Source organism: Marmota monax, unplaced genomic scaffold (genome assembly GCF_021218885.2).
Source record: "Marmota monax isolate L192 unplaced genomic scaffold, Marmota_monax_Labrador192_F-V1.1 WCK01_AAM20220418_F8-fsc00044, whole genome shotgun sequence".
NCBI lineage: Eukaryota > Metazoa > Chordata > Mammalia > Rodentia > Sciuridae > Marmota > Marmota monax.
Genome location: NW_026695198.1, coordinates 15347299 through 15471118, shown reverse-complemented (window position 1 = coordinate 15471118; position 123820 = coordinate 15347299). Strand labels below are relative to the sequence as shown.

The 123820-nt window shown below is 35.5% G+C and overlaps 2 protein-coding genes across 3 annotated transcripts; both read right to left on the bottom strand.

The window, feature by feature from the left end:
* Positions 1-36595: 36595 nt before the first annotated feature.
* Positions 36596-76989, bottom strand: Mybl1 (MYB proto-oncogene like 1). Of its 2 annotated transcripts, XM_046428623.2 has the most exons (16): positions 76562-76988; positions 66996-67101; positions 66609-66680; positions 64364-64456; positions 62177-62397; positions 60305-60479; positions 57181-57255; positions 56513-56617; positions 51505-51738; positions 49587-49955; positions 46929-47071; positions 43667-43781; positions 42538-42654; positions 42346-42450; positions 41739-41918; positions 36596-39288 (listed from the first exon to the last, which is right to left on the bottom strand). In XM_046428623.2, the coding sequence occupies exons 1-16, from the start codon at positions 76579-76581 to the stop codon at positions 39160-39162; spliced, it is 2259 nt and encodes a 752-aa protein (XP_046284579.1). In that variant the 5' UTR covers positions 76582-76988; the 3' UTR covers positions 36596-39159. The 2 variants fall into 2 exon arrangements, with proteins under 2 accessions (XP_046284579.1, XP_046284580.1); XM_046428624.2 differs by lacking the exon at positions 41739-41918 and having other exon boundaries at positions 76562-76989.
* Positions 76990-94844: 17855 nt separating this feature from the next.
* Vcpip1 (valosin containing protein interacting protein 1) lies at positions 94845-119162 on the bottom strand. Its single transcript, XM_046428515.2, has 3 exons — positions 116180-119162; positions 106021-106107; positions 94845-97028 (listed from the first exon to the last, which is right to left on the bottom strand). Exons 1-3 carry the CDS (start codon positions 118890-118892, stop codon positions 96160-96162), a joined length of 3669 nt encoding a protein of 1222 aa, XP_046284471.1. The 5' UTR covers positions 118893-119162; the 3' UTR covers positions 94845-96159.
* Between the last annotated feature and the right edge of the window lie 4658 nt (positions 119163-123820).

Below are 123820 nucleotides of genomic sequence, written 5' to 3'. Positions count from 1 at the left end.
TCACGTATAAGAGGTTGTGAGGGGAATGGGAAAATAAACAAGGAGAGAAATGAATTACAGTGGATGGGGTAGAGAGAGAAGATGGGAGGGGAGGGAGGGGGGATAGTAGAGGATAGGAAAGGTAGCAGAATACAACAGTTACTAATAGGGCATTATGTAAAAATGTGGATGTGTAACCGATGTGATTCTGCAATCTGTATTTGGGGTAAAATTGGGAGTTCATAACCAACTTGAATCTAATGTATGAAATATGATATGTCAAGAGCTTTACAATGTTTTGAACAACCAATAAAAAAATAAATTAAAAAAAAAGAAAAAGAAATATAAAAACTAAATGTAGAATTATACAATACAATAAATGATATAAAAAATGCAGCAAGATCTTTCCAACTACTCCCTATATTCCTTAAAGTGTAACTGCTTAGCCTGTATTTTTGAAACACATCTACCCTGGATTTTCTCTATATTTTACATTGACTGGTAGCCTGACATGTCATAGGCCAAAACATGGATCACTGCACACCTAGCTGTTATACCCAGTTGCTGTCAGCAATCAACAGCTAGTACAGCAGCATCAACTGTCACTACCTAGGCCAGAGAAAATCAGATGTCTCTACTGCTCATGTCCAGGAGCATTTCACTTTGTTAGCAAACAGCCTGAATGCTGTCCTTGAAAATGGAGCACCAGCTCTGCTGCGTCTGGAAAACTTGAAGAGACGAGACAGGTACACCTGGCTGCCTTTCAGATGTAACCAGGTGATGAAGGAAGAACTCTGTCCACCACACTGTGTCTCACCTGCTACTTGCCAGGAGCAGAAACTGGAAGTAGAAGTCTACCAGACCTACCCCTGCTTCTTTGTACCAGAAATAATAATACCTCCTTTAAGTCTGGGACAAATGTTAATCCAGGCAGGGTGCCAGAATAAATTAGCAGGGACCATCCATAGCAAACCAGAACCTATAGTTTCACCCAAATAAGTGAAACAGATTTTAACATTTCCTTTAAATTAGAGTGCCAAGATTTAGCAAAGCCATGACTAATAACAATTACAATGTAATTTAACCCATATTCAGTTGCTCTAAATTATGTATCACTTTCTTCATAATTAGAAATTAATAATCTTATTTTAAAGGAGACATGTTTTTAGAAAAATATGAAGAGGTTGAATTGTAGAATAATTTAACATCTCTGTTTTTCATCAATTAAGCCTAAATAAGAGAGCTCCTACTTTGGCAACTGCCCAAACTGCAATAATGCTGGGCATGGTGGTGCATGCCTATAATCCCAGAGACTCAGGAGGATTGCAGGTGAAAGGCTAGCCTCCACAACTTAATGAGACTCTCAGTAACTTGGCAAGACTTTGTCTCAAATTAAAAAATAAAGAAGGATTAGAAATGTAACTCTGAGGTAAAGTGCCTCCGTGTTTAATTCCCAGTTAATAACTTGGTGCAGTAACTACACCAAGCAACAGCATGACAGTTCAAAATCTATTAAGTAATAACAAATGGTAACTCCTCCCACCCCCTTTTTTTTTACCATCTCCCTAGGTCAGTGGCAGAAAAATTTATTGCAAAATTTAAAAAGCATTGTTAAGTGTATTTGTTTCCCATTACTGTTATAACTAATCACCACAAAGTTAGTGACTTAAAACTACATGAGATTATTATCTTACAGCTTTGGAGGTCAGAAAGCTAAAATCAGTCTTACTGGACTAAATTCAAAGTGTTAGCCAACCTGGCTGCAAAGAACATTGTCTCCCTGGCTTTCTCTTTCCTGGATTCTTGGCTGGGTTTTCTTTCTACTCACATGTTGTAACTGTAGATGTCCCTTGAAATGGAGGTCCCAGCTCTTTATTTCTCTTGCTTCATAATTACCTTCTGGGAGAATTTACTCTTGTAGCATTACCTACCATCCATCTAACTAAAGTTACATCTTTCTTGAGACCCACGCAAATTCCAGAACTGAGCATTTTTTTCCTTTGAATTTCAACTCACGTCTGTCTCCCATCTCATTGATATTTCCTTCCTGTGATGTCTAATAGCATTTGTAACCTATAACAAACAACTTAAAATTCATTTTTATATATCCCTAAATTCTTCCCTACACATTTCATGGATGTACATTTATTCCCTCTCTAACCACAGTGAAAACTCTTCCAGCCAAGAAGTGAGGTCATTCATTCATTCATTCATTCAACAAATATTTATGGAGAGCCTACTCTGTAAATGCTGATCTATATACATAGTAATCAAAACAAAAATCTCTAACTTCATGGAGCTTATATCTTAGTGGAGTCTGGTGGAAAGGTGAGGATTGAAAGAAAGTAGGTCAAAAAATTAACAAATAAGTAAATTGTAAATAGTCTATAATTAAGTGTGAAGTATTCAACAACCTCATGTGGCCAGTAGCTATTGAACTGAACAATACAGGTTGAGTGTCTTCATTTCCTGGAGTTTGTTTAATTTAATCTGGAAAAGTGTCAGCAACAAATCAAGCTGCCATATTAGTATTCATTTTCTCAGATGCAAAGTAGCGTGTGAATCCACATTCACTACATCCCATCCTGCATGTAGTGGGAGTAGGTGAGGGTCATGGGTTGGTTTGCTTTTTGTTATATAAAAAGCAGATGACAGGGGCTGAGTTTGTAGCTCAGTGGTGAAGCACTTGCCTAGTACGTGTAAAGCACTGGGTTCCATCCTCAGCACCACATAAAAATAAATAAGGGTACTTTGTCCATCTACAACTAAAATATATATAAAGCAGACAACAGGGTGAGCACATTAGCAAATTCAGGTGCACAGGCAGCTCTCAGGGCCTCAAGGCTGTGCTCTTAAAAAAGATTCAGGAAAACAAATTGTCCTGCAGACTCTGAAGGGCCATTACAAAAGAGAAGTTCCAAAGACGTTTAGGAGGTGATGTCACCGGATGAATAGTCTCATGGCTGCCAACTCTCTGGTATAACCAAACCCCATGTGCTCCCCTGAAGTTTGCTGCCACCGTTTATAGGAGACTTTGCTTCCTATGTTACTCTCTGTTCTGTATTAGTCTTATAATTTATTTCTTTTTAATGAAATGTATATATATATGTCCAATATTTGAATGAAAAAAAAAGGCAGGCTATCACACAGATATATATTTGTACTTGGAGAGAATCTCTCTGGAGGGATATTTTAGAAACTGGCAATGATCATTGCCTCAGGGTGGAATCTTGGGGACTGGGGAGCAGGAGTGGGGAGAACCACACTCTTCACAATATATGCTTCTGAATTCTGTATTTTTTTTTTTTTGCCAAATGCATCTTAATTTTTATCTTGCTTTTAAATTTATATTTTAGTTTTTATATATTTACAGAAAAAAATGGGCAGAGTACAGAGAGCTCCCATATATTCCTTCACCCTTCCAATTTTACTATTAACATCTTATATTAGTGGGGTATATTTGTTATGATGGATGACTAAATATTGGTGCACCATTAATGAATGATCACAATTTACATTAGGGCTGTTCTCGGCATTGTGTACTCTGTGGGTTTTGACAAATGTGTAATGATATGTATCCACTATTATCATATCAGACATATCTGATGTATATAATATCATATATTATCATATCTCTGCCATAAGTACCTTCAATGCCCTCCTATTTATTCTTTCTTGCCACCCCCAAATACCTATCAACAACTCTCCTTTGTATTGGCTCTAGTTTTTCCTTTGATTTTTTTTCTTTTAACTATGTATCTCTTCACTTATTTTTTTTAAAAAATTTAACTTAAAATATATATATATATATACATGTGGTATATGCACACACATTGAAGATTGAACCCAGGGGTTCTCCACCACTGAGCCATATCCCAGCCCTTTTTTATACTTTATTTAGAGATAGGGTCTCAGTGAGTTGCTAAGTTGCTGAGGCTGGCTTTGAACTTGTGATTCTCCTGCCTCAGCTTCCTAAGCCATTGGGATTACAGTCATGTTCCACCACACCCACCTAAAAATATTTTTGAAATGTCTATTCAAACTAAGTTAGCTTCTGAGGGCACCACCTCCAACCCATATCATAAAGGAATTTAGCAATACCAACTAACGCTGATGTAAAATATGTTAAGATAATTATTAGAAATATAGTTAAGCCTTTTCTGGACAGCTTGTTGCTGAGGACAGCCTATTGTTATCTCAGATATTTCCCCTTTCCATCTTCCCTTGCCCCTTCTGGTGTTGGAAAACTAATTCGACAGACACAATCAAGAAACTTAGAAAAAACTGAGGTATTTGCAAATTTGTCATTAACCAAAAGTCACAGAATCTGGGTGCTGTAATTTAAAAAGGGAAATCAGAGGATGTGAGATGTAGAACTCTCAAGACTCTAGTGGATTCCTAAAAAAGAAGTAAAATTTCCCAAGGATGACAATATGCTTCCTGAGGACACATGTGAGGGAAACTCACGACCACCATATTGTTACTTGTGGTTTTCCATCAGCTGCTGGTTTACATATTCCTGACCACCACCATCCCGCCATCTCTACCTCAGAGGCCTTCTGAAGCATCACTGTGGAGGTGAGTACTGGGAACGGAATGAGCTCCTTACATCCTGTGCCCTGCAGTTGGGACCAGTGAAGCTCTTCATTTGGTAACAAAATCATCTAAAAATTTTAGAGTTATGTAAGGTTTTTAAGCTTTATCTTAGGCTTCTTTTAAAGTTTGTATCAATGTGCTTGTGCAAAACAATGGTGCAAAATACCATATTCCCTCCCAGACTTTAGCTCCTGCTCCAAAGATAGAAAACAGACAGGCACAGGTAGAAAGATCATTGGAGCTTCCAAGCAGTGTGAGGCAGAAGGCACCCAACCTCCAGAGAGGCTGTGCCCCTACCAAGCACACACCTGGGTTTCCCTGAATTAATGCTCTCCACCACAACAGAGCAGGTTCATGCATTTCACTTTACCTGTAGAGACCATCAGAATTTCTGAATTATCAAAATTAAAGTTAGAAGGATGGGCAAAGTGGTGCATGCTTGAAATCCCAGCAGCTTGGGTGGCAGAGGCAGGAGGATCACAAGTTCAAAGCCAGCCTCAGCAATTTAGCAAGGCACTAAGCAACTCAGTGAGACCCTGTCTCTATAAAATAAAAAATAGGGCTAGGGATGTGGCTCAGTGGTTGAATGCCCCTGAGTTCAATCCCTGATGCCCCCACCCCCCCCAAGAAAAAAGAATCAATGTTAGATATCAATACCACAGTTATCTAAATCAATCTTCTTGTTTGCTCTGAATCATAAGCTATGATTTAAAATCCTAGTGCTGTAAACAACACAGGAATGACAGCTTACGTCTATTGTCTTCAGTTTTCCTGCCAAAACAAATCATGTTGAACCACCTCCAGCCCTGAAGCCATTGCAGCAATCAACAAATGCCAAATGTGGGCCTGGGATCTTCTGAAAGCAGGGAATGGGGACTGGGTGTGGTGACCAGAGCAGGCAGACCAGCTCTAGTAAAACACCTTTTTGTGGTTGTTGTTGTAGATGGACACATACTTTATTTATTCGTTCATTCATTTTTATGTGGTGCTGAGGATCAGACCCAGTGCCTCACATGTGCCAGGCGAGTGCTTCTACCTTTGAGTCAGCCCCAATATAGTACCTTTTATTGGCAAGTTTTACAGGGTTAAGAAAAGCAGCTGAGCCATCCCAAAGTCTAAATCTTCACAGGAATCTCCTGATGAGTTCACATAAATGCATATTCCTGGGTTTCACGCCCAGCAATTATGATAGGTTAGGGTGGGAAAACATAAAAATTAAAATAAAAATAACAGCAATAACAAATATCCAGGGGATTCAGATGATAGTGGCCCGATTATTCCAGTATGCTGATTTAGGATAATAAATAAATAAAAGACTTTCACTCTTTCCTTTTACTCTCACTTCATTTCCCCACAGTCCATGTTTTTCAGAAGAAGAAATAGAATCCCAAAAGGCACCCTTATTTAAGTATTCAGATACATCATTGAATATTTACTTGTAATTTATAGCCTACCCATTTCTAGAATTGCTTACGCACTTCCATGCTTGAGCAGGATTGCCAAAAGAGATGAATGTTAGGGAAGACTAGATCTGAGGCCTCACATTTAGCGAACACGTGAGTGGCTGCTATGGGCTCAGCGTTTGTTTTCACAAATACTCTCAGGTCATCCTCCCAGCAACCACATTCTCTAAATGAGAAATCAAAGGCTCAGAAAGGTTCAATAACTTCCTCAAGGTCACAGAGATACTAAGTGTGTTTGTGTCCACTCTGATCCCAGATTGGCCTCTTACCCAACAGCTGCAGTGCATCTCAAACACTAGGCAAGTAAGCATGAAATCACTTATCTTTAGATGTCATTAAAGAAGAAAAAACAAAAAGCTTTTGAAATTGTTTTTCACTTGATGGCTGCATAAGCATGACCAGCAACAACCCCTCTTGAAATAGGAAATAACTTGGCTACTTGTGGTTTAGAAATGTTGTCCCACCCTCAATGTCATACCTACCAAGTCAGTGAGCTCCTTACTTACTGTAGCCTCCGGTTGAGTCATATCAGTGTACAGGGACAGGAAAAAGGGGAAATTCCACTAACTATCTGAAGTCTTGACTCAGGAATGAGTGACTCAGATGCCACTAACAGCCTCCATGCCTAGCCTATCATCCTTATTAAGAAGACTCATGCAGTCAGCACATGCTTAGCAGAATTTAGGCTTTCAGAGCTCCAACTTTCAGCTGATGGCTAAATCCTGGGCCCCAAACCTACAGAAGGTCATGAAGCAAGTGATTTAACTACCCTGGTCTTTGATGTTTTCATGTATATGATGAATGTAATAACTAACCTACTGCATGGAGAAGTTGTAAAGCAAAAATAAGATAGGGAGGTGATGATTGGTACACAGTGAGTGCTGGATTGATGCAAATTCCTTCTGGATTGTCAGAAGAAAGGAAAATGTGTTGTAATGAATAGTGGATGGTTAAAGTACTTCCCTGTTGACTTCATTCTTTGTGATTTGAGTGCCCACTGGGTGCTGAAGAAAAAAGGAAGAAGGCAGGTAAGATCTTGGTAGAGCTCTAGCTGGGATGTAGTGTGAGAAATGCAGAAACACAGGGATTGCGGAGGTAGAAGCCCCAGAGAGGGACTGACACACTCATTCTGCCTGGGGCATCAGAAGGACTGGGGCAAACTGGGATTGTGCAGGAGCAGGAGCAAGAGGTGAACAAAAGAAGGTTTTAGCCAAAGCAACAAAAAACTGGGGAGGACAGACAGAGGATGTGCTACAAGATTGGAAAATGGTTAATTTAACAGCAGTAAAATGTATAGAGGAGAAGTGGAAGACAAGACTGAGAAGAGGGGAAGGACCCAGAATGTCATGCTAAGCATTTATTTGTGACTCTGGTTAGCAGTAGGGAGTCATAGGAAGCTCACAGGAAGAGTGGAATGCTCTGATGAGATCTTGTAAAGAAAGCTTTCTGGATGACAGGCAGTTCTATGAATGAGAGATGATGGATAGTGCCAAAAGTTAGAAAATGAGCAAAAAGAAACAAGGATGAAAAAATAAGAATTAAAGGCTAATATCCTGGATACTCCATGGTTTCTCTAATTAGCATTTTAGTCATCACAGGGATTACAGGGAAAAGTCCCCAGAGGTGCATAATACTAAAATTTTATACATAGTGATTGCCATATGCTAAGCAGTCTGTCCTTTCCAGTGACACATCCCAAAGTGTGATTGGGAACCCACAGCATCCAAAAGGACATTTGGTCCAGTCAATTCAAAATGGCACATCTTTTAGGTCTGAGGTCAGCAACATCCCTCACCTTTCTTGTTCACCCTGCTTTCCTTTTCTGGACTCAGTTTTCTCTGAAGGGCACAGTCATGCCCAGGAATATAGTCTTAAATAATGCTTGCCCACTTGTTTATTCCTTAACTAATTTTACCAAACATTTACGAAGACCTATTCTCTCCTGGCAATATGAAGCTTATAAGAGAAATAAAAGGAGGAGATGACTTTGGTCTCATGGACATTACTTCTATTGTATGGCATACCTATAATAAAATGGAATCTGCTACAAGGGCTTCAAGCACAGGCTAAACAAGATATTATGAAAATTCAAAATGAGAAAGGTGATTTGAGAAACTTAGGTTCTGCCAACAATTAAAAAATAATCTATAAATCTTTGCTTCTTTAGGTGTGGTTCATGGAACCAGAGCAAAGGCACCACCTGGGAGCTTATCAGAAATACAGAATTAAAGCCTCTACCTAGACATATTGAATCAGGATCTGCATTTCAATAAGTTCTTTTAGCTGCGTGTATACCCATTCTAGCTTGAGAAGCACTGCTTTAGAGCCCCTGAGATACTAAAGTTTGCTTTAAATATGGTCTAAAAAAAAGTAAGCAATAAGCAGATAGTGATCAAAACTAAACTCCCTGTATTTTAAGATTAGTCTAACCACAATATAATCTTTCAAAATTAGTACTTCTTTTCCTTAAATGCATCTTGTATTTCCAAGTCTTCCATTATTCCTCCTGAGAGGGATGCAGGCAGGTGTGTGGGACTGAAAGATGAAAAGAGAAGGGGAAAAAAAATAGGCCCTCATTGGAAAGTAGACCAGACTGGCAAGCAACCAGCAGATTCAATTCAAGGAAATAAAGCCTGTGTGCTTTGAGGTGGTCAGGAGTCATTTGCTCTCAGATCTCCATTTCACCTGCTTTGCAGCTGTCCTGCTGTGTCACCACATCAGCACCGGTGAATGCAGTTTTGTGAATTTCATTTCACATGTCAATCAAGAAACATCTGAGCACCTACTAAGTGCATTGCATGAGCTATATGCTATCAGGTACATAAAGACATGGTCAAAGATGTACCTAAATAATTACAGGAACAGGTAGAAAGCAAGTAATATCAAAAGAGAAATGCAAACCAAACACTGAATGTTCAGCTAAGGAAAAGAAAATTCCTGGCTCAGGAGACCCAGGAAAGTTTCATGAATGAGGTAGCAGAAACAGTTGGGCCTTCCACAGATGAAGAGAATTTTAAGTGGTAGAGATGAGGCTAGAACATTTTTTAAAGGCTGGAGGAGTAACTCTGTGGCAGAGCACTTGCCTAGCATGTTCAAGGCCCAGGGTTTGATCCCAAACTCCACAAAAATAAATAAATAAATATAGGTAGATAGGTAGATAGATTGATAGTATAAAGGGCCTCTAGCCCTGAAAAACAATACTGGTGAGGAGATGACAGGTTTTTCAGAGGAGATGAGAGAATCTGTTTGGTGTGTGAGAGAGAACAGTGGAAGGGAATGCTTGAGATTAGGTCTCAGGTAGTCCCAAATGTTTAAATGTGAGCAGCAGTGAGTCACCAAAGATTTTTAAGTTCAGGAATGACATGACCATATCTGGACTGTGGAGTTTTCTTATACCTACACAATGTATGCTTGGCTGGAAAGGGAGTAAGAGGAAGGGTAAGAATTATGAGACTCTTCCTAGAGCTTCCCTCAATTTCCAGTAGAAGACATAGTTATTATTCTCTTCCATAATGTCTTTCTAGCCCACTACCCATCCACCCCCACTTCCTGCCAACTATACAATCAACAGACACTCAGCATCTGAAGTTGAGTCCAGCCCCCACTGAAGCCTTGTCTGAGGTTGGAAAGTAGCCTGAGCCTTGTTCCCAGGAAAACAGTTACTACGCAAGGGGTGCTGTGACAGTAAGTATCAAAGTCACACCGCTTTATCAAAGTCGGGAGTTTTGTGATTACCATTGAGCATGCTGCATCATCCAAAAGGTGAGGAAAATCAGATTAAAAAAAAAAAAAAAGAAAACCTCATTTGATAGTAATCTCCTTTCACCTGTGCTCATTTCTGGGTATTGTGGTTCTAAGAAACCTTCAGTCCTCTTTTCTGTGAATCTGATTCCCCTAATCCTGCTATTTCTTCTTTCTAACATTATTGTCAAGAACTTTGGAACTGGGTAGAACCACAGGACACTTCTCTCAACTCTGTTCATGGAAAAGATGAACATACCTGTCCAACTGCCGTCAGCAAAGCCTAGAATACAGCTTTTGTGAAAATATATCAAATATAAAGCTGGAGAAGGGTCCCTGGCATGCTCCCACCCTTGAAAGTGGGGGCTTCTATGTCACCCATGTCCACAAGGTGGTTATGTTTCCAGAAAGGGTCAGTTCTAGCCTCATCCTGGGGTGCAGGCCAGTTGATGAGAACCCTCACACAGGATGCCAGAGTGGATAGCACCTTTGACCACAGAACCAGGCAGCCTACCTACACAACCCAGCTGGACACACCCACCTGTGCTCTCACTCCATCTCAGTGTTCTGTTTTTACTTGTAAAAACAAAAATGCAACAGGATCTTAAACTGTTTAGAAGAGAATTTTAATTCAAGAAAATCTAACTTATCCTGCTTGGCCTAGACCAAAGTACAGAGACTGGTGTGAAATCATTTCCTCAAAAGGAACTAAGTGAGGCACGCTCAGTTGCTTCCCAGTGGAGGTGAGAAGGAGTTATTCTTTTTCTTTTGCAATCCCTGTGGAGAATCAGTGTGTGGAGGAGGTAAGGTCCTTCCTGAAGGAAGTATGCAGGGCTTATCTCCTTTCAAAAAGAGAAATAAGGACACCTCCTTCTCCAAATGGTGCCCACAGTTCTCCCCATGTCAAAATATCCTCTAAGGCTTTAACTGTCTTGTGCTTTGATTCAAGCTTATAAAGGAGAAAAGAGAATGGCTATTAAAGAAGGGGTCAAAGCATTTTCAAACATTAAAAGTCATTGGCAGATATTCCTTTTGACTTGGGCTTTCTCTAATCACCTACGCTAAGAGGTGAGGCAGAGCTTCCATTTTCAGAACGGTTTTGGTCAACCTGAGGGCAGAGCCTGGCTTTAGCTCTTCATCTATGAGAACAAGGCAGAGCTCACACCTGTGTCAGAAAACAATGAGGCCAGGATTGGGCTTCCCCAGGGTAAGACAAAGACAGATGAGAGGATTCTGTCACCAATCCAGACAAGCCTTCTGAGAGCACATAAGGCTGGACATTAGGAAAGTAGTCTTTTTCCTAACACTTACAAAGCAGTGTCCCAGGGCTCTGTACTCCTGACTATACAGTGGGATGGTTAGGTATGGCGCAGGCCTGGGGGCGTGGCTTGTCCTCCCTGACCTCACAGGTCTCAGAGCTGGGAGCTCATTAGAACCTCTCTGCCTTGGGTCAGGCAGGACCTGATGCCTAGCTCAGCAGCAATAAAGAGTGGGGACAGAAAGCAATTGAGTGGGTGCCAGGCACTCTTCCTTGGGAGCCAGCCCAGGATCGCAACAGTCTGGTCACACTGAAAAAACCCCATTGGTGCATGCATCCCAAGGATCCTCTGGGAAACCACCCGAGTCACACACATACAGCTACTGTGACAGGTGCTAGGATAGAAAATGCAGGTGTTAGAACAGAACAGCAACATAGAATGTAAGGCTCAGAAGTTAACTCTTCTGCCCATAGCCAGTACAAGGCAGAGGGACCAAAACCAAGTCTCGAAGGCCAGGTTCTGTGCTTTTTTCTGTTAGGCAGCTTTTTCCATTATGCAGGGGCAGGGTAGAAAAGATTGTGTTCCCTTATCAAATGGCCATGGTTCACAGAGGTGGAATGAGCGAAGGGAGGGTTTACATGGAGTTTCCCAAGGCTCTATAATCCAGGGCACAGTTGAAGTCACGAATGCAAACACACAGAGCTATGGCTCCAAAACACACACCGGGGCTGTGTAATCACTGGGCTCCTGGTAAAGTAAAGCAAGGCAAGGCAGCCTGTGGGTGCCCCTTTCTTGATGGGTGCCCAGTAGGCAGCGCCCGCTAGAGATTATCTTCCAGCACCTGGGCTTGAGTCTTCTGTGGGGGTGGAACCTGAATCCTCTGGGCCTGCCAGAAGGTAGGAAGGAGGCTTATCTCAGGTTCAGGCACAAGCTTTCCTAGCCTCACCTCAAGCTATCACAGCACCAGGCAGGGAGTCCTGGGGCCTCAGAGGATCCCAAGTGACAGCCATATCTGTGCCTGTGGGGGTCCTTCAGGGTCATGCACTTATTCAGTGGGCTGGATGTTTTCTTCTCCTTGGGGACATAGTATTTCTGAATAGTATCCAGCTTGGGCTTGGAGGGGTGGCAGAGGACAGGGTGCTTCAGCATGTGCTGCAGGGCCTATGTGTTCTTCTGGATGCCTAAGGCAGGATGGTAAGACAGATGCAGCTTCTGACTTCTGCCTTCCCCAGCCTCACAGCAGCCATTGGTAAAAGGACTGGAGAGTCCCCAACATGAAAACTCTGCTCCCAGACCTCCCATGGCGATGAATTCCACAAACACAATTTTACTTTTTTGGAAGCCACATTAAAAAGAAAAAGAGAAAATAATTTTAACATTTTTATTTAGCCCAGTGTATACAAACTATGATCATTTCAACATATAATCAATATGTGAGTTTTTTTTAACATTCTTTTTCATACTAAGTCTTGGAAATCTGGTGTGTATTCTATACTTAGCGTACATCCCAATTCAAATGAGCCACATTTCAAGGGACAAATAGCAATGTGTTGTTGCTGGTTATTGCACTGCATCTCTCAGAGTTAGAGAAGCAAAAAAAGAAAAAAAAAGTAGAAAAGATAATCTAAGGATACTAATAATCTGGGGGGAAATGCCTATCTATTATAGTAAAGTAAGTGGGGGGCGAGTGGCTAGTCCTCTAGGAAGAGGCCACTATAAGTACTGAAAGATCCATCATTGTCACCATCTTCATTACCATCTTTATTATTATCATTCTAACTAACACCACCATGATCTTCGAAGAGTTTATTCCATCTTTACGCTGACCCCATGGACTGGATATTAGTCTCTCTTGATTAGAAATAAAGAAACAGGGGCTGGGGTTGTGGCTCAGAGGTAGAGTGCTCGCCTAGCATGTGCAAGGCCCTGGGTTCAATTCTCAGCACCACATAAAAATAAATAAAATAAAAATTTGTGTCCAACTACAACTAAAAATAAATAAATATTTAAAAAGAAAGAAAGAAACAGAGTCAGTTGATTAACACTTGTCCAAGGTCAACCATGAAGGAGAAGTGAATGCAGGATTTGAGCCCAGGGCTCCTGACTCCTCACACTGTCTGTGTTATGTCAGGAGACAATCCCTGAAACTCCAAAAGTGTCTCTGTGGTGTCGTTCTATCTCATCCCACACAGATTTCACCCTTTCAGAAGATCAATGACACACTACCTAAAGGCAGATGGACATCTATGCATATCCTGGATGGTGTCTTAGGATTGCAGGGTTAGAGGGGAAGGCGAGAGCCAAGCAGACTGGCCATGGGCAAACATGTCAGAGGTAGCTTTTAGAGTTCCCTTCTCTTTGCCACATTCTCTCAGTAGAGACCCTCTGCTGTGCTTCCATCTTGGTCTGCATGTCCTCTTTCTCATACTGACTTCTCCCAGCTCTCATGCCCCAGAGAACTTTTAAGTATTACCTACCCATGATGCTCCCTGCATCCATGATGAAGTGTACTCATGCGTTAGACTCAGGCCACCACGTAGAGGTAATGGGGACCTTCTAAAGAGAACACCCAGACCTCAGGAGACCAAGTCAGTGGATCCCCAGTTTAGAAGACAGAGGGGGATTTTATACACTCTCTCCTTGAGTCTGCTGGGCCAGGACAGTAAAGTTCTAGAACTGAACACTCTGTTCAAATTCAAACAGAGCATTTACCACTCTGTCTAAACAGTGGTCAAGCTGCACGTGTTCTGCTGGATCCAGAGAAAGGGCCAGCCCAGAGGATAGAGGCCAGGGCATGCTGCTACAGGTAGGGCAGGGTTCTGCCGTGTTACCTGTCTCTCCTACACAGACCATAAATCCACACCTGGAAGAGCTCTACTCTCATCTTCCACTCGGGACAAGAACGCTGAGCCAAGATGTATTTGGGGAATTCTCTCTTTGGATCCTGGAGCCTCACTCCTCACTGAAATCCTGTCTGCACGTGCCCACCTGCTAGGCGCTCCTGGGGGCAGGCCCTGCAGAGAGCACAAATCCATAATCCATCCCCCCCCCCCCCCCCCCCGCCACCCCGACGCTCTTTTCATTCAAAAAGTCCTCTGAACAATGGCCAGCCGGTGCTCACCCAAGTGCAAACATCGCTCTGGTCTCTGCCCTCAAAGGCCAGATGGAAACTCCCCCTCATTTGTTGGCCCAGATCTGACAGAGCAAATAAATGGCTTTTATCCTACAAGGAAAGAGCCCAGTTCCGAGTGGCAACCCCGCCCCTACGCACACACAAAGTCAAAAAGACATTTGTCCCAAGGGCCCGTCACGGAGAAAGTTCTTTTATTTATTTATTTTTCGGTTTCTCTTCCCGCCAAAATGTCTGCAGCAGCCGCAGCAGCCACAGCAGCAGGTCCACGGGGAACCTGCCATCTGACCTGCTGGTGCCGTCCCTAATTGCGCCCCATCTGGCGTCTGGCAAGCACAAAGCCCGGCGCCCGCCCGGCCGCGGTCGGGGCGCTCGATCCGCTCAGTCCGTTGTGCATTTGTGCAGCTCGGGCTGCGGCCCGCCCCGACGCGACACACTTTTGGCAGGCACTGGGCCAAGAGGCCACACGCGGCAGGCTCAGACCGCTGCGACTCTGCAGGGCGCTCTCGGGGTCTCGGGGCACACAAAGGCTGTTGGCCCAGGGGGACCCCCCTCTGCGCTCCTGGCTTTCACAGAAGATATCTTGTCAGCCAAAGGACTGACAGTTGATGTCCGTGGACTGGACTTCAGCCAGAGAAAGGCAATGTAGGGGCCCAGGACCCCATCCAGAGTTGCCAATATGTGCTAGAGTGTGTATGGCTGTCAATCAGCGATTCAAGTAGTTGTGAACTCGATATATAAAAGTTGGACACAGAAGGAGACAGGAAAGGAAATCAAGAAGGGGAAAACAGGAGGAAAGGAGAAAAATCAAAAGGATCCCAGAGGTCATGTGAAGGAACGGATCCAGGCAGAAGAAAGGATTCTGTCAATGCCGCCAAGAGGAAGAAGTCAGATATTAAGGGATGGACTGCAAATGAGCATTGGATTGGCCCGAGGAGATTTTATCAGAATGAGAGGGAAAGTGAGGAAGTAGAGTGTTGACAGCAAGAGCTGCAGAGAAGTGGGAGGTGTGGAGAGGGTGTGGGTCAAGAGAAGGTTGTGATTTCAAGATGGGGAAGAGCTCCACACTGTTTTAGATGATTGGAGTGATCAGAGAGCAAACCATCAGGTCTTGAGGGATGTTGGAGAGAGAAGACACTTCAAGGGTAACAAGGTTGGATAGATGAGAAAGGATAGGGTTCAGGTCCCAGGGAAGGTGGCCCACAGAGTGAGACCCCAGCAGTCCATCCTCTGCTAAGGGAGAGAAAGCAGAGGAAGGGTGGGCATTATCTCTTAGTAGGTGGGGGAGGAGGTGAGGTATTTCTGGCTGGTTGTCACAATCTTGTCTAAAATATGGTGCAAGTTGAGAATGAATGGGAATCCATGGTGAAGAAGGTGAGAGGGATCCCCCAGAGAGGGGAAGAGTTGCTCACCCAGATGCACAGGGTAAAATTGAGCCCCAGCTCCTTTAAGGGATTACTTGAGGTTTGTGGGCATCATGCATTTCACAGGTCAGTTGGCTTTCTTGTGTGCTTTCCTTTTGCAACAGGTGCTTCAGACTTGTCCAGGGTGATACCGAAAATGTCAGGGGGAGATCCCAGCAGAGCATTTTTTGGCATCAGAAGTTTGGGTCCTGATGTTCTTCAGCATCTTGCTGGAAATAGCTTCTCTCACCCCCTGCCTGAAGTCTATTCTGACTTTAAGACCTCATTTAGTGATCACACCCCAAATAAAACCAAGAAAAGTACTGCAACAAACATGAAGAATAATTATGCCTGTGAATCTGTTTCTAAAATTAGACCAGAAGTTTCTTGAGGGCTAGGAATGGGTTACCTTTATCTTTTGGATTTCTAGTACAGAATTTTAAAAATAGTAGGATCTTGCCTAAAATATGGCACAATAAATATGTGTTAAGGAAGAAAAGCAGGACAAAAGGAAGAAGGTAGGAAGAGAATAAATTTCTTTACTTTAGAATTGAGGAAATCTTGGCTGGGGTTGTAGCTCAGTGGCAGAGAGTTTGCCTAGCATGTGAGAAGCACTGGGTTCAAACCTTAACACCACACAAAATTAAGTAAATAAAATAGAGATAGTCTGTCAATCTACAACTAAAAATTTAAAAAAAAAGAATTGAGGAAAGAAATCAAAGCTACAGAACAGTAAATATGGCTGCTGATTCTAAATCCTACTTATAAAAACAGCCAAGAAACCAGGTGCAATGGCACACTTCTGTAATCTCAGCAGTTTGGGAGGCTGAGGAAGGAGGATCACAAGTTTGAGGGCAGCCTCAGCAACTTTGCAAGAGCTTGTCTCAAAATGAAAAATAAAAAGAGCTGAAGGTGTAGCTTAGTGATAGAGTGCCCCTGAGTTTGATTCCCAGTACCACAAAAATAAACAAATACAACCAAGAGTTTTGTATAACTATTTGCTTTATCAACAGACACATAATTAGAACTAGAGAGACTGTGCACATGATTGCTTTATGTTTCTTGTCCCAGGGTAATTATTATAGCACCATATTTCAAGCTTCAAACTATCCCCAATTTAGATGATAAATTATATAGTCACTTCAGTTACAGCTGCTCTCAAGTCAGCCGAGACCCTTTGTGTCACCCTTCACTGAAAATGTGGTTCCCATGGGCCTCCGTATGTGGATGGAATTGTCAGTGCACACCAACTCCTGAACTGATGTGGGGTGATTACAGGAGTCCAAGCATTCAGAATAATCTAGAAACTGAAAATTCAAAACCTTTCTATATTTTTCATGTTGTTTCATATCATATTCTCACTTTTAGCTATTCTATTATAGCCCTACAATATAATACATGAGTGTGAACCCAATTATATCCTTTTGCTCCTATTTTCTTTTGTTACAGTTTTGTTGGTTTTACGTGTGTGTGTGTGTGTCTCAAATAAAACAATTTCTTCCCCCTTTGCAGTGCTGGAGCCTTGCACATGCTAAGCAACTGTTCTGCCTGTGAGGTACATCCCGGACCCCCAAATAATTAATTTGTAACAGCTTTATTAAGATATATTTTATTACACACCATAAAATTCACCCATTTAAATGTGTGACAACTTGAATCAAATGCATGAAATATGATATGTCAAGAGCTTTGTAATGTTTTGAACAACCAATAAAAAAAAATTAAGGGCTGGGGATGTGGCTCAAGCGGTAGCGCGCTCGCCTGGCATGCGTGCGGCCCGGGTTCGATCCTCAGCACCACATACAAACAAAGATGTTGTGTCCGCCAAGAACTAAAAAATAAATATTAAAAAAAAAAATTCTCTCTCTCTCTACCTCTATCTCTCTCACTCTCTCTTAAAAAAAAAAAAAAAAAAATTAAAAAATAAAAAATAAATAAATAAATGTGTGACAAATTTTAATATTCAGAGTTGTGCAACAAACAGCACAGTAATTGAATTAATTTTATTATAAAATGAAAATCATGTGTATCTTAAGCTTTTTATTTTAAAAATTATTTAATACACATAACCCCATTCACAAACATATACTTCTTAACTCTTTCTGTACCTCTCCTACCTCTTCCTCTCTCTTTTCTCTCAATGCTTCGATTTTGTAATAACTTTTATGTGTCTCAGGAAATGACTTCAACCTCAAAAAAATAAATGGGAATTACAAAATAATAAACATACTATTGAACATGATATTACTTTAGAAGATTTTTCTGGAACACACTCCATCTTATGTTTTCATGAAAAGGTGGGGGGACGATCATGAACGAGAAGATAGCTCTCTCCTTACAATGTAGGAGAAAGTCGATAGCTGACATCTGATGATTTAATTAATAGCCTAGAGACATTCTGCCTCCAGGGTTCCTCTCCTCACTATCACCCATTATACCTCCCCAGCAAGCTACCTGTGCTTTGTGGCTATAACTAAGTAGGCATCTGCCTTGTCATTTAAAGCCATTTTCTCTGGATTATAAGAGAAGAAAATCCATGCAGCTGCTTGTTTTCCTGTGGGCCTCTTTGGTCTTCACCGCAGATTGACATTCTGTACCAGGGTCCCAATTTTAAAAGTGTTGATCAACTTTTCTTTCATCACAGAACTTAATGAAAAATCATCATGGCTACAATGCCCAATTTAACTGAAATTTATCTCTATCATGTTCTTATGTATTTAATATCATATCATCAAGGACTTTGCTAACTAATGTAAGTGGAGTTTCTGATATTGATGTTCCAAGAAAGCTTAATGGTAACAAGGGCTAAATCTCATTTCTCACCAAGTTTCATGTCTTGGTTCACTGATCACAGAACATATTTAAGAACATCATTACAAGAAAGAACCTGGAAGAGAGTAAAAGTCGGAGATCTTTCTAGGACCCTCTAATAAAAAGCAATAGGAATGGATTTTCTCATCTAAGAAACTCAGAAGGAACACCCAAAATTTTAGATTTCATTTCATGATTTCAAAAATACTGGGGGTTTAGAGAAGAGATTGATTCAGAGTCTGGCCTATTTTGCTAAATGGAAACTATTCTCTGCTTTAAAAGAAAAGATTATTATTTTATTATTTAAACTCCACCCAAGTTAATTACATTTTGTATTACATAAAAACTTATGCGCATCTACTTTCCTTGATGAGAGTATATCCTTACCCAAAACAGAACTGTCTTTACTATAAACAATTAAATTAGAAAAATATTTATTTATATTCAGTTTTTAATTTAAAAAAAAAGAAAGGAAATTCCTACCACTTGTGAAGACATTTATAACCTGGAAAATATTCTGCTAAGAAAAACAAGACAGAAACAGAAACAGTCCAGGGCAGGACTAAGGGAAGTGGGAAATGTAGGCCCAAGAATTTAAAGTAGCAGATATGTAGAACAAATAAGTTCAAAGATCTTAAATATAACACGAGGATTATAGCTAATGAAATTGTATTATGTTAGAGACTTTTGTTAAATAAAGTTGTTCTTTTCACACAAAAAAAAAATTATGTGAGATCCCGGGTCTGTTAAATTTAACTACACTAATCATGTTACTATCTATATGTATCCCATACCATCATATTTAACTTCAAATAGACATATAAAGTTACTTTTTTAAAAAGAAAAACATTTGTTTCTAATTCTTTACCCAAATTGAAGGACTGATTAAAAAAAAAAAAACACTGAATTCCAGAATTCAGGCAATAACTGTGGTATCAAAATGATCTAATGAAGGCTGGGGTTGTGGCTCAGTGGTAGAGTGCTTGCCTTTCATGTGTGAGGCACTGGGTTAATTCTCAGCACCACATATAAATAAATGATTAAAATAAAGGTCCATTAACAACTAAAAAAATTTTTTTTAAAAATGATCTAATGAATTGTAGACATTCTCTCCTGTCCCCCTTTTACACCTTAATCTATATTATGACTTAGGGAAAGAATTTCCTATGTCATTCTTTCTATATCAGCAAACCTGAGAAAACATTCATCCTTAAAATCACAGCGTAAAAAGTTATAGTGAGAAAAATTGATTAAAGTATCCAAACTACAGAAATAAGATCAGAAATAAGATTAGAAGTGCTCAGAAACTGTACAAGTGGACATGCTATCATGGCCTAGACACCCCAAATTTACTTATGGCTCCTTGGTGCCATCGTATATTTTTTTTTCCTTTGGAAAGTGAACAGTAAACCAAATATACAATGAATATAAACTACACTTATTACTTCAAATTGATTGTATGCACCAGAGGTCTATTAACTACCAGCTAGTCTACTGCTGTCTCTAGGTGATCAGCAAGACAAGCCCTGTGGTCTCTAAGAAGGGAGGAGGTAAAACATGACACAAAGAGCAGCCTTTAGAACCAAGTAGAGCTGGGCTGGGCACAACTTTCATAAGACTCAAAGAGATGGGTGTCTTTCACAAAGGCAGCCTTCTTTCATGTCTTCAAACACTTTTGGCTTAACTTTTCATTTTGACATAATTTCACCTAAGAGAAATATAATGAGTAGTACAAGAAATTTATGAACAGTCCTTTCATCCAGGTTCACCATTGCTAGCATTTTAGACATATTCATTTTGGCATCCTTTTTCCTTCTCCATACACACACACACACACACACACACACACACACACACTCCTTCCTTGAACTATCCAACAGAGGTTTTCCTCTCTTGCTCTATGTTTGAGATCTGGAATCTCTCCTAAAGACCCATGTGTTGAAGGCTTGGTCCCCAATGCAATAATGTTCAAGGTGGGAATTTTGGGAAGTAAGGGCTCTAACTTCATTAGTGGATTAATCCATTGCTGAATCCATAACTTGATGGTATTATTAGGAGATCATGGAAACTTTAGGAGATGGGACCTGGTTGAAAGGAGTGGGTCCTTGGGGTATTCCCTTGGGGATTATATCTTTTCCCTGGTCCCTTCCTTTTTTAGTCTCTGCTTCCCAGTTGCCAGAAGTGAGCAGGTCTGTTCCACCACACATTCTCCACCATGATGTTCTGCCTTACCACAGACCCTCAGCAATAAAGCCAGCTGACCATGGACTAAAACTTCTGAAACCATGAACCAAAATAAATCTTTTCTCCTTTGTTTTTATCAGGTATTTTGTCACAGCAAGGGAAAGCTAACACACTCCTTCATCTCTAAACACTTCCTAGGACAAAGATGTTCATTCACTTAAGTAACCAGAATATATACAACTATCAAAATCATAAATTTAACATGGATACAATACCATGATCTAACCTATGAATTTTACTTAAGTGTTGTTAAGTATATGGACAGAATATGTTTCTCCAAAATCTGTATGTTGATGCCCTAACCTCCAGCATGGTGTATTTGGAGATAGGGGCTCTAGAATAGTAATTAAGAATAAATGAGTTTATGAGCACTGATCCAATAGAGCAGGTGTCCTTTTAAGAAGAGATGCCAGAGAGTTCTTCAGCTTCTGCACAGCACACAAGAAATACCAAGTGAGGACACAGCAAGAAGATAACTGTTTATAAGCCAAGAAGACAACCCTTGCCAGAAATCAAAGTTGCCAGCACCTTCATCTTTCCAGCTCCAGAACTGTGAGAAATATATGTTGTTTAAGCCACCCAATCATGTATTCTGTTCAGGCAGCCCAAGCAGTCTAATACACTAATGGCCCCAATAATGTTTGTTTGTTTGTTTTCTTTTTTTTTAGAGAGAGAGATTTTTTTTTTTAATTTTTTATTGTTGGCTGTTCAAAACATTACATAGTTCTTGATATATCATATTTCACAATTTGATTCAAGTGGGTTATGAGCTCCCATTTTTACCCCATATACAGATTGCAGAATCACATCAGTTACACATCCATTGATTTACATATTGCCATACTAGTGTCTGTTGTATTCTGCTGCCTTTCCTATCCTCTACTATCCCCCCTCCCCTCCCCTCCCCTCCCCTCCCCTCCCCTCTTCTCAGAGAGAGAATTTTTTAATATTTATTTTTTAGTTTTCGGTGGACACAACATCTTTATTTTATTTTTATGTGGTGTTGAGGATCGAACCCAGCGCCCCGTGCATGCCAGGCAAGCATGTTACCGCTTGAGCCACATCCCCAGCCCCCAATAATGTTTTTAATAGCACTTTTTGTCTGCCAGCCCAGAATCCAATCCTCACCAAACTTTTAAAACATTCTATCCAAGGCCAAGTGTGGTGGAACACACCTGTAGACCCAGCTACTTGGGAGGCTGAGACAGGAGGTTTACAAATTCAAGATCAGCCTTGATGGCATTTGGGAGCTTGTACATCTCTCAGCATTTTCAAAGACTTATTTTTTAAAACTAGAGCATGAGTGTGAGTATAATACAAGTATGTATTTATTCACACCAAAAAAAAAAAAACAAGAAAGTTTGTCCTACCCATAAATGAGACAGTCCACTGAAGCCATTGGCCCCAAATTACAATGCAAGTAGCAGTAGTTACGATTTATTTCCATTCAATCCATCAACAAATACTCATTATGTACCTCCTGTGGGAAGACCATGTGGGCAACTAAACCAGACCCTGATTCAAAATAAAAAATAAAAAAAAGGTCTGGAGATGTAGTTCAGTGATAGAGCACTTGCCTAGCACTTGTAAGGCCCTGGGTCAAGCCCCAATACTGAAATAAATAAATAAATAAATAAATAAATAAATAAATAAATAAATAAATAAATAAATAAATAAAAACGCTTTCTATATCCCTACCTTTGCTCACAGGAGCTACCATATGTTTTGGGTTAACTTTTCACATGTGTATGGCCATCTCCCTAAGGAAGCTTAGGCAATATGAATCTTCACTTTAGTCTCTGCTTCTGTGATTGCTACACATGGTCTGTACACAGGAGGAACCCAGTGAATATTTGTTGATTGACTGAATGAGAATAAGCTTTAAACCACTAGTTTCATTGCAATGTGGGGTAAATAGCCTCAGTGGACTGTCTCATCTGTTGTCGGGACAAAATCTCTTGTTCTTCAGTGGGAATAGTACCTATTTGTATTACATTCACATTTATGCTCTAGTTTATAAAAATAATTCTTCGATAATGCTTAGAGGCATATATGTTACCAATTGCCTTCAGGATAAAAGTTCAATCTTCTACCAGGATTTTAAAGGTCCTGTAGCATCTTGGCCCCAGTGTGCCTTTCACAGTATTATTTTATAACCAAAGTGGATTACTTGTCCTTCTCTGAATATGTCAATTTTTTACTCTTCAGTCTTTAGTCATTCTTATTCTCTCCACCTAAAATGCAATTTCCTCCTTCTCCATTCATTAATCAAAATTAGACTTATGTTGGAGGACAATATTGAAGTAGGGCAACAATTCAATAGTTTTTTGTTGTTGTTGTTGCTTTTGTACCAGGGCTTGAACCCAGGGGTGCTTAGCCACTGAACCACATCCCCAGCACCCCCACTTTTTTTTTTTTTTTTGAGACAGGTCCTTGATAAGTTTCTGAGGCTGGCTTTGAACTTGTGATCCTCCTATCTCAGCCTCCCGAGTCTTTGCTATTACAGGTGTACACTACCACACCCAACAAAAAATCAATAGTTTTTGCATATATACATCTATACGTTTTTTTCTACGAATGTTTATTGAGCACCAACTATATGTCAGGCACTGTACTACATGCTTGAACTGGGGCAATGTATACATGATGGTTTCTTGCCCTCTTAATCATCCTTGCCTCTGTTATTTGGGCCCTCTATTCTGAGAATTTAAATCAAGATTTCTATTTACAATGGTTCATTTTCTTGATGTAATAATACAATGGTCAATCATTCGGCCAAAAAGAATGTTTCACCTTTGTAGATGATTCAGTAGTTGATGGACACATACACAATCAACTCATTTTATTTTAACTAAGAGGTTAGTAAAGATATACTATTCTCATCTCATAAAAATTCAGAGAGGTTAAGATAGATGTTTACTAGAATCAGATTGAAGATGAGGATCCTGGCCTTTCTGAGCCCCCACCTAATTTTACCACCTCCTTTATATACAAATATAACCTTACAGAAAATGATAATGTACTGTACATTTCAAAAATTATAAGAAAGAATTTTTAATGTTTCCACTTGAAGAAGTGAGAAGTGTTTGAGGAGATAAATATGTTTAACCTGATTTAAATATTAGGCAATGTATACAGGCATCAAACCTTCTGTCATTTATCAGATACAAAGATTTACATTATTGCAATTATATTCTCATACCCTGGCTTTATTTTTTCACTTGATATCCTATTAATATTTTTCTGTGTTTCTATATAATCTGAAAATAGAACAGGTCTTGGAATCAGAAAATTCATATTTAAAACCCAGCTCTACAACTTATGCAAAGAAAGATTCAGGCTTAATGGGACCCAGAACTTTTACAATTTGGGGAAAATTTTATATTTAAAAATACAAAATTAAGGGGCTGGGATTGTGACTTAGTGGTAGATTACTTGCCTAGTACGTGTGAAACACTGGGTTTGATCCCCAGTACCACATAAAAATAAAAACAAATAAAATAAAGGTATTGGGTCCACATACAACTAAAAATATATATTTAGTTGTATGCTAAATATGTGTATGTGTGTATATATATATAAATACAAAATTAAGAGAAGAATTGATTATTATTTTGGAATGAAAAAGCAAATCACAATTCTTTTTGTGGAGATTTTGAGATTTTGATCTTCTGAGAGGCAGCTTACCAGAAATGCTTATATATATCTGATTGCAATCTTGTTTCTTCTCCTACATGCTACACTGTGAGACTCCTTATACTCACAGGGACCCATGCAAGTGGCAGCCCTGACACTTAAGCTTCACTCTTTGTGTGTGTGTGTGTGTGTGTGTGTTTATTACTTAGGATTGAACCCCAGGCACTCTACCACTGAGATACAGCTATAGCCCTTTTTATTTTTTGAGACAGAGCCTCACTTATGTTGCTTAGGATGGCCTCCAATTTGTACTCCTCCTGCTTTAGCCTCCCGAGTTCCTGGAATTACAGGCATGTACCACCATGCCTGGTTCATTTTGCTTCATAATAAATTCACCTCTGCCGGTAGGATCTTGGGCAGGTCAAATCATTTTTCTGGTTTTCAGTTTGCTTGTCTATAAAATGGAATCATTCCATCCACCTAGAGAGGTTCCAGTTAGGACCACAGGGAACCATGCAGAAACCAATGTTATAAAGCCCAGAGCACCCCAGGTCCATTCTTGTTCCCCTAATGCCAGTGCTCAGGAGGCAAAAGTTGTGCAGTGTTCTGGCTCCTTAGAGAGACCACTTCCTTTCCATTATATTATCATCACTTTTCAGCAAACAATCTATGTCTTCTCTTCTTATGTCACATTTAATGAATATGTAGACTAGCAGATTTTGTATGTTTTTGTAAATCCTTCTCTAACAATTCATGACCAAAGTAAGAGTTAAGTAGAGCAACATATTTTTCCATTTGATTATTTCTTCTGAAAACAATGCCATGCCTAATAAAATCTGATTTTATTATTATTTTTTTGTCCCTGGATGCATTGAAGCAATTAGAAAAGAGGTTAGAGGACTCAAGAGATTCAACGGCTATGGCCTGTGAGCAGACGGGCCATTCATAAATTCTTAGTTTCTAATTCGCGGCAGTCTCTGATGAATTTCCTGCCCAAGCTGGTCTGCACAAGGAACAAAAGCCTGTAGATGTGCATTTCACGCCCCACTGGAGGAGCACATGCCCTGGGGTGGCCTCTCTGGTGGCCCACAATCATCAGAGGGACTGCCCACCCTCAATAATGTGGCTTTTACAAATCATTACAGGGAAATCCACTTAGGCAATGTATAAACATTTTCCTTCATGCCATGGGGACACTACTACTGTCCTTTAATCTTAAAAGAACCCACAAAGGTTTCTATTAACCATTTCCTATTACTGCTCCCTCACTAAGAAAGACAATCTTTTGTGCGGTGACTTTTCTAAAAAGCTAGGAAAACTCTGAAAGTAACCACTAAAAATTGTTCATAAATCATCTGTTCCACATTTTACAAATAGATCCATCAAGGACCATTTGTATGGCTACATTTTACCTGATATCTAATACTCTGAAAAATAATATGCAAGCTTATAAAAGATACTAATGTCCCAACAAGAAGATTTGTGCCAGGTTGTCTTATTCCATTTAAACAAGGAACCTTGGTTTTACTCCTGCCTTCTTTTTGGAGGTGGGGAGGCAGGGAACACTTCAGCAATTAAAATGACTTTAACCTCAGCTCAAAGTTACCTCACTTTGGGCTGGGGTTGTGGCTCAGTGGTAGGGCACTTGCCTAGCACATGTGAGGCCCTGGGTTCAATCCTTAGCACCACATAAAAAATAAATGAATAAAATAAGGCTATGAAAAAAAAGTTACCTCTTTTTGATGATTTTTTTTTTTTTTTTGTACTGGGGATTGAACTCAGGGGCACTCAACCACTGAGCCACATCCCCAGACCTATTTTGTACTTTATTTAGAGACTGGGTCTCACTGAATTGTTAAGCACCTCGCCATTGCTGAGGCTGGCTTTGAACTCACAATCCTCCTGTCTTAGCCTCATAATAATGGAAGAAGGAGCTGCGCAAAATGACACTTGCTTGTAATCCAGGCTACTTTGGAGACTGAGGCAGGAGAATTGCAAATTCAAGACCAGCCTGGGCAACTCAGAGTCTTGGCCTCAAAATTTTAAAAATAACAATAAAAAGGTCTGGGGATGTAGATCAGTGGTAGAGTGCTTGTCTAGCATATATGAAACCCTGTGTTCAATTCCCAGTACCACAAAATAATGATGATGATGATGATGGTGGTGGTGATGATGATGATGATGAAGAATAAAAACAATGCAAGAAATGGAGGAGGAGAACTACAAGGTAAATAAGAAAGATGAACCCAAAGCGGAGGTTGGGCATCATCCCATAAGCAGATTTGGGGTGACAGAACAGGAAAATGTGCCATATACAACATTGGAGTGATGGAGAGAGCGAGCAAGTTATTAGTTAACTAATTTTAAACAGTAGGTAGTAATGTATTACTTCCCATGATTTCTCTGAATCTTTAGGGTTTGTTTATTTTTTGTTGTTGTTGTTTGTTTCTTTTTGGTACCAAGGATTGAACTCAGAGGCACTCAACTACTGAGCCACATTCCCAACACTATTTTGTATTTTATTTAGAGACAAGGTCTCATGGAGTTTGCTTAACAAGCCTTGCCATTGCTGAGGCTGGTTTTGAACTCATAATCCTCCTGCCTCATTCTCCTGAGTCACTGGGATTACAGGCATGCACCCCAGCTTAGTTTTCTTTTTCTCATAAAAAAAAAAAGAGTATACTGCATGTTTCAAATACTTGGAGAGAACTGAATACACATAAGCAAATTTCCTTAAATACTCAAAGTAAGTGTCTAGTAATTGTCCATTCTGTGTTAGAATTGACCTCAAATTTTAGGTTAAGTTGCTGGACCTGGTGGCATGTGCCTATAATCTCAGTGACTCGGGAGTCTGAGGCAGGATGATTGCAAGTTCAAGGTCAGCCTTGGCAATTTAATGAGGCCCTAAGCATTTTAGTGAGACTCTGTCTCAACATAAAAAATAAAATAAAAAGGGCTGGTGATACAGCTTAGTGGTTAAGTGCCCCTGGATTCTATCCCAGGTACAAAAGAAGAAGGAGGAAGAGAAGGAAAAGAAATTTAATCTAAGTTTAATAAAAGTAGAGAAAAAATTCCTGCCATGCCAACTTTTGATGATATTGTAAATATCATGATTTCACCTCTCTTAAGATATTTGACCCACCTGTTTTTATCTGGCCAAAGGCATCATAAATTTGAAACGATATCTACTACTACTACTACTCTTCCCAAAGAGTAAACCCAACTTCTCCACATATTGAATTTAATTTTCCACATTCTTCAACCACTAGGTTGCATGGATTTATTATTACCATTTCTTGCAACACCAGTGTAGTTTTACGAATGATGATTCCTAAAAATGTGGGGGCTGGAGTTGTAGCTCAGTGGTAGAGCACTTACCTCAACATGTGAGGCACTGGATTCGATTCTCAATATCACATATAAATAAGTAAATAAAATAAAGGTCCATCAACAACTAAAAATATATATATATATTAAAAAAAATTGTGCCCCACCTAGTGCCAGCAAAGAATGCTTCCTACATTGTACATGAATGTAAATTTATTGGATAAGTGAACAAACAGTAACAAAACCCTCTTTCATGCTTAAGGAAGTTAAGAATGAAATTAACATTACTTAGGACTGGGGATGTAGCTCAGTAGTAGAGGGCTTGTGTCTACATGTGCAAAGACCTGGATTTAATCGCCAGTACCACCAGGGAGGAAAAAAAAAAACTACCATAATTTAGTGTTAGGGTTAAAGAGAGAGAGAGAGAGAGAGAGAGAGAGAGAGAGAGAGAGAGAGAGAGAGAGAGAGAGAGCATTTAAGAAAAAATCTGCCTTCCATGGGGAAAATTCACCTTTAATAGAGCAATCTCGATAGTTCTTTACATTGACTACAATTTCTGAGTATTATGTAGTATGTTGTATTCACTCCATTATTCAAAATTTGTTCATGGACTATATATCTGCCAAACATACAATTCACAATGTCCTAATAGCCTAGTGTGGGAAACTAAATAGTGATCCTGTCAAAGATGTCAACATCTAATGCCCCAGCATCTGTGAACATGCTACTTTACATTGTTTAAGGGACTTTGCAGATGTGATTAAGGACCTTGAGATGGGAGATTATCCTGGATTATCTGGGTAGGCCCAAAGTAATCATTACATTCCTTAAAGTGTGAGGCAAAGGGAGATTTGACTGCAGAGGAGGAATGTCAAAGGATGAAGCATTAGAAGACTCTGACATTCCTGGTTTTGAAGACAACAGAAGGGGCCATAAGCCAAGTAAATGGATCTTCCCCAAGAGCTTCCAGAAGGAATGCAAGCATGTTGCCACCTTGATTTCAGCATATTGAAACTCATTTCAAACTTCTGTCATTCAGATTATAATACATGTGTTCTTTAAAGCCATTAAATTAGTGATGGTTTGTTACAGCAGCAACAGGAACCTAATACACCAGAGGATAGTGCAATAGATTTTAAAAACACTAAAGATCTGTTTCAATTTCTGTGATCCAAAATAAATGAGCACAGTGAATTGAATAAAATAAGTTGATCTTGCTTGAGCAAGAATGACAAAATGATGGGACAGAGCCAGATGGCTGACGAGAAAACAACCAACCCAGAAGATAAATGTCTCAAAAGAATCTAATGAAGGGTGAGGATGTGGGGAAAAAGGTATACTCATACATTGCTGGTAGGACTGCAAATTGGTGCAGCCAATATGGAAAGCAGTATGGAGATTCCTTGAAAATCTGGGAATGGAACCACCATTTGACCCAGCTATTCCTCTCCTCAGTCTATACCCAAAGGACTTAAAAACAGCATACTACAGGGACACAGCAACATCAATGTTTATAGCAGCACAATTCACAATAGGTACACTGTGGAGCCAACCTAAATGCCCTTCAGAGGATGAATGGGTAAAAAAAAAAAGTGGTATATATACACAATGGAATTTTACTCAGCAATAAAAGAGAATAAAATTATGGCATTTTTAAGTAAATGGATGGCATTGGAGAAGATAATGCTAATTGAAGTTAGCCAATCCCAAAAAAACAAATGCCAAATGTTTTCTCTGATATAAGGAGGCTGATTCATAGTCAGGTAGGGAGGGGGAGCACGGGAAGAATAGATGAACTATAGATAGGGCAGAGGGGTGGGAGGGGAAGGGAGGGAGCAGAGGATTAGCAAGGATGGTGGAATGTGATAGACATCATCATTATCCAAATTACATGTATGAAGACACGAATTGTATCAACATACTTTATATAAAACCAGAGATATGAAAAAAATGTGCTATATAATAAGAATTGTAATGCATTCCGCTGTCATTTATTTTAAAAAAATAATAAAAAAAATAATCTAGGGCTGGGGTTGTGGCTCAGCGGTAGAGCACTCATCTAGCATGTGCAAGACCCTGGGTTTGATCCTCAGCACCACATAAAAATAAATAAATAAAACGAAGGTATTGTGTCCAACTACAACTAAAAACTAAAAATATTTTTAAAAAAGAATCTAATGTAGACTATTTGTTACATTGTTTATAAATAAGGAATTTACCCAATAACTACCACTATATAAACTCGAGAGTCTCATAGGGCTTAATGGTAAGAGTGAACATAGTATGTTGACAATTACAGTAATGAACCTAAATGTGTAGGCTGGATTTGATTTTTTTAAAATATTTTTTTTGTTGTAGTTGGACACAATACCTTTATTTTATTTTTTTAATTTTTATGTGGTGCTGAGGATCAAACTCAGGGCCTTATATGTGCTAGGCGAGCACTCTACCACTGAGCCACAACTCCAGCCCCAGGGTTTGATTTTTTAAAATTTACTGTAATCATAGTAACAAATTGTAGATGTTTGTAGAAGTTTCTATCAGAAGTATCAACTGTTGGAAATTACCAACCATGAGGTCAAAGGAAAGAAACTGGCTTGCCCAGGCCAGGTGCAATGGCACACTCCTATAATTCCAGCTATTCCCAAGACTGAGGCAAAAGGATCACAAGTTTGAGGCTAGCCTGGGCAATTTCGTGAGATCTTGTCTCAAAATTTAAAAAGAGCTAGAAGTGTAGCTCAAGAGTGGGGCATTCACCTAGCATGCACAAGGCCCTGGGTTCAATCCCCAGTACCACAAAAAAAAAAAAAAAAGAAAGAAAAGAAACTGGTTTCAGTCTTCCCATAAACCCAATCAGGTACCACAGCTTTCATGTGCCCTCCTAAAACTTTAAAAGATCCAGAGGTCATATCCAGGTATGCACCTGTGCCTCCTGCAGTTGTGCCCTCTGATCTTAGAATGCAGGGAACTGGGGGTGTGGCTCAGTGGTAGAGCACTTGCCTAGCATGTGTGAATCACTGGGTTCGATTCTCAGCACCACATGTAAATAAATAAAATAAAGGTCCATTGACAACTAAAAAATATTTTTTTAAAAGAAATAATGCATTGTTACAGTAGACCCTCTAGAAAGAGAGCTAAAGCACACAGAAATAATGTTTTCTTGTTCTTATTAGTGATACATGATAGTAGAATGTATTTTGACATATTATACATACATGTAGTATAACTTCTCATTCTTCTGGTTGTACATGATGTAAAATTACTTTGGTCATGTAATCATATATGCATATAGGATAGTAATGTCCAGTCCATTCTACTATCTTTCCTATCCCATTCTCCCTCCCTTTCCTTGTTCCCCTTTGATCAATCCAAAGTACTTCTATTCTTCCCTACTACACCCCTTATTGTGAGTTAACATCCACATATCAGAGAAAACATTCAGCCTTTAGTTTTTTAGGATTGGCTTATTTCACTTAGAATGATATTCTCTAGCAGAAATGGTTTTAACAAAAAAAGAAAGAGAGAGAGAGAGAGAGAGAGAGAGAGAGAGAGAGAGAGAGAGAGAGAGAGAACAGAAGCAATGACTATCATAAGTGAGGGACGGACAAGGCACAATGGGAATTCAGAAGGGACAGAACAATTTCCAGCTTGAGGGTTATCCTGCCTCATAACCATTGTTCTTGATAATATTCCACACTTCCTTGATTCTCATTCTTTCATATCCATTTGACAAATGGACACTGTCTGCTGCTGCATGGAATCAACCTCACCTCATGGGGTGTATGCATTCATGCAGGGCTTCTACCCGTGGCTGTGTGTCTAACTGAGGGGGAAAGTAGGACCTGAATTAACACAAAAGTGTCATTATGGACCTAGCAAGGGGCCCAAATTCATGCTTACCAACCAAAAATGAGTCCTCAGTGCTGCTTGTCAATTTCACTGTGTTTCCCTAATAAAATCCCTTTCTCATTTTTCTCAAGTATTATTTCAAATATTCTTCATTCTCCTAAGATCACTAACCATGCTTCCCATAGAATAGCCCTTCCTTGTACTCTCAGCAGATGAATCTGCTTCCCATTCCATGAACACACTGAAGTTCAGGGATTGCCTCTTCTGATGAGTATGCTGGGGCAGGCCTTGCTTCCTGGACATCCCACTTGCAATGATGAACCCATGATATAAAGACCTGGTCTTCTCAGCTGGACTTGGAACAACTGGAAAGGACTTTGAGCCTCACAGCTCCCCATAGAGCTGACTGAGACCTTAATTGAGACTCTGGGGCCATTCAACTTCTCCCTCTGTCAATACTGCTTCATCCCTTCCCCACGTGTTGACTACCTAAGCACTCCATAATGCATTTCTGATGTTAATCCCTGTCTCTAAAATCTGTTTCCCCGGGAATACTTGGCCCACCAGGTCTGGTGTCTCTGCTTAGGGAACCTCCTCTTCACATCCCCATTTCCCACCAATCTCTCTACTTAAAGCATCTTAGTCTTAGATTCTTTGAACTGGAACTGGTTAGTTCCTCTGGCCTTTACCTGGTGTTCCCCAACCTTCTTGAACTATTTGCCGCATTCCTATCATCTGTGAGATACATCATGTCAAATATAACTGCCCCCTATCAAAAAAAATCAGATCAGATCAGTTTCGTATGTCACAACCCCTTTTGGAATCATATTTTTTCCTTTGTAGCACTTCGATTTATGTCTATCTGCCCTCTCAGAATTTAAGCCTGCCAGCAGGGTTGCTTGGTCTTGTTAACCACTGCATCCTGGATATTTTGAATATTTCCAGATAGTGTGCTAAATGCTGGACATGGAGGGCTGAGCAAGACAAAGGGCTTCCACTCAGGGGTTTCTGATCTACTGAGAGAGACTGTAAAGGTGTTAAAAATGTAGATCTCCATTTTACTAATGAAGAAACTAAAGCTAGTATCCTGGACAAGTTCCCATGGTAAATAAGAAGAACAACTGAGATTAAACTCCAACTCCAGGGCTGGGGTTGTGGCTCAGTGGTGAACACTTGCTGAAAAGTATGATGCACTATATTCGATTCTCAGCACCAAATAAACAAAAAATAAAGGCATTATACCCATCTACAACTAAAAATATTGTTAAAAAAATTCCCACTTCAGAGTCAGAGAGGTAGGAAGGTTGGGAGGGATGGCATTGTTCTTCTGTGGTCTGAAATAGGTAGTGTTTCTTCTGAATTACTGAAGATTTTTCTCTGAGTTCCTAGTACTTAAGAACTGTGTTGCCCAGTATGTGACTATTGAGCCCTTAAAAGGTGACTGGTCTGAATTGAGATGGACTCTAAATGTAAAATGCACATTGGGATTTCAAAGACTTAGAATAATTAATGCAAAATACTTCATTGATAATGTATATTAATCACGTTAAAATTATAATATTTTTGATAGATCTAAATTTTAAAAATGTAAAAGCCCCCTTAGAAGACGTTATTTGTATGCAAAAAAACTGAGCAAAAGTGTTCAGTAAACTGGGAAGAGGCCTACCAGCTCCGGGTAACAGGGATCTTGGGAATAAAGAATGTGTGTAAGTTGGATGAGTGAATTAAATGAATGTTGGTTAAGAGAATGTCAACTTTAAATAATCAAGACAATAACACATGGTGTCATAGAAAAATGCAGTTGATAAGATACAAAGCAATTGGTGGGACAGATGAAGTAGATGAATATTTGGTGACAAGTGACTTGATGACTATGAATATCTCAGTGGGGGTGGGAGTCAAAGTGTAAACTTTAAGTGGAGAGGAGAATCTGGGCAAAGGTTGATAGGCATTGGAGAGTATTAAGAGGAATGTTGTCTATTTAGTTTGGCTTGAGTCAAGATTTCATGCAGTGGAGCACAGTGAGCTCTTAACACACAAAAATACGACATATAATCACTCCAGAAAACACTCATTTATGTAATGTAGAAGTTTAGTATAAATTTAGTTTATCATGAGAAATGAGCTGGTGAATAATGGCAATAAGCTGCATGCTGGGTTTATAGAATCAGAAGTACGCATATCAATGAAATAATATAAGAATAATTCATTGCAGTTTGCTCTTGCTAAGCATTTTTCTCTGTTATCCAACATAGGCTCAATTTTGACTTATTATTGAAGTGTAATGTACATACAGAAAAGTGCACATACCATTAATAATGGAGCTTGAATTTTTACCAACAGTGAACATTATCCACAAAATCAGCAGTCAGCACAAGAAATGGAGCATTGCAGCATCCCAGAAACACTCTTGTGCTCATCAACCCTCCCAAGCAGGGTAACCATTATTCTGACTTCTAACAGTAGAATTAGCTTTGCCTGTTTTTATACTTCTGTATAAATGAAATCATATACTGTGTAATCTCTTATACCATATACTTAATTTTAAACAATCAACCCAAGCCTCAAATGATTGAATTCTAGTCAGCATTTTATTGTGAGTTTGGATAAGCCTCTTAACCTAAGCTTGTTTCCACATCCATAAAAGTGGATTACAACAGTGTTTACCTCATAGAATTATTGTGAGGATTATATGAGATTGTGTATGTAAAGGGTTTAGCATAGAGGCTGACATATGGCTGTAGCTGCTACAATGAACTAAAATTTTTAGTCTGCACGAGTCTCCAGTGAACCACCTAACAACCAATTCTGCACACTGGAAGGAAAAAATCCACCCTCTCTGGGCAGAGTTAACCTTTTCTCTACACATAAATGAGCAATACACATGTAATAGGAAACTTGGCTACTTGATACATCTAATTTTTTTTTATGGCCAAAGAAGAAATATTTCTGTCATTTCCTCTTTTAGAATGCAGCAGAATACAACAGACACTAGTATGGCAATATGTAAATCAATGGATGTGTAACTGATGTGATTCTGCAATCTGTATACGGGGTAAAAATGGGAGTTCATAACCCACTTGAATCAAAGTGTGAAATATGATATATCAAGAACTATGTTTTGAACAACCAACAATAAAAATTAAAAAAAAAAAGAATGTCAGCTTAAGAGAAGGGTACTTTTTACCAAAGTATCCTCAGTAACTAGCCCAGGGTATAGTAAGTGCCCAGTTAAGTTGAATAAATAAATAAGTGCTAACTGTATTAGGACTTAGGAAATTATGTCAGCATCTGCTCAAACCTTTGAGCTATGGTTGGCAAAACCCCAGTAGTTCAAACCCTGTGCTGGCCAGGAAAAATCTAACCAAATCTAGCACATTCTGTACTTGGAACTTGAATAAGCACACCAGGTCAGAGAATTTCAGAAATAAGAGCCGTACATTACACTATTTTTGATACCACGTTTGCCTCAAACTCAACAGTTTTTAATGTACTTATGTCAAGATACTGAAAGCTTCAAAAGTACTCTTCCTAGCACATTGGTCACAAATAATTTTTTTCCAAGTACACTTTGTCTTGGTTTTCTAATATATTTCAAATATTCTTGACCACCCTGTACTTATTTTTAAAAAGGACTGGAAAAAGTTTAATATTCCAATGGAATTTTACTTGGTCTAATTTATCCACTACTACTTACTATAATAAATTTCACTTATCAAAGTAAGAAGTATCTCTTCAAATAGTATCATGTTTTACATTGAAATTAAAGGTCCAATTAGCTGGCAGGTCTTTGTATAACTAGACAAGTTAAACAGAAAATTACAAAGTTATAAAAATGAGCTAAAAATTTTTAAGAAAGTTAATAGTTTCTTAACTATAAAGCAAAATTGCCTTCTCACAGAAACTAAAAAACAAAAGCTATTTGTCATATAAGTATCTTTAATATTCTCCAACAATTAAGACTAATTTTTAACATTTTTTTCAGTTTAACTTTTAGCTAGATTTTCTAAGCACCATGATAGACACAGAAATGAAATAGTTATAAATAGCAATTCCTACACTTCAAAAATATAAATTTAGTGGAAAAGTTTTATGGAAGCGCTAGAATACTTAGGAAATGATTCACAGCCTTGTGCCTTAAAGGACAAATGAGATTTTAACAGTCTAGAAAGAAAGAAAAGCAGTCATGCAGAGAGAATATAAAAAACTCAGGCATGAAGAGAGGTAGATGCATTTGTCTTGGGGATCCAAGACAACAGCATGATGAAAAATGTAATGTGGAAAGACAAGCCAGGTCCAGATTAAGAAGTGAAGAATTATTATTTAGGCAACAGAGATCTGTGAAAGGTTTTTAAATGAGATGTGATCATATTTATGTGCTTTTTATATTTCTTTCTGCTTATACATGAGAATGTATCTAGTCCTCTCAGCAGTTTAATTTCACACTGATAATTAATAGATTGACATTCATGTTACATGTATTAGTCTTATAAACTTGATATTAGCCTTCTACTGTGGGGTAAACTCATTTTTCAGTGAGTTAATTCCAACAGATTTCTGAGACTAGAAGGCTAAATTAAAGCAACAGTGAATTTACCAAGGTATGTGATGCTGCCAAGACTTGATAGGGTAACCAAGTGGCCTTTCCCAGAGAAAACACCCTGATGTCACCACACAGTTTCTTGATATTTCTATAGAATAAAACTCAGAGAGATTGGTGCAATAATCCAATCCAAGTGTAAGAGAAAGGAATGGAATTAGAATGGCGGCATTATGCAAGCTGAGAGATTACAACAGATTTCAGTAAAGAGGTGAGGAAAAGATAGAAGATTATTCAGGGGATGAAGGAAGAGAAAGCAATACCATTTAGAGATAGAACAAATGAAGGACAGGCCCAAGTTGGGAAAAAGGAAATCTGCTTTGGACATGTCATACTTGAGGTGCTGACAGAAGATTCATGTGGAAGTATCTACAAAGCAGTTGAAAATATGGTTCTGAATGAGGCGCAGTGAAGAGGCCATGTTGCATTAATAGATAAAAATCACCTGTAAAGGGAATTCTAAGAGAAAAAAGGTCTAAGAACAGAATGTTGGGTTCAGTCCTTAAGAGTATCAAGTCCATAAGACAAAAAATGGAAGTGAAATGAGCAAGGCCAAGTCAGCTTGTACACAGATGCTTTATTTGGATGTTAATATATGTCAACACTGTATGCAAGATTCTCTTACAATAGAAAATTTCTTCATATATCAAAAAAGCTCAATTTAGTCAGGGTAATTGCTGTATTAATGTGAAAGCCTTACAACAAAATGCTGTATATATATTATATGATATATGTGTAGTCAGTTTCCAGGAAAGTATGGCTGCTACATGTATGTCTGGCATTTTTATAACAATGAAAGAAATTTAAATGAACACAACCGTAAAAAGGGAGAATTAAGATGCCTGACACATTTACAACTGAAAATCTTGCAAAAAAGCAACAAAGCAGTTAACTGGAGAATTCAACCAATACCAATCCAAAAATGTACTATGTCCAACAAGCCCAGGCTTATCCACAATATATTTCCATTTGGGATAATTTAATGCTCAAGAAAAATTAGACTTTAAAAAATATAGCTCTTCTAAGATATTATACTTTGGTGGTTTAGAGACTATGTGTATCCAATCCAGCCAAGGGTTACATTAAAAAAAAAAAAAAGGCCATTATATGCTATCAGTTTAAGGTAACTGAAATGATCCAGTATGATTTTGTCACAATCATTGGTTTTACAAAGTGAAATTTCTGTGAGAAGTTCATTAATTAGAAAGCAATCAACACACTTAACAAACATGCTAAGAAGATTCAAATTGGTTTATCTATTTGTTATCAACAAAGCATAATCTTAGTACCATACATATTCTTTACTTCTCACTAACATATAGTATGCAAAACTAGCAAGTGGATTTAAATAACTTAAAACCCTTTTAGGTCTACTGTTCAAGAGCTAGGCATTAAAATTCTTAGTATTTCCATTTCTATTAACATAAAAAACAGATCAGAAAATCCTAAGTTGTTTTGTTTTGTTTTTAAGGCATAGTAATATTTTGGTATTGATAAGAATTTGCCTGGTAATGGTTGATTCCATTAAGTTAACTTGAGAACTTGCCATCATTTGCTTTTTATCTTTTCACACAGTGCAAGTGGTGGTCGCTCTTTCCATCTCTCATAGCAGCAAGCCGATTCTGCTATTTTCTATAGCAGCATACATCAGGAGTGGAGAGGGAGAGAGTGTGTCAATTATAAATAATTCAAACTTCAGTGTACAATTCTATTTGCCTGTCAGTGTTTAAATTGACAGCACACCATTATATGTTTCAAAAAAATTACATAAAATCTCTACCACAAAAGCAAATAAAGACATTCTTTCAAGAAGAAATAAAATAAGTGCAAACACCTAAAACAGGCAACTGAAGCAACTGTTGTAACCTGTAGAGAAACACAAAACATTTATAAAAGGACAAAATATTTTTATAAATAAAAGATAATGTTCTCTACTTCTGAAACATTGAGTAAATATAATAAACTTCTAAGTGCAGTCTGTCTTTAGGGACCAAGGTACCATATTATTTTTAAACAAAATGCAAAAATTTCAACACATATACAAATTACCAGATTAATTTATATGACCCCCCGATATAATTTAAAAAGAAAATATTAAATTATTATTTAGTACATTTTTAGAACTATTTTATAACCAACATGATTTAAAGGGCATAGTGCAATATTTAGGTAGATGTGACATACAGTATAGATATTGGATTCTTTGCAGATATAACTTACTGTTTCATACTTAAAGGTCAAAATTGTTCTTTTCTATGTTAGCTGTAATGACAGGAAACAACACTGGCTTCTAGACACCCTGTATATGTATAAATATCTACATTTAAGCTTTAAAAATGAAAATAAATTATAAAAACAGACATCTGTCCAATTTACAAAATTTTCCTGCTCCTACATACTGTACAATACATTCAACAAAACTCTCAGCTCTTCTGAGATTTATGAAGAAAATACTGACTCTTTACTAATAAGGAAAAAACCTTTTTCAATGCTTCTTGTCTTTAGTACTATGCTCAAATAAATACACTTAACACTGTAGTTAATTTTACTGTTTCTGAAAAATACCAAAAATTAGTAGTGCAACTTTCCATCTTCCTTTAGACTTCTTTTCACTGTGTTTCTTTTTAAAATGGTAACATAAGTTAATCAGCACATGGACAAAAATACTTCATAAAACCATGTGTGCTTCCCTTGGCTAATTTCAGAGATTATATGTACTAATATACCTGTCTATAACAAAACTGCAGCCTCAAGAGAATAGCAACATATATCTTGTAAAGAAAATATGTGAGAATTTACTTCTGAAATATCCATGAACATTCTTATTTTCCCATCTTGTTCTTTAAAAATAATTTTTTAAAAATCCCATCTCTTTAAAAAAAATAAACAATGAAATTACCCACTCCTTACGTAAGTGACTTATTAGCTTTTTTTTTTCTTTTCCACTACCGACCGGAAGAGCTTATTAGCATTTTGCCTACCCAGTATAGAAAAAAGATGCTAACTGTTTTAAGGCTATATTAAAACTTTAGAAGTAATTAATTGAGAAAAATTTCACTGCAACCTAATTTAGTATAGAATACAGTAAGGGAATGGGGTATTTCATCAGTTTTAGTAACAATTACAGTATTAGAGCTCTTGAAGTGCTGCTGGTAGCTGTGTAAGTACTCAGATATCTTCTTGCTTGTTCAGTCATGATAAGCTGGTCTTCTGTCTTCCCATAAACCACTGTTTCCCATTCACAATTTGACTAGGAAGAAAAAAACAACAAAAGTACTAAAATAATATCCATACCTACTATATGATTAGACTTTTAAAAATTAATTATTTTAATTGATCAGGTATTTTATAAGTCATTACTATAAAATGTTTTGATAAGATACTTTAAAAATACCTAGAAAATATTTATAATCAATTTTTTAAAAGTCAATTATTTTAACTATCCATATTGCTTATAGGCCTATGGAAGTAGTATAAAAGTTTTTTCCCCAACAGCTCCTCCAAAATCAATGAGTCTCAACATGGAAAGAAATGTTAAATCTTTATTACTTCCAACTTTTGCAAAAATTTTAAAAATAGGGGGTTATAGACCAACATGGGTGAGCCCTGGGTTATATCACCACCACCACCACAAAAAAAAAAAAAAAAGATTTAAAGAGAGGATGTAATGTCAAAAAATTAACCAAGAATGTTTTATGTCTTACAAATTAGTGAATACATTCATCACACAAAGTCAAGTTTGATTTGTTTTCTTCCCATTTAAAGAATAAAGATTACTACATTCTAGGTAGGATCTAGTATATAATGAACTTTTCCAAAAGGTTCTATGTAAATTAAACATTGGGATTAAGAGAATGTGCTACACAAAAAGCAACTCAAAATGGATCAAAGATCTTGGAATAAGGCCAGAAATTATGCAACTCTTAGAAGAAAACTCAGGGTCAACATGCCTCCATATAGGCACAGACAATGAATTTCTCAATAGGAAGCCTAAAGCTCAGGAAAAAATGCCAAGAGTTAATAAATGGGATGACATCAAATTGAAAAGTTTCTACACAGCAAAGGAAACAGGAATGTGAAGATAGAACCTACAGAATTGGAGAAAATCTTTGCTAGCTACTTGTCTGACAGAGGCTTAATATACAGAATATATGAAGAACTCAATAAATGCCCCCAAACCCCCTAAGTAACCCAATTAATAAATGAATTAAACAGACATTTCTCAAAGAAGAAATACAAGCAGCCAACAAATATACGAAAAAAAAAATGTTCAACATTGTTAGTAATTAGGGGAATGCAAATTAAAACTATACTGAGATTTCTTCTCATACCAGTCAGAATGGCAGTCATCAAAAATACAAACAATAATAAATTCTGGAGAGGATGTGAACAAAAAAGAACACTTTTACACTATTGGTGAGATTATAAATTAGTACAACCACTATGGAAATCAGTATAGCAGTTCCTCAAAAGACTAAAAAAGGAACCATTATATGACCCATGTATACTGCTCCTTAGTATTTGTCCAAAAGAATTAAAGTCATCACACTATAGTGATACATGCATATTCATGTTTATAACAGCACAATTCACAATAGCCAACCTATAGAACCAGCCTAAGTGTCCATCAATAGATGAATGAGTAAAGAAAATGTGTTATATATACATAAGCCATAAAGAAAAATGAAATGTCATTTGCAGGAAAATGGATGGAACTTGAGACCATATGTTAAGTGGTAATAAGCCAAACTCAAAGTCAATGGTCATGTTTTCTCTCATATGTGGAAGCTAGAGAGGAGAAAGAAAAAGAAATGTGGAGGGTGGGGATCAAATGAAAATAAAAGGATGACCAGTAGAGGAAAAAGGATCACGGAATGAGAAGAGGGAAGGAACAGGGAAATGATGGGGAGTGATATTGGCCAAATTATATCGTTATATTTTACGTACGTATGAATCTGTAACAATAAGTCTCATCATTATGTACAACTATAATGCCCCAATAAAAATGTGGAAAGAAGAAAAAAAGAGTGCTACATATCTCTTTGAAGCAGTAGCTCAAGACAAATTGGAGGTGACCATATCTGACTGCCAATGACACTTTCAAGTAATCCTTAAATGTCAGGAATACTATGCTGCAGTTGTTATGGCATAAAGAAGAAACCCTCCTCTTCTATTAACTTATATTCTTACATTCTGTGGAGTAAGCTCTTAAGATAACATAATAAAAAATTTCAGCCTTTATTTGCAGCAATATACTGGCCACATAGCAACAGATACAAGGATTTTATTTCACTATTTCTGAGCCAAAAACTTTACTGGGAACCATTATAGCAATAAAAGCATGCTGACACTGCTTCCAACCACTTACTCTTTCAGGACAGCAATTAAGACTATTCATATTTATTATAGGAGAAGAGGTGCCAGAAATGGATTTAGGTATCTTTAGTTTAAAAAAGAAATAGTACTTAAGAAATCATCAAGCATCTTTGGCTACAACTCCAGTTGTATGGTTAATATGTACCCTGATGAATGAGTCTCTCAAACCCAAATCTACTTTAAGTGACAAAATAATGATGAATGTTTAGGTACTTTTATCGTCAATTTCTAATTTAAAAGAAAAAGTATTTGTGATCAGTAAGTCTAGAGTGATTATTGAATAAACAATAACAAAAATCACTAAAGAAATTTAGAAATCCATACCTGAAGATTCTTTTCCAATGTGACACCTTTGGAAGTGTTAGGGTTTGGTTTCTTTCTAGTAAGTGTATATGTTTTGTTGGTTGAATTTATATCTTGTTTTTCAGGAGTCAAGTTGCACCTATTGTCATGTATTTCCAATAATGGTATCATTAATAAAGATGTTGTAAATATATTTTCTGACTAAGAGAAAAAAGAAAGAGGAAAATAAAATAACTAATTCAAAAATGGAGACAAACAGAGGGACTACTGAGTAAGTGGTAATGGAAGCCCTGTTCATTTCCCTCCAAGAAAGCATTTGGTTCCAATGCACTGTCTAATAATATGGCAATATTAAATATTTTGGGAATGAACCAAAGATAAACACTGAAAGTTTTGCAAATTACCATTTTTTTACATTCATACATGAGAAACTAACTCCTCTCAAAATAAACAAGTATGAAAAAACAAAGAAGCAAATAAAATATTCTTTACAGTTAATAGTTTCTCTTTGCATTAGGCAGAATGATACCAAAGGAAACTATATGACTCTCTAACTGACCAAACAATAAAACTAGAAACACTAGGACTTAAAACAACCACTTAAAAAATATATTAATTCTTTACAAACCTGCATCTCTGAAATGTCTTCAGTCAACAGTTGAGTGCCTGGTTCTTCTTTTTCCCAATTATCTAAGACTAGTGACTTTCTGACTTTCTTCACAGAAGCAGTATGCTAGAATGAATAATTTACAAAAAAGCATCATAGCCAAGTCACTTGAACATGATAAAGCTTTTATTTACAATAATACTAAAATATTACCTCTTGTTTGCAACTTTTATAAGCAGGTTCATCTTCCTCTTTAAGGAATATGTCTGTTCCAGTTTCTTCTTTTAAAACTTCTCGAATATCTTCTTCCAAGAAGGCAAGTGGCTGGGACTAAATTGTTTTTAAAAGGTTTTTTTAAAGTTGTTGCTAACAATTCATTTTTCTCCCTACATATAGAACACCTATCTTTAAAACTTTTACATTATTAGCATAATTTTATCCTATTGCCTATAAATATATAAATTAATTAATCAGTTTAATGGCAAAAACAATTATTTAAAAATAATATTAGGGCTGGGGTTGTGGCTCAGCGGTAGAGCACTCCCCTCTCACGTGTGAGACCCTGGGTTAGATCCTCAGCACCACATAAAAATAAACAAAAAAATAAAGATAGAGAGGCAAAATAATAATAATAATAATAACTTAGTAATGAATCCACCCAAAAAGTGACTAAAAATTTAACTAAAGTAACCTGGAAGTAACTGATATTTTTTAAATTACATTTTATTTCTAGTAACTTTATAAAAAATCTGTATCTGCCTAAAATGTCCATAGTTTTTCTACATTATTTCAAAGGTGACATCATTTATGAGAACACTGAAAACTAGAATACTTCCCAAATCAATCTGTATACTACTACCACTACTACTGTAAAAATAATAATAGCAACTAAGTACATATTACTTTGAAACTCAAGTCAAGTCAATTTATTTCTGTTGTCTCTTTCAACTTCACCATAAAAATCTGGGATTTACTTTATGATCTCCTGGGTGTAGAAGTGAAAACTGAGCCTCAGAGAGGTACCCTGATCATTCAGTTTCCTAGATACTATTTTAAGTACCTGAGTATATGAAAGTAATGCTAGTAAAACTATTAAATGTACATTTTACTATTAAGAAAAAAGTTCCACTGACAACTGTTTTGCTTTATCTAGATGACACAAAGAAAGTAAAACTTAAAAATAATCGAAGCAAAAGTTATTTACTGGTCAAGGAAAAAGACTAACAAATTCAAGTTTTTGTTTCAGTTTCAGTGAGCATCTTTTTGATTAAAAATCAAAGTGATAAAATCAGTTTGTTTTATTAAAATTAGAAAAATTCTTAAAAATAAAGAGTATACATACCACAATTTTAAGAGGTCCATATTTTTTCTCCTGAGCAGCAAGTGCATTCTTAAAAGGGGTAGGAGTTCTTGGTGTGGTACCCAATATAGATCTTCTAATAGTAGGTGTTCTAAACCTATTCAACCATGTAGAGATTTGTGTTATTGATACTACAGTCAAAAAGGCATAGGGTACACTTTCCTTGCATATGCACTTGCTTTATTTAGATGTTCTAGGGCTAAAGTATGGTTGCCTAATTACAATACTAGAATTTAAATTATACTACAGAGCTATAGTAACAAAATGGTATGGTATTGGCACAAAAACAGACTTGAAGACCAATGGTATAGAATAAAAGGCACAAAGATAAACCCATATAAATACAGTTATCTTGCCAGGTGCAGTGGCACACACCTGTAATCCCAGCAGCTCAGGAGACTGAGGCAGAAGAATCGCGAGTTCAAAGCCAGCCTCAGCAAAAGTGAGGGGCTAAGCAACTCAGTGAGACCCTGTCTCTAAATAAAATACAAAATAGGGATGGGGATGTGGCTCAGTAGCTGAGTGCCCCTGAGTTCAATCCCCAGTACCCCCCAAAAAATAAATAAACAAACAAATACAGTTTTCTCATACTAGACAAAGGCACCATAAACATACATTGAAGAAAAGATAGCCTCTTCAATAAATGGTGCTGGGAAAACTGTAAATCCATATGTAGCAAAATGAAATTAAACCCTTATCTCTCACCCTGCAAAAAATTCAAACTCAGAGTGGATCAAGAACCTAGGCATTAGATCAAAGACCCTACACCTACTAGAAGAAAAAGTAGGCCCAACTCTCCATTATATCAGCTTCAGAACCAAATTTCTCAATAAGACTCCTAAGAAAGGGCAAGAAATAAAATCAAGAATCAATAAATGGTATAAAACCAAAAAGCTTCTTCACAGCAAAAGAAACAATCAAGAATGTGAAGACATAGCCTAAAGAATGGGAGAAAATCTCTGCCACCTACACCTCAGATAGAGCATTAATCTCCAGGATATATGAAGAACTCAAAAAACTTCACACACACACACACACACACACAAAAAAAAAAAAACAAACCCAAATAACCCAGTCAATAAATGGGCAAGGGAACTGAGCATGCACTTCACAGAGGAAGAAATATGATTAGTCAACAAATATATGAAAAATGTTCAACATTTCTGCATTAAGAGAAATGAAAATTAAAGCTTCACTAAGATTTCATCTCACTTCATTCAGAATAGCAATTATCAAGAATACAAGTAACAATAAATGTTGGTGAGGACGTGGGGAAAAAGTACAATCATACATTGCTGCAAATTGGTACAACCACTCTGGAAAGCAGTATGGAGATTCCTCAGAAAACTTGAATGCAACCACCATTTGACCCAGTTATCTCATTCCTGGGTGTATACCCAAAGGACTTAAAATCCGCATATTATATTGATACAGCCACATCAATGTTTAAAGCAGCTCAACTGACAATTACTAAACTGTGGAACTAGCCTAGGTGCCCTTCAACAGATGAATGGATAAAGAAAATGCGGTATATATACACAATGGAATATTACTCATCCATAAAGAAGAATAAAATTATGGCATTTGCCAGCAAATGAATAGAACTGGAGAATATCATGCTAAGTGAAATAAACCAATCCCAAAAAATCAAAGGCCGAATGTTCTCTGGGATATGTGGCAGTTAACACACAACAAGTGGAGTGGAAGGAAGAACATAAATTCAATGGATTCGACAAAGGAGATTGAAGGGAAGGGAGGGAGGATGGGAATAGGGAAAACAATAGAATGATTCACATAACTTTCCTATGTTCATACATGACCAGTATAATTCTACATCATGTACAACCATAAAATGGGAAGTTATATTCTATGTATATATGTCAAAATACACTCTACTGTCATGTATATCTAAAAAGAATTTAAAAAATTTTAAAATGAAATTTTAAAAATGAAACAAACAATATAAACAACAAAAACAAATTTGAGCTATATAAAGACAAGAGTAGTTATATTGTTAAATGCAGTATTGCTATTTTCCTGGAATAGCTGACTCTAATGGTCAGTATTTATATACTATGTTTTGCTCATAGGCTGATGTCTACAAATCCTGAGGTACTACTCATCTTCTCCGTGTTTGCTTTTAAGTGTGTTCATCTCAATATTAAATAGAATATTATAGATTTAGTTTTCCACAAAAGGACTCTAATAGAATTTAAACAGAGAAATCCATTAAATATAAAAATTTAATGTAAAAATTTTACTTTTTAGGTTGTCTATCAGCATGAAAATGAAAAGGTAGTTCATTATAACTATGCATAAACAGAATTTTCTATTATAATTTGTGAAAACTTAAATATTAGATTAAATATCTTGCTTTAAAATTTTTTAAAAATCATTTATACCCAGATTTTTGAGTCTGTTTGAGAATGTGTGCATTTTTTTCCTAAATTATTTTCTTCCTAGCCTTGCTGGGTACAGTGGTAAATGCCTATAATCCCAGCAGCTCGGGAGGCTGAGGCAGGAGAATTGAGAGTTCAAAGCCAACCTCAGCAAAAGTGAGGCACTAAGAAACTCAGTGAGACCCTGTCTCTAAATAAAATACAAAATAGGGCTGGGGATGTGGCTCAGAGTGCCCCTGAGTTCAATCCCTAGTACAAAAAAAAAAAAAAAAAAAACCCTAGCCCAGTCTTGGTAGGACTAGGTGGAAGAAGTGAGCAGATGGAGAGGAGAACTCAAGAGGAAAACTCAAGAGCACTACATAAATTGTCTTAATTTCGAGAAGTGTGGTCCTGACAATCACTTAAGAATGTAGTTGATATAGCTGTCAGGATGGACTCTCTTTAAAGGAATTTTTCTATAGAATATCATTGTGACACTTTTCTCAAATGTATATCTTTAGTAGTATTTGATTACTATAACATAATAAAAGAGATGCACACCAAAAAAAAAAGGTTGCCTAAAGTAATTATTATTCCAATCAATCATCTTAAAATGAGGGAAAAAAAGGACTAATGTCAGAAAAGAGTATTTAGAAGGTTGCTTTCCTTGCAATCAAACTTTCACACTACATTGAGCAGGTTTCCAGTGTCCTAGGGATAAAATATTAGGTTATGACTTTATAAAAGTTCTAAGTCCTGCATGGATAGTGATTATAATACATGCTAAGTATTTGGACAAAAACCTAATCTACCCTTGATGTTTTACTTCTCATTTTCTCTAATACAATTATTCAGTACCTACTTACCCTACATTTTCCTTTTGATCTTTGGGAGTTGTTTCCTTCTGAAGAGGAGTTGTAATGAGAACTTTTTGCCCACAAATAGGGGTTGATGTAAATGAAGGGTTTTCTATATTAAGTTGTTCATTACCAGGACATGTGTTGAAAAACTAAAAAGGGAATACAGTTTAAAGGCAAGTTTCAGAATATCAAAATTTATACACAAATATTAAATTGATAAGACTTTCCAATTATTTTATTTGCTTTAGAAAAAGATTATCAATAATATTCCACTTCATGAAAATAAAGCTCCATAAAGGCAGTAACTTTTGTTTTGTTCACTGCTCCCAGCACTTAGAACAGCATTTAGCACGTAAGAGGCATTCTTGAAATAGTTGTTTAACAAAGGTTCAAAAGTTATATAGAAAAGTACCAAAAATTTTAAACAAAAGAGTATATTATTAAATATGGATCTGTAGAAACTGCTGTTAAAATGTAAGAATTTTGTACAATATAACTGAAGTAGGTCAGTTTTTAACTGTTATTAATGATCTTAAGTGGACTTTTCTATGAGAGTACCATTAATTCGGAATATAATAGCAGGCTGGGCACAGTGTGATCACCTGTAGTCTCAGTTACACAGGAAGCTGAGGTAGGAGGATCACTTGAGCCCAGGAGTGTCTGGGTAACACAGCAAGATGAAATATGAAATACAGCTATCTGGAAAATTTGCCTATCTAGAACACGGCACAGAACCTTGGAGCAAACAAAATTTTTATCTCAGAATCCATTTTCTAAATTACATAATGTGCTCATTCAGTCATACAAATGTGAAATACTAATTTTTGTGGCCAAAATAAGAAGTGGAAGTTGCTTCAGGACTGCTACTTTTAAGTGGAATGAATTCTAGCTCTATCACTCCTATATCCTAATATTTTAATTACTTTACCCTAAGATTAGCAATCAAACCCTCTTTCACAGAATAGTCTAAATTCTTTGCTTTGGGGACATAAGCACCTTTCAGACACTCTCCACCACAGAATTTACACTTCAATAAAAATTGCTAGCAGGCAAAACTCCAGAAAAGGAAAACTAGTAGTGTGCCCAAACCCATTTTCCCTTTCCTGGGATGTTCTTTAACTGAGGGCTGGGGAAGAAGTAAAGGGAGGCACTATTCACATTATAGTCTATGTAAATAGTGCCCCATAAAGTATGAGGGCACAATTTTCAGAGATCACAATAGCTCTGTGCTACCAGATCCTATTCATATTCCCAACCTCAAAACATACTTCCAATAATATCCCAGCATTCTCCATGTTTGTTTGACCACTAACCTCCTTGCACCATAAAACTTTTGGGGGCATCCTGGCAGCTCAGGAGGCTGAGGCAGGGTTTATTGTTGTTTTTGTTTGCTTGTTTTTAGTAGTGGGGATTGAACCCAGGAGGTACTCTACCACTAAGCTAGTCCTTTTTTTTTTTTTTTTTTTTTCTTGAGACATGGTCTAAATTGCCCAGGCTGGCCTTGAACTTAAGATCCTCCTGCCTTGACATCTCAAGTAGTTGGGATTACAGGCGTGCACCACCACACCTGGCTCCCCTGCAGAACTTTTTAATCTCTGTCAAAACACTTTCAACAAGCAAAAGCTCCATCTCTTACTAGGACATGTGGCTCAACTTCAAAATTTCATTCTATCCAACTCCTAAGTTTTTTTTTTGAAAGATTAACTGAGATGCTATAACAAAGGTGATGGCACACAACTTAGAAAATAGCAAGTATTCAATATGAATTTATCCTAATGTAAACATCTGCTATTCAGGAACATTAAAGGAGAAAGCAGGTAGTTCTGGAGATCCTAGAAAACCTCCTAACATGAGATTCTTATAGTAACCAGTTGTCTTTCTTCCAAAGAATGTTAAGAAGGAAAACTTAACAGGTAAACTCAAATCTAAGTTACTCTACATAGATGAGATCTCTCTATTTTTTGTTGGATATATCTGTTGAATAATCAAGGATCAACGAGTCAGACTGGATCTCAGTCTTAGCCTGTATTAGATAACTTTGGGCAAATCATTTTACCTTTCTGGCTGGTTCTGTTTCCAGGCTGATGAGTCCTAGACAGATGTGGAACTACATAATTAAGAAAATGTTGCCAGGCACAGTGGTACACACCTGTAATCCTAGCAGCTTAGGAGGCTGAGGTAGGGGTTCAAAGCCAGCCTCAGCAAAAGTGAGGTACAAAGCAATTCTGTGAGACCCTGTCTCTAAATAAAATACAAAATAGAGCTGGGATGTGGCTCAATGGTTGAGGGCCCTTGAGTTCAATCCCCAGTACCCGCCCCCCCAAAAAATAATGAAAACATCCCTTTTATCTTTAATAGTTGTAGGATGCTATAATGTAGCTACTATACTTTGTGAGACACTTTCTGATCTGAGTTTAGCACTCTCATGTACACAATCAAACACATCTGTTTTTATGTGTTATCAAAGCAACTAATTAGGGGCTGGGGTTGTGGATCAGCAGTACAGTGCTTGCCTAGCACATCAAGGCGCTGGGTTCAATCCTCAGCACCACATAAAAATAAATAAATAAAGGTTTTTTAAAAAAGCAACTGATTATTAATAATGATACTAAAGATCTACTTTAGCTCATCAACACTTGGAAACATAAATAAAAACATTACTACCTGTGAAGGAGAAAATGGTAGTGTTTTCACCGGTGTGTGCTTTAGTGCTGTATTACCGCCATCGTTGAATGTGCCATCACCAAGTTCATTATTTGGGGACTGACCTATTCGCATTCTTCTCTTCTTTCTGAGTATAGTTGGTGGAGTGCTAAATTTTGCCATATTTGGGGATGTTAAAGGCACGGCCTCATTGTCTCCACCATTACAACTGTTTTTTTTCCCTTCAAGTACAAGACTGACATTAAATTGACATTCCATGGCTCCTTCATTGTGTTGAATTCGCATTAGTTTAACTGGGGTAGACTTGACAGGAGAAGCAGCAGCATCAGAAAGATCAAAACTGGTAACATCACTCCATGCTACAGGATCCTGCAATAAATTAAATTCTTAACTAAAGTTAATGTTGTAACCTAGTTTAAATCTGATCTTGGACACAGGATGGTATTTCCACTGAGTTACTTAACCATTTTTATCAGTAGAAACAGTCTTTACTCAGACATCTTTTTTAAGCAAGACCATCAAAGAAGAACAGAAATATAACATGGAACCAAAACATAACATGGAAATATATGTGTACTTTGGTTTAAAAAAATACATAAATATATATATATATTTTCTATATATACAAAACAGATTGATGGAGTACATCAGATTAATTTTGAGTTATATGGGGGATTTTAATTTTCCTCTTTACAGTTTTCTCTAGCTTCTAACTTTCTCTAATGCACTTGTACAACTCATTTTATGGTTTTCTTATCATACCAATTTGAAACATTCCAAAATATTATTTCATCTCATTCAGTAGCTGAAATTTACTGTTTAAAGTATTTTATATAAAAAGAACAAATTATTTCAAATTATTATCAAAAAGTATAATTTATCATAAAATTTCATATTCTACTTCCCAGGAAAACAATATTAAAATCTGAACAATCATTTGGTAATATGTATGAAATATCTTAAAAATGGTGATCTTTATGTCCTTTGATACTTTGATATATACTTTGATCCAAAAATTCAATTTAACCTAAAAACATAGACATGATTTTGCACAAAGCTTTATATAAATTTTTTGTTATTAGTAATATTGAAAATCTAGAATTCCCCCCCAAATGTTCAATAATAATAGCATACTAGGTAAATACATTTCTTATATTCATCATACTATAAAGCCTACTAAAATTTAAGTTTAAAAAACAGTTTAGAAAATAAAAACATGCTCATGATATAAATAGAAGACAAAAGAAACAGAAACATAACATGGAAATATATGTGTACTTTGGTTTAAAAACATACATATAGGGGCTGGGGTTGTGGCTCAGCGGTAGAGCGCTCGCCTAGCACGTGCGAGGCCCTGGGTTCGATCCTCAGCACCACATAAAAATAAATAAGTGAAATAAAAGTATTGTGTCCAACTACAATTTAAAAAAATTTAAAAAAACATACATATATATTTTTTCTATATATACAAAACAGACTGATGGAGTACATCAGATTAATTTTGAGTTATATGGGATATTTTAATTTTCTTCTTTAAAGTTTTCTCTAGCTTCTAACTTTCTCTAATGTACTTGTACAACTTGTTTAATAAAAATGAATTCTATTTAATTATAAAAAATATTTACAAGACACATACTTAAGATTTACTTATTTATTTTGCCAAAAGATACTGCAAAATAGAACAAAATTAAGTATGGCACATATAAAGTAATGCCTAATATAAAACTGGTCACTGCCCATTAACTGAATTTCTTTTTTTTTTTTTTTAATTTTTTATTGTGGGTTGTTCAAAACATTACAAATTTCTTGACATATCATATTCCACACTTTGATTCAAGTGGGTAATTAACTGAATTTCTGAACATGAAACCATGTATCTAAAATTGAATTTTTGATAATTTCACAATTTTAAACTTACAGATTCAATAAGTTCCAAAGTTTCTGCAAATTCAGGAATGGTCTGTAGAGAAGATAGCACAGCATTTGCCTCTACAGCTAGGAACTTCGTGGGCGAATTCTGCTGAGCAGATGCAGTTTGATTTTCATCCATACCATAAAACTCAGTAGCATGTTCCTCAAGGCTATTTAGAGTATTAGACATGCTATCATCCATGAGGAAACTACCAGACCAGCTAGAAAAGCTTCCAGGTTGCTAAAAGTACAAAAGAAATTTGAATATTATTTGTTATTCATATTTTAAATACAAGTTTTTTCTAGAACAATATACTTCATATCATATTAGCTAAATATACAGTAGCAAATATGTTCTTTATTCAAAATTGGTACAAGATTTATTTTCATTAAATCCTATACCTTCACTATATTTATTTTTTTTAATTTTTTTAGTCATAAAACCATGGTGAGATAAAACATGTATTTATATTGTCACATAAATTCTAGACCCCTAAAATCTGATCTTTCTCTTCCTTTCTAAATCATTTCCCAACACTTCCACTTACAAGTCCTCTTCCCAGGGAACTCAGCTGTAGTACTTTCAACTCCCTAAAGAGTAATGCTCTTTTGCCCTGGAGTACCTTTACACAGACTTCTGCTCACTTTATTTAGAATGTTCCCTAACCCACTGACCAGGGAAACTTCTATTTTTCATTGAAGATACAATTCAAATATTGAGAAGTACTCCTATGATTACATACTTTTATCTGCTCCATAATGTCCTAATTCATCGGTCTTGCTAATATATAATTATTCCGTCTTTCAAGAATGAGCTCAAATAGGACTTCTTCCAGGAACCCTCTCCAATGTGTTCCCATAACATTTCACAATTTATTTTATCATATCGATATGATATCTTGTCTATGTTCCCACAGCAAAATATATCCTTTGACATTAGGGACTCATTTTTCTTTATTTCTTTAGAGATGTACCCTAGAAAATGTATTCATTTTGTAAGCCTAGCTTCCTATTGTTTTATAATAAAAAATTAGAAGAGGGCTGGGGTTGTGACTCAGTGGTAGAGCACTTGCCTACCATGCGTGAGGCATTGGGTTTGATCCTCAGCACCATATAAAAAACCTAAATAAACAAAATAAAGGTATTATATCCATCTACAACTAAAAATATTTTTTAAAAAATAGAAGAGACTCTGAAGACTCATGAATGAGAAATAATATGCAAAGTATATAGGAATGTCCAACACAACTTTCTAAGATGATGAAAATGTTCTACATCTGCAGCTGCTCAATATGGAAACCAGTAGCAACTAAAATACGGGAAGTGAACTGAGGCTAGTAGCTGTCATATTGTAGAAAGCACACTGTCCATTCCAACTCATAAGAAATTTAAAGCTATCCTTTGATTTTTTTTGTCAGTGCTGCTAACCTATGCAGACTTGTCATTAATTACCCTACACTATGGATTATAAATTTTAATTAAAAGTAAAAATTTCCTTGGCACTCAATAAGTAATGCCTCAGAGAATGGGAGGAAGGAAGGAAAAGAGGAAGTACTAGGGTCTGAATTAGAACAAATTATATCTCATGCTTGTATAAGTAATGTCAAAATGAATTCTATTATCATGTATAACCAAAAAGAACCAATTAAAAAAAAACCCTGAGGGCTGGGGTTGTGGCTTAGTGGCAGAGCACTTGCCTAGTATGTATGAGGCGCTGGGTTCAATCCTCAGCACCACATACAAATAAATAAAAAATAAAGGTAAATCAACAACTAAAAAATATTTTTAAAAAAACCTGGTTTATATCTGTTTGCCTTTAGTTCATAAATATTTTATTATTATACAAATGAGATGCATTAATAATCAGATAACTCCATTTCTGATCATTAATACTGTTTCCTAACTTATAAGAGATTTAAAGCCACTCTTTGATATTTTTGTCAGTGTTGATACCCTATGCAGACTTGTGATGTTACCCTACTCTATGGATTATAATTTTACTTTAAAAGTTAAAAGTAAGTGAATATAAGGACATCAATGTAATCGTGATGCTAATTATTACTGGTTTCTTTGTATATTAGATATATTTATGTCCTCGAAGTATACAATTCTTTTAAAATATAAAGAGTGGGAAAGCACTTTATTAAGCTGGTGTCCTCTAAACTAAAATTGTCGTAGCAGTAGTGTCCTTCAGATGTATATAAAAATAACAAATTTAGTTGGGGATCTACTTATATCATTTAATGTTTTGTAACTGGATATCATTAATAAATAATAAAGATGTTATTCTTTACACTGGGATGGGAAATTAAATGTATTTTTGGAAGGTTAAAAAATGGTTCCTATTACTATTACACATAAAATTTGCTAAACTGTGCTAAAGATTCACAGTAGCAAGCCAGGCATGGTGGTGCACCTATAATCCCAGTGGCCAGGAGGCTGAGGTCCTAAGCAACTTAGCAAGAAGCTGTCTCTAAAAAAAAAATTTCAAAAAGGTTCAATCCCCAGGACAAAAAAAAAGATTCACAGTAGCAAAATATTAAGTTTCAAGCTAAATAAGGTGAAAAAACACTGTTGCAAAACAAGTTCCATCTATTTTAAAGTTTCCTAAATATAAAACAAATTAAAACAACCTTAGTTCATTAGCATAGCTACCTTCTCAATTAACAATAACTTTCAGGAGATAGCTTCCAAATGATATGCCTTTCAACTGATTTTTCAGGTGGGAAAAAGATTCAAAAGATAAAGAGAGAAGTCATTGGGCCAAGAGGAAAAAACCACAAACAGAGTTGTAATCATACAAATCTAAATGTGACTCTCCAAAAACATTTCAGCTACTTAACAAAATTAATGAGGATTACCAAGAATACACAACAAAAACAGATACAAGAGTGGAACATAATAGATCCTCAGTTAAATGGTCATTGTTATCACATAATTGTTTAAAATAAATATGTGTGTATGCAGCCTGTTCTATTGGCAGCAGCAACTTCCTCTCTGGAATTCAAAAGATTCCTTATTCAACCAGATCTTTATGAGAGTGTATTTTAGATAGCAAGTTTATTTTTTTTTTTTTTTTTTTTTTTTTTTTTTTTAAAGAGAGAGTGAGAGAGATAGAGGTAGAGAGAGAGAGAATTTTTTTTTTTTAATATTTATTTTTTAGTATTTGGCGGACACAACATCTTTGTTTGCATGTGGTGCTGAGGATCGAACCCGGGCCGCACGCATGCCAGGCGAGCGCGCTACCGCTTGAGCCACATCCCCAGCCCCTAGATAGCAAGTTTAAAAAGAAATTAGTAACTTTCTCCCTTTTTTAATGCAAAATGTAATTGTGATGCTAATTATTACTGGTTTCTAATTAGTTAGTTATATTTTCCTGGTTAAAATAAGACTACCATTACCATTAAAAATGGTTTTAACAGCCCAATGAGGTGGCACACACCTATAATCCCAGCTGCTCAGGAGGCTGAGACAGGATATCAAAATATTTAATATCATATTAAAATCAGAAGTAGAAGTGAATATGCTTTATACCTGATAAAAACTACAAAAACATACTTATAAAGCATTCTAACAATAAAATAAGCTAATTTCTTACAGAAGGAAGTTGCTTTCACAAGTTCAAAGCCAGCCTCAGCAATGGCGAGGCGCTAAGCAACTCAGTGAAACCCTGTCACTAAATAAAATACAAAAAGACAGGGCTGGGGATGTGGCTCAGTGGTTGAGTGTCCCTGAGTTCAATCCCCAGTACCCTGCACCCGCCAAAAAAAAACTTTTACCATGATATAATCATTACAAATGTTAACTCTTTGTTATTTGTAACTTAAAAAAAAAGAAAAAAAAATCAACGCTAAGTACACTTCATGTCTTCCTATTTGCCTACAGTTTTTGCAGTTTCAAAACAAAAACTCCTTTTCCTACAGTATATATCTCACCTAGTACAATTAATAAATATTCTTTTAAATAACCACTTAAATAATATAAAAACATTACCAATTTCCTCATAATACTATTTCAAGATCTCAGGTTATTCCTAGTCATTTTCAATTCATTCATCTCTCCGTCAATAAAATCCTTTTCTAAACACAAAAAGACTCAAGATATTATTTTAAACTTTTAAAATTATTAATGAAGTATAAATTTGGGTTTTTTTCTCTTAATCCATCTAGCATGGCCTGATTAATTCTACTAGAATGGTCACTATTTATCCCAGTTTAATACTATTAGTTATTCTCATTAACCATATCTCAGACAACAGTTTTCATACCTAGTAATCAAATCAACATTAATACAAAATTTCTTCTTTTGAAAGTTTTTGAGAGCATAATTTTTTATGTTCCCTTTATGCATATTTTTATTATTACTTTTTCTAATTTGCTGAATTCATATTCTAAATAGTTAGCAAGAAAATTTTTTCAAAAAGAATTAAAGTAATGTCCAAGCTCTATTTTTTCTATTGAAACCATAATTATATGGAATATCTAAAATAAACTCAAGCCAAGCGCAGTGGCACATTCCTGTAATCCCAACAGCTCTGGAGCCTGAGGCAGGAGGATCATGAATTCAAAGCCAGCCTCAGCAATTTAGCAAGGCCTTGCCTCTAAATAAAATAAAAAGGGTTGGGGACATGGCTCAGTGGTTAAGCGTCCCTGGGTTCAATCCCTGGTACCAAATAAATAAATAAATAAATATTAAACCAAAGCCTAATCTAAATTATACATATATGTCACAAATATATTAAAAAAAACAAATATAGATAGAAGATTTTTACCCTAAGTCTGCTTGAAATTTATGACTCAGAATATCTTTTAAAAATATATCCTAATACAGAACACTGTAAAATACACTCAGAAAAATGCATATCAAAATCAGGCAACCTCAAAGTTGCAAATTAGAAAAATTATATCTATACCATATTAAAATCAGAAATAGAAATGAATATGCTTTATACCTGATAAAAACTATAAAAACATACTTATGAAGCATTCTAACAATAAAATAAGCTAATTTCTTACAGACGGAAGTCTCTTTCTTCTAACTTCATTCTCTGCTGACATAAGAAGCATCTCAAGTTCCTTTATTTTCTTTTCCTTATCAGGATCTTCATCAACAAAGGGTTGCTAAACCAAGTTAAATAAAAGAGAAAAACAGGTTACTTACACAATTGGTTTATTATTAGTAGTGTTCTAATTTTATTTTCTTGTATACAACCTAAAATATATTTTCTCTAATAAAGCTTAATATTACTAAGTCCTAGACACTAGATATATCACAGTCCCACTAGTATTTAAAAGTGTGCTGATAAAATTAGCAGAAAAGATTTGAATGCATTAAAAAACACTGTATCATCCATACAAGTTGAAAATTTTATGTCTGGAATATATTAGTTTATTGAATTGTAATATATATTCTATTCTATTAATACTATTAGTTATTAATACTATTAGCAAATGATTGAATGCTTTAAGTTGAAAGAATGAATCACCATACCAGTGCTGTCATCATCTTACATTTGTACATTTTATATTTTCAAACCCACTTACATACTCTTTCAATATTACAATACATAAATAGGACTGTTTCATTTTTATCCTAGTTCAACAGATGAGGAAATAAGCACTATTCAACTTAAAAATATGTTTGAAAGCATTTCCTTTATTTTTTAAAAGGAAATAAAAATTACCTGAATAAAGGCAGAAGTAGTCTGAACATGTTCTACACAATTGCCTTCAGGTGACACATACTGATAACCAGGGATCTAAAAATTAAAGCATTACTATTACACATATAACACTATGCAACTTTTTAAAATCTGAGGCAAATGACAAAAAGTTTTGATAAAATGTCAACATCAACAACTTAAAAAGCATCTCTAAAATTTTGCAAATTCAAACCTGCAATAGTTTCCTATCTAGTAACTACATCTCTGTTCCTAGAATCTAGAGAGAAAGCCAAAACACTAGGAAAATCCCTGTTTCCTAGATTAAATATGAGAATTACTTAGTCTAGTTTTATCAATCAATCCATCTATCTATTATCAACATTAACCAACAAATTATTTTTTTAATCTGCTACAGAAGTATTGCTCTATTTCATGGGGAAAAAAAAAAACATTGTTTTTATTTATCAGAGGAAGGGACTAGTCCATATAAAGCTTTCACAAGAATGCTTTTATCTCCTAAATTCCTCCCGTACCACTTCATGCCAATCTAAGTAGAAAGAAAGGAAAATAGACTAGTTTTACATTAGTTATCTTGGGAAAATAATAATAATTACTCATGTACTTTTAATAGATGCTCAGAGCATCATTTTGTTTCATTTCTAAAACATAATACTAAGTAAAGCTGGAGGCTATAAAGGAAGGGTTCTTGTGTGAGAGTGCCTAATAATGATCACAAGTTGCAAATGTCCTGAGTTAATTTGAGTCTGATTTCATAGACTTACAAATATTCCTACCCTTCTACATTGATGAACTTGATTTGTTTTTCACTGATAAGATTATAAATTACTGTCCTTATGGTTTTGAGAGACTGTCTGAAATACTAATTGTTTTTGTGCTAATTATTTACAAAAAAGTAATGCTTTGCTGCCTTTGTTGTCTTAGCATGCCAGCCCTGTGTATACCCTGTCCAGTCACCTGCCATCAGCCACTGTGGACCTCTGGACTACTCTGATGCTGAATGCCCTTAACTGTCCATGGCCCACCTGATAGAGAACAAGGACTTTTTGATTACTTCCTCCAACTTCGCTCCCTCTCAGCAGGAAGCAGTTTAGAGATGTTGTTGCCCATTTTTCCATAGAAATGGAATGTAGAAATTGACAGTGAGGAAATGTAAGAGTGGTCCACTTTATGCTTTGAATATAACCCTGCTGTTCTGCCACACAATTTATTTCTTAAATGAACATGTTTCTTTCTCTTTCTCTCTCCCTGCTCCTCCCTAATCTCTTCCCCATCCTAGGCAGTTACCTGTATCAGAGTATACACCAACCATAGGAAGGAAGTAATCCAGATTTTGGGGATGGTACCAGAATTTATCAGGTGGGACTAGCTCCCAAATTAATAACCGAATTACAACTCCAATGGAGAACTTGTGGAATGTAACCTTTAAGTCACCACTTTAAAAGCCCTTGTTTCTGCTGATGGGCAGAATTACAGTCTTTGAGACGGGAGTTCCCTGTTTTTCTCCTTTGCTAGCAAAGCAATAATCCTTCATTTTCCTTTTTCTCAAAAAAATAAAAGGGGAGGCTGGAGTTAAGAAAAAGGGAGACAGGGGCTCAGTGATACAGTGTTTGCCTCACAAGGGTGAAGCACTGGGGGTTCGATCCTCAGTACACATAAAAATAAATAAAAGTTAAAAAAAAAAAAGAATTATGAAGCTGCACCTGAGCAGTGGTGAAAATATTTTAAATCAAACAAATATAAATATGAAATTATCTACTTTCTATAATGACCTACCTAAATCACCATCTACTGCAAAAATCACACATTACTAACAGAACATTTATAATACTCAATTAGTATCACGTATTACTTGGTAACACCAATGAATTAGAAATTTCTCTTTCTCAAATATTTCAAAATTTGAGACAGTAATTCAAACCACTGTATTTTTTCTCTAAGTACACTTTATAATAAAATTAGAATTATCCTCTTAATTGCTTAAACTAATTGAACTATGAATATATGAATCTAAGATTATTAAAAGGGAAAAAATTCTTAAAATAAATGTCCTTATAGTTCCAATTTTTATTGAGACTGCTAAATACCCCCTGGGTCCAAATAATTTTAAAAAATTATCTTTATATATGTTAAAGAGATAAATGGTAACATTTCTGAGATAGAAACAGAAAGTTTCAAGTTTATGCTACTAAAATTTAAGACTCTAAAGAAAAATGTAAAGAAACAGACAATAAAAACCTTAAGGTTCAATATCAGCAGATAACTATACTGTCTTCACATTTTCCTATTTGTAAACTAAAAATGTCATTACTTTAAATGGTTATTTTAACAGTATGTCTAAAAAACAATGTCCATGGGCTGGATTTGTAGCTCAATGTTACAGCACTTGCCTTGCAAGTGTGAGGCACTAGGTTCAGTCCTAGCACCACATAAAAACAAATAAAGGCATTGAGTCCATATACAACTAAAAAAATTTTTTTAAATGTCCACAAAATGTACAATAAAATAAAATTTGAGGTATAGTAAGCATAGATTAACACCTTGACCTACTTTATATTTTGGTAGATACTATTAAGTTCTGATATAATCTTTATATTTTACATGAAAAGAACCTAGGTTTATCACAAAAAAATGACATTAACAGATAGATAGGAAAAGGTAAAACAAACCTTATGAAGACTCCTAAACTAAATTCTTGCAGGTAGGAGGATGCACTGCAAGGAACAACACAGAACTTGCCCTGTTTTGAGTTGGTAATCTCTATTTTAATGAATCTGCCTAACAAAGACTACAATCACTCAAGTCATTGGTTATTAGAGGAAAACAGAGCTTAAAGACATCAAATTATTTACTATACCTCCAAAGTGATAGCTTGAATGATTTTTTACTATTTTTTCCCTAGACCATTTTCTACACACCTCTAAGACTACTACAATTATGCATAATATTTTTTAAATGGAAACTACACTATATTTGTCAAAATTATGACATTTTATTTTTAGTTTGGAAATGTATGTCTTTCTCCTCCCTTAGTATATGTTGTATTTGTCCTATTAAGAAATCAAACACCTTTTCCATATATCAACTAAATAAATTTAAAAAAAATAAAGGTATTAAAAATATGTGCCTGAACAGGTATGTAAAATTGATTCTGGGTTTGCAAATGGTCCATAGTCGCACAAGGTTTGTGTTGAAGTTTTGATGAAGATCTTTCTGATTTTATTCCATCTTGTAAGTAGCCCTCCTGTTCCACTTTTCTTCGCATAGTAGAATTCCAATGATTTTTGATAGAATTATCAGTCCTAAGAAATAAAAGTGTTTAATTTGAAAAGGAAAAAAGGATTCCACAAATTTTAATACTGTATAACTTGCACAAAAAGCTTAAAACAAATTTCTACAACTGATGAAATCAGATACTTCTTTAAAAATTCTAAAGATAAACGGTATGTCTATATGTCAGGCACAGTTTTAAGCATCAGAAGTACTTCAGTGAATAAGACAAAGAAGGTTCCTACTCTCCTGAACTTACGTTCTCATTAGAAGTGTGGTCATAGGGAAGGAAGGAAGAAAAGAAAAACCAAAAATAAGAAAAATACCAATGCAGGGGCTGGGGCTATAGCTCAGTTGTGGAGCAACTGCCTTGAGAGTGTAAGGCACTGGGTTCGATCCTCAGCACCACATAAAAATAAATAAAGATATTGTGTCCATCTACAACTAAATTTAAAAAAATACCAATGCAATGTAGATAATTAAAGTAGGATGAGAAAAGTGGGTAATGGGTAATTTTGACGAGGTGGTCCAAGAAGCCCTGTATGAGGTTAACAGTGAAACTAAGATCTGAATGACGAAAATGACCAACCATATGAAAAAAGAAAAAAAGAGCATTCCAGATAAAGAGTATAGTGAGTACAAAGACTAGGAATAAACATGGTCATGAAAAGTAAACCACAAATTACAGAATCCTAGTATTCTTTTTTCACTTCTTAGAACAAAATATTTATAGAAAGAGCTCACTGGCTCCCTTTATAGAAATGTAAGTGTTCAACCTGTAGCTATTTGTAGTATAAATTCCATCCTGCATAAAAAATGTATTTATTGAAAAACTACTTTATATGAAGGTACTAAGCTAGGTTCTACAGAAAGTATAGATGTATAAGAGACTGAAAACATCAGAAGTTCCTAGTCCAGGGTTAGTAACCTGGATAAAAAATTTAACACTGTATTGATTTCCTTATCTACAAAACAAAGACAGTAATGTTTGCTTTGCATAATTCCCAAGCATGTAAAGATTAATCAAGAATATATGTAAAAGCACTTTATACACTAAAAGTACTATATAGATAGAGATTACAGCAATAAAAAACAAATGCATATCTTTTGAGTGAGGTATAAAATGCCCCAAGATTGCTGGTCTGCCATACTAAAGACTACACAAAAAACATCCCCACCAGTACAATGTGGAATGAATGTAAGACATCACACTGCCTCTGAGGGAACACATTTGCTCTATTTGCTATATTTTACATTTTATACATACACTTACTTCCACAGTTGAAATTATACCACAACTAATTAAAAACTGATTTTTCCTAACATTTTCACAACAGTTTATTTCAGCCAGTGTATTTGTAATTCATTATCTGGTTTTGTACATAGTATCCAATATGAAAGAAATCAGATTCCACTTCAACACAGTTTGTATAAGGAGGATCTGCCTGCCTTGATGTGTAAACATGACTTTTTGAATGTCTTAAATGTTTACATAATCTAAATGTCTATCATTTTATTGTAGAAATTATTGCTATAAATTTTCATTATAAAAATAATAATATTCCTTACTCCAGAATTTATTACAAATGATCTCAAATGGATGCTTGTATTATGTAGTCTAATTTTAATTATAAATAAAAGCCATGGGGTTCTTGCAAATATATTTAATAGTAAAGTAATAAAGGTCATGTTTAAGTACAGAAACATGTATATACATTTATATAAGCACCTTCCAGGAAGCAGTTTGGCAATTTCTGCCCAACGATTTCCCAACCGCTTATGCGCTTCATAGATAATCCTGTCTTCTTCTTCTGTCCAGGAAGATTTCTTTACCTCAGGATTCAGATGATTATGCCATCTTTCTCTACACTGCTTGCCTATTCTTCCTTTTAAATGTTTTGCAATTAAAGACCACCTTTTTGGTCCATATTTCTGAACCAGTTCAATAACCTAAGAAGCAAAGTTTAAAAAAACCATTTTAAAACATAACTCAAGACAGTTGGGGTTGGGGTATCTGTTAGTAGTAAGGCACTTTGCCTAGCATGCATGAAGTCCTGGGTTCAATCACCAGCACCACAAAAAAAAAATTAAAATAAAAATAAATAAATTTAAAAAGACATTAAGAATAGCATCTTTTAAAATTATTTATTCTAAAAATTTGTTATACATGATGGCAGAATGCAATTCACTTCATTTTACACATATAGAGCACAATTTTTCAAGTCTCTGATTGTAACAAAGTATTTTCACACCATTCATGTCTTCATATATGTACTTAGGGCAATGATGTCTATTCCACCATCATTCCTATCCCTTTGCCCCCTCCCTTCCCCTCCCTCCCCTTTGTCCTATCTAAAGTTCCTCCATTCCTCCCATCGCCATTATAAGTCAGCATCTCATATCAAAGAAAGAATTTGGCCTTTGGTGTTTTGGGATTGGCTTGCTTCACTTAGCATTATATTCTCCAATTGCATCCATTTACTGCCATGATTTTATTCTCTTTTAAAGAATAGCATTTTTTAAAGAAGAATTTCTTATTCTTTTTTTCTAATTGTCAATGGACCTTATTTTATTTATTTATATGTGGTGCTGAGAATCAAACCCAGTCCTCACACATGCTAGGCAAGTGCTCTACTACTGAGCTACAATCCCAGCCCAAGAATAACATCTTAATAAATGCATAAAATTTAAGCTACAACAACAATTTATAAAAATAAATTCATTAATAAAAAATCTTCAGTATTTGACAAGTTTAAACACAGATTACAAACTTATCTAAAATCCAAGGGTCTAATTAAAGTGACTCATAAGTAAAACTGCTTCTATACAAACTTAATAGGAAATAATAGTAAAGACATTGAGACATGTATATTTTCTACTCTTATATCTTAAAAAAAATCAAACAGAAAGTCCAATAAACAAATTTGGAAGCAGGAAGTAACTATAGTTATTGGCTTTTCACATTTCCTTTCTCAAACTGAAAAACATACAGGTTATGCATTATTTTCCCTACATTTTAAGTTTGTTTTTATTTTACCTAAAAATTGTAAAAATAGTTATTCCTAGACTACTTTACCTCATCACCACTTTGCCTCACTGTCAAATATCACATCATTAACAGTTTATATATTTAAATTTAATACATAATAATATTTTCACTATATGTGTCTATTTACTATATTTTAAAAAATAAAATTCTGAATTTATTAAATGTATTTTTAAACAAGGTCACACATTTTAAAACTTGCCATCAGTTATCAAGGAAATCAGATTCTAGTAAAGTAACTTTTAAAACTGTTGTACGTAGTAGTAAGAATGCTAATTCCCCAACTATATTAGCAACTTACATGACTTAAAGATCATAAAATAATTCCTAGTCAGGGTCAAAAATTCTTCTATTCTTCTCCAACTTTTATTGCACAACAAATGATCTTGGTTTTTAAATTATAAATACTTTGGAACTATCATGCCCTGATATCTAATTTTGGGGTTCATTAAAGGTCAAAAGGAAGAAATAAGAATGATTTCCTTACAATTCAAGTTAAATGTAAAAATAAAATTAAAATATTTTTAATATGTGAATTCAATTTTGACAGGAAAGTACATCCTAAATATTGCTAAACCAAGCTTTAAACAAGGTAATTAAACACACATAGTAAGCATTTTCTTATATTCTTCAAACTCTCAGAAACAAAGGGCTATATATATTAATTTGGTTTGACCCAATTCAGAAAAAAACAAACAAAAAAAAAAACACTACATTTTAAGTACTTGACATTCAATTCTTAGCAAACAGCCTCTAGAGCACAAAATCAAGTGATTTACATACATACTTTATGTGTTAAAACTACCAATTAGTGAGGGAAAAAAGCTAGTGCATCTATAAGGTTAGCATAAAAAAACATGAACACATTACCCTCTGATCTTCTTCTTTAGTCCAAGGACCCTTTATCAATTCTGGATTTAAAACTTTCTGCCATCTATGTTGGCACTGAAAATCAGAACGGTTCTGAAAGAATTTGGAAAATATTATTGAACAACTGTCTTCCAGAAAGCAAGTCAATCCAAACTTATATCTCATGCTTTTAAGAACAAGTCTTCAAAAATAGTATAGTTGACATGTAATGTTTATTTTTCATGTCTATACCCCAATTTTGTTTTTTAAAATTAATTAGTAGGGCTTAGATTACAAATAAAGACAATATATTTGAAATTAAAGTATGTATCTTACACTATGTCTTATAATACAGCAAACAACACATGTATTACACAAGATCCTCCTAATACAGAAATAGATCAAAGATTGAGGAATAAAAGGCCAAAGGCAGAAAACTACACAAAGCAGACATAAGAACTCAAACAACATAGTAGTCCCCAATCTAGATAAAACAATTTTTAAAAACCCTAAAGGCATGACTTTACTACTGTCTGGCATTAAAAGGATGTTTATAAATGATCCCCAAGTTACTATGAAAACACTAAATATATCTGTACAGAAGATCTCCATTACATTTCAATTAAATTGGTTAAGTTAACACTTAAAAGGAAAATGAATTTGCCAGAATGAGAAAACTTTATGTAGAAACATCTTAAACCACAAAATTGATTAATAAATGAAGCCTTATTTTAATCTTCTCATGACCTAGTAACTATAATGTATTATAAGGAAAATAACAATAATACCTAATATTTCATTATAGATTCATAGTTTACAAAGTTACTAGTTCATACACAAGATTACAGATAACATGGAAAAATATAATGAGATAGATATAAATATTTTGTCTGCCAATGGCTTTGTGCCAATGGACTTCAAATAACTCTTTTTCAAACTGAGCTTCTTCAGTTATGGCTTGTATATATCAATGCATATATCATTTTAAGGCTACTCCTTTCTTCAAAATAATCAGGTTATTCTCATATGTCCTTGCAGCACACACATACTTAAAGGACATAAAGCTAATGTAAATAATTTTTCTAATTTAGTTTCCATTTATTGAACACCTGGTAAATGTCAGGAACCACACTGAATTTCTTATACATTATTTCTAATTCTCACAATAATACTTTAGAAATGAGTAGTATTATCTACCTATTATAGATAGGAAAGCTGAAGGTCAAAGAAATTAAATAATTTTTCTAAGTGAGTAGAGCTAACATTTGAACACAATTCAGACTAACTCCAAAACTTATTCTTTACATTATTTGATTTCAATTTTCAAGTTATGTTAAGAGGCATTATGACAACATAGAAAGCATACAGATAATGTGGTTTCTGAAACAAAGTAGTCAATTCAAATGTGAGTATTTTGTCTAACTACCCACAGTATATTAGGAAGTTAATAAAAGTATATGTAAATATACTTTGTAGGTTATAAAATTACATACTAACAAATAGTATGTGAATATTAGTATGATGAACAATAAAGATAATTTTTTAAAAAATCAGTAACACTTTAAAATCTAGGAATTGGATGATAAACTTTCCAACAGTTCTTCCTGATTTGACTAATTAGCTATCAAAATATTTCAATATTTAAATTCTCTCAAAATATTTTAACATAATATCACAAATATTTATAAAGCAATACCCAAACTTCATGTTATTTTTGTTTTATATTGGTAGTCTTTTGGTCCATGAACAAATCTTTATAGGTTGAGTATCCCTTATCTACAATGCTTGAGACCAGAAGTACTTTAGGGTTTTTTGTTTGGAATATTTGCTTAGACATAATGAGACATCTTGCAATGGGACTCAAATCTAAACACAAAATCACATATGTTTCATACATACCTTCTATACATAACTAGAAGAAAATTTTACATAATATTTTTAGTGTACCTGCATTTTTATTGTGACCTATTACATGACATCAGGTGTGAAAATTTTTCTACTTATGGTGTCATGTTGGCACTCAAAAAAGTTTTAGATTTTAAAGAAATTGGATTTCTGATTTTTGGATTAGGGATGCTCAACCTGTACTACAAAATCAGACTCTCTAAGCCATTAGCAACCAACTACAAGCAAACCAGAAAAATAAGGATATTTTTAGAAAGGAAACCTAAGTATAAAATATGTAGACACATTTTTTAAAAATAGCAAACATAACCTAATGTCCTAAATCAGTCATGTTAGATATATAATTTAACACCTCACTTACTTGAAGATGACTAGCAATTAGCGTCCAATCATCTGTTCCATGTTGTTCCACCAATTTCTTCAACTTATCATCCTATTAAAACAGATTTAAAAATTAGAAAGCTTTCCCCCATCCTTTTCCTAAACCTTTGAACACAGGCAACTCTCCATTCTGTCAAGTCATAGCTAGTGACCATTTATAGGACTAAAGCCACTATCATAAAAGTTCCTCCATACTATTTCTGTCAGCCCCAATATCAGTAAGTTATTCATGTCTCTGACAGAAGAAAAAGAATGTGCAAGTTATGGACAACTTTTCCATTTGTTTTTAAATATCTTCCATAACTACAATAGTATTAATTTATCATACATATAAGTACAAAATTAAGAAATCTCGCCAGATAACTACCTCATCTCTCGTCCATTTTACTCTGTTCCAGAGTTTTTTCAATCCTTTTTGTTGTGGTACTTCATAATCATGATCAGCATACTGAAGGTCATCATCCTCATCCTCACTATTAAAAAAAACCACACAATTTTTAAAATAAGGAATTTTATTTAAATTAGTGAATTCAATCATTGAACCTGTATATGAAGGTATGAATGAAGAAGCCTCTCAGACTAAATAATATACACCCAATGAGATTATTTAAAGTATAAAAAGTTAAGTCATACAATGGGGAAGAGCTACAATTCTTACTGACACCAAATAGATAAGGCTGTATATATCACCAAGAGCCAAATCATAACTTTATATGTCATTCTAAGAAGATGGCCTTTATTCTTTATTTGATCTTTATTCTCTAAATGGCTTCAATGGGGAAGAAAAAACAAATATCTTGTGTTTTAGAAAAAAAATTAATGACACAACTGTGGTGAAATAGAAGGAACACCAATTAGTAATATTCATAATAACCCAAGCAAGAAATTATTACATCTGACAAATGGGAATGGTAAAATACAAACCAAAGCCAGTTCAAAGACACAATGGAAGAAGTGATCCATTACTAATATCAATGACAAAAGGACTAAACATCTAGAAATAATCTTAATGTATAAAATCAATGTATGATAAAGGGTAAGCACTCTTATGAAACAGAAAATAGAACAAATGAAAAATATCTAGACCATGTACTTGGATAACAGAATTATAGACTGTCCATTCTCCCTGAATTAATTTATAAATTTAAAATAAATGAAAATACCAATAGACTTTGGTGAGGCATTAAACAAACTAATTCTATTATTATTTTTAATATATATATTTTAGTTGTCAATGGGCCTTTATTTTATTTATTTATGTGTCATGCTGAGGATCAAATCCAATGCCTCACACATGCTAGGCAAGTGTTCTACCGCCGAGCTACAACACCAGCCCCTGATTCTATTACTTATACAGAAAGGAAAGGTCTAAAAATTAATAGTAAGAGAATTAGCATTACCTAATATGTAAAAATATACTGTAGAGAAACAATAAGTATAAAACAAAATGGTACTGGCACATGAATAGAGATACACATAAATGTAACAGAGGAGAACATTCAAAAAAGAAAATCCATATAAAATTCAGTAAGCTATAACAGCAACATTTCAAATCAATGTGATAAAGACAGACTTTTCAATAAATGGTATCAAAATACTGGGCAGTCATTTTTAAAAACTAGAGTCCTATTTTACAATAAAATTAATTTAGATTAAACAAATATTTACATTTTTAAAATGAAAATCATAAAGTACTATTAAAAAGTAGAGAAGAATTCTACTTTATGTTCTTGAGCAAAAGAGAGGTAAATGTGTCAAAAATTCAGAATCCACAAAAGTGACCAATCCAGATACCATAGTAAATGGAAAGAAGTACATGAAACTGACAAATATTTAAAATGTAGAAATAAAAGACTTTTGAAACTTAGGGCTATGAGGGACATGAAAGGAGAAGGAATCAAAGATAACAAAATTTATCACTTTGAGAATATAACTAGAACTATTTTCTAAGGAAGGGAACAGAGGTAGGAGAAATACGACTTTGGGAGGAGGGAGAGAAAGTAACTATAGTTTAGATTAGGTGTTTTCAAGGTACTTGAGAAATACACAGGGGGATACATCTAGAAAATAACTACCCAAAAGAAATATAATGCAAGCCACATATGTAATATTCTAGTACCCATATTTTTTTAAAAGAGAAATGGTTGCAATTAATTTTAATAAATATTATCTATCCCAGTATATCAAGAGCATAATCATTTCAACACATAATCAAAATAGAAATTATAAATGAAATATTACATTCTTTTCGCTAACTGAAGTCTTCAAAATCTGGTATTTTGTAGTTATAGTACACTGTAATTCAGTTACAATTGCTCAACAGCCACATGTTGCCAATACCTATCCTATTGGGTCAAACAATATTCTGGTGTCTCTTCAGATCATGTAAATTTTTTCATCTTTTACTATTGGGTAGAGCAGATCTAAAAGGCAATGAGCACATGGTTCTTCTGTTCAGATACAAGATCTAGAGTAGAGACACAGATTGGCAATTGGCAAGATACAAAGAACAGTTGAGGCCATGAGATGTCCCACGGAAAATTAACATAGTGAAGAAGAGTCCAAAGTCAGAATCTGAGTTTTTATGAAGTGGGGGAAAAAAAGGAATTTTAAGGAATAAAGCAAAAAAAGAGAGGGCAAGCTTCTATAATAAACTAAGTTAAAGGAGTATCCAGAGGACTGAATAAAGCTAAGGTTTATTTAAAACTTTAAATACCAGACATTGTGGTAGCCCATGAGGCTCTCTTAAAACTACAACAACCAGAAAAAGGAAATATTATTATCATTGACATTTCACAGAACATAAAATTTTGAGTTAGAAAAGTTAACTTATTAACAACTGTCCACTGAATATGGTATGGCTGATCTCTAAGTCCATTACTTAACCATTTTCTATAACAAACTGGAAACACAGGAAAGAGTACTAGGCAGCTGGAAGATACTAAAGACAAACCTCAAGTGCATTTTGAACTCAGAACAAGGCTTTAGTTCTAACTTTTCTGTAACCCAGACCATACTAACCTCTCAAGAATTTAGTAAACTTATTTGCAAAATGCATATAAATCCAGTGTTGCTTTAGGGATAAAATTAAATGAGAAAATATATTGAACACCTCATTCAACACTTGACACAGAAAAGTGGCCCTATATTATGTTCATAATCTGATTACCTAACAGAATTCAAAATTATTTTTGCTTTACTAGATTTAACTCTTTTCCAAAAATTCATTCTGATTTCAAACAGCAAGAGTTTGAAGATTTGTCTAACCTTACTGTAATATAGTTAAGAACATGTGAGTGCCTAGTATCTAAATATATTACATTCAGTCTTACAAAATTGAAATATAAAGGCCTAGATTTAATGTAAATTGTTTACAGATCTTTGCAGGAACTTTTAATTTCCTCTGACTTTTCAAATTCCATAGGAACAAAACTTTTTGTTGTTGGTTGTGCATATTAATAATATAGAATGGTGGGAGTTTCATTGCAGTGCATTGGTACAGGCATGTAACATTATTTGACCAATTTTACTCTCCAGTAACTTTCCATAGCCTACCCCTTCTCCCTGATTCTTTTTCTTTAACATGATAAGGATCAAAATTGTTCACATCTGAACAGGGAAAACATTAAGATCCCCTATTTTCTTATTTATGATTTTTTTTATCTATTTCTGTATTTCAAAGCACTTTAATTTTCCAGTGTTCTTCCCTGAAGCTAATCTTTCTTCTAACAATAATCTGCCAGTCCTTCCTTCCATGGTTGTTTGTTTAACTATGCACAAAACAAAAACACACGGTTAATTAAAGGAAATACCTGCTACTGGCAGCCATCTTCAACTGTCAGAAATGTCACCTCATTACCCAAGAGCAAACTTAATTTGGATGTGCTTCAGGGTCCAAAGACTTCATAAATTCTAAGCTACTAAATCAGATAAAGCTCCTTAATATTGTTTACTCAGAGCATCTACTCTTTCTTCTATTAATGTTTCTCACAACCTCCTCAACCAACAGTAAACTCAAGAGTACAGAGGCCATGTTTACCATGCTCACCTCTGACGACCAAGCTCAGTACCTGCCATTCAAATATTTGTAAGATTAATGAACAATCCTTCCTATCCTTCCACCTTCCTCAAGTGCTATATCATATTCCAAAATTATCTCATTCCCTTCAAACCCAACCAAAACTTTCATCTTTCTCAATACAGGTGTGATTTCAAAGGGGATATGAGAAAGAAAAATTTAAAAAAAAAATTAAAATACCTCTAGGAGGAGGTGGAAGGCATTCCCATTTGTTAAAATGGACTCTCAGAATCCAAATTCACCTCCAAGTGGTAGAATTTTAAGAAGCAGAACCTGCTGAAACAAACATTTTTAAAAATTCAGTACAGAAGGAGTTCTTTGAGGGTGTCTCCTATGCTGCCTAATCTTCCCTAGAAATGCCAATAATATTACCACTTTCTTACACCCCAAACAACCCTCAGGCATGCTAGTCACAGGTTCTCCTGTCCCTCCCTCCCCTCACATCCAAATAGCTTCCATAACAGAGTACTTGAGTGTTTTTTTAAAAAATAGGTTATTTCTAAGTCAAAACAATTTTTAATTTGGGAATTTGACCACATAGTCTTGAATATTCACAAAAGCATCTATATCACATCTAATCTGTACAAAATCCACCTTAAAGTTCTTATCAAAATGTCATAAGGCTATGTGTTCAAAAATGTTACTTTGGTCAAAAAGACCAGTGATCAAGGAGTAATATTCCTAAAAATTTGTTCATTTTAACTTTAAAATTCAGCCCCATATTTTTTAACCACATACTTTGTGAGAAATTTTTACATTTACATAAGGTTTCATTTATACATTTTACATTCAACATGGTCAAAAGTTTCAGACAATGAGCTATATATATATATATATATATATATATATATATATACATATATATAGCCCATTCAGTGTCAGGAAGCTGGGTTTTTTGAGTCGGTGAGTGTGAGGGAACATTAAATTAGAATTCTTAGAATCACCTCTCTACCACTGGGACTTTCCTAGAGTCTAACTGACCTACTTCTTAGTTTTGGCATCAAGTTATTATTGTGCATGAGTGTGGGGGGCGGTGAAGCTGGGATTGAACTCAGGGCCTTGTGCAAGGTAGGCAAGCACTCTACCATTGGACCATACCCATTTCTATACATACTAAATGATTATTGAAAAGAATATAACTTTCAAATAAGAGTGACAGAAGATCCCCAAAATGTGTCATCATTAACAACAATAGGAAGATGCCCAAGAAAGCCTGTAATATACCAAGAAAAAAATGAAAATCTCTGCAAATAACCTTACCAACATTCATTTAAAAATGAAACAGTCTCATTGCTCAATAAGAGTTAGAAATTATCAAAACATATCTGCTCTATTTTTCTATTTGATATGCCATCTTTTGGCATTTCTGTACTGTAGTAATAGGTTTTGGTAATATAATTCAATGAAATTGAGCTGCCTACTATGTAATTAAATAAATGAACCATTTCTAGGCTAATGGGATTAATCAAGATAGCAAAAGAAGGTCAATTATTTCTCCAGTCACAGAGCAAAATATTTCTCCAGTCTAAGACCTGGTTTCCTGAATTATTTTGCCAGTTTCCTTTTTTTTAAGTTGAAGAAAATATTTATTCTATAAATGCCTAATATATAACCAACTACTATATTCATATGAAAATAGTTTTGTAAATTATGAATGAACAAAGTGATCAAGGTAATTATGAAACAGCAAAAAGAAGCATTAAAAATTCTACAACACATCAAGCCAGGAAAATGATTAAGTATAACTTTACATCTTAGAAGATGTAAGCAAATAGGATGTGTAGTCATGTCTTTACCCATGAAATAATACACAAACTATCCTCAGTTGATGATATTAAGATAAAACATTTGGGAGAAGTTTGATTTTAAAGGACAACAATTATACCACATACATACACACACAAATTTTAAAAAAAAAAACAGTAAAATGAGGTAGCCAAAGGAAGAATTTGAAAATTTTTCAAAATTTATTTTTATTGAAAAAGTAACTAATGGTCTGAAATTAGAGAAATATCAGTAGTTCCATAGAATCTGCTGTAGTAAATTTGCTTCAACTCGATCACATTTTTTAAAAAACTTTTTTTGTAGTTGTAGATGGACAGAATGCCTTTATTTTGTTTATTTTTATGTAGTGCTAAGGATCGAACCCAATGCCTCATGCATGCTAGGCAAACACTTTACCACTGAGCTACAACCCAGCCCCTCAATCACATTTTTAATCACAAACTGCCTCAGGTCTGAAATCTTTATCATAAGCAAAAAATATATCTTTATTATACTTTTTGGTGAAATGGTAACTGAGCATTTACTTTTAAGACCACTGCAGTCAAGGAATAAAATTTTACCAGGTTGATTTTAAAAGTGAAATTAGGCCACCCAGTGGTTAATGTGATGTACTGCATACATGAGTATTTATTTCCAAATCTGGACTGTGCAAAGTAACATTATAGTAAGACAAATTTGACCCCACATAAATTTTGACAATTAACAATTAACTAACTAAAATGCTAAAGAATGTTCTGCCTAGCAATCCATAAACAAAAGAACATTTCTGTTTGATTCTTTTAGAGTATGCACTGCCCTAAATGAGAAAAAAATTATTACAAAAGACTGTCAAAATAGATTATACATTTAAGCAAGGGCCACCTTATAGACCATAAAATCCATATTCCCTATATTAAAAGATAAAAATGGAGGGCAAAGTTTATCTGTTTTCCCAAAGCAATATCTCCAGTTAATGCACACCTGATTAAAAAATCATTTCCCATATTTTGTTAAAATTTTACCCCCACATATTAGCTACAAATAACATAAAAAAATTGCTATGCACAACCAATGAAAAATAAAATCTTGCAAAGTAAATGCTGGCTTTCACCTTTTCAGTTTAGTATACTCATTTATCATTTCAAATATAAATACCATAATACATTACTAGTGAATAGGCTTTGTAGGTTGGTGTGTTTTTAGACAGGTTCTCACTACATTACCCAAGCTGGCTTTGAAGTCACAATCCTCCTGCTTCAGCCTCCCAAGTAGTTGGGATTACAAAAATGATCTTTTAAATTTATATACTTTTTATTGGTATATTATAATTATACATAATAGTGGGCTTTGTTATTATAAATACATATGTTCATAACATGATTTGGTTAATTTCATTCCTTAGTAGCTCCCTTGCATAATTTTCTTAAAGTTTATTTTTAATGGTAGAACTAGTTTTTAAAAACTAAAATTATTGCAGAAATATTCTTAAAAATCAAGTAAATAATAGATAAGTCAATAATAGATACCCCAATTTTAGTGTTGCCTGTAAATTATGTCATAAAAACCCCCAGTGAGATCTAAAACTATTTTAAGTCTCAATACTAAACAAGCCTTTTCCTTTATGTAAATTTCAATGACAGATTCTACAGCTATTACAAAAGATCAAAAGAGCCAACATTCTTCAGCTGTTTCACACTTGAGGTATCATTTGGTTTTCTACTTTTAGGTGTTTTTTTCAGATCACACAGAAAAAGTATATTATAGGATTTATGCCTATACTTGTGCAAAAACTTTTACACAACAAAGTATAGTTTTCATTCAAATTCTTAAATGGTTATATACTGGAGATCTGAAAGTACAACTTGAAATAACTGATTTCCTTCTCTTTCTACTATACATTGAATTCATATATATTAAAAGATTCTTAGCCAAAAGAGTGGACTTTGATGAACAGATTATTTCTTCTTCAAAACATTTCACATTCCATTATCTTCTAAGACACAGAATCATATTACATATATAAGAAATACAGTTTACAGCATGAAACTCACTCAACTATAAAGACCCAAGAAATGCACCATTCAGAGATGATAATTTCTCACTGCATCCTCTACCTGTATACTCCCCAGGGGGGTGTAGTTTCATTTCAGCATGCTTAATTATCCCAGACATATAACCATATAAATCATTCTATAATGTTTCAATTAAATTACACAGCTGAGAAGGAATAAAAGCCAACAATACAATCAATGATTAGATCTCAAGCTTACAGTACTATCAATAAAAGAAAATAATTTATACAGACAAGATATCATTAAATAATTTCTCCCTTCTGGTATACTATTATGGAGCATACACAACTATGAAATGAAGAAAAGTCAGAAAACCAACTGGAAGGAGAGGGTTTTGACATTCAAACATGTCTATAACTTTAGCTAAATGCTGATAACAGAATTAGACAAGAAACTGTTTCAAATAAGATTAATATCAATGTTAAGTAGATAATGATACACATCATCTACAAATAAATTTCTGTAATTGGCATGTTCACTTTCACTTTGCATAATAAAGTTATTTTTAAATATTTTTTAGATTCAAAAATTCAAAAGGCTTAAGCCAGTACTTCCACAAACATAATTATAGGAGTTGTCAATTTGTCTATCTCCTGAAGATGGAAAGCTTAATTGAGTTCTTGAATTTCTGGACTAGTAGTTCTAACCTAATGATTTTACCTTCTCCCACCATCAAAAAAAAAAAGACATTTGGCAATGTCCAGAGGCACTTTTGATTGTCATGGCTGTGAGAAGTGGGGCATTTTTGGCTTCTATTGACCAGAGGACAAGGATGCTGCTGAACATCCCACTACAAAAAATCATTCAATCCAAAATGTCAATAGTGCCATGGTTGAGAAGCTCTTTATAAAGGGATTAGGGGTGTGTATGTGTACTCACATTTGTTCCACCTCAAGGGTTTGTCTTATACTGCAGTTGCAGTATAAATAATAAGCTAATAATAACATATTTTGTGCTGGTTTCTGCAGAACCATCTTACAGCAGATGCTTAATATATTAATAAAACAAAGAATTTGTGTAGTTATTGCCAATTTTAACTCAAATCTTCTATAAATGATTCCTGGTACTAAATTTCAGGAAATACAACTCTAGACTAAAGACTGAGTCTCTGGATATAAATAAATAACAATATTTGGGAATTCTGCCAAACATTTTTTCAGGTTTATTTATAATACTGAAAAGGCACTTCAGATTTTTCTGATTTCAGGGATTACTCCAATTCAGGAGTAACTACTTCTTAGTATATAAATAAGACTTAAATGCATACATTCAGTCTAGCACATGTTTCAACAGCCCCCCCCCCAAAAAAAAAGATGTGCCCTACACCTCTGTGCAACACCTAGGTAAAGTAAGAATCAAACATGGACACTCAAGATATTAAGTGTATAAAACACATTGTTTTAAGACCAAGCTCCTGGTAGTAACAGTGTGACATCTCCCAGCAGACGATATTAAGAATATATACATAATGCTCAGAACATGAGAATGGTAATAACAGAAAAGTTCAAAAAGACTCTTTCCTCAGCTATTCCTCAGAGGATTTTCCATAACCTTTCAAGGTAGCAAAGTTGGCAGAGGGATGCCCGCCCTGGTTTGTCACGGAGTTCCTGTTTTGACTGGCACTGTAATTCAGAAAAGAGAACCCCATTTTCAAGTCATCCAGGCAGGACACAACCACTTTACCTGCGTAGAGTATTCCCCAAGAGTGCACAGACTTACCTGGGAAGAAACCTCCCTCCAAGAAGTGAATGTGAGAGATTAGGAATCTAGACGTGCGCTATGGGAACAATCAACTCAAAGGAGCAACCTGAGTATTTGTTACTTTCTCTGCGTCTTAAACACACTAGTCCCACACGTCGCGGCTGCGCTTCAGCCAACGGGGATGAATACGCTGTATGGCAGCGAAAAGGAAAACCTCTGCTCCGACTGGGGAGGGTCTGGTGTGGGGACAACCAGACAAGAAAGAGAATCGGAACGGAGACTGTGCCGATAGGCCTGGGCGAAAGGGATGTCACCCACCTGCGCGACCTCTTCGCCATCCTTCAAGTACCGCATAGGCGCGGGCTGGGCGGGGACGCAGGTCAGCCTCCTCCAGCCTCAGGAGAATGCTCCTTCTCCCCGACCCTCCCGCCTCTTCCCTCGCTCTTTCCCCGAGGCGGCCGAGTGCGGAACGCAGGTCCTCCGCAGGACAGGACGGAGGGACAGAGGGGCGGACCGCGACCCGCCCCCGACTCGGGCGCCGCTCCTAGCCCCGGCCCGGCCCGGTCAGGGATGCCCCCAACATGTCAGGAGACGCGCTCCCGCCCTCCGCTGGCCCCTCCCGCCGCTTCTCAGCCTCCTCGCTGCGGTCCAGGCGCGGCTCCGCCGCGGGCGCCGACCCCCGCCCTCTCCCCGCAGTGAGCAGCTCTGCAGCGCTCGCAGCCTCCTGCAGGGTTTTGTCCGCACCGCCGAATCTCGCGCCCAGCCTCCCTCAAGAGCCGCCGTTTGAATCTGCGCACGCGGCCCTAAACCTCATTGGCTGTGACGGCTGCACGCGGGGGGGCGGGGGCGGGGCGGGGAGCGCGCGCGCGACTGAGGGCGGGGTTGGGGAGCTGGAAGCTGGGACTGGAACTCGCGGGAGTCGGGGAAGGAGCGTGGAGCCAGGGGGAAGGGCCGCAGGCGGGGCTCGCGGGCTGCGCTGTGACAGGACCCGGAACGCGCCGAAAGCCGCACCACAAGGAGGCAGGTCGCCGGGCCCGCGCGGGGCCTGCTGGGAAAGCGAGTTCTTGCGCTCTCAGAGAAGCAGGTCCGGAAGCGGCAGCTGGACTGATCCCGCCGCCCCAAACTTCCCGGGGTGAGGCGGACCTTGCCCTTGGGGTTTGGGCGGACCCTGGGCCTGACAAGCGGACGTCTCTGCAGGCTTCTCTCCACCACAGTCCCTCACTCCTTGGGTATATCCCGCCTTACTAGTTAGGAGGCGCGGTCTTCGTATTTGAAACAAATCTAACTATAAAATTTGCGCAGTCGTTATTTTTTATTTTTAAACTCCGTCTGCTATTATTTTTGTTTATTTTTATGTGGTGCTGAGGATCGAACTTCTGCCTCACATGGCTAGGTGAGCACTCTACCACTGAGCCACAACCCCAGCCCCAGCCGTTATTTTTTAAGCAAAAAATGTGAGCTATTTTTACCCAGACATCATAGCTATGAAACAGGGGAAGATTCTGTGGCAGGAAACGAACTATAACTTATTTTCCTCAAGAATTAACAGAAATGTGACAAATGAAAAACATTTTTAGCTGGAGACGTGCTTTGTAGCGGGAAAAGGAAATGATCCATGCCTGCTGCTGGTCCCCGAGGTGGTTAATCCTGTACCTAGCTCTGCAGGAAATAACTGATTTGTGCGGTGGAGGAGTTCTGAGCCTGGAGAACTATTCAGGAAGATAGGAGTGGACTGGAAATTTTGCCCACACAAATGAGTACATTAGTCAATCTTAGAAGGTGACCTTTTGCATGAGAGTCGGGAGGAAGGGCGTACTGTACCAGAGGAGCTTCAAGCAGTTGCAGCTACTAGAGATTTTAGGTCCAGTTTAAACTAAGAATTGCTCAGTTCAAGTAGATTAACTATAGTAACGATCAGAACCAGTTAAGAATCCAAATTTGCAAGGCAACATGCTCTACTGCATAGAGCACTGAACCACATGTTCATATTGTAACAAACTTGACATTTTTCTATTTTGAAATTTACACATCTTTTGCAAATCAGAGATGCAGGTGCAAATATTAATTAAAAGGAGCTTGCATGCTTCACTGTCAAACACAGATCTTTTCTATAGTTCCTTTTTTTTCAAGGTATATATTATGGGAAGGTAAAGCAGATTTTCTTTCAATTCTTTCCATACAGGGTTGCTGAGTCACTTAAACTAATTTAGAAATCAGTTTCTAAATTTCATTAGATTCCAAATGTCATTTGGATTCAGTGTTTTCATGTTTATTCCTGGGTGGGCTCTGCTTACATTCTAACAGAAAGCAGAGCCTCTGCTGTGTTTTGGGCTAGTCATTTTTTTTTTTTAATACAGAATACCTTTATCGAGCTTTCAGGCAAGTATTTTTGATTTGACAGTAAAAATTCCCCTCATTTTACAGATAGAGAAAACAATTTCTCACATAAACGTTGAAAAATCATTTAAATCAGTTATAAAACTCAAGACAGTGGAATTAGTTCATAGTCACCTAACTAAACATTCTCAAATGTCTCATTTATGAATTGGGGTTTTCTGTAACATGACACATACTTAAAGGTTTTATTCAGAGTATATAAAGAACTCTCAAAACTCAAGCATGAGCCAAGCGGGGTGGTGCTCACCTGTATTCCCAGTGGCTTGGGAGGCTGAGGCAGGAGGATGAGGAGTTCAAAGCCAGCCTCAGCAAAAGTGAAGTGCTAAGCAACTCAGAGGGCCCCTGAGTTCATCCCAGGTACCAAAAAAAAAAAAAAAAAAAAAACCTCAAGCATGAGAAAAGAGAAGCACCTGAAAAGTAGGCAAAAGACTTAAACAAATACTTCACCAAAGAGGATATATAAGTGACAAGCACATGAAAATATACTTCACCTCATTAAATCATGAGAAAAATGCAAATTAAAACCACAATGAGATACATATATTTTAGAATAAGAAACTGACTATATAAGTATTGGTGAATATGAAATTTGCTGAAACAAATATAACTTTCATGCATTGCTAATAGGAATGCAAATGGTTCAGACACTTTGAAAACGTTTATGGTGACTTTATTTGTAATCACCAAAACCTGAAAATGCATTAAGGGACATTCTTTCTTACTTTTACTCAACTAAGAATTGGTTTTGACTAGTCTATTAATGACTTTCAAGACTTCCCACTGATCTTACCTTCAAGGCATAGAGAGAACTGATTATCAAAGGGAAACAGGTGCTAAAGGCAAGTGTTGGAAATTTCTTTGAAAACTGTTTTACCTTTAAAGAACTCATATAAAAAATTTTTTTCTACTCTATGATAAATATATTGACATTTTTATATATGTATCAGTGGTAGAGCTCCTGCTTAATGTGCATGAGGGCCTGGGTTCTATCTCAAGCACAGCCAAAGAAATTTTTTAAAAAGATCTTACTAATTCACTTTCTTATTTAAATCTTCGAGTAAATTGCTTCCCCAGGAAGATAATGTTGACATGGCTGTGCCTACTTCTACCCATCCTCTACAAATGAAAGGTCAAATACTCTCAAAGTTTGCTTAAGCTAGTTTGAAAAGCCCTAGTTGATATAGTACCTAAGAGACTATAGATTTTTTAAAATATTTTTTAGTTGTTGATGGATCTTTATTTTACTTATTTATTTATATGCAGTGCTGAGAATCAAACTCCAGTGCCTCACACATATGAGGCATGCGCTTTACCACTGAGCTGCAACCCCAGCACAAAACTATAGTTTTAATAGATCTGTATACACAATCATTCCCATAAGGGGATTTTTGTCAGTTTTATTTACTGCTATATCCCAGTCTCTAGAATAGGGACACAGCCATATGCTAAATAAACTAAGAATCTGTAGAATAAATGAAAAAGAGCAAATAACAGCAAACATTTGAATAAATATGCTTGGAAGGATGTAATAAAGTATGAATTAAAATAGATATTAACATATCCATGTTATGACTACTGAGGTAGCAAATTTTTTCTAAATTCTGCCAAGAAGGTTTGAATAATTCCTTGATAAAGATATTGAAAACTGGTATAATCCTTTTGGAAAACAGTACTGGGCAAAAGCCCCAGATAATTGCACAGGCTTTGACAGATATTTTATCTTAAGAAAATAATTCAATAGAAGAAAAAAAAAAAAGAGATATGTTTGAATGTTTATAGTAGTGTATTCAATTAGATCTCCCATCTGGAATGATTCACATTTTGATAGTAGTGTAAATGATTCATCAGCATGAAATAATAATTATATAAGCAGTAAAAAAGAGTATAAAATTGAGAAGATGCCATTAAATGGCTATTATACTGCTGGGCCCCTCTAGATTATATATATATATATATATATATATATATATATATATATATATGCATTTGTCTTAAGTAATATTCACAAATTCTATAATCATAACAACTCAGTGAAATAAGTATCATTATTTCCATTTACTTTTTAAATTGGGTAAAATGAGTACCAAAAAACTATTGTCTAAAGGCGTATCCAGAATCAAAACTGGAATTAGAACCCAGCTCTCACTCTATTACCTTAATATCTATGGGCACTCAACTAGAAATTACTATACATGTAGTATAGAGACAGGAAGATGTAGTACAAAGAATATTGGAACTGTATATTTACTATGATGTTGTTTATGTAAGTAAAAAGTCAAAGTGATGCTATTCTAGGAAATTGTTTATGGAATGAACAAACTATTAACTATGCTTTACTATGAAGAAAGGAATAAGATGAGGTAGGGTAAGCTTTAGCTTTTTGAATTTTTGAATTTTTTATTTATTTTGTGTGTGTGTGTGTGTGTGTGTGTGTGTGTGCTGGGGATTGAACCCAGGGCCTTACACATGCTAGGCAAATGCTGACCTATATCCTCAGCCCCAGCTTTTAACTTTTCACCTTATATATTTTTATGTATTTTTTGACTTTTTTAAAAAGCATGAATTCATGTTAATTTTTTAATTTTAAAAAATGAATAGATGCTAAATTCCAAAAATATCTGAAAATCCTAGCAGGAAATAGCAAAGTATGGGATAAGCTCTAGTTTGGATCTTGAATGCTTTCTAAAGGCCTATGTGTTAAAGGCTTGGTCCCCATGGCAGCACTACTGAGAAGTGGTAAAGCCATTGAGAGGTAGGGCCTACAATGAGGTCATTATGTTTTGGGGGTCATATACCTGAAGGGGATTGTGAAACTCCAGCCCCTTCCTTTTTCCCCTCCTTTCTACCTACTTCTAATGTAAGTGGTTTTGCTCTGCCAAGCACTTTCATCATGATATGCTGCCTCACCATAGGCCCAAAACAACAGTGCCAACTAATCATGAATTGGAACTCTTAAAACTGCGAACCAACATAAACATTTTCTCTTTATAAGTTGATTATCTTAGGTATGTTTTATAGTAATGGAAAGAGAACTGACACAGTATATAAAGCTTGCCCCAACACTGATAATGCTTAAAAATGTGGTATGGCAAAAATCATGAAATCAAATATTAAGTATTCAATCTGAAAACAAAACTCAGGCTTAGAACTATATCTTGTATACAAAAATGTTTGCTCCAGCCTCTCTCCCTTACCATCAATACTTTTGCTAATCTCTACTCTGCATTTATGGTGCTACTTAAAATTTGATGAAAATTAGAATTCTTAGTTTTGCTTCAAAATTTAAAAGGAGTTATAAGAGCAAAATAAAATGTTTTAATGCATCCATATTTCAACCCATACTACATACACTACCTTTTTGGAACAGATGGAATAATGGTTTCCCAAAGATGTCCATGTCCTAATCTCCAGAACCTGTGAATGTGTTACCTTATGTGCCAGAAAGAATATTGACATGGAAAGAGTCAGGTGGGTCCACTGTAATCACAAGGGGATTTAAGAGCAGAAGAGGGAAGCAGGAGAGTTAGAGAGAGATTAGAAGATGCTACATCACTGACTTTGAAAACAGAGGAAAGGGCCATGAGCCAAGGCTACCTTCAGAGGCCAGAAACAGCAAGGAAACAGATTTTCCTCTAGATCCTCCAGAAAGGAGCACAGTCCTGCGAACACCTCGATTTTAGCCCATTGAGATCCTTTTCTAACTTCTGATCTCTAGAATCTTAATATAATAAGTTTGTATTGCTTTTAGTCACTACATTTGTGGTAATTTCTTGCTGCAGCAATAAGAAACTGATACATGTTCTCTGGAATTTTCAACATTTTTGACTTGTAATTAAAAAGGTAATGTTTCTCTTTAAAAGTGATTTTTCATAGTGTTCAAATTTTAGTCTTTACTTAAATAAATAATCCTACTAGCCAAGAATTCAAAATGAAGACTAGGAACTCCAAGTTAGAAGAGTACTTAAAGAATTAAAAACAGAAATAATTTACCAGCCCTAAAAATCCTCAAACCAGGGTTATCACTCATTGATGGGAAATATGACATCACATAGATATGAATATGTGTGCTGCTCTATATCTAAGCTTTCTAATTCTATTCTGAATGTCATCATCTTCCACTTTATCAGGGACAATAATATATCTTGTCTTTTTTTCAGTCTCCCTTTCTTCACTGGCGTTGCATATACAGGCATCCCCAAAGGGAACTGTGAATTTGGAAATTTTGGGGGAATCTGTGGTTGTTGAAGGTTGGTACTGACAATTAGTATAAGGGGGCTATTAATACCTAATTCTTGCAATGTTTGAGACAGTCCTGCACAAGGAAAAAGTATCCTACATTTCATTCAACTTTCAACCAGTCACATAAATGAAACACCTGGTTATAATTATTTAAGCCTACACCCAAATTCCTTTTCACACATTAACATAAGTACATGAATTTTTTATACTATTTTAAAATATACATGAGTAGGTCAAGAAATGCCAGGAAAGATTGTATTTTATTTTGTTTTGGACCAAGAGTCATTTCCTCATTTAAAAAAAAAAAAAGTCACATCACTAAAAACAACACAGCTCAAGGTCTTGAGACATTAATTACAGCACCAGTGTCTGCCCATATTTGTACCAATTATGTCCATAATGATTCTACATCAGCTGGATGAGTTGTGCCTGAGACAGGTTTTATTATAAATTTCTTCTGTATATTATGGGTAGAGCAGTGTATTTGTCCATTTTTTGTTACTATAATGAAATACCTGAGATTTATTAAGCTCACAGTTCAAGTCAAGTCCAGAACCACCGCTAGCATGGGCCAAAGTGTAGAGGGCATCAAAATGGCAAGAACATGTGTGGGAAAAGAATATATCTCAAAACCAGAAAGTCAAAGAGGCTGGAGTCCCACAGGCTCTTCCAAGGGCCTGCTCCCAACGACCTAAAAATCCCCTACTAAGACCTGCCAAGGTCTGCCATCTCCCACCATAACACCAAGGACCAAACACATGAACTCTTGGGGACACACTCAACTATATCCAAACCACAGTAAGCAGTAAAGCAATTTTTTAAAAAATTGTAAGTTATCTTGGAATTTCATATTAGTAAAGTCCCTATATCTAAGAATAGAAAATATCATTATAAAGAGAGTATATGGTCTCCAATAGTGACGACATAATTTCTCTAAGTGATTTCATCCATCCATTCATTTCTCCCATAACTCTGTCTGCTATCTTCCCTTTTTCCCTTTCAGTCAAACATCTTCAAAGAATATCTTGACTCCACTAGCCAATCAATCTTCAGTCCAACCTTTTTTTTTAAAGGGAGAGAGATTTTTTTTTTAATATTTATTTTTTAGTTTTCAGCGGACACAACATCTTTGTTTGTATGTGGTGCTGAGGATCAAACCCGGGCTGCATACATGCCCGGTGAGCATGCTACCGCTTGAGCCACATCCCCAGCCCTTCAGTCCAACCTTTACCACCACTCCATGAAAACCCTGTGAAATCAAATGGATACTTATAGAAAGCAATCAGTCCTCATTTTACCTGAACTTTCTATAGCATTTGACTTCATTTCATCCTTTTATTTTAATCTTGTATTCCTTGGTTTCCATGATTTCTAACCCTCAAACTCCTTTGTAAAGCCTGCTCTTCAAATGTTGATTCTGTCTCTCAGTTTAGAGATCTAGGTTCGAATCTGATCTTGCTACTATTTCATAAGTTAATGTTCTTTTAACTAGTTCTACCTATAAAAGTTGTAAAAAGGAACAATTTAGAAGCAAAAAGCAATCTAGTAATAAATGAAAGTGTTACACTTGGGACTGCTTTTAAGAACAAGCAGAAAGGTTAAAAGGCGAAGTAACTTTAAATATTTATTTGAGAGTTTATAACTATATAATGCAACAGAATAAACATTTGATTAAAATTCAGGAAACCTGGGAACTTAGAGTAATTCAGACAATATTCTTGAATTATCTGTACATGTCTTGCTTTTCATGCCTCTGTGTGTGTTTGCACATAATTATCCTTTGTCAATTATGTTCTTTGCCTGTGAGACTTCTATTCACCCATCAAAGTTCACGTTACCCTCTCTGAAAAACTACCTATCACCCTCTAGCTATACAGTTAATCATTTTCTTCTACTTCTGTCCCTGGGATATATTTCTGCTGATACTCATCACATTTAGATATAATGTATGTATCTCTCTCACATCTACTGGACTATCATTTCTTATTTATCTCTGTAGTCCCATTATATAGAATGAATAGGTGCTCAGTAACTGTTAGTTAAATTGAAGTAATTGAAAAAGATTAATACTAATAAACATTTTTCTCCCCTAGGTATAAGAATTTCCAATTATTATTTATAGCACCAGGGGACTATGTTCTGCAAGTGAATTTTATATTATACTTTTACCTGCCTACTTCAATAATATATATGGATATATACAAATGGACCAACTTTACATTAATTTGTTTACTGTGATATTAATCTGTAAATCAACAGAGAAACAACAAACAAGCTCCATATCCAATATAACTACATCTATGAGAAGGTGCTGACGGTTACTCTCAACCATAAAAGATTCTCTCTTCCCACCCTCTGTGTTACTGAGTATTAGACACAGGTCCTTCCATATACTAGGTAAGCACTCCCAACTGAGCTACATCCCAGCCCAAGACACACAGCTTTTAAAAAATATTTTTAGTTGTAGATGGACACAATACCTTTTATTTATTTTTATGTGGTGCTGAGGATCAAACCCAGGGCCTCGAACTAGGCAAGTACTTTACCGTTTAGCCACAACCCCAGCCCCCCAAGACATATATTTTATCCAATTAAAGTTGAGCTCAGGAATCCAGAAACTTGTGAAAGCCAAAAATTAAGTTAATGGAAATTTAAATCTAATAAGGAGAGTGATCGAGGTTCTAAAACATTGAGGATTTCATTATACACTACTTACAAGCTAAATTAGTCTGTTATTGGTTCTTGGATGCCAAGCAAAAGACACCAGATTTTCTTAGGTAAGAGACAAAGGGTTGTTATTATTTACAGCACAGCAAAACTATGAGCATCAGCATATATGTGTCAGTTCTCTTGCCTTCAGGTCCCAGGGGGCAATGTGATGGGCCCAGATGAATGTTATGCACATAGTGGATTTGTGCTGCAGTTGAGAAATAACTGAGTTTGGGAAATCCACCATTTCAATAGTAAGCACTAGTAAGCACTAAGCAAACCTGTTTGTTTGTGGGTGAGATGCTACCACATCTCTAAAGGTAACTAGCTGCAGAACAACTATTAGAAACACCCTGGGCAAAAGAGGAGCCAAGATTTTGCAAACTTGATACACCCAGCAAGACTTGTGTAGATGTATGAGAAGCCCAAGGAAAACTCTTTCCAGATAGTAACCTCACAAACATATTTTAAATGATAACCCTGTAGTCAAATTACTTGAATGTCTTTTTTTGTCTTTTGTTTTTACACATTAAAAGAATCAATGAAAAACAAAGAGTAGTTTTTAACTTATATTTTTAGCATTGGTTCTTTGGCAAAACAATAACATCCTTCCTTTGAAGTCAAAATGTAAATTGTTTGCCAAATCCTGGAGTCATCTAAAGGAGACCAAAACAAACAATATTTTGAAAATTATCCTTGCAATTTCACTACAAATATATGACCTTGATTTTTGGTTCAAAATGGTCAATGGAATATACATTTATTATGTCTTCTCCAAACCAAATTCATGTTAATATGATAAAACATAAAAGGGAACAAACCCAAATCAGCTAAGGAGAAGAGTAGCAAGAAGAATATCTTTGGACCTCAGTTACTAATGTATATGTGGAATACAGGAGACAAGAACATACTGGTGTATAAAACATACTGATCCCTGGGATTAGGGCATAGCTCATTGGTACAGTATGCACTTAGCATGCAAGAGGCCCTGGGTTCAATTTCCAGCATGTGCATGCACACACACACAAACAACCATATTGATGGCAATAACCATGCCTTGGAAACTATACATATATATAAGATTGCAGCAAAAATAGGAACTGAATTTCACAGTGGGATCTTAAGACTCCAAATTAGGAAGTGAAGATATAGCAAGAGAGAATAGTGGGACATAAAACATGATAACTGATGTGTTCATGTGACCACTGGGCTAATTAATCTCCTTCATAATAGATTTCTACATTCTTCTTGTGGAGTAACTGCTGATGCCAGTTATTCCCAGGCAAAAAGCAAGTATCTCTTTAATTAATACTTTAATTAAATTAAAGTATCTTCCCTGGGAAAGCTCCAACTTCTAGCTGACATACCAGGAAAAAAGCTCTTACAACATTTGATTTAACCCTAATTGGCTATTAAGTTAATCAAACTACAGATGTCTTTTTAAAAAAGCAATTATGGTTTCAAAAACACCTTTTGAATACCATAAACCTCGATAATGTAAAAGTTGTAAGTAATAAAGTTGATAAAATTTAGGAAGTACAATGGGATAGTATATTTGAGAGTAGACTTGCTAATTTTCTCATTTTATATGCTGGAGAGACAAGAGATAGTATCTAAAGTTGATGGCTCAATAAACAGAATTAAGTATATTATTTAAAGTTATAAAGATAACCTAAATAGGGCAAAGACCTCATCTTCCATGAGGAGGAAATAAAATACTATTTAATATTGATAAACCAGGAGATTAGATCTATAAACACCTTATTTTTCTCACCAAAGAGAAATGGTTGATTTAACAATTGAGGCGGGTATGCTGGATGGCTTTATATTGTTTTAACCATGTGTGTATATTACTTTGAGAACAACTTAATAAGGGAAAAAGTCAGGGTCTATTTCAATGAGAAGTTTTTATGGATAACTTATTTTTCAGATATTGATCTAATTTTTTAAATCACTTTGCTGAACCAATAATAAATTAATAACATTGTAATATTTACTAAAGAGTCAAATCACTTTCCATAAGAAAGATTACATAACGATAATCTTAAATTGAAAAGGAATATCATTAAGTATAACTTAAGATACACATTTGGTTACCAGCCACTCTGGCAGTACAACTGCTTAAAGGAAAAGAGAAGGTGACAGATACTGGTAAAGGGCCATAAACATCTAGAGAAATGAAATGAGGCTTTCTATAATCCTGATAATGTTGAAAGAAATCAAAACTGAGGGCTTTCACCCCAATTTTGATTCTTTTTTTTTCTTTTGTTGTATGCAACACCAGGATACCCCCTGACGTTGTCACAAAGTTATGAACTCAACCAACTCCAATTCAATCCCCAGTACTTCCCCTCACCACCCCTTCCCTCCAACCCACTCCAATTCAATCCCCAGTATTTCTCCTCACCACTCCCTCCCTCCAACCCACTGATCTCTTTTCAATCCATTTAGTTTCTTTTAATTAGTTTCAAAATTGGATTCTTGCATTACTTTTTTGCTTATGTTTTTGTTATGCATTTATGCATCTAATTTACCTATTACTTCATTGTTTCTGAAGTTTTCACACACTATGCAGATTCTTACAACCAGTTTTTCTCTTTTCCTAGCAGCCCTATTTTCAAGTTTTCTCAAATTCTCATTCTTCATTCAACTAGGCCACCACCGGTAGTTTTGGGGTAGAATTGGGGTCTACACTGTGGCAAACATAATCATCCCATTTAATTTTGCTTGATGAACTGGACTTATAAGTAAAATCTTTCTGGAGATGATGAATTTTACCAACTTGATTTTTTTTTTTTTTTTTTTTTTTGAGGCAGGGTCTCGCTAAGTTACTTAGAGCCTTGCTAAGTCACTCAGTGACTTAGCAAAGTGACTTTGAACTTGTGATCCTCCTGCCTCAATCTCCTGAGCCATAGGATTACAGGCATGTGCCACAGCACCAGATGCCAATTTGATTTTTAAGTGTCCTATTGTTTAAGTATCAGCTAACGGATTATCTCAGGCAACATTCCTTAATGATGAGCAAGTCAGGTTAGTTTCTCCCACAAAGTAATCCCATACCACCCATTATTCCCCTTCTCTGTGCACTTAATAGTTGTATAATGGTGGCAGGAAGTGTCTTTCTCACCACCTTATTATTCCTGAGGCTTAGCAAAGATTCCACAATTTTCTAAGAGAGATGCACATGGTCCATAAATTATACATTAAGAAATATCGCCTTTGGGGAATTCTCCTACCAAAGCAACAGATATGCTTAGTTAATAATTATTCTTCATCCTTGTAGTGAGGCAATTGGGCTTTTTATCTATCCACTGATTCTCAAATTTATCCAGATTGGTCAACTTAGAAATTCTTAAACCTTTTCTGAAAGCTCCTCCAAATTTGTAGGCAGGAAACAAGGAAGGAATTTGGCAGGGAGGTTAGGGTTCAAAGAGGGAATTGTTAAGGAATGAAATTACAGTCAGATACTATACATTGAAATGAGTTCAAACCAGGTTGGTGTACCTCAAAACAAGCTATATTTAACAACAGATTTTATGAAGACATGAGCACCACATTTTACTTCTGTGCTAAATTATGAAATATGCATTGAGGTTAAGAGCAGAGACTGTGGAGACATAAACATCTGGATTTAAAAACCAGCTTTTATCTACTAACAACAGGACCTGTGTAAACTAAACTGTATCAGCTTTTTCCCTGAAAGATGGAGTGATGGTAACCAGCCACAAAGGATCATTTTAGGAATTATTGTATGTTAAAATATTAGCCTATTGTCTGGATGTAGGTAAAAGGGTCACTAGAAGCTACTATGAGTGTGGTTTTTGTTTGACTCCATCATTGAGATACTCTTAGAGCATGAAATTTGTCTCATTCAGAACTGTTTCCCCAGTTCCTAGAAAAGCTTAGCTTTTGATCAGTACTTGTTTTGAATGAATGTATGATCCAAGTATAACTACATAATATGCTGATTTCATAAATCAAATATAAAAATGACTCATTATACCATACATAATTTCTTTCTACATATAGAACCAACAAACAAGAATAATGCCCCCAGATTCTCACATAATTTATGTTTTCATTTGTGAATTATGTGGCATGACAACTAGACCAAGAACAGGTTTAATTCCAGTGAGAGGCAAATTTGAAGAGTCTGCAAGTTTTTCACCTGAGTGTACCATATATGGTTTCAAAAAACCAATTAAAGGGGCTGGGGATGTGGCTCAAGTGGTAGCGCGCTCACCTGGCATGCGTGCGGCCCGGGTTCGATCCTCAGCACCACATACAAACAAAGATGTTGTGTCTGCCAAGAACTAAAAAATAAATATTAAAAAATTCAAAAAAAAAACCAATTAAAGACTTCAATTTTTCTATAGACATTTTTAATTATTTGAAACAATTATTCAGTCAGAATTGCAGTTACTGGGGTCTAAAAGAGCCATTCAATAAAAATAAAGTTCATAATGAACTGTCATAGTAGGATGTTCATCTTTTATTCATTGAAGAGTTTTTGAGAGCTCTACCTTGATGTTCAGTCACCAGTGGTATGCATGCACAAGACCTCAAGTCCAAGACTGGGACAAATGTAGCCACAGCATAAAGCAAAGGTTATTATGATTAGTTTACTTGGGGCTCACACCCACGTTACCTGTTCCATCAGCATGACCCTCAACAAGAGAGACCATGATGACATTGTCAGCAGAACACAATGGTAACAATTGTGCAACCACAGGTTACAGCAGAAATGGAGGTGTTGAAAACTCCACAGCTTGACTCAAGTCACAGAGCACAGATTGTCACTTCTCCAGATTCTCAGTTTTGCACATGGTCAAAAAGCCCTCATATAAATAGCAAAACATACAAATATCCAGTTTTTAGTCCATTAGTGATATACCACAAATTAAACAAATTTTAGATGTAACAGAACTATGAGCCCTACATGTGAGGATTTATCCCACTTGAATGTAAACTGAACTCCACCACATTACTTTAACATATGACAATAACAGCAAATATGTGTTTACTATGTGTCAGGCACTGTTTTAATCATCAGATATGTGTTAACTCATTTAGTCCTCATAAGAACCCTAGGAGTAGGTGTCATTATCTTTCTCTGAGAGAGGAAACTGAAGCAGAGAGGTCACACAGTAGATGGTGTGCAAAGATTTGGACCTGGGAAATCTGGCATCTGAGGCTATATTCTGAGTTAAATGTCTACTCTAATAAATAGTAAACATATATACTAAAAAGTAAATGTGTTGATTGCTGAACTATACAAATGTAGTTTAGTACTGTTTTCTGTATTTCCCATCATTTCCTCATTAACAATAACCAGTACCTTTTAAAACACACACACACACACCACCAAGTTCTCTTTATGAGAACATATCTTTTAAGTATTCAGTAAGCATTATATGACCCCATTGTCTAGAAAAGTTCTGCCTACTCTTTTCTAATTGGGTCAATTTCATTTAGCTTTGAAATCTGCATTGGAGTATTATAATAACTCACTTGAAGAAATTTTTTTTAAAAAACTCAATACACTTAAGAATTTCTTTGTAAAACTCAACTATTTGCTCATGCATTATAATTTTAAGGTGTAATTCCAGGTAACTTAGGAATAAAATATTACTTTAAAATGCTAATGTGGAGAAGTTAGGGGAAAATCAGTATGTATTAACTTATAGTTTTATTATTGATATAAAAGAAAACTTCAAATTCTGTACAATGAGGTGTGCTGTAGAACACTATATTCTGTTATAATACACTATTACCAAATATTCATTACTCAAATGTAATGTATACAGCAATCACAAAATCAGAAAGTAATGGGTAACAGCTAGTGCCTTAAGCATAATATAACATCTATACTATTTTACTGAGCAGTTAAAGCACTTGCTATTTTTTCCTAAATATTTACATGAGTACTGCTTATTTTTAAATATTCTAAATAGCATTTCCCTCTAAAAAGAAAGACTCTCCAGTTCTTAACACTAATTCTTTAAAGTAAAATGAACCTGAAAATACTGATAGCCTTTTCAGTCTTTTATTGCTCTACCACAGGCATAAAGGCTCAGGAAGGGATTTCTGCAATCCAAAAAAAAGTATGCAATATTTTAAAATTTAAAATACTAAGTAATTGATACTCACAAGCAGGTAATATCAACTATAACTTTTTTCTTTACTAGTTTTCCTTTTCTTTTACAAGATAATAATCATTGTATTAATATTATACTACAAAAGCATGTAGACTTCATAATTAAAAAATTTAAATGTCAGATATACAATGGTATTTTCTTCAATAATTCACAATTTTTCTAAAACAATTTCTGCTATTTTGGAACAAATGTTAAAATTCCCACGATTTAAGTATCATTAATTAAATTGAATTGAAACACTTAGCATCCCAAAGAATGATCAAGAATGGTAGAACTTGCAATTAACACTGGTGATGATTCTTCCCTGTTATTTTAATCCTTCAATATATATTTTACTATGGTATGTTTTCATGAGTAATTCTGGTTTGAAAAATTATTAATTGTGAATAGTCTCAAGGTTGTGCAATTTTGTTAAATTATGATAACCTTAAAAAATAGAACATGTGTACCCAACTTACTTAGTATCTACTACTATTATAAAAGGTCATTTTAAATTCATATTGAGTGGAATTTAAAGCAGTTTGCAAAGGCTTTTTTCTTTTATGAAAATCTTACGATGGATATCTTGCTTTGAGAACCATGAAACTCTCAAAATCTGCCCTGCAATATTTTAAGTACGGGTTAATTAAAATTACTGTTCAAAAATGAGAACAAAACTGTATTTATAATCTGAAATAAACTTTTATGATATTATTTCTACATTGACCAATGAAAGAGAATTGATGATACAAGTTACAGGTTTATACCTAAAGGGTAGTTATTAGCGTGGTCTAAATATTTAGAGATATGTTCACTAGGAGTATTAGTAGGTAACTACATAAAACAATACTGTTATAAATTTTGCATCTAGTAGCTAACATGTGATAATCAGTGTAATTCTCAAAAATCTATTAGTAGTAGTATGTGAGTTGCTAGCAAGTAATCTTCCCTGAGGTAAGAGGCCATATGCAAAAGACACTGCTCTTTCCAATGAATTTGATACTTAAATAAAGGCAAATTAGGACCTGTGGCTGAAACAGCTGCATTTCAGATTGAGATCTTAATTGCAAGAAGTAGGCTTGATTGTAAAAATCAAACTAAAACTCATAGGAAAATATAAAGCAAATTTCAGTCAATAGCATTTGCTAAATTTCTCTGGCATCTACCCTAAAATTTTCTAATAAAATCCCTGAAACAGGGATTGGGTGTAGCTTAGTGGTAAAATGCTTACCTAGCATATGTGAGGCTCTAGTTTCAATCTTCACTATAGAAAAAAATATAAAAATACCTGCAACAGCCGAGTACGGTGGTACATGCATGTATTCCCAGCTACCTGGAAGGCTGAGGCAGGTTGATTCCAAGTTCAAAATCAGCCTGGGCAACTTAGCAAAAGTCTGTCTCAAAAAAACAAAACAAACAAACAAAAAGAAGGAGGGGAGTAGCTGGGGATGTAGCTCAGTGACAGAGCACTTACTTAGCATGGGAAAAGCCCTGGTCCAATCCCCAGTACTACCAAAAAAAAAAAAAAAAATTTTTTTTTAAAACCCTGGGTAGAGAATGGGCCATATGTTTGTTCTTTAGTTCCTTGGAGGTAATTACATTCTATCTCATATTTGGCAGTGTCTTGTTTCTTGAATTTTAATCATTTTCTCATTACCAATATTCTAAACTTAGATCACCTTCATCCCTACCTGGACTTTGGTTTGTCACCTCAAACTTGGTATGATTAACTATACAATGGATCACTGAAGAAAAAAAAATTCCAATATTATTTCAATGTTCATTGAAACACTGCAAATATAACTAAATTATTGGACTGAATTGATTATAATGTGACATCTAGAACTAAAAAATATTTTAGTTAATTTGAAATCTCTAGCTTGGACTCAAAAGATTCAGCAATATCACAACTCGTAGTACTGAAATGTAATCATGGGCTGGGGATATAGCTCAGCTGGTAGAATGCTTGTCATGAATACCCAAGGCCCTGGGTTCAATCCCCAGCACCACAAAAGAAAGAAAGAAAAAAAAAAGTTATCACTCTTCAGTCATATGAGCAAATTTAAGAGTGATTTAAAAACTTAAACCCTGTTCTCGAAATTGTGAGGATGATACTTGGTCCACTTATTAAAAACCATTCATTTACCCGCTCAAATATTCAGCTGATTTAAAGTAATTTCAAGAACTCTGATCAGTTCTCAGAACCAAGCCTTTTATTCCTTATCAAGGGAGAACCAAAATCGCTACTAATCATACCTAACTAGCTTCCTAAAAGCATTGCTGTTGCTAGAGAAAATAGAATATTGTCAGAGATTAAGTACATCTTCTAATGTTCACATGGTGTTATTTTATACTAAATATATAATAGGAGATAAAATTGTTTGATATTTTTACTTTAATGCTTTGAGATTCTATTTGGCAGTTATTAATTAAATATACCAAGCCACCAATGCAGAAAATATTTGTTATGGAAAGGTGATTACATAATTTACTTGGAAGCAGCACATTTTTGCTCAGTTTTCCTATACTTAAATCCAAAAGAAAAAAAAGGGGGGGTGTGTGTATGTTTCAATGGCTGAAAAGCCAAATATAATTACAGTGGTTAGTGATTTGACATTTGTAATTTTTAGTTAATACAAAAGCTGGCTATGCTAAGTGTTAAATATTATTTTGTGGCTCTCTTACTTTATGAAGAACTAGTATACAAAAGTTCTAAATTTTCCTGCTATTTTGATGTATAGAGAAAGTAAAAATGAAAATGAAATGAAAGAATGGAGATAAAATATTACAAAGAAAAACAGTGATATTGTGATTAAAAACTAACCCAAATATATATATCTTGCTCAGATACACTTGTAAATTTACATGTCTAGACTCTCCTTTCTTTCCTAATTCAAAATGGATAGTAACTTTAATATGTGGATTCAGTTAGAGATACTTTCATAGAAAGAAGACTAAAACCTCTCTTATCTGGAAAAACAAGAATGTACTGTCTATATCCCTTATGAATCAGCAGACCGAAAATTTTATACACCTGATAATATACTTTCTGATGTACATTTTCTTAGAATTACAAATAGTTCTGCATCTGTTACATGCTCAAACAGAGACAGCCAGGCTTTGAATGCTCTAAGAGATTGTATTAACATACATTTTGTCTTTCATCCATTCAAATTCAACTTAATTTCAGTGAACAGAGGAAGATGAATTGAAATGTACATTTCAGAATACAGATTTGCAGAACAGGATAATATAGTGCAATACCAATTTCAGGATAACATTCTTTGTTTTAAGGAATAAGCATGAAAGCTGCTTCTTTAGGAAACTGGCACTAAAGATTTAATGAATACACTATTTAAGCAAATGCTCAGTTGATCATCAGGGTATGTTGAGGTAAAATTTGCATCCAAACCAAACTGAAGCCAACAAATAAAGAAAATCTTATGGACTCTAAGAAAAAAAAAAAGAAACATTTTGGTTCAAAGGGGACACTTAGTATATACAGGCTTACATACCATTGATCAAAATTGTAGAACAATGTAACTCATTCATAAAGATAAATTCTTATTTATAAATTCTCTGTGAGTCTGACATACTCTGAAAATTAGAAATTAACTCCTGCTACCATTATTTTTAAATTTTCTAACACAATTTGCAATAAACTTTTCTGCAAGAGTTAAAAAAAAAAAAATTAGGTGACACTTGACCAGCCAGGATTCAAAAAATAATGGTAACATATTATCAACAGAGCACACAGTTGGCTGTGCTGGCTCAGACAGCAACTAATTGAATCACATTGACTTTATCATTCTATGACAGATATTTTCCTCCAACTTTGTTCAAATCAGCAAAATGTTGTGTTACACTCCATTCTCAAGATATTTTTCTAAGAATAGTTATCTCTATGAATGTGTTGACGTTCATGGAAATGTCAGAATACCACTGTCTAATAAATCATTTTATGAATTTTAAGATACAATTTAGTTCAGATAACCTTCAAATTTACACAAATCTTTTGACACTTTAATATAGTAGTAGGATGCTTATCTTGATAGCATCAACATTGGCAAAATCTGATTTCCTCCTCAGTTTTGGTCTTTTTAGAAATCAAACATATTTAGCAAGAGATTTTCATGTTTGAAACATTAAGACTTTCATGGAATTAAAATTACAAAAAACTTCCAATGAACCACATATATGGAAGAAACTCAGCAGATCTAATAACTAGTTTACAGGAATTCAGAGCCAGCCTGGGCAGCAGTATATTAAAAGCTATTGCCAATCACACATTTGCTATCATGCACTGAATAACAAGATATAATCTGTGAATTATATACGTACAAGATTTTTAATGACTAATCAAGTTATGTGGCCCAGCCAACAAATATTACATATTCACAATAAACATTCTGCCTTTATTAGCCTCTAATTAAATCAAGAGTGATCCATTGGCTCAGTTGTGTTAGTCATCTCAGCATCTTGACTATCCATCTCTTCAGGCTCCTCCACGGAACTTCCCTTTTGTGATTTTGACCTTGTGACAAATGCTGCTCCCAGTGCATCTGCCACACAGCTATCAGTTGTTTCTGTATTCAAATTTTCAGTGCCACCAGTTAAAGAAAAAGATTCAGGCAAGCTAGTTTGAAGACTCCCAGACCTTGTGGAACTCACAACTTCTTCTTTTCTTTGAGGAAGATCAGATGGTGACTGCTCTGTACTTTGATCCCGCAAGTGTTTGTCCATTGAAGCCTGAATAGAAGAAACCATTTCCTGCAATTTTTTTCGCTGGGCCTCAACCAAATCAGGATCAAGCTGCCTGCTGTCTCTCATTGTTACTACTCCTGGAGCTATTCGAATAAGCTCACTGTTACTAGGAGCAGCTGTGAACACAGGAGGCTCTGTTTTAGTGGAACTATTACTGAAGTCTGTCCCTATATTATGCTTTCTTACAACTGAAGTTTCCCTAGCTCTTGGGTCAAGATGTGGATTAGTGGATGCAGTTCCTAGAGAATGCCCCTTTCCCTGAAAGGCAGTTACATTATGAAGTTGCTCAGATTTCTTTTTCACTACTCCACCACTACCTAGTTTTAAAAGCCCATGTGAGGGACTTGATTCTCTACTTCTTGTAGTTGCCTCTGCTCGAACCTGACTTACAGCCTCTTTAACTAAATCTTCAACATCAGGACCGATGGGGAAATGTCCTGCAGCATCCACACACAACTCCAGTCTATCTTCAGAAGCATTATAGACAAAAGTTTTGCCAGGTAGATGTGGAAAAGTACAATGCTTGCCATCAGCCATACCTAAAGAAAGGGAAAAGATATTTAACATATTAAAATTATTAGCAAAAGCATTAAGACAATTATGGTTAAAGTAGTGAAATTTCAATAACAATGTACAGGTAATAGTTTCAAAACAAGATGTATTAGAAATAATTTATTATATTACAAAAAAGTATATCACCATAGATCTTTTTTAAAAATATTTTTAAATTATACATGGACACAATATCTTTATTTTGTTTATTTATTTTTATGTGGTGCTGAGGATTGAACCCAGTGCCTCACATTTGTGAGGCAAGTACTCTGCTACTGAGTCACAACCCCAGCCCTTACCAGAGATCTTAAAGTAGTTCTCCCAAGGGATGTTAAAAAAAAAAAAAAAATCATTATTTTATTAATAAAGTTAGTGAAAAGGCTTGAGCAAACAGCTAAGCTTACAAGGAAAATACAATGTAAAAAAATAATAAAAATATTTTAAATTACATTTCAAATTATAATTTCAAATAAACATTTATTTCAATGGTAGGCAAAATATTAATTAATAAAAATCCAAGTAGAATTTTCTCTCGACACACTTTCAACAGAAACAACTGACAAAAAACAAACAACTTGCAAAAATTAAAATCAAGGGCAGTGTAGCTCAGTGGCAGAGTACATTCCTAGGATGGAGGGACTGTGGGTTTCATCCCAGAATGGCAAAAAAAAAAAAAAAAAAAAAGTAGAAATAATAATCGTCAAAGATGTGTTCCAAATAGTACTTTTCTGGGCACATTCTGGATTCAGTTTACTATCTTCTGATGCCCTACCCCAAATATCTATTAAACTATGGATCCAGACACAAGGTAGCAAAGAGAACTTTGTAATTTCAGGAAGCTTTTTAACATCCACTTCAATGGATAATACCTATTGAGCCTCACTATGTTCCAGGAACTAAACCAGACTGAGGATTTAAAAATAAAATACTGTAATTCTTTGAAGACAGACAATATAAATAGATTATTAGAATACAACCAGTTAAGTTCAATGATGGGTATTCCATCTCCTCTCTCCTAATTATTTGAGGATTAAATAAGAAAGTATAGAAAGCACATACCTACAGTGCCTTATGTAAGTCAGGGAGTCAAAACATTTAATTCTTCTATTACATCAAAAAAGGTTTTATAATAGTTTCCAGGCTGCTGCCATGATGCTTACCCTTGAAGGAGTTATGGTACCATACCATTCATCAATATAATTTACAATGAAATACAGGGAAACAATCTAACATTTCAACAAGAGAATGATTAAGTAAATTATGACATATCTATTCAATATGCAGTAATATGCAGCTATTAAAGTTTATATAAACAAGAAAGTTATGATGCCTGTTGTATGCAGTAAAACAGAAATGAGCAAAGTGTTATTAGTAAGTGCTGTAGAAATTAAGAAGGAAACAATGAATGAATTCTGAAATGCTTTGTGGGAATTTAGGCAACTTCAATTTTATAAGATATTACAAATGGCTCCTCTCTCCCTGCAGAAAGTTAAGAGTGGTTCCAAAGTACCTCTTTGAGACTATTTCAAATAATCAGAGAAAAGAATTAATTTTCAAATAAATTGTTTAGGTTTTAAATAACTTACATAGTCCTTTGAATTCTAAGAATCAACTGCATTAAAATTTCTGTACTACATATCAATTCCATTACTCAAATGTGCCAAAGACAACTTATACTAGTATTTATGGCTACACTGGTACCTTATATCAAAAAACTGGAAACCATCCAAAAGTCCATCAGCAGAACAATGGATGAATTGTGTTAAAATAATACAATAGAATATTATGCAACAGTGAAAATGAATGAACTATAGTTGAACTCATCAACATGGATGAATCTGAAAAAGTGCTGTACAAAAGAAGCAAGTCACAGAAGAAGGTATATAATATAATTTCATTGTTTATAAAGTTTAAACATAAGCAAAGTTGAATATTACATAAAGAATACATACACCAGGGTTAAAACTAAATTTGCCATTTCATCTCTGCATTTACCCCCGTATCAAGACCTGCAAGGAAACTACCACATTTTAAGCCAATTAATTTAAAAATACCTTTCCAAATATAAAGAATGGGAATAATAATAGTTCAGTGTTGTTAAGTTGGGCAATATTTTTACTCAAGTGTACAAATCATCATCTATCTGTTAGGGTGGATTTGAATGAAGAGAGGTATGTTCTTTGCCTATTTTGGAGGATAGAGGTATGGTACGCTTGGGGGTGAGGAAGGCTTGATATGCTTTCTTTTGTGTGTGTGTGTGTGTGTGTGTGTGTGTGTGTGTGTGTGTGTGTGTGGTGCTGGGGGTGGAACCCAGGGCCTCATATATGCAAGGCAAGCACTCTACCAACTGAGCTATATCCCCAGCCCTGCTTTGATTCTTTGACCAAAATATAATAATAAATTTCCCACCTGAATCTATCATTTGAAATAGAGAAAATTTTACCACTAATACTAGGAGAAAGTATTTAGGGAGATAAAATAATTTTATGATGATGATCCATTTCAAATGTCTATGTTAGCCAGGCATAGTGGCAATGGCCTGCAGTCCCAAATACTCACGAGATTGAGGAGGGAAGATCACTTGAGCTCACAAATTTAATACCAGCCTGGGCAACATATGAAGACTGTCTCAAAAAACAAAACAAATGAATAAAAAATGACTCTGTTACAGTCAAGATGACTCTGCTACAGTCAAGAGGAACTTTATGGGCTGGGGATGTAGTTCCGTGTTAAACCATATGCTTAGCATGTATGAGGCCCTGGGTTAATTCCCAACACTACACACACACACACACACACACACACACACACACTTCCAACACTACACACACACACACATACAAAGTTTAATTCTGTAATAACAACTGGATTAATCATAATCATAACAGCAAACATTTTCTTAGTGTTTACTAGGTACTAGGCCCTTTGTTAACCACTTTATAAATATGATCTCACTTGATCCTTACAACCCTGACATTATTATCATATCCCCTTTACAAATAAAGAAACTGAGATTGAGAAATCACAAAGAAGGTGACAGAATTTGGCTTCAGATATTCTGACTCCAGAGTTCTAAATTAACTCTTAATAAGGTTAACAGTATACACAAACTTTTTTAAAATCAACAACTCTACTAAGGTAAATTCATCTACAATTCACCCATTGTAAGTTTAAAACTAAATAGTTTCTAGTATATTGAGTTGTATGACCATCACTACATTTTTAGAACTTTTTCATCACCCCAAAAAGAAGCCTTAGCAGTGACTCTTGATTTCCTCCCACCTCTTCATCATCCTCAGCCCTAAGTGAACACTGGTTTATAGTCCTTCTAAGTATGCCTATTCTTAGTGCTCTGCTACTAAGTGCAGTGAAATTTCAATAACAATATACAGGTAATAGTTTCAATTCTGTACATTTCATTTTATGGTCTTTTGTGACTGGCTTCATTCATATAGCATAATGTCTTCACAAACTATATAATACGTACCAATACTTCAGTCCTTTTTTCTTTTTTTAGTTGTGGTTGGACACAATACCTTTATTTTATTTATATGTTTTTTTTTTTGATGCTAAGGATCAAACCCAGGACCTCGAATGTACTAGGTGAGCACTCTACCACTGAGCCACAACTCCAGCCCCCACTTCATTCCTTTTTATTGATAGATAATATTCTGTTGTATGCATATACAATGTTTTGTCAGCAAAACTCACAGACATTTGCATTGTTTTCACTTTGGGATATTATGAATAATGCTACCAGGTTTTACGTGGACATATGCTTTCATTTCTTGTGGATAAACACTGAAGAATGTAATTGCTTTGTCATATAGAAACTCTGTTGAATCTTTTAAGGAACTGTTATACTGTTTTCCCAAGTGGCTGTGCCATCTTACAACCCCACCAGCAGTGTATGAAGATTTCATTTTCTCTGCATCCATGTCAGTAGTTCTCATTATATGACTTTTTTTTATTACAGTCATGCTAGTGGTTTTGGGTTTTGTTTTCCTGATAAATTAACGCCTTTTCGTGTGCTGTTGGCCGTTTACATATTTTCTTTGGAGAGATGTCTATTTAGATCCTTTGTTCATTTTTTTAGGTCCTGAATAATATGGTTATGTCTTTCTTTTTTTGTTGAGCTATAGAGTTCTTTATATTCTAGACACAAGTCCATTATCAGATACATGGTTTGGAAAATTTTTCTTCCATTCTCTGGATTGTCTTTATGTTTCCTTGATTATATCCTCTGCAAATACAAATTTGCTTTTTAGCTATCTACTTTTTGCTTTTGTCACTTATACTTTCAGTGTCATCATATCTAAGAAAGTTTTGCCTAATCTGGGAGGTAAAGAAATTTTACACCTATGTTTTCTTTGAAGAGTTTTCTAGTTATAGCTCTCACACTTAGGTCTTTGATCCATTTTTTGAGTTAATTTTGTATACGGTGTGAGCTTACCCAAGAAGAGATAACTTGAAGAGTAGTCTGTTAAAGAGATTAAATTCATCCTTAAAACTGCCCAATAGGGGCTGGGGTTGCGGCTCAGTGGTAGAGCACTTGCCTCACATATGAGAGGCACTGGATTTGATCCTCAGCACCACATAAAAATAAATAAATAAAATAAAGATATTGTGTCCATCTACAACCAAAAAAAATATTTTTTAAAAAACTGCCAATAAAGAAAGCTCCAAAGTTAATGTAACTGATGAATTCTATTAAACCATTAAAAAAAGAAGTAATATCAAAGCCGTTACAAAATCTAGTAGAAAACAAGAGGAATGCTTTCCAAAACTACTTTAAGAAGTCAGTAGTACCCTGGTTAAAGTTATTACAAGAAAACTATACACTATTATCCCTCATAAACATAATCATAAAAATACTCAATGAAGTATTAACAAATTAGCATGCAAAGTTGGTTAAACATTCAAAGGTCAATCAATGTAATTTGCCCTCTCAAGACACTGAAAGAGAAAAACTATATGATCATCTCAATAGATGTGGAAAAAGAACATCTAACTAAACTCAACATTTATTGTTGACAAACTTGGGAAAAGAAGGGAATGTATTCCATCTTACAAAGGGTATCTCTTAAAAATCCACAGGCTGAATGGTTCCTTTCAGGATAAGAAACAAGGCAACAAGTCTGCTTTCATCACACCTATTCCATACTGAACTGAAGGTCCTAGTCATTTCAATAAGGCAAGAAAAATAAAAGGCATACAGATTGAAAAGGAGAAATAAAACTGTCTTTTATTGGCAAAAGACATGATGACCTATAGACAATTCCAAAGAATTTGCTAAAATAAAAAACTACAAGAACTAATGTGAATTTATTAGCAAGGTCACAAGGTGCAGGTCAAGAAATAAAAACAATTTTATTTCCATGAACTAGCAATGAACACCAGAAAAAATTGATTTTTTTTAAAAAGCATCTTTTATGACAGCATCTGAAAAACCATCAATATTTAGGTATAAATCTAACAAAGTACTTGAGATCTGTATGCTAAAAAATTACAAAATTTTGATGAAATTAAGACTTAAGCAGAGAAACGTAACAGTTTCACCAACTGGAAGTCTCAGTGTTGTCAAGGTATCAAGTATCCCTGATTTGATCTACATAATCAAAGTAATCACAATAAAAATCTCAGCAGACTTTTTTGTAGAAATTGACAAGCTTATTCTACAACTTATATGGATAAACAAAGGACCCACAAAATCCAAAACTATTTTGAAAAAGACTAAAGAGAAGGATTCACAGTGACTGATTTAAAGAATTATTATAAGGATACAATAATTAGAATATGGCATTGAGGAAAGGAGAGACATAAATCAACAAAAGAGAAAAAAGATTCTAGAACTAGACCCACACATATGTGGTCAATTTTTTAGAACTAAATTATTGAGGGTATATTTTGCATATGATATTAATTCATGCTTTTTAAGTGCACAATTCAGGGTCAACTGTTATTTCTGACAAAGATGCCAAAGTAACTCAGTGGATAAAATATAGCCTTTTCAACAAATGGTGCTGGAACAACTGAACATTCATACATAAAAAAATGAAGCCTGACTCATACTTTGCAACAAAGTAAAAAAATCAATTTGATTTTATTTTTAAGATAAATATTTTATGTTTACTATCTAAAAGATATTTGAATCAGGGGCTAGGGTTTCGGCTCAGCGGTAGAGTGCTCACCTAGCACGGGCAAGGCCCTGGATTCGATCCTCAGCACCACATACAAATAAATTAATTAATTAAAAATATTGTATCCAACAACAACTAAAAAAATAAATGTTAAAAAAATATTTAGGGGGGCTGGGGTTGTAGCTCAGTGGTAGTGTGCTCGCCTAGCACATGTGAGGCGCTGGATTCGATCCTCAGCACCACATAAAAATAAATAAACAAAATAATTGTATTAAAAATTTTTAAAAAGACAGATAAATCTCAAATGGATGTTAAAAGAGAAATAGGGCACACACATGCTCATTGTCTCATGCCTCATTGTCTCATTGCCATGTGATGGCCTACATGGTCTCAGGACTTTGCCAGCAAGAAGACCATAATCAGACTGTAGACCACAGATATACGGACCCTCAACCTTAGGCCAGAACCATGAGCCAAAATAAACCTCTTTCCTTTATAACTAAAAAACAAAACAGAAATAGGCAAAAATTTTTATTAAGGGTAACATGATAAATATTTTAGGTTTTGTGGATTATAATGTCTCTGTCACAACTATTCAACTTTGGGCTGGGGTTGTAGCTCAGTGATAGAGTGCTTGCCCTAGGTCCAATCCTCAGCATCACATACAAAGATAAATAAATAAAAGAAAGGTACTGTGTCCATCTACAACTAAAAAAAAAATATTTTAAAAAAACCCCAACTATTCAACTGTTACTACAGTGCAAATTGCAACTATAGACAACATGTAAACATGATTATGGCTGTATTCCAACAACACTATACACAGTGGGCAGCAGACCTGATATGGCTCTCTGGCCATGGTTTGTCAATTCTTGTGCTAAATTAAAGAAGCCAAACACAAAAAGGTTACACTAAGTGATTCCACTTATATGGTAATGTGAAAAAAACACACACAGACTCAAAAAACAAATCAGTAGTTGCCAGGGAATGAAGATAAGGGAGGAGAGCTGACTAAAAGGAGCAGAAGACAACTTTTTGGAGTAATGGAAGTATTCTGTATGTTGAATGTGGTGGTCACATGACCATACATTTTTCTCAAAATTCATGTACAGATTGAGCAACCCAAATCCAATAATCCAAATTCCAGAATGTTCCAAGATCCAAAACTTTTTTGAACCCCAACACAATGCCACCAATGGAAAATTCCACATTGTGAAACCCTGTCTCATGCACAAAATTATTTAAGATATTTCACAAAATTTCCTTCAGGCTATGTGTATAGGTATATATGAAACACAAGTGAACTTTGTATTTAGACTTGGGTCCCACACCCAAGATATCTCACTATAAATGTGCAAATATTCCAAAAATTAAAAAAAAATCCCAAATCTAAAATACTTCTGGGCCAAATAATTTCAGATAAGTGGTATTCAACCTAAGATGAATTTTACTCTATATATTATGTCTCAATTATAATATCTTTAAAAAAAGAAAGAAAGAAAGGCATTCTTTGGTTTTTGATTCAAATGAACAAAAAAACACACCATTTTTTGAGACAGACAATAAAAAAATCAAATATCAATGAAATTTAAACAATAAATGACTATTTGATGATACTAAGAAATTATTGTTAAGATGGCTGGAGTTGTAGCTCAGTGGTAGAGCTCCTGCCTAGCATGTACAAGGCCACAAGTGTAAACCCCAGCACCACATTAAAAAAAAATAATAATGAATAAATAAAATATATGGTTGTTTACATTTTAGATGTGACAATAGTATTATGATTATTTTTTAGAAGAAAAAAAGCATTTATCTTTAGAGATACATACTTAAGTATGTCTAAGATTTACTTAAAAACAGTTCAGTTAAGAATGGGGTAAACGGTACATAAATAGGATTTCACTAATGTTTTTTCTACTTGTGTGTATGTTTGCACATTTCTATAACAGCCAACTTGGAGGGATTTTTTTCAAAGAAAGAAAGAAAGAAATGTGTACAGGAAGAATTGAAAATAAAACAGAGATTTTACCCTTCCTATCTAACAAGGCCAGACCAGTAGGTGAAATAGTGAGATAAGCCAGTGATAAATCCAGGGACAAAAGCATTCACGTCCAATCTTTAAAAAAAATGTGTGAGGTTGAAAAACATGCCCTGGCAACTTCTTTCTTCAGACTTTAAAACTCTGAAGGCACAGTTTGACAGATACATAAGAATACATATATCTTTATAAATAATAAACACACAATGTCAAAGAAGTTAAATGTAAAATGGGCTATTTCCTAAAACCTAGAAAGCAATGAAATATAATTATGGCTAAAACACAAAAACAACAAAGATACTATATTATCTGGATCTGGGATAGTCACCAGCATTAAAACAAAATATGATTCTAATTTCACAACTTGTCTTTTAGTTGTTGAGAATCATATATATAATTTAAATTAGAAAATGGAAGCAAGGTAGTGATAGGAATTTTTCGTAATTTTGTAACAGAACAGAAAACCAGCTACCTATGTCAGGAAAGTTATCCAATTTAACTAGGCAGACTGCTAAAGAACTGTATATACTTAAAATTTAATTTTGGAAATACACACACACACACACACACACACTTTTTCCTTTTTAAACAGGGTGTCCCTATGTTGCCCAGACTGGCCTCAAACTTCTAAGTTCAAGTGATCCTCCTACCTCAGCCTACTAATAAGCACCTCGGACCACAGGCAGGTGTCACTATGCCTGGCTAGAAATATTTTCAATAGAATACTATTTGAACTTTCTTAATCTAATAAAAGCTCAAGTGGAAATATTATTTAAGAATAAAATGAGGAATTAACTATACCCATGGTTTTCTTCATAATATTGTAGAATACACCACCCTGCTGAAACATGTGAGGAAGTCCCTTTGCATAAGACCATACATCTTCACCTGTAAGACAAAAACAGATAACAGTTTAAACAACAACAACAACAAAAAAAAAGAGGTTATTGTCCACCCAGGGTTGCTTTAATGCAGATCACACTAGAACAGAGATTTCAAGACAGAACTCCTGAGTGAAGCATCCAGGTGCACATAGAGAAATGATATAGTGGCACCCTAGAAAATGAATGAACCATTTAAAGGTGGCAGCCACTGCCAAGTACTATCATAGAAGAGTATAGACCCACTGTTTCAATACCATGGAGCTTTTCAATAGAGGCCAGAAATCCAAAAAATTTTACCCCTGTAGAACTGGTGATTGAATCCTGTACCCACGAATGTTAGGTAAGCACTTCATCACTGAACGACATCCCTAGTCCTTTTTTCATTTTGAGACAAGAACTTCATAAATTGCCCAGCCTGACTTCAAATTTACAATTCTTCTGCCTCAGCCTCCCAAGTATCTGGGAGTACAGACCTGCATCATCACATCCAGGAAATCCAAATTTTTAATATGTAGGAGCTAATTTTAAAATGTCTTTAAAACTACATGAGTTGACTTTGCATATTAAACAAATGTATCTGAAAAGTCAATCCAGCTCAACGGAAATTAGTTTGCAAATTCTGGACTAGAACAGAAAAGGTTATAAAAAGATATCTATTTTTTAAAATAAAATATAAAATTGAATATTTTATATTTATGTTAAAAAAAGTAAAAATAAAAAGAAGGGGCTAGGGAGAAAAACAGACTGCACACAAATAATTAACATTGTATTCTGTTGTTCTAAAGTTGACTATAAAAATTTAAGAGAAAAATTATTTGTTGAAGATATTCAGAATAATCTTTAAAAGGCCATAAAATATCCACAAACCAACTATTATTTCACAAAAATATTTTTTTCCAAAAGCATCCTTTGATTATCTATTTTATCTTTTATTATCTATTTTAATAATAAGTTTCAAACAAAAAGTTGAGAATGACTAGCTGGGGATGTACCTCAGTGGTAGAACATAGAGCACAGGCTTAGCATGCACAAGGCTCTGGATTCAATCCCTGGCCACCAAAAAAAGTTGAGTATGATAATCACCTTTGAAGAGTCAAAGAATGAAAAGGGCATTAAAGTTAACTTCATTTGTGGAATATGGTTGTCTTTATTTGCTTCTTTATACTTTCATGATTTTCTAACCTGTTAATGTACATGTAAGCACTTTTATTATCAGAAAATTTTTAGTTAATTTTAAGAAATAAATTGTTAAATTATCTTTGCTACAAGATCTGACTTAAGCTTTAGATGAGAATAACTAATAATCCTAATTAATCACTATATACTTATACTCTCTCTTGAGTTCTAATCTCTTCCCACATTCATAAACAGGAATATGAATTTGTATGGTAATTGGCTAAAGTTATCCTCAGCATAATATACACAAATTTAGAAAGTCTCGGCACTTAAAATTTTTTAAAATTTCAGTTAACCAAAACATTTAATTACACATACACACTTTATTTAATACTAATGATGCAATACTATTACTAGAAGAGTCATATTTAAGGGTAAGACACAGATGTTTCATTAAATTCTTTGAATATTAATAACTGCCCATATACAGAAATATTAATAAATACTCATAAAAACTCTGATTGCTGAACTTATCATTAAATTTCATTTAGATACATTATTTTTGTGGCAATAACCATTCATTTAATTATTGTTAATGTTATTCTCAAGATACTCAGTATTCTCTAAAATACTTTAGTATATCATTTATTAGGAAAACATTTTAAAAAATGGTTGTGCTTATTTTTTTTTGGTAAGAAACTGAACAGGTACCAAAATGATAACCCATTCAGAACTGACCACTGTATACTAACAAGAAAAATATCATTTTTACTACTTTACTTCGAATGCCATGGATATAATGTGTATATTTATTTATACTGTATGCATAGCTTAATTTTAATTATTGGGTAAGTTTTTTGCTTTTACCTTCCCTCTGCTAAGAACCAATTTTTACCACCTTCAAATTTATGGGAGGATAAGTCCCTTATCCTCCTAAGCTTCTATTCTCTACCTGTCTCTGAGAAGACACTTTTTATATAGCTTCATTTACTCATCACAACTAAGCTGTACTTTACTGACATGGAAACAAATTCAGATTATTTTAAAAGCTCTCCCAAGAAAACACAGCTAGTAAGTGGCAGAGTTAGGATTTGAATTGTTTATCATTCCCAAAGCTTATGCCTTTTTCATTGATACTAAACCTCCACTAGCGACCAAATATTGTTAAATTTGACAGCACGTCCAGTCTTTTTTTAATAGAAATTATGGTATCAACAACTGGTTCAAGGTGGGAAAAAAAAGCGAATCACTTCCTTTGGTTATACAAATACCTCCACTAGAGGTCAAATTTGGCAGCACATGGACCGTCTTATAGAAATCTAGACATCAACAACTTGTTAAAAAAAAAAGGTGAATTATTTCCTTTGGTATACAAATACCTTCAATGAAGTCATGTTTACTGGTAATAGAAATGACAAAAGGGGGCTGCAGTTGTGGCTCAGTGGCAGAGCACTCGCCTAGCACGTACAAGGCCCTGGGTTTAGTCCTCAGCACCATAAATAAATAAATAAATAAATTGTATCCAACTACAACTAAAAAAAAATAAATATTAAAAAAAAAAAAAAAAGAAACCACAAAAGGGATCAAAGATCAGATACTTAGCAAAGTCCACCAGAGTCTCACACTTGTCTCCATCCCTTCTACTACTACTGTTCTGATCAGGCCTTGTTTTCTACTTAGATTACTGCCGCTACCTCATATGTGATTTTCCCTTGAGTCTTGTGCTCCCCAAATCCATCTACCAAACAGCCTTCAGAGTTAAACCTTTACTGGTTTCCCAAACCCACATGGTAAAGTCCAGGTTCCTTTCTCATGGCATAAAAAGCGCTGTGGAAGAGTTGACCCTTACCTGCTGTTCTACTTCACATCATACCTAGTCTTGATTTTTATAAAGCAACAAAACCACATGGCTCTAATTCCCTAAAGGCCAATAATTGTTACACATTCTTTAAAACTCAATTTAGGTGTCATTCCCTCTAGGTTTTTCTGAGAGATAGTTACATAGGTATCCTTCTTTGAGGTTCACATGTACATCAATACCTTAGACCCTATCATACTGCAGGCTAATTTAGTTTACTTTTCCTCTTTCTCTTTCTAAACTAAAAAGATTTTCAGATTCAGGGCAAGGTCAGTGGCCTATCAGATTTTCCATTCCCAAGACTTGACACAGTGCTAAACAAACAATAGAATTCTTAGTAATGGTTGAATGAATGTATAGAAAGAATATTACAAATGAGGTTTTTTAATTTTAAACAATGCCTGAAAGCAATCCAGAAAAAACTTAACTGAAGCAGCATACTGATAACTATTTTTTAAAGTATACTACAAAACAATTAATAGTACCATCTGTTTTCAAGAATCTAATAAACCAAAATAATAGCAGAAACAAAGTGACAATGATTTTTTTCTACCATTTCACTAGAAAGCAACTCTTACAGAATAGGAATGGTATGGTAACACCTCTATCAAATATGTTAATGCATATTTTTCTACTATAGTCTTCAATTAGTTTTACTTTATAATTTAACTGTTTCTTCAAAGAACAATAGTAAAATTCTTCTTTCCAATGTATTCTATGTGTATATAAATATAGAAAAAGGAGGCTGATTCATAGTGGGATAGGGAGAGGGAGCATGGGAGGAATAGATGAACTCTAGATAGGGCAGATGGGTAGGAGGGGAAGAGAGGGGGCATGGGGTTAGAAATGGTGGTGGAACGTGATGATCATTATTATCCAAAGTACATGTATGAAGACACAAGTTGGTGTGAATATACTTTGTATATAACCAGAGATATGAAAAATTGTGCTGTATATGTGTAATAAGAATTGTAATGCATTCCACTGTCATTTATATATATATATAAAATAAATACATATATAAATAAATATAGAAAAAGTCTATACCACCATAAATGATTTCTGTTCACACTTTGTCTCCCACCAGTCTTTTCTTCTTTGAGTTCTACCTAAATAGTGGTTAAATATGGTAATGGTATTATGATGTTTTTTCCTTTCATTTATCCAATTTTTTCCCATTTGATAAGAAATATTTTTTTAAAAAAAAATTGTTAAAAAAATTCAAAATATGTTTTCTAACTTTTTGTAATAACCAAATGGGGTTAAAAATGAGTTTAAATGAGTTTAAAAGGTCATCATATAATTTTCAAATTTTAAGTATTTAAAGGCAATTTGGGGGAAGATTATGGGGAAGGAAGAAATGGGAAGGGGATGGTTAATGGGTAGAGAGGGAAGTTGAATAGGAGAAATAAATTCTAACTTTGTGCAGCACAGTGGATAGCTATGGTTGACAACAATTAATTGTTCAATCCAAAAGAGCTAGTAGAGAGGATTCCCAACACATAAAATAAAACGTGACCTAGGTGATAGGCCAATAATTGTGATTTGATCATTATACATCATATACATGTATTGAAATGTCACCTTGAGCACCATAAATATGCACAATTACTATGTGCCAATTAAAAATAAAAGTATATTAAATAAATAAAAAGGCAATTTGAGGTTTCTACTTTGCAATTTATGAAGGTAGTAAATTTCAAAATCTAATGTTTGTATGAAATATAAAGCTCCAAAAGAAATACTTAAAACTCTGAAATCAAGTATCTACCATCATAAAATAAACAACACATTTGAAATAAATAATTCCAATTTTTTAAAATAATTTGAATAAGTAGTTCTAAATTTACAGGACTGTTTCTACTAGAGAGAATCCTAAAGGTATTCATTTGTTAAAAAAATTGTTGCCACCTCTCCCCTCTTCCTATAGATTCTCCCATTTAAAAATTTATTTACTCTACCAATAGTTAAAACTTTCTAAGAAAAGCATACCATTTTCTCATCTCATACTTATTACCTTAAGAGTAACCAGTCATACAGCTTTTAGGATTAGAATCAGTATTAAAGGATATATTTCTAACACACATACATGCACAATTGTGTATAGATGTGTACACACACACAGTCTGAAAGGATACATTCCAACACATTAATAATGGTTTTCTCTGGGAAGTGAAAATGTTAAGAAATGTTAAGAACTACCATATTTTACCCTCCCCCCATTGAAATTTTAAAACTATTATCTTGTAGTTGAAAAACATGAAGGAAAAAAGAGATAGTTGAGCACAGAAAGGAATAAATACTTAAATCTTCAAAGCATGATTATATAAAATCTCCATTTATAATGTGCATTATTTATCTTAAGATACATCTATAGTATTAGTTTTATTCAATTTTTGAAGGCTGCCCCAACATTACATATATATCAATAGAAAGGCTATCAGATGGCATATAAAGAATAATATGCACAAATACTACCTAGATTTAAAACTGTCCTTCACACATTTGAAAATAAAACATAAAAATGCAATAATAATATTCACGTTCAAGGTCATAAAAAATTAAACATCTGAATCTCAAATGTGATTCTGGAAAATCTCAAGGCACTTATAGACATCAAGAGGTGTTATGGGGCTTGGGTTACAGTTAGTGGTGAAGCATTTGCTTGTAAGCATGCACAAGGCCCTGGATTTGGTCCTCAGAGCTACCAAAAAAAGAAGGAAAAAAAGTATTACAAAATAATAAAATTACAAAATATCGTGTATTTTTTATTTTTGAGACTGGGGATTGAACCAATATCAAAATTATTAGTAAACTAATTCCATTTAAATAACTCCAAATGACATATTCTGTTTTTCACCTTAAACCTGTCTTTACCTCTTGGGAAAACAAAACAAAACTAGAAACAATGAAATATAATACTAAGAAAAAAGAAACTAGCCTCATATTTTTGGTGCATCATGTACCAACCATCATATTTACCATGAAAACACACACACACACACACACAAACTGATCTACAAGAAATTTTAGTAACATATTTTGCAAAGCTAGAATTGGGATCATACAAGTACTATTTGAAGATGATGGTCTATAAAAAGTAAGTTCAGTGGTCTAAAAAAAAAAACAGATTAAAACATGTGATATATTATAGGTAGAATCAGTTTATTTTATTTTATACCACCATGTAATTCAAAACGACTAGTTCCATGAATGGTTTATATAGAGTAAAAGACTGATGCACTTACTCATTGTTTTGTTGACATATATAACAGACAAATTCTATTCAATGAACATTCTATTTAAAAGCAAAAGAAGGAATAAATATGTTCCTGGCTATTACACAGTCAGCCTATTTAATAAAGACATATAATTTCTATGTATACATATGACAATGAGGTTTTCTAAAATACTATGTACGTCATATATTGTGGTTTTATAATTTTTATGTCTGTAGAAAAGAAGGCTGGCAATGTGTTGATGAAAACTATAAAAGTATAGGAACTCCATCAGTGGAGATACTGCAGGTAAGTTTATAGAGGGTAAGGCCTGTGTCTCATTCATAATTGTACCTCCAGTGTGGTCTTGAGCTCATAGCATACATCTATTTTGCTGAAACAATGTACATTCATCCATTCAGCAAGCATTTACTTGGTACCTACTACAGTCCTAGGTCTTGTCCTAAGTAATAATATTCATTAGTGAATAAAAGACTTTATGATATTTTGTGGACTTTATGATCTTGTGAGGGAAGCAAATAAATAATTAAACCAACAAAAAAGATCATTAAAACTTGTGATAGGTGCTATAAGAGAAATTAAAAGGGCATAGAAATAGAGGTAACCTACTTTGAATGATCAGCAAAGGTCTCTCTCAAACCCTAAGAAGGAGTCAGGGGTAGTGGCAAAATGCCTGTAATCCCAGTGACCTGGGGGGCTGAGGCAGGAAGGATAGAAAGTTCAAGGCCAGCCTGGGCAGCTTAGTGAGACTCTGTCCAAAAAAAAAAAAAAAAAAAGGGACTGGGGTATAGCTTGGTGGCACAGCACACCTGGATCCTGAGTTCAATCTCTAGTACCACAATAAAACAAAAAAATCTTAAGAGGGGAATATTTATTTAAACCCTAACCCTAAATGACAGGGAGCCCACAATTTGAACAGTATAAAGCTTGATAAACTATTTTCTACACTAACACAGAGGCAGCTTATTTCACATTTATTAATTCACAAAGTAATTTCTACATTTCAAAATTTGCAATTTTCTAATCTTTTCTAAATTTTCGAAAACACCAAAAGTTCCCCTGTACTCTTTCTATACAGTTGTGTGTATATAATTATCCCCAAATTGACATTTTTATAAACGTATCTTTTTATTAAGAATATCTTCTAGGAGTGCTGGAGTGAGTGCTAGCATGTGTGAGGCACTGGGTTCAATCCCTAGCACCACATATAAATAAAAAAATATATATTTTTTAAAATAATATTTCTATATAATTCATAGTTTTAAGAAAATTAGAGGGATAAAAATAATATTGAGAGAGGGAGAGGCACTGTCTTAGTACTTTAAAGCAGAAAATCTCTCAAGTGCTACTGCTATAAAATTAAAACATGTTTACATTCAAATTATTTTGTGTTGACAATGGAAGTAGAAGATATAAAGAAACTGTGGATTTGTGGACAGCAACTTAAAATACTACAGGTGAAGAGGGAAGGGATCAGAACAGAAAGACATTATCTTGGTAAACTCATATCAGTTCATGGTCTAGTTCTTAGATTTTCAGGTCCAGGAAGCTCACACCAAATTCAAAAAAGGTAAATAGGAGTTGGGGTTGTGGCTCAGTGATGGAGCATTTGCCTAGCATGTGTGAGGCACTGGATTAGATCTTCAGCACCATATATAAATAAATAAAATAAAGGCCCATCTACAACTGAAAAAAAAAAGGTAACTAAAAGCAGAATTACATTTTTGTAATTTTCATTGTGAAATATATTATCCTGGGGCTGGGACTGTGGCTCAGTGGTAGAGCACTTGCCTAGCACAAGCAGGACCCCGGGTTCGATCCTCAGCACCACATAAAAATAAAGGCATTGTGTTGTGTCCATCTACACCTAAAAAAATAAATATTAAAAACAAACAAAAATAGAAATATATTATCCTGCTGCTCCAGTATTCAAGACTACTGATCATAATCCCACCCATGCCAATTTATTAATCCACAATGGAGAACATAGCCTTCTAAAGATAATCTTTATCTGCACTCTCACCTGTACATCACAATTTATTATCAGGAAACTAAGTGAATAAAAATAAATCCTTCATGAATATGGAATCAGGCAAAGAGATTGAGATCTCTCAGAGGCCATGGCAGGACTGATATAATATTCCTGTCCTTCAGCAAAGATTACCTTGCTAGTTACCAGAATTATCATGAACCCCAGATGATGTATCTTTTTCCTTTGTACAGCAGTGTATAAACATTGCCAAATTCTGCTTTTCAGACTCTTTTTCAATGTTCAGTGCTGACCATCCATTCCATTTCTGCAGATACAGCCTTTCTTTAGATGAGTTAATGTCACCTATTGAATTCAATCAAAACTGCTGGGCAATATAGTAGGAACTGAATATACAAGGTTAGATAAGATATGAGCCACATTCTCAGGAGTTCATCTTGTATTGAGGAAGACCATCTCTTCCCTGTTTTTGACCAGGGAGAATGCCAGTCTTTTAAAATGCCTTCTGCATGTATATAGTTTTATCCATTTTTTAATGGATATTATTTAAAATTTTATAGAGTTCTAGGAATACTTCACTATTGCCCTTACATACAAACTTCAAAGGGTATTTTGTATAAAGAGGCAACTTAAGTACTGAGGAATTAAGTAGTTTGCCTGAAATCACTAAGTTAATAAGTAGTGGAGCCAACATTCAAATTCTAGGTCTGTCTCCAAAGATCACATCATCTTTCCTCTATTCCCATGCAGCTTCTAAGAAACTAAAAACTCTTAAAAGAGACAGAAATATGTAAACAGCTTAGGACAAGTCCTTATATATACTCCAATTCAATTACTATGTCTACCTAACTAAAATCAACAATATCAAGTTATAAATTTGTGCAGAGTTTGTAGATCTCCCACTAACTAATGAGTCCCCAAATTTAATAATCCAGGAAAAAATAATCTTCATTTTAGCAGGTCAAGGCCAATTCACTGCTATTTAGCACTCTTAAAAAACACAATCAAAACCCAGATCCCCCTTCTAGTTGAAAGCTCTAATTTCAGCAAAAATAAGACCGTTCTAACATCTAAAATATTTAGATTTTACTTCATACTTTAAAAGACTCAGTAAAGCATATTAACAGTGACTTAAAAACAAAGACTAAGCAAATACAGATAATGTGAAAAGTGCACCACTGAACAGTATCCCAAATCATCTAAAGCTTTAAATTACATATTTGGATGATATTTTCCTTTATGTTGCATTTTTAAAAAGAAATACTTCTTAGCCCCATTAACATCTATTTCTTAAGTTTCTCATGAGCTATAATAGTTCATTATAATAGATGGTAAAGATTCACTCAGCACTAAAATTACCTAAACACATATCAAATGAACACATAAGAAAACTGTAGTGAATTAGGAAAGAGAACAGGAAACAGAGGAGACTCTTAGAAAGGAGTGCAGCAAGAATAAACACCAGAAACTGCAATTCATCAAGCAGGAAGTCCTAGTCACATGACAGGCAGGAAAATGAAATTTAAAAATAAATGAAAAATGAACAACATGGAAAGGCCAAAGAGAGCTTAGAGGGAAAAAATGAAAAGGCTTTAAATAGATACATTAAAAATCCATTTTTTAAAAAGAAAAGCTACTGTAAAAACAAGATATATTTAAATAATCTGGTGACAGTTGAGGAACTACTTTCACTTTGTAGTTGTTTTCCTTATAGTCACTCAATAATCACGTTAAACATCTACGATCAAAATCACTAAACAATTTTCTCTGAAAATATATAATCAAATATTTACAGTAACCACGGATTTTTTTTTCTCCAAAGAAACATTACATTCACAATTAAGAAATACCATTTGAGTTAAATTAATCTTACCCATTAATGTTGCTAAAAGACATAAGGAGTACATCTCCTTGTCAGCTTGCTCTTGAAGTTCCTTAGATGACAGTTTACTAGTAACAGCAATCTCTTCTTGTTTCACAGTGTGGGCAGAGTGTGCTGCAGCAGACTGACCACCTTCTGCTTTGCTTTTTAGAATCTCTATTGTGATTCTGTCACCGTGCTGTAAAGGAACTGGCTCCTTTTCCATTCCTGCCTGTGGTGGCATTAACTCTTTAGGAGGAAAGCCATAGCGAATACACTGTAAATAAGGAGGAATGTTGAATTCTCTGGCTATACTTTCCTGAAGTTCATAAAAGGTTGTTGAAGACTTAAGTGTAACCATGGACTGTCTTCCATCGTTAGTTGTTATTCGAATCTTCTTCTCCTTGGAAGTTGTAGGTGAATAGGGAGCCTTGGTAGGGGTGGCAGGTGCAGAGGATGGCCCATCACGAATGGCACTGGGAGAAACAGTTCTGGGCTGCCCCTTTTGTTCTTGTTTTAACTTCTCTGTTTTCCGTTTCTGCATTGCAGAAGCCTGTTCCGTAATATTCTGTTGAATAGTTCTTTCAGTTTTACTCATATTTAATTCTTCCTTGTGCAAAGTTTTTGTTTTCTGTCCAGTAAGAATAATTTTAGTTGGAAGCTGAGATTCTGATTCTTGTCCTTGCACATCTCCGACTCTTTGGGCATGAGCACCATCTATATTTACAGGAGTATAATCATCAGGATTCTTTTTGGCAGTCTGATGCAATATGGTGTGGACAACTTTCTGAACTAGGATTTCACTCCCAAATTCACCTGGAAAATGCTTGGTAACAAGTTTCATTGCAACGTCATAAACATTACTATTCAGAGATGGATCACTTTCATACTGGAACCAGTACACTGTTTCTCTGACCACTCTTCCTCCCCATTCCAAAGTGATAGGGAAAGCTTCTGGCAGATTGTCGTACTCTTTACCATCCCAAAAGTGTTTGAATCCACAACCACATTTGCCACCAGTGGACCTAGAATTAGTTCTGTCTCCATCCAAATACACAATAGATCCATCTCCTCTGACTCTTCGCACAGATGTGCCATGGCACCAATTACAAGCCGTTAGGTTACTCAACCCATAGTCTGGTACCAGAACATCTTTCACTGAATCATATGAGCAAACCAAATTGTTCAAGGGAAAGCTATAATTTTTGTCAGGCCTCAGCTGTCCATGAGTACTTTTTGCCAAGTTATACAGTTTCCCTCCTGGAGCCAACCACTCTGGAGGAACATGAAGTTCAGAAAGGGCACCACAGAGCAAACATTTGTGAAGGCGATTATCCATTACTGCTTTTTTAGCAGCTGCTGTAACCTCTTCAGGCTGAACTCCTATCACTCCTGTCCTTCTATAGAAATACTGATGGACATCAGCAACTAAACTAGGATGGATACCATGTTTATCCATAAAGACTTCTTCCATAGCAGCAACAAGCCTAAGTAAGTACTTATCTTGCAAACTTCTGTCACCTCCAATAACACAACCACCATCTTCCTCGAGTTTGATGTACTTTTTAATAAGGTCCTGAGGCACACCCCATGCTTTAGGAAGCAAATTCATAGGCAGTTTGGGCAAAGCAGCCCCTTTTATGCCTACCAAGGGAATATAATGGTTTCTACCAGAGCTACTCCATGCAATACAGATTGGTTTGTTCAAATGACCATCTCTTCCAGTGCACTTCTCTGCAGGTATGAGCCCAGGCAAAAAGGTGGCTGAATAATCACCAGAGCTTCTCATGCCACTAAGGGAATCTAACAGAATTATGGGACGATGCAACACATTAGCAAGGCCAAATATGTGGATGTTCCTCAAACCTAAGGGAACACCCTCAGGTGGCACAAACAGAGGATCACACTCATTGATAATGTCCTCCCACTCAGCGGCATCGATAAAGTCATGAAACAGGGCTTGATATCGGGCCAGGTGTTGCTGAAAGTGCTGTTTTAGATTCTCTCTCAGGGCATGCCAGAAGAGCTCCCGGCCTACTAGAGCTCGAGACACAGCATGCACCAGGCAGTGTCCATCCCCATCCACATGCACTGGAATGAGGCATTCCTGACTTTTATTGGCTCGTTTGATATCCTCAAGAGTGTCATGCAAATATAGAAGGCTTCCCGAGCGGTCCTTGCCATAGCCCACCGTGTTAACGTGCTCTGGTTCTATAAGGAAAGCGCGGTCACCCAGTAAAGCGCAATCGAACAGTTCACCCTGGTTCATATCCCGGAGAAGCTTGGCCCGGCCTGTCTGTTTGTCCATTCCATAGCGAGCTAATATGGGCGACAACAATTTACAGTGGTAGTTGGAAAGGCCCATCACCTTTACCAGTTCCGTGTTCTTCTTGGGTGCTCCCGTCACCCCGAGCAGCGCGTTCCGCAGCAGGTTGTGCAGCACTACGTCCGGATCGGTCACCTCCTCCACCCCCAGCAGCTGTTGCTGCTCGTGCCGCTGTCCGCACTCGGTACACTCGATGCTGACAGTACCGGAGGCGGGGAAGAACAGACGCGCCTGGCACTTCGGATCCGGGCAGCTCCCGGAAAGGATTCTCCGGTCTCTCCGCTTCGAGAGCCCCCCCGGAGCAGCTGCCGCCGCCGCCGCCAAAGACGACGGAGTCTGCGGAGCCTCAGGAGGAGGAGGTGGCGGCGGCAGCGGAGGCGGCGGCGGCGGCTGAGACATAGCTCTCGGCTCTCGTGTCTCGCTCCGCGTCCCAAGCGACCCTCAAAGGCTCATAGCCTAGACCCCACCGGCCCGACTCGATCTAGTCCAGGCCCAGGGCGAATCAGTTTCCTTTCCCTACCAGCTCCTCCTCCTCCTAAGCGAAGGCGGAAGCGCCGGACGCTGTTTCTCTTCTTACTTCTCACTGCCGTAGCCGTTGCCCCGAACGTAAGGGCCACCACCCCACCCCGCACTCAACACTCACTCACTCTCGCTCTCTCCGCCTCAGACAGACATACACGCCCTCACTGAGAGTGCGCAGGCGCAGCTTCCGCTATACCCTCTGGGAATTAGAGTCTTCCGGCCGCTCTTGGCCATCGAGTGTTAAGGATCTTTCTTTCAGAAGGAACTACAAATACGATGATGCCACGCGGTTCAGAGCCCACGGAGAGAAGGAAGAGGAAGGCAATAGGAAGGGGGTGCAAAAAGGAAGAGGGTGTCTCGCTTGGCCTGCCGGGAGTTGTAGTTTTAACTGGATCTCCTTTGTGGTCTTCCCTACTCTACTGGCCTAGGCGAAAGTCAGAAAGACCACATTTCCTAGGGTTCCCCGCGGTGCGTCCAGCCTCACTTCCTCTTTGGGCAGAGGGGAGGATGCAGGGAAGCTCGGTAAAAACAGAGTTTAAGGGATTGAGTGTTAAAACGAGAGTTGTGAAGTTTAGGACTACTAGAAGGGGAGGAGGATGGAAAGGCCTTCAGTGAAAAAAATACAGTAAATAAATGCCCAGGGATATAGAGCGCCTGGAGGTTGAATGAAATGGTTTAGTCCGGTCTGGATATCATAAAGGGTGTGAGTGGAGGTGGGGATAGTGGATTGAGTCGCAGAGTGCCTTTCTGGGTCTTTTTTTTTTTTTTTTTCCCCTCCTCCTTTTTTTTCCTGCCCCTCCTCTCTGTTCTCGTTCCCACAGCTGTTCTAAGCCACCGGAGCACTTGAACTCCCTTTTCTGCCTTTTTCCTCTTCTCCAGTAGAATTCGCCTAGGCGCCATTTGGCTTCTCATACCCTGTACGTCTTTACAGTTTATAGTAAAAATAATACTTTGGATGTGTGTAGCGTTTTAAATACACATACAAGATCTTTTAACTGTAAATATAATTTCGTTTGTTTCTTAAAGCCTTCTGCACCAGAGTCTATAAGGTTACTGAAAGGTGTTAGTACTGATTTGCCCCTAGTAATTGTTTACAATTTTCTTCAAAATAAATTCTGTGTTTGAAAGAGAAATCCTTCAAGTACTAATTATTTTCTCGCCAATTTTCCCTGCCCCATGCAAAATAATGTTTGTTTCATAGTGTACCCTTATAATACATAAGATCGGTGATATTACCACTTTGAAGGGGACATTTTTCAATAAAAGTTTTTTTGCAAATAATTAATTCAGGCTGGAAGAGTTGTTTGTTTTTTATTCTGAAGTTAGTTTGCTTGTAATGACATAGGTTTATCTTGGAGCTAGTTTTTAATTGAATGCTTATAAAATTGGATGTGCCCTATACGTGGAAGGTTTTTGTTTTTGTTTCTGTGGCTAAAAGTTATACCTGCAGTAAAGTTTCATTTTTCTCACCCACGGTGCAAAGAACTGAATTACTAAAGCCTTAGAGCATGACAACAGTTTGGAGTTCTAACACTGTTATGCACTTTTATATCGTAAACAAAAAAATAATTCCTCATCCGAGATACTGGTGAAGTTTAGGGGTGTAGTTCAGCGATAGAGCCCTTGCCTAGCAAAGCTACAGGTTATGCCTTCACACAGCAGTTCCCAGACTATAACAAGCTTCAGAATCAAATGGAAGGCTTATAAAACTACAGGTTGCTGGGTTCCACTTCCACCCCACCCAAGACGGAGATGCTGAGAATTTACATTTCTAGCAAGCTCTCTGATGCTGATGCAGCTGGTCCAAGGATCACACTTTGAAAATCATTGCTTATTTGGTTGCCCACACTTTGTAGGGGAAGATCTCATTACTGTATTTCTGTAATTTTAAGTACAAAAGGACTTGCTTATACAGAATGTTTAGGAAAAAGTTTCTTTAAAAAAAGGAGGTTGAAATTACTTGTAATTATTTAACTTTGGGGGGAAGGGGAGATGAGTGCTGGGAATCAAACCCAGGACTTTGCGCAGGCTAGGCAAGCACACTACCACTGAGCTACATCCCCAGCCCAATATTTTTGATGAATCATTCAAATAATTAAAGCTTTTCTTCTATGCATATATAGTATGTGCTCTTTTTAAAATTTTTTTAGTTGTAGATGGACACAATACCTTTGTTTTATTTATTTTTTTTATGTGGTGCTGAGGATTGAACCCAGTACATCACAGGTAGGAGGCAGGCATTCTACCACTGGGTACCACTAGGTTTATATTACTACCTGTGTGTATTACCCAGCCGACGCTCTTTTAAGAAACCAAAATTGGTCCAGTGCAGTGGCCCACACCTATAATCCCAAAGACTGGGAGGGGGGTCATGGGAGGGGTGAGGTAGGAGGATTGCAAATTTGAGGCCAGCCTCAGCAACTAATTGAGGTCCTGTCTCAAAAAGTAAAAAGGGCTGGGAATGTGGCTTAGTGGTGAAGTGCCTGGGTTCAACCCCTAGTACTGGTCTGCGAAGCGAGGGGCGGGGGGGCGCGCAATACCAAAATTGTATGAAGGTCTTAATAGCTGTTAACACCAATTCATCATCTACTGTGTACCAGGTTGTTTTCATGCACTTACTTAATCTGAGGCAATTCTATATGATCAGATGAAGAAACTGAGAGAGGTTAAGTGTCTTGTTGCTAGTAAATGGCATAATTAGGATTAAAATCAAAACAATCTGTTTCCAGAGCCTGTGGACTTAACAATTATGCCGTACTGATTCTTCTGTGCATATTGTCTTTAACTTATATTGTATAGTCATATCTTGAACAATCTTGATGTCGTTAAATACCTTTTTTCAACATTTTAAATGAAAGCTGGCCTTTTTCTTGTAAAAATTCAAACATTGAAAAGCACACAGAAAAAAAATTAAAATACCTATATATTCATTATTGGATTTAACAAATCTTAATTTTCAGCATATTTGCTTCAGAATTCCCCTTTTAAAAAAACTGTATTATGTATAATGAAATTATACCAATAAAAATATGAAAAAACTATAGATTTAGTAAGGCTTAAGATTTTAAGTTTTGATTTTACATAAAATTATGCCTTACCAGTTTTAAAGGAAATCACTATTTCCCCTAATAAAAATAGGAGATTTTTTAAACTTGGTAGTGGAGAAAGAATTTCTATATAGTGAACATCTGGACAATATCATTGCCATTATCATGCCATCCCTGTGGATGGTCCTTTCCCTTTAGCACCCTGGCCCAAGCATGAACAAAACTCTTCCCTCACAGGACTTTATTAATTACTTGGTGATAAAGGTAATAAACCTAGTTAATGTGACTTGTATGACTTACTCAGTTTCAGCCTACTTAGCTTACCTCTGTAAGATGAAGGTCAAATTCCATGAGTAAAGTATCAGAACTTCCCAATAGAACCATCTTCAAGCCAGATATGTTGGCTCACGCCTTAATTCCAGCAACTGGGAAGGCTAAGGTAGGAGGATGGCAACCTCTAGGTCAGCTAGACCCCATGTCAAGATAAAAAAAATGAAGAAAAGCCTGGGGATGTAGCTCAGTAGTATAGAGCTTGCCTAGCATGTGTGAGGTTCTGAGTTTAATCCCTAGTACCAGAAAACAAAATCAAAAAACCTCTCCACAGTGATGGAAATGTTTTATGCTTATAATTGTCCAATATAGCACCCTCTAGCTACCTTAAATGTGGTGAATACAACTAAGGATTATTAACCAGCTAAATTTTATTTAGTTAAATTTAGCTGGTTGTAGCTAGCAGCTACCATATTGAACAGCCCAGATGTTGGGTTTACAAAGTCCTGGGCTGGGATTGTGGCTCAGTGGCAGAATGCTTACCTCACACCTGTGAGGTGCTAGGTTTGATCCTCAGCACCATATAAAAATGAATAAACAAAGATATTGTGTCCATGTATAAATTAAAAATATTTTTTTAAAAATGATGAGTCCCATGGGGCTAGAGGTTTAGCTCAGTGATAGAGCATATGTTTAGCAAGTGCAAGGCCCTGGGTTCAGTCTCCAACATAAAAATTAATGCTGAGTCCCAGAATCTCAATTGAGTTCCTGGCTCTGGTATGAACTGGAAGATAAGGGCTGACTACAAAAGGGAACAAGGCAACTTTTGGGAGAGGATGGAAATATTTCTTATCTTGATTATGGTGGTATGGTAGACATTTATACATTTTCCAAAGCTCAGCAGATTGTTCTGTTAAAATGGATGCATTTTGTTTTATCTAAATTATTCCTTAATAAAATTGATTTTAAAAACGTGAAAACAGGGCTAGAATTGTAGATCAGTGGTAGAGCACTTGCCTAGCATGTGTGGGGCACTGGGTTCAATCCTCAGCACTACATAAAAATAAGTAAACAAAGGTATTGTGTCCATCTACAACTAAAAAAAATATTAAAAATAAGTGAAAACAAAGAAGAGGAAAGATTGATTAACATGTACTTCTAAGTTATAGTCCTTTACATAGTAGAGTGAATGTAGATAATATAGATAAAGAAATGATTAATGTTTTAGGAGAGATTATGTGTACCCTGATTTGAATATTATATAATATATACAAAGTATCAAAACATCATGTGATCTTCTCTAACAGATAAAATCTTTATGTATCAGTTAAGAATTTTTTTTTAAAGGCTAAGTTCCAGAGCTAGGAGTTCCACCTCCAGTCTGTTAAGGCATGCCTCCTGCTATCCAATTTCTTATCTAAGGGCCAAGAAAGCCCTCACTACAACTTGTAGGACCCTGTATGATCTGGCCTCTGGCTACTTCTCTGA

Excerpts from the sequence above, each read along its gene's own strand:
- Vcpip1 (XM_046428515.2), bottom strand. The coding sequence starts at position 118,892 with ATGTCTCAGCCGCCGCCGCCGCCTCCGCTGCCGCCGCCACCTCCTCCT. Across the intron at positions 106,108-116,179 it reads TCTTTTAGCAACATTAATGG|GTGAAGATGTATGGTCTTAT; the intron begins GTAAGATTAATT and ends TTTGTCTTACAG. Across the intron at positions 97,029-106,020 it reads TATTATGAAGAAAACCATGG|GTATGGCTGATGGCAAGCAT; the intron begins GTATAGTTAATT and ends CCCTTTCTTTAG.
- Mybl1 (XM_046428623.2), bottom strand. The coding sequence starts at position 76,581 with ATGGCGAAGAGGTCGCGCAG. Across the intron at positions 56,618-57,180 it reads CTACTTCTGCCTTTATTCAG|CAACCCTTTGTTGATGAAGA; the intron begins GTAATTTTTATT and ends AACTTGGTTTAG. Across the intron at positions 49,956-51,504 it reads CTTTGGAACTTATTGAATCT|GATCCTGTAGCATGGAGTGA; the intron begins GTAAGTTTAAAA and ends AATTTATTGCAG.